This window comes from Garra rufa, chromosome 14, assembly GCF_049309525.1.
Source record: "Garra rufa chromosome 14, GarRuf1.0, whole genome shotgun sequence".
NCBI classification, from domain to species: Eukaryota; Metazoa; Chordata; class Actinopteri; order Cypriniformes; family Cyprinidae; genus Garra; species Garra rufa.
The window spans coordinates 26,274,246-26,418,424 of record NC_133374.1 but is presented as its reverse complement, the minus strand read 5'-3'; the positions used below and the strand labels follow the sequence as shown (position 1 = coordinate 26,418,424).

At 39.8% G+C, this 144,179-nt stretch overlaps 3 protein-coding genes across 3 annotated transcripts; all 3 read left to right on the top strand.

Moving 5' to 3' along the window:
* Positions 1-25,502: 25,502 nt before the first annotated feature.
* On the top strand, positions 25,503-43,858 carry LOC141284356 (alpha-2-macroglobulin-like protein 1). Its single transcript, XM_073817354.1, has 33 exons — positions 25,503-25,656; positions 25,797-25,849; positions 25,987-26,007; positions 26,112-26,280; positions 26,381-26,465; positions 26,580-26,685; positions 28,607-28,709; positions 29,607-29,716; positions 29,840-30,022; positions 30,097-30,291; positions 31,808-31,871; positions 31,984-32,129; positions 32,243-32,392; positions 34,507-34,683; positions 34,799-34,880; positions 34,994-35,084; positions 35,253-35,478; positions 35,564-35,690; positions 38,338-38,463; positions 38,671-38,718; positions 39,020-39,103; positions 39,242-39,418; positions 39,753-39,834; positions 40,051-40,207; positions 40,748-40,822; positions 40,943-41,105; positions 41,269-41,462; positions 41,569-41,784; positions 41,993-42,108; positions 42,831-42,921; positions 43,015-43,083; positions 43,440-43,545; positions 43,799-43,858. Exons 1-33 carry the CDS (start codon positions 25,503-25,505, stop codon positions 43,837-43,839), a joined length of 3,987 nt encoding a protein of 1,328 aa, XP_073673455.1. The 3' UTR covers positions 43,840-43,858.
* Positions 43,859-47,924: 4,066 nt separating this feature from the next.
* LOC141284266 (alpha-2-macroglobulin-like protein 1) lies at positions 47,925-66,391 on the top strand. Its single transcript, XM_073817268.1, has 36 exons — positions 47,925-48,034; positions 51,410-51,593; positions 51,870-52,026; positions 52,165-52,217; positions 52,338-52,358; positions 52,463-52,631; positions 52,727-52,811; positions 52,913-53,033; positions 53,336-53,441; positions 53,523-53,632; positions 53,727-53,894; positions 53,972-54,199; positions 54,804-54,867; positions 54,980-55,125; positions 55,235-55,384; positions 55,982-56,161; positions 56,260-56,341; positions 56,447-56,573; positions 56,712-56,937; positions 57,050-57,176; positions 57,799-57,924; positions 58,552-58,599; positions 58,766-58,849; positions 58,987-59,163; positions 59,499-59,580; positions 59,692-59,848; positions 60,601-60,675; positions 60,774-60,936; positions 62,080-62,273; positions 62,382-62,597; positions 62,873-62,991; positions 63,262-63,352; positions 63,446-63,514; positions 65,432-65,537; positions 65,922-65,970; positions 66,193-66,391. The coding sequence occupies exons 1-35, from the start codon at positions 47,964-47,966 to the stop codon at positions 65,960-65,962; spliced, it is 4,323 nt and encodes a 1,440-aa protein (XP_073673369.1). The 5' UTR covers positions 47,925-47,963; the 3' UTR covers positions 65,963-65,970; positions 66,193-66,391.
* Positions 66,392-81,100: 14,709 nt separating this feature from the next.
* Positions 81,101-98,449, top strand: LOC141284263 (alpha-2-macroglobulin-like protein 1). The gene is made up of 36 exons (XM_073817267.1): positions 81,101-81,195; positions 85,019-85,202; positions 85,549-85,705; positions 85,835-85,887; positions 85,992-86,012; positions 86,117-86,285; positions 86,379-86,463; positions 86,576-86,699; positions 87,794-87,899; positions 87,974-88,083; positions 88,321-88,485; positions 88,565-88,792; positions 89,570-89,630; positions 89,756-89,901; positions 89,981-90,130; positions 90,595-90,777; positions 90,874-90,958; positions 91,031-91,163; positions 91,246-91,471; positions 91,554-91,680; positions 92,068-92,189; positions 92,318-92,369; positions 92,722-92,805; positions 92,968-93,144; positions 93,344-93,425; positions 93,647-93,803; positions 94,076-94,150; positions 94,283-94,445; positions 95,509-95,702; positions 95,855-96,070; positions 96,328-96,446; positions 96,814-96,904; positions 96,993-97,061; positions 97,442-97,547; positions 98,061-98,109; positions 98,311-98,449. The coding sequence occupies exons 1-35, from the start codon at positions 81,128-81,130 to the stop codon at positions 98,099-98,101; spliced, it is 4,329 nt and encodes a 1,442-aa protein (XP_073673368.1). The 5' UTR covers positions 81,101-81,127; the 3' UTR covers positions 98,102-98,109; positions 98,311-98,449.
* Positions 98,450-144,179: the final 45,730 nt, after the last annotated feature.

The window sequence follows — 144,179 nt, the reverse complement described above, 5'->3', positions numbered from 1 at the left end:
TTAGGAACACAGCAAACGGTGGGCAGTATGCTTTTAATACAGTAAATGTAGGAAAAATAGATCAAAGTCACTTAAATGTGCCAAACTTCCTGCTGCCAGCTGGTGGCGCTATGCCTATACCTGATTATTGGCATGTAGATGTGTTCAGGTTGGCACTTTCATCAAACATATGAAGTTTGGTGCAGATTGACCTTGGTATGTGTGAGTTAGTGCAAGATATGATATATCCTGCTGCCAATAGGTGGCACTATAATAATATCTGTATATTGGCCTTTAGATGTCTTCAGGCCAGGACTCTTACCAAACATGTGAAGTTTGAGGCAAATCGGACATTTTATGGCTGAGTTATAACAACTTTTATGTCCATGGCGAAACATCAAACTTTGTCAGGCCGCCATGGACACGCCCTATAACGAAAACTCAAGATCTTCACAATTTAACATCTCTAAGGCCTTGAGATCAGACTGACCAAATATAATGTTGATATCATTAAATCTCTAGGAGGAGTTTGGTACAAGTCATTTCCTGTTGCCAACAGGTGGCGCTATGATTATAATAGAATATAGGCCTTCAAATTGATTCAGGCCAGGACTCTTATCGAACATGTGAAGTTTGAGGCAAATCGGACATTTTATGGCTGAGTTATAACAAGATTTATATCCATGGCGAGACCACGAAATTTGCCAGGCCGCCACGGACACGCCCTTCAACGAAAACTCAAGATCTTCGCAATTTAACATCGCTAAAGCCTTTTTATTAGACTGACCGATTTTGGTGTTGATCTGATTAAATCTCCAGGAGGAATTTGTTGCAGAGTACAGCATGACACTTCCTGGTGCCTGCAGGTGGCGCTATGAGTAAAACTGAATATGGGCATGTAGATGTCTTCAGGTCTGGAGTGTTATCACACATGTGAAGTTTGGGGCAGATCGGGCATTTTATGCCTGAGTTATAGCAACTTCCTTTTTCATGGCGAAACATCGAAATTTGCGAGGCCGCCACGGACACGCCCTCTGATGAAAACTCTAGATCTTCGCAATTTAACGTCACAAAGGGCTTTAGATTAGACTCACCAAATTTGGTGTTGATCCGAATAAATCTCTAGGAGGAGTTCGTTCAAGTATGACACCTGAAAATGGCAAAAATGACACAAATTTTGCTGAGAAAATTAATAATAACCGACTTCCTGTTGGGTTTCCGATTTTATCTCAAGAGGCTTTTTTGTAGGTATTGGTGTGTTACATATGTGTACCGATTTTTGTGCATGTACGATAATCACAGCTGAATGCGCACACCGCGGAACGTGTAAAGGTGGCGCTATTGAGCCATTTTGCCACACCCACTTCTGCAACCCATATCAGACGTCCATTTTCGCCAGGTCTGATGTGTGTGCAAAGTTTTGTTAGTTTTCGGGTATGTTTAGGCCCTCAAAAATGCGATTCATTCCGGATAAGAATAATAATAATAATTAAAGCTGCAAGCAGCGATGAACGGGCCCTCGCACACGGGCTCACCGCTGACCGGTGGCTTTAGGAACACAGCAAATGGTGGGTAGTATGCTTTTAATACAGTAAAAATAGGAGAAATATGTCAAAGTCACTTAAATGTGCCAAATTTACTGCCGCCAGCTGGTGGCGCTATGCCTATAACTGATTATTGGCATGTAGATGTGTTTAGGCTACCACTTTCATCAAACATATGAAGTTTGGTGCAGATTGACCTTGGTATGTTTGAGTTAGTGAAAGATATGATATATCCTGCTACCAACAGGTGGCGCTATGATAATATCTGAATATTGGCCTTTAGGTGTCTTCAGGCCAGGACTCTTACCAAACCTGTGAAGTTTGAGGCAGATCGGACATTTTATGGCTGAGTTATAATAACTTCTATGTCCATGGCGAAACATCAAACTTTGTCACGCAGCCACGGACACGCCCTTTAACGAAAACTCAAGATCTTCGCAATTTAACATCTCTAAGGCCTCTAGATCAGACTGACCAAATATAATGTCGATATCATTAAATCTCTAGGAGGAGTTTGATACAAGTCATTTCCTGTTGCCAACAGGTGGCGCTGTGATTATAATAGATTATTGGCCTTCAGATGTGTTCAGGCCAGGACTCTTATCGAATATGTGAAGTTTGAGGCAAATCGGACATTTTATGGCTGAGTTATAACAAGTTTTATATCCATGGCGAGACCTCGAAATTTGTCAGGCCGCCACGGACACGCCCTTCAACGAAAACTCAAGATCTTCACAATTTAACATCACTAAGGCCTTTGTATTAGACTGACCGATTTTGGTGTTGATCTGTATAAATCTCTAGGAGGAGTTGGTTGTGGAGTACAGCATGACACTTCCTGTTGCCAGCAGGTGGCGCTATGACTATAACTGAATATGGATATGTAGATGTCATCAGGTCAGGAGTGTTATCACACATGTGAAGTTTGGGACAGATCGGACATTTTATGCCTAAGTTATAGCAACTTCCTTTTTCATGGCGAAACATCGAAAATTGTGAGGCCGCCACGGACACGCCCTCCGATGAAAACTCTAGATCTTCACAATTTAACGTCACAAAGGGCTTTAGATTAGACTCACCAAATTTGCTGTTGATCGGAGTAAATCTCTAGGAGGAGTTCGTTCAAGTACGACGCCTGAAAATGGCAAAAATGACACAAATTTTGCTAAGAAAATTAATAATAACCGACTTCCTGTTGGGTTTCGGATTTTGTCCCAGGAGGCTTTTTTGTAGGTATTGGTGAGTTACATGTGTGTACCGATTTTCATGCATGTACGTGAATCATAGCTGAAAGCGCACACCGCGGAACGTGTAAAGGTGGCGCTATCGAGCCGTTTTGCCACACCCATCTCTGAAACCCATATCAGACATCCATTTTCGCCAGGTTTGATGTGTGTGCAAAGTTTCATGAGTTTTCGGGTATGTTTAGGCCCTCAAAAATGCGATTCATTCCGGAGAAGAAGAATAATAATAATAATTAAAGCTGCAAGCAGCGATGAACGGGCCCTCGCACACGGGCTCACCGCCGACCGGTGGCTTTAGGAACACAGCAAATGGTGGGTAGTATGCTTTTAATACAGTAAAAATATGAGAAATATGTCAAAGTCACTTAAATGTGCCAAATTTCCTGCTGCCAGCTGGTGGCGCTATGCCTATAACTGATTATTGGCATGTAGATGTGTTCAGGCCACCACTTTCATCAAACATATGAAGTTTGGTGCAGATTGACCTTGGTATGTTTGAGTTAGTGAAATATATGATATATCCTGCTGCCAACAGGTGGCGCTATGATAATATCTGAATATTGGCCTTTAGGTGTCTTCAGGCCAGGACTCTTACCAAACATGTGAAGTTTGAGGCAGATCGGACATTTTATGGCTGAGTTATAACAACTTCTATGTCCATGGCGAAACATCAAACTTTGTCACGCCGCCACGGACAAGCCCTTTAACGAAAACTCAAGATCTTCGCAATTTAACATCTCTAAGGCCTCTAGATCAGACTGACCAAATATAATGTTGATATCATTAAATCTCTAGGAGGAGTTTGATACAAGTCATTTCCTGTTGCCAACAGGTGGCGCTGTGATTATAATAGAATATTGGCCTTCAGATGTGTCCAGGCCAGGACTCTTATCGAATATGTGAAGTTTGAGGCAAATCGGACATTTTATGGCTGAGTTATAACAAGTTTTATATCCATGGCGAGACCTCAAAATTTGTCAGGCCGCCACGGACACGCCCTTTACCGAAAACTCAAGATCTTCACAATTTAACATCACTAAGGCCTTTATATTAGACTGACCGATTTTGGTGTTGATCTGTATAAATCTCTAGGAGGAGTTGGTTGTAGAGTACAGCATGACACTTCCTGTTGCCAGCAGGTGGCGCTATGACTATAACTGAATATGGATATGTAGATGTCATCAGGTCGGGAGTGTTATCACACATGTGAAGTTTGGGACAGATCGGACATTTTATGTCTCAGTTATAGCAACTTCCTTTTTCATGGCGAAACATCGAAATTTGCGAGGCCGCCACGGACACGCCCTCCGATGAAAACTCTAGATCTTCACAATTTAACGTCACAAAGGGCTTTAGATTAGACTCACCAAATTTGCTGTTGATCGGAGTAAATCTCTAGGAGGAGTTCGTTCAAGTACGACGCCTGAAAATGGCAAAAATGACACAAATTTTGCTAAGAAAATTAATAATAACCGACTTCCTGTTGGGTTTCGGATTTTGTCCCAGGAGGCTTTTTTGTAGGTATTGGTGAGTTACATGTGTGTACCGATTTTCATGCATGTACGTGAATCATAGCTGAAAGCGCACACCGCGGAACGTGTAAAGGTGGCGCTATCGAGCCGTTTTGCCACACCCATCTCTGAAACCCATATCAGACATCCATTTTCGCCAGGTTTGATGTGTGCGCAAAGTTTCATGAGTTTTCGGGTATGTTTAGGCCCTCAAAAATGCGATTCATTCCGGAGAAGAAGAATAATAATAATAATAATAAACGAAGCAGATCCAATAGGGTCCTCACACCATCGGTGCTCGGGCCCTAATTAAAGCTGCAAGCAGCGATGAACGGGCCCTCGCACACGGGCTCACCGCCGACCGGTGGCTTTAGGAACACAGCAAATGGTGGGTAGTATGCTTTTAATACAGTAAAAATAGGAGAAATATGTCAAAGTCACTTAAATGTGCCAAATTTCCTGCTGCCAGCTGGTGGCGCTATGCCTATAACTGATTATTGACACGTAGATGTGTTCAGGCCACCACTTTCATCAAACATATGACGTTTGGTGCAGATTGACCTTGGTATGTTTGAGTTAGTGAAAGATATGATATATCCTGCTGCCAACAGGTGGCGCTATGATAATATCTGAATATTGGTCTTTAGGTGTCTTCAGGCCAGGACTCTCACCAAACCTGTGAAGTTTGAGGCAGATCGGACATTTTATGGCTGAGTTATAACAACTTCTATGTCCATGGCGAAACATCAAATTTTGTCATGCAGCCACAGACACGCCCTTTAACGAAAACTCAAGATCTTCGCAATTTAACATCTTTAAGGCCTCTAGATCAGACTGACCAAATATAATGTTGATATCATTAAATCTCTAGGAGGAGTTTGATACAAGTCATTTCCTGTTGCCAACAAGTGGCGCTGTGATTATAATAGAATATTGGCCTTCAGATTGGTTCAGGCCAGGACTCTTATCGAACATGTGAAGTTTGAGGCAAATCGGACATTTTATGGCTGAGTTATAACAAGTGTATTATCCATGGCGAGACCTCGAAATTTGCCAGGCCGCCACGGACACGCCCTTTACCGAAAACTCAAGATCTTCACAATTTAACATCACTAAGGCCTTTATATTGGACTGACCGATTTTGGTGTTGATCTGCATAAATCTCTAGGAGGTGTTGGTTGTAGAGTACAGCATGACACTTCCTGTTGCCTGCAGGTGGCGCTATGACTATAACTGAATATAGGCATGTAGATGTCTTCAGGTCAGGAGTGTTATAACACATGTGAAGTTTGGGACAGATTGGACATTTTATGCCTAAGTTATAGCAACTTCCTTTTTCATGGCGAAACATCGAAATTTGCGAGGCCGCCACGGACACGCCCTCCGATGAAAACTCTAGATCTTCGCAATTTAACGTCACAAAGGGCTTTAGATTGGACTCACCAAATTCGGCATTGATCCGAATCAATCTCTAGGAGGAGTTCGTTCAAGTACGAAGCCTGAAAATGGCAAAAATGACACAAATTTTGCTGAGATAATTAATAATAACCGACTTCCTGTTGGGTTTCGGATTTTATCTCAAGAGGCTTTTTTGTAGGTATTGGTGTGTTACATATGTGTACCGATTTTTGTGCATGTACGATAATCACAGCTGAATGCGCACACCGCGGAACGTGTAAAGGTGGCGCTATTGAGCCATTTTGCCACACCCACTTCTGCAACCCATATCAGATGTCCATTTTCGCCAGGTCTGATGTGTGTGCAAAGTTTTGTTAGTTTTCGGGTATGTTTAGGCCCTCAAAAATGCGATTCATTCCGGATAAGAAGAATAATAATAATAATTAAAGCTGCAAGCAGCGATGAACGGGCCCTCGCACACGGGCTCACCGCCGACCGGTGGCTTTAGGAACACAGCTAATGGTGGGCAGTATGCTTTTAATACAGTAAAAATAGGAGAAATATGTGAAAGTCACTTAAAAGTGCCAAATTTCCTGCTGCCAGCTGGTGGCGCTATGCCTATAACTGATTATTGGCATGTAGATGTGTTCAGGCCAGCACTTTTATCAAACATATGAAGTTTGGTGCAGATTGGCCTTGGTATGTTTGAGTTAGTGAAAGATATGATATATCCTGCTGCCAACAGGTGGCGCTATGATAATTTGTGAATATTGGCCATTAGGTATCTTCTGGCCAGGACTCTTACCAAACCTGTGAAGTTTGAGGCAGATCAGACATTTTATGGCTGAGTTATAACAACTTCTATGTCCATGGCGAAACATCAAACTTTGTCACGCCGCCACAGACACGCCCTATAACGAAAACTCAAGATCTTCGCAATTTAACATCTCTAAGGCCTCTAGATCAGACTTACCAAATATAATGTTGATATCATTAAATCTCTAGGAGGAGTTTGCTACAAGTCATTTCCTGTTGCCAACAGGTGGCGCTGTGATTATAATAGAATATTGGCCTTCAGATGTTTTCAGGCCAGGACTCTTATTGAACATGTGAAGTTTGAGGCAAATCGGACATTTTATGGCTGAGTTATAACAAGTTTTATATCCATGGCGAGACCTCGAAATTTGTCAGGCCGCCACGGACACGCCCTTCAACAAAAACTCAAGATCTTCGCAATTTAACATCACTAAAGCCTTTTTATTAGACTGACCGATTTTGGTGTTGATCTGATTAAATCTCTTGGAGGAGTTTGTTGCAGAGTACAGCATGACACTTCCTGTTGCCAGCAGGTGGCGCTATGAGTAAAACTGAATATGGGCATGTAGATGTCATCAGGTCAGGAGTGTTATCACACATGAGAAGTTTGGGACAGATCGGACATTGTATGCCTGAGTTATAGCAACTTCCTTTTTTATGGCGAAACATCGAAATTCGCGAGGCCGCCATGGACACGCCCTCCGATGAAAACTCTAGATCTTCACAATTTAACGTCACAAAGGGCTTTAGACTAGACTCTGCAAATTTGCCGTTGATCCGAATAAATCTCTAGGAGGAGTTCGTTCAAGTATGACGCCTGAAAATGGCAAAAATGACACAAATTTTGTTGAGAATATTAATATTAACCGACTTCCTGTTGGGTTCCGGATTTTGCTCCAAGAGGCTTTTTTGTAGGTATTGGTGTGTTACATGTGTGTACCGATTTCCGTGCATGTACGTGAATCACAGCTGAAAGCGCACACCGCTGAACGTCTAAAGGTGGCGCTGTTGAGCCATTTTGCCACACCCACTTCTGAAACCCATATCAGACGTAAATTTTCGCCAGGTTTGATGTGTGTGCTAAGTTTCATGAGTTTTCGGGTATGTCTAAGCCCTCAAAAATGCGATTCATTTTGGAGAATAATAATAATAATAATAATAATAATAATAATAATAATAATAATAAACGGAGCAGATTCAATAGGGTCCTCACACCATCGGTGCTCGGGCCCTAATTAAAGCTGCAAGCAGCGATGAACGGGCCCTCGCACACGGGCTCACCGCCGACCGGTGGCTTTAGGAACACAGCAAATGGAGGGTAGTATGCTTTTAATACAGTAAAAATATGAGAAATATGTCAAAGTCACTTAAATGTGCCAAATTCCCTGCTGCCAGCTGGTGGCGCTATGCCTATAACTGATTATTGGCATGTAGATGTGTTCAGGCTGGCACTTTCATCAAACATATGAAGTTTGGTGCAGATTGACCTTGGTATGTTTGAGTTAGTGAAAGATATGATATATCCTGATGCCAACAGGTGGCGCTATGATAATATCTGAATATTGGCCTTTAGGTGTCTTCAGGCCAGGACTCTTACCAAACCTGTGAAGTTTGAGGCAGATCGGACATTTTATGGCTGAGTTATAACAACTTCTATGTCCATGGCGAAACATCAAACTTTGTCACGCCGCCACAGACACGCCCTTTAACGAAAACTCAAGATCTTCGCAATTTAACATCTCTAAGACCTCTAGATCAGACTGACCAAATATAATGTTGATATCATTAAATCTCTAGGAGGAGTTTTATACAAGTCATTTCCTGTTGCCAACAGGTGGCGCTGTGATTATAATAGAATATTGGCCTTCAGATGTGTTCAGGCCAGGACTTTAATCGAACATGTGAAGTTTGAGGCAAATCGGACATTTTATGGCTGAGTTATAACAAGTTTTATATCCATGGCGAGACCTCGAAATTTGTCAGGCCGCCACGGACACGCCCTTCAACGAAAACTCAAGATCTTCACAATTTAACATCACTAAGGCCTTTATATTAGACTGACCGATTTTGGTGTTGATCTGTATAAATCTCTAGGAGGAGTTGGTTGTAGAGTACAGCATGACACTTCCTGTTGCCTGCAGGTGGCGCTATGACTATAACTGAATATGGATATGTAGATGTCATCAGGTCAGGAGTGTTATCACACATGTGAAGTTTGGGACAGATTGGACATTTTATGCCTAAGTTATAGCAACTTCCTTTTTCATGGCGAAACATCGAAATTTGCGAGGCCGCCACGGACACGCCCTCCGATGAAAACTCTAGATCTTCACAATTTAGCGTCACAAAGGGCTTTAGATTAGACTCTGAAAATTTGGCGTTGATCCGAATAAATCTCTAGGAGGAGTTCGTTCAAGTACGAGGCCTGAAAATGGCAAAAATGACACAAAATTTGCTGAGAAAATTAAAAATAACCGACTTCCTGTTGGGTGTCAAATTTTGCTCCAAGAGGCTTTTTTGTAGGTATTGGTGTGTTACATGTGTGTACCGATTTTCGTGCATGTACGTGAATCACAGCTGAATGCGCACACCGCGGAACGTGTAAAGGTGGCGCTGTCGAGCCATTTTGCCACACCCACTTCTGCAACCCATATCAGACGTAAATTTTCGCCAGGTCTGATGTGTGTGCGAAGTTTCATGAGTTTTCGGGTATGTCTAAGCCCTCAAAAATGCGATTCATTTTGGAGAATAATAATAATAATAATAATTAAAGCTGCAAGCAGCGATGAACGGGCCCTCGCACACGGGCTCACCGCCGACCGGTGGCTTTAGGAACACAGCAAACGGTGGGCAGTATGCTTTTTCAGTAAATGTAGGAAAAATAGATCAAAGTCACTTAAATGTGCCAAACTTCCTGCTGCCAGCTGGTGGCGCTATGCTATAACTGATTATTGGCATGTTCAGGCCAGCACTTTCATCAAACATATGAAGTTTGGTGCAGATTGACCTTGGTATGTGTGAGTTAGTGCAAGATATGATATATCCTGCTGCCAATAGGTGGCGCTATGATAATATCTGTATATTGGCCTTTAGATGTCTTCAGGCCAGGACTCTTACCAAACATGTGAAGTTTGAGGCAGATCAGACATTTTATGGCTGAGTTATAACAACTTTTATGTCCATGGCGAAACATCAAACTTTGTCAGGCCGCCATGGACACGCCCTTTAACGAAAACTCAAGATCTTCACAATTTAACATCTCTAAGGCCTCGAGATCAGACTGACCAAATATAATGTTAATATAATTAAATCTCTAGGAGGAGTTTGGTACAAGTCATTTCCTGTTGCCAACAGGTGGCGCTGTGATTATAATAGAATATAGGCCTTCAGATTGGTTCAGGCCAGGACTCTTATCGAACATGTGAAGTTTGAGGCAAATCGGACATTTTATGGCTGAGTTATAACAAGATTTATATCCATGGCGAGACCACGAAATTTGCCAGGCCGCCACGGACACGCCCTTCAACGAAAACTCAAGATCTTCGCAATTTAACATCGCTAAAGCCTTTTTATTAGACTGACCGATTTTGGTGTTGATCTGATTAAATCTCCAGGAGGAATTTGTTGCAGAGTACAGCATGACACTTCCTGGTGCCTGCAGGTGGCGCTATGAGTAAAACTGAATATGGGCATGTAGATGTCTTCAGGTCAGGAGTGTTATCACACATGTGAAGTTTGGGGCAGATCGGGCATTTTATGCCTGAGTTATAGCAACTTCCTTTTTCATGGCGAAACATCGAAATTTGCGAGGCCGCCACGGACACGCCCTCTGATGAAAACTCTAGATCTTCGCAATTTAACGTCACAAAGGGCTTTAGATTAGACTCACCAAATTTGGTGTTGATCCGAATAAATCTCTAGGAGGAGTTCGTTCAAGTATGACGCCTGAAAATGGCAAAAATGACACAAATTTTGCTAAGAAAATTAATAATAACCGACTTCCTGTTGGGTTTTGGATTTTGTCCCAGGAGGCTTTTTTGTAGGTATTGGTGAGTTACATGTGTGTACCGATTTGCGTGCATGTACGTGAATCACAGCTGAATGCGCACACCGCGGAACGTGTAAAGGTGGCGCTATTGAGCCATTTTGCCACACCCACTTCTGCAACCCATATCAGACGTCCATTTTCGCCAGGTTTGATGTGTGTGCAAAGTTTCATGAGTTTTCGGGTATGTTTAGGCCCTCAAAAATGCGATTCATTCCGGAGAAGAAGAATAATAATAATTAAAGCTGCAAGCAGCGATGAACGGGCCCTCGCACACGGGCTCACCGCCGACCGGTGGCTTTTGGAACACAGCTAATGGTGGGCAGTATGCTTTTAATCCAGTAAAAATAGGAAAAATTATGTCAAAGTCACTTAAATGTGCCAAATTTCCTGCTGCCAGCTGGTGGCGCTATGCCTATAACTGATTATCGGCATGTAGATGTGTTCAGGCTGGCACTTTCATCAAACATATGAAGTTTGGTGCAGATTGACCTTGGTATGTTTGAGTTAGTGAAAGATATGATATATCCTGCTGCCAACAGGTGGCGCTATGATAATATCTGAATATTGGCCTTTAGGTGTCTTCAGGCCAGGACTCTTACAAAACCTGTGAAGTTTGAGGCAGATCGGACATTTTATGGCTGAGTTATAACAACTTCTATGTCCATGGCGAAACATCAAACTTTGTGACGCCGCCACGGACACGCCCTTTAACGAAAACTCAAGATCTTCACAATTTAACATCTCTAAGGCCTCTAGATCAGACTGAGCAAATATAAAGTTGATATCATTAAATCTCTAGGAGGAGTTTGCTACAAGTCATTTCCTGTTGCCAACAGGTGGCGCTGTGATTATAATAGAATATTGGCCTTCAGATTTGTTCAGGCCAGGACTCTTATCGAATATGTGAAGTTTGAGGCAAATCGGACATTTTATGGCTGAGTTATAACAAGTTTTATATCCATGGCGAGACCTCGAAATTTGTCAGGCCTCCACGGACACGCCCTTCAACGAAAACTCAAGATCTTCGCAATTAAACATCACTAAAGCCTTTATATTAGACTGACCGATTTTGGTGTTGATCTGTATAAATCTCTAGGAGGAGTTTTTTGCAGAGTACAGCATGACACTTCCTGTTGCCAGCAGGTGGCGCTATGACTATAACTGAATATGGACATATAGATGTCATCAGGTCAGGAGTGTTATCACACATGTGAAGTTTGGGACAGATCGGACATTTTATGCCTGAGTTATAACAACTTCCTTTTTCATGGCGAAGCATCGAAATTTGCCAGGCCGCCACGGACACACCCTCCGATGAAAACTCTAGATCTTCGCAATTTAACGTCACAAAGGGCTTTAGATTAGACTCAGCAAATTTGGCGTTGATCCGAATAAATCTCTAGGAGGAGTTCGTTCAAGTATGACGCCTGAAAATGGCAAAAATGACACAAAATTTGCTGAGAAAATTAAAAATAACCGACTTCCTGTTGGGTGACAAATTTTGCTCCAAGAGGCTTTTTTGTAGGTATTGGTGAGTTACATGTGTGTACCGATTTTCGTGCATGTACGTGAATCACAACTGAAAGCGCACACCGCGGAACGTGTAAAGGTGGCGCTATCGAGCCATTTTGCCACACCCATCTCTGAACCCCATATCAGACGTACATTTTCGCCAGGTTTGATGTGTGTGCAAAGTTTCATGAGTTTTCGGGTATGTTTAGGCCCTCAAAAATGCGATTCATTCCGGAGAAGAAGAATAATAATAAGAAACGGAGCAGATCCAATAGGGTCCTCACACCATCGGTGCTCGGGCCCTAATAAGAAACGGAGCAGATCCAATAGGGTCCTCACACCATCGGTGCTCGGGCCCTAATAATAATAATAATAATAATAATAATAAACGAAGCAGATCCAATAGGGTCCTCACACCATCGGTGCTCGGGCCCTAATTAAAGCTGCAAGCAGCGATGAACGGGCCCTCGCACCAGGGCTCACCGCCGACCGGTGGCTTTAGGAAAACAGCAAACGGTGGGCAGTATGCTTTTAATACAGTAAATGTAGGAAAAATATATCAAAGTCAGTTAAATGTGCCAAACCTCCTGCTGCCAGCTGGTAGCGCTATGCCTGTAACTGATTATTGACATGTAGATGTGTTCAGGCCAGCACTTTGATCAAACATATGAAGTCTGGTGCAGATTGACCTTGGTATGTTTAAGTTAGTGCAAGATATGATATATCCTGCTGTCAATAGGTGGCGCTATGATGATATCTGAATATTGGCCTTAAGATGTCTTCAGGCCAGGACTCTTATCAAACATGTGAAGTTTGAGGCAGATTGGACATTTTATGGCTGAGTTATAACAACTTCTATGTCCATGACCAAACATCAAACTTTGTCAGGCCACCACGGACAAGCCCTTCAACGAAAACTCAAGATCTTCACAATTTAACATCTCTAAAGCCTTTTTATTAGACTGACCGATTTTGGTGTTGATCTGTATAAATCTCTTGGAGGAGTTTGTTGTAGAGTACAGCATGACACTTCCTGTTGCCAGCAGGTGGCGCTATGACTTTAACTGAATGTGGGAATGTAGATGTCTTCAGGTCAGGAGTGTTATCACACATGTGAAGTTTGGGACAGATCGGACATTGTATCCCTGAGTTATAGAAACTTCCTTTTTCATGGCGAAACATCGAAATTTGCGATACAGATTTGGACACGCCCTCCAATGAAAACTCTAGATCTTTGCAATTTACAGTCACAAAGTGCTTTAGATTACACTCAGCAAGTTTGGCGTTAATCCGGATAAATCTCTAGGAGGAGTTCCTTCAAGTACGAGGCCTGAAAATGGCAAAAATGACAAAATTTGCTGAGAAAATTAAAAATAACCGACTTCCTGTTGGGTGTCAAATTTTGCTCCAAGAGGCTTTTTTGTAGGTATTGGACCCTATTTTAAAAAGTTACCATGTTTTATGGTCTACAAGCATTTTTAAATATTATTTTAATAGTCTATAAGCATCTGTGAAATAATTATAAACAAATATATTAAAAATAAATACATATTAACTTAGTTGATTTTTTGGCCTTTTTGTATTTGTTTCTCATTCTAATTAAGTGAACTGAGCAGTATAGTGTCATACTTATAAGATACTTTGTTCTATCAGTCAGAGTGTATATATGTATTTAAATCACATAATTTTTCCTTAAAAGATAAAAATTTTTTTTTAATGCTCTTTAAGCACCTATACAAAATAATTATGTAAAATTACACTGACAGTAGGGGTGTGCGATATGACGATTTTTGATCGTGGACGATTAAAATGTCTCCACGATCTGCTTTTGAATAAATATCGTAGTATCGTGCTACAGTGTGCCTCTGTCTTAATATACTGGACATTCACTCACGGGACACTGCACTTATTCATATTCGCGATCACAAAAGTACATTATTTGAATGTGCTTCAAAGTCTTGCCGGTAAAATAACGCGATTTGGTCCGCGCGCTGTTCTGGCATGCGCTTCATGAGCGCGTAAACCTGAAGCACGTGCGCTAAAAGCCTGTCAAACAGCACCTGATTACTAAACTGAGCTATCTTTGGCGTTTAATTTGCTTATACTGTCAAAAACACGCAAGGATTACATATAAACACAGTCGGTTGTCTAAAGTGAAAGTAAACAGTTAAGAGAAAAACGGATGCGCGTCTTTATAGATGCGTGCAGCTCTGCGACAGAGCTAAACATGCTGTCGATTGTCATTAAAGGGACAGTACACCCAAAAATGTTGTCACTCACATGTCCTAAATCTCTATTAATTTTTTTTTCTTGTGCTTAACACAAAAGAAGATATTTTGAAGAATGTGGGTAACAGTAGCTGGTCCCCACTGACTTAACATAAATAAATAAAATATATGGAAGTAACTGGGAACCCAGCAACTGTTTGGTTACCCACATTATTCAAATAAGTTTTATGTTCAGCATGTTTTATGCTTAAAAAAATGCGAGAGTGAGTAAATGATGACAGAATTGTCATTTTTGGGTGATGATACACTAATAAAACAAAACACAAAGGAAAATCACTCGCTGCTCTTGACTGAAGAACAGTTGCTTTAAATGTTGCTTCTATGTATAATTTATGTATATAATGTATATAGTGTTTTATTTTTATATTTGTTAATTAAATTTCTTGAATGCTACTGATAAATACATGTACTGTACCTGAAAATTAAAGCACTGTTTGTTTTATTTGTATAGTATGTGTATTTGTAACATGTAGCTTATCTTTGTTCTTATTTTTTAAAAACAAAGAAAATAATGACAAAGATTTTTTGTCTTTGCCCACTTTGGCTTAAATATCTGCCATTCTTTTTATTTTATATTTTGTTACCTTGTAAGGTTTTGGTTTTAAAATAGAAAAATTAATTTGGCTGTATACTCAGACAACTTGTAAAAAAGTAAAACCAACATGACAAAGAATCGTGATAAAATCGTGAATCGTGATATTTCTTGAAAAAATCGTGATATGATATTTTTACCATATCGCCCACCCCTAACTGACAGTACAGTACATATCAACTGATTCTATGGATTATTGTCATTATTATACACTGACAATGAGCTAAATAGCATTAGAGGTCAAACGATTCCTTATCTTATGAGGACCTCTAGTGTTCATCCCTGGTATTAGAGCTTTAATCAGACGAATTTATTTGACACTTTTAATGTTTTTGGGGCCTCTGAGCATGATAACATTTTGAAACTACACGTATTTCCTAAGAATTTCTTGTTCTTTATATGTAAAAAGTTTTGATGAGTAAGAATAATGCAATTTAAAGATATATGAAAATAACTCTTCATCTTTTTTATTGTTACTTTCATAAATCACCACATCAACACCGTTCAAGATATCCCAAAGCCGTTCACAATATAGGGAACATTTTCCCTATATTCTGATGATGATGATAAGAACATGTAATTCATGATGATAACAAAATGTTATTATTGCTTGTTTTACGTCCACCACTTCTGCTTAAATGTCATCGTTACCTATCTGTTCAATTTGTGTGTGGATATTGCTTTGCAGGTGACTCCTGTTATAAGACATAGCTTTTAAGCGCTACATAACAAAGAATCAATTAGGAAAACGGTGCCCAGTTGGCACATGCATCAGTAACCCTCAGCCAGTTTGGAATTAAAGTTTACTGAATTGAAAGGGTTAAACTTTAAAATCAACACATAGACACATGCACACAATATATAAAATTGCCAACCAGTTTCATTTGTTAACATTAACTATATTAGTTAACATGAACAATAATTAAATAGTATTTATTAATTTTAATTTTAAGCCAAAAAAAGTATTCATATATTGTTTAATGGTAAAATAGTATATTTTAACATTAGTTTATGTTCTGTGAATTAACATGAACATGAACACAGTTCATGTGGGTGTACAGCAATACACAAAGTGCTCTATAAACGCTTCTTTCTTTCAAAATATCTTTAAAAATCAAGTTGAGTATTGTAATGGGGTAATGGGTTTCACTCTCTCTCTTCCTTTCACCCCTCCCCCCTTCAGTCTCTCTTACTGTGACTCAACTACGCACACACACAGAGACCCAGAGTGACAGCAGGTTTCTGATTTCGATTTTTAATTTTCTTTAATTCATAGAAGCTTGTAAAAAAATTATATTTACAGCACTTGCTCAGAATGATAAGATCTCTGTGTGAAAAAAGTTGTAAAGAGTTTGGATGCTGCACTTTAAAGATATAAAAAAATTACGGTTATGTTTTTTACTACATCTTTAAAAAATCACCACGTCAACACCGTTCAAGATATCCCAAATCCGCTCGCAATTTAACATCTTCAGAATCTTCTCTTCATGTTAAAAAAGTTTGGTGTGAATACCTTATTTTTCTTAGAAGGAGTGTGAATTTGTTTACAGCCTGATTTTTCCAAAAATCCACATTCAAATCAAAATAGCCGGCTTCCTGTTGGTCTTAGCTAATGAGTTTGATTTAGAAAGTTGTCCAGATTGATGAGAACAATATATGTACAGAGTTTGGTGACTGTAGGAAAAACTAACCCCCCAACTTTTGTCAAAAGATGGCGCTATAGAGTAGAGCTCTTCACAGAGGACCCGAGACCCGAGGACCCGGGACCCGACCCGGGACCCGTACGGGTTCGGGTCTATATTTTAAATGGTTAGCCGGGTCCGGGTCGGGTCCAAATCTATTACTTCGGGTCCCGGGTATGTTTAACTTGTGTGTAATACCCGAGTCGATCGGAGAACATCGCACCTTCCAGTGTCAGTCACCACTTTGCACGTGTTTTGTAACTTGCATCTTGTAAAATTATGATAAGAAAAGTGTGAGAAGGAAATAAAAAAAAGAAGAAGATTAAATAAATAAATAAAAACGTGTGTCGCGTGACCGCAGCAGCGAGAAGCAGAGCGCAGGAGGAGTTAACGTAAACGGACGGTCGGTGATCATGGATTCCTTCATGAGTGATGTGAAATAAAAAGCCTTGCACATTTATTTATTTCACATGAGCAACAAAATATGAGATCGAAAATGAACAGTCACATTAATGTTGTCTGTGATGTTTACACTGCATTAAAATAACGCGCATGAAATGTTTCTATGGCAACCAGAGCTGGCGACTTTTACCAAAGACCAGAGCCATATAGCTGTGTCTCATTTGGAAGGCTGCGCCCTCCGGAGGTCGAATCCTCGGAGGTTGCATCCTCTGTAGGACGTGTATACGAAGTGTCCTCAATAGAGAAACTCTGCCAAATACTATAGAATACCTTTAAGGCCTTAAAGGGACTTTGCTTTTACTCTGCCATAGTACACATAGCATTCTTTCTTACGTTTATAATAATACGGAAGAACCATCTTGTTATATTTTAATTTTTTGGTCAGGCTCGGCTCAGAGAGCACAGTGATAATAGAAAATATGGTGGAAAAATACACTCTTTTCAGAATAAGCTATTTACGCTATCAAGCTGTCTCGTGCTATACGTGCGAATTCCTCCTTTAAGTTTCATAAGATGACCACTAGGTGGAGCTCTAAACATATGTTTTGTATTGCTTTATCTTACTGAAGAAGATACTATTATTGAAGATGCACGCAGTAAAGTTTACCGCATTCATTGTTTTGTGCCTTTTTGGAAAAAAAATGTTTAATTATAAATTAATAATATTAATTAATAATAAATTAACTAATAAATAAAACAATTGCGCCGAGTCTTTATTACAATCTGCAAAAGTATTGTTATTGTAGTTCAATGGTCATTCGTCACCGACCGTGACCGCGAGTAGCCTGCCCTAAATTAAAGCTGGAATAGTGGATTAAAAAGGGTCTTTCTGTCGGCAAGAGAGAAGAACAGCCTAACATGTAAATGTACTGAAGGAGGTCTGTATGCAACGCTACTAACAGTAGTTTACGCCAAAATAGTTTTGTTTTTTTCCTTCGCAACTTATTTATAGTTAATAACAGTTTGCTGTGCAATATGTGCCGATCGGGTACAGTCGGGTCCGTGTCTTCCCAGCCGAGTTCGGGTCCAACTAGTACATTTAAGGTATATTTCGGGTCTTCACGGGTTCGGGTCCCACTTTAAAATAAAATACGGGTCCGGGTCGGTTCCGTCCAGGACATTTACGGGTCTCTTCGGGTTCGGGTACGAATTTTTGGACCCGTGAAGACCTCTACTATAGAGTGCCTGCTCCACGCCCATTTATGACCTTTTGCCAGTGTCTAACTATCATTAATATTGATGTGTGTGTTGAGTTTCATGAAATTCTAAGCATGTTATCTGCCTCGAAAAGACAGGAATCAAATTTTAAAGTTTGACACGTTGCCATGGCAACAGTATTTGATTTATCATCGACCCCTTTACATATTCTCATCGGCCGTGTTTTGACATTATTTTGATGAAGTTCAAAGAAAATAAAGTAAAATTAAGAGGCTGATTTCAAAGGATTTTGAAAATGACACGCTTCCTGCTGCCAGTTGGTGGCGCTATAACTTTGACTCATAATAGTCACATTTATGGAATCGGCATCATACAACAAACAAACTGGTGAAGTTTCATAAGAATCAAGCAATGTGTGCAACAGTAATTAGACACTTCCTGTTTCTCATTTCTCGCCATAACTTTGTCGCCTTGCCACGGCCAAACCGTTCGAGATATCAAAAATCCCCTCGCAATTTAGCGTCCCCAATGTCTTGAGATCATGCTGACCGAGTTTGGTGACAATCCTATGGAAACCCTGGGAGGAGTACGTTAAATTCCAGAGCATGCGCTTTTTAAACAGCCCTAAATATCTCACTTCCTGTTGCGTTCAGCCCATGACATAGAGTACAAAAGTTGTTTGGCTCAGTGAGATCTATATGTGTACCGAGTTTCATATCAATACGTGCAAGTATGTGTGCGCAGTACATCAAGTTTTCAAACTATGTTCCAGGGGGCGCTGTAGAGGCCCTGAACCACGCCCGGGTCCCAGCCTCTGTGGCGTCCGGACGACGGCAGATTCCAACGTGTGTGCAAATTTTCAAGAGTTTTTGAGTATGTTAAGGCACCCAAAAGTGCCCCAACGGTTGAAAAAAAATAAAAATAAAATTAAAGCTGCAAGCAGCGATGACCGGGCCCTCGCCGTCTGTGCAGTCGCCATCCCGATAGCATCAGGAAAACGGTGCCCAGTTGGCACATGCATTCACAGTAACCCTTTGGACTAACCCTTACTGTCTCTCCTCCTGCAGAGCAGAGTGAGATCAGATATGTTTTTTTTTTTCTTTCATTCGTGGAGTTTTGTATAATTATGAAATGAACTGTGTTTGATCAGAATGAATAGTTATTTGTATGAAAAAAGTTTCAAAGAGTTAGGATGCTGCACTTTAAATATATAATAAATCATTGAAAATTGAAAATGGAAAATGAAATTTTAAGCACGCTATCTGCCTTAAATATCACAGGAAACAAATATTTTAATGTATTTTTTATTTTTATTTATTTGCCATGGCAACAGCATTTGATGCATCTGGGCTTTTACATTATTCTGATGAAGTTTGAAGAAAATCGAGTACAAATATATTGTTCGTTGTTTGTTCGTGTTTGTTAGTTCATTAGCCATTGTTAACAAAAGAGACCCTATTTTAAATAGTTACCATGTTTTATGGTCTACAAGTATTTTTAAATATTATTTTAATAATCTATAAGCATCTGTGAAATAATTATAAACAAATATATTAAAAATAAATACATATTAACTTAGTTGATTTTTTGTTTGGCCTTTTTGTATTTGTTTCTCATTCTAATTAAGTGAACTGAGCAGTATAGTGTCATACTTATAAGATTGTTTGTTCTACCAGTGAGAGTGTATATATATGTATTTAAATCATATAATTTTCCCTTAAAAGATAAAAAAAGATTTTAATGCTCTTTAAGCACCTATACAAAATAATTATGTAAAAGTACACTGACAGTACAGTCTATATCAACTGATTCTATGGATTATTGTCATTCTTATACACTGACAATGAGCTAAATAGCATTAGAGGTCAAACGATTCCTTATCTTATGAGGACCTCTAGTGTTCATCTCTGGTATTAGAGCTTTAATTTGACAAATTTAAATGACACTTTTAATGTTTTTGGGGCCTCTGAGCATGATAACATTTTGAAACTACACGTATATCCTAAGGATTTCTTGTTCTTTATATGTAAAAAGTTTTGATGAGTTAGAATAATGCAATTTAAAGATAAATGAAAATATCTCTTCATCTTTTTTATTGTTACTTTCATAAATCACCACATCAACACCGTTCAAGATATCCCAAAGCCGTTCACAATATAGGGAACATTTTCCCAATATTCTGATGATGATGATAAGAACATGTAATTCATGATGATAACAAAATGTTATTATTGCTTGCTTTACGTCCACCACTTCTGCTTAAATGTCATTGTTACCTATCTGTACAATTTTTGTGTGGATATTGCTTTGCTGGTGACTCCTGTTATAAGACATCACTCTTAAGCACTACATAACTAAGAATCAATAAGGAAGACGGTGCCCAGTTGGCACATGCATTCACAGTAACCCTCTGCTAGTTTGGATTTTAAGTTTACAGAATTGAAAGGGTTAGACTTTAAAATCAACACACAGACACATACACACAAAATATAAAATGTTGCCATCCAGTTTCATTTGTTAACATTAACTATATTAGTTAACATGACCAATAAATAAATAGCATTTATTAATGTTAATTAATATTAAGCTAAAAAAAGTATTTATATATAGTTTATGTACTGTGAATTAACATGAACACAGTTAATGTGGGTGTACAGCAATACACAATAAAGTGCTCTATAAACGCTTCATTCCTTCAAAATATCTTTAAAAATCAAGTTGAGTATTTTAATGGGGCGATATATATATAACTGATCTTAAAATGATGGTTTTCAGATGTTTTGAACAGATAACAGCAAAGTTTTTGTTGTCAAAGTTTGTCTTGAAATTTTTAATTATTATAATTTTATATTTAATAAATAACACTATGAAAATATTGTCTACAATGAAGATAAATCACTCATGCTTAAAAGTTGTATTTTTCTTAATCTTTTGCTATGTGACTGAATAGGACAAGTTCATGGTATAGTTCAGTAAAAAATAAATAAAAAACAACAACTGCAAAATACAAACAATGAAAGACTTAATGACCCTTTATATTTTCTCAAAATATCAGACACTCAAAGATCAGACATATTTATGTAATTAAAGTACATATATGTGCATTTCTAACTCAAAGATGGTCTGTAGGATGGCTCTCTACTCTGTCACCCTCTCTGCCTCTCACCCCTCCCCCCTGCAATAATGAGCTTCTCTCAGCCTGACTGAACGCACATACATACTGTAGAGACATTCACCAGAGTGACAGCAGGTTTCTGATTTCGTTTTTTAATTTTCATTAATTCATTGAAGCTTGTAGAAAATTTATATTAACACCACTTGCTCAGAATGATTAGATCTCTGTGTGAAAAAAGTTGTAAAGAGTTTGGATGCTGCACTTTAAAGATATAAATAAAATGACGGTTATGTTTTTTACTACATCTTTAAAAAATTACCACGTCAACACCATTCAAGATATCCAAAATCCGCTCGCAATTTAACATCTTCAGAATCTTCTCTTCATGTTAAAAAAGTTTGGTGTGAATAGCTGGTTGTTCTTAGAAGAAGTGTGAATTTGTTTACAGCCTGATTTTTCCAAAAAAACACATTCAAATGGAAATAGCCGGCTTCCTGTTGGTCTTAGCTAATGAGTTTAATTTAGAAAGTTGTCCAGATTGATGAGAACAATATATGTACAGAGTTTGGTGACTGTAGGAAAAACTAACCCCCCAACTTTTGTCAAAAGATGGCGCTATAGAGTGCCTGCTCCACGCCCATTTATGACCTTTTGCCAGTGTCAAACTATCATTAATATTGATGTGTGTGTTGAGTTTCATGAAATTCTTAGCATGTTATCTGCCTCGAAAAGACAGGAATCTAATTTTAAAGTTTGAGACGTTGCCATGGCAACAGCATTTGATTTATCATCGACCCCTTTACATATTCTTATCAGCCGTGTTTTGACATGATTTTGATGAAGTTTAAAGAAAATCAAGTAAAATTAAGAGGCTGATTTCAAAGCATTTTGAAAATGACACGCTTCCTGCTGCCAGTTGGTGGCGCTATAACTTTGACTCATAATAGTCACATTTATGGAATCGGCATCATACAACGAACAATCTGGTGAAGTTTCATCAGAATCAGGCAATGTGTGCAACAGTTATTAGACACTTCCTGTTTCTCATTTCTCGCCATAACTTTGTCGCCTTGCCACGGCCAAACCGTTCGAGATATCAAAAATCCCCTCGCAATTTAGCGTCCCCAATGTCTTGAGATCATGCTGACCGAGTTTGGTGACAATCCTATCGAAACCCTGGGAGGAGTACGTTAAATTCCAGAGCATGCGCTTTTTACACAGCCCTAAATATCTCACTTCCTGTTGCGTGGAGAAAATGACATAGAGTACAAAAGTTGTTCAGCTCAATGAGTTCTATATGTGTACCGAGTTTCATATGTGTACGTTCAAGTATGTGTGCTATATGGCCCTCAAAATTCCAGGGGGCGCTGTAGAGTCCCCTTGCCACGCCACGGTACCAGCCTCTGTGGCGTCCTGATGGCCGCAGATTCCAACGTCTGTGCAAATTTTCAAGAGTTTTTGAGTATGTTAAGACCCCCTTAAGTGCCCGGAAGGTTAACAAAAAAAAAAAAAAAAAAAAAAATAAGAATCCTTAGAAGAACAATAGGGCCTTCGCCCTTTTGGGCTCGGGCCCTAAATAAAAAAAAAAACAAATAAGAATCCTTAGAAGAACAATAGGGCCTTCGCCCTTTTGGGCTCGGGCCCTAATAATAATAAACGGAGCAGATTCAATAGGGTCCTCACACCATCGGTGCTCGGGCCCTAATAATAATAAACGGAGCAGATTCAATAGGGTCCTCACACCATCGGTGCTCGGGCCCTAATAATAAACGGAGCAGATTCAATAGGGTCCTCACACCATCGGTGCTCGGGCCCTAAATATATACATGTTGAGACAATGTGCTAAAAATAATCTGGAACCAAAATATTTAAGAGGAACGACTGTAAGGAAAGTTATTATCAACAGATTAAATAAGGATGTGTGCATTACATCAAATCAGTTATAGCTAAATGTCTTCAACGTTACTGAGAAAGATTGAATCATTGAATGATTTGTTCAGACTCCTTGATAACTTCTTCAAGATCAGCACTGGGAGCTTTGAGTTGAAGTTCCCTGTTAATTCTAGCAGCTTTCTGACAGAATTGGTCAAAATTATGAGATTATGAAAATGTCATAATGGACCACAGAAAGAGAGAGAGCAAAACTGTGTGTAAATTAATTATTGATTACATTTCAGAAAAATAGGAACAAGTGATGGCATTTACAAGAGTTGTTTTCTTTAAAGAGCTGCTGGAGTAAATGATCTGATGTAACTGCAAGACAGAAAAATATTAAATTACAATATTTACAATAATTCACAATAATTATAAAATTCATTTATATAATTAAATAATAATAAAAAAAGTATAAAAGGTGGCAAGCATTGTAATTACTGTGCTTTATAAATAGTATACCGTAAAATCACAGTTAATGGTAAAACTATGCTTACAGTGGTAAAACCATGGTAAACGTTGTGGTTGTTGTGCTTCAACTACAAATACCACAGTAAAACTATGGTTATTGAGGTAAAACTACGGTAAGTGTTGTGTTTATTGTGCTTTAAAAACAAATACCACAGTAAAACTATGGTTACTGAGGTAAAACCATGGTAAATGTTGTGGTTATTGTGCTTTAACTACAAATACCACAGTAAACTATGCTGACAGTTGTAAAACCATGGTAAATGTTGGCTTTAAAAACAAATACAACAGTAAAAATATGGTTACAGAGGTAAAACCATGGTAAATGTTGTGGTTGTTGTGCTTTTAAAACAAATACCACAGTAAAACTATGCTTACAGTGGTAAAAACATGGTAAATGTTGTGGTTGTTGTGCTTTTAAAACAAATACCACAGTAAAACTATGCTTACAGTGGTAAAAACATGGTAAATGTTGTGGTTGTTGTGCTTTAAGAACAAATACCACAGTAAAACTATGCTGACAGTTGTAAAAACATGGTAAATGTTGTGGTTGTTGTGCTTTTAAAACAAATACCACAGTAAAACTATGCTTACAGTGGTAAAAACATGGTAAATGTTGTGGTTGTTGTGCTTTTAAAACAAATACCACAGTAAAACTATGCTTACAGTGGTAAAACCATGGTAAATGTTGGCTTTAAAAACAAATACAACAGTAAAAATATGGTTACAGAGGTAAAACCATGGTAAATGTTGTGGTTGTTGTGCTTTAAGAACAAATACCACAGTAAAACTATGCTTACAGTGGTAAAAACATGGTAAATGTTGTGGTTGTTGTGCTTTTAAAACAAATACCACAGTAAAACTATGCTGACAGTTGTAAAACCATGGTAAATGTTGGCTTTAAAAACAAATACAACAGTAAAAATATGGTTACTGAGGTAAAACCATGGTAAATGTTGTGGTTGTTGTGCTTTATGAACAAATACCACAGTAAAACTATGCTTACAGTGGTAAAAACATGGTAAATGTTGTGGTTGTTGTGCTTTAAAAACAAATACCACAGTAAAACTATGCTTACAGTGGTAAAACCATGGTAAATGTTGGGCTTTAACAACAAATACCACAGTAAAACTATGGTTAATGAGGTAAAACCATGGTAAACGATGTGACTTGTGCATTGGCTACACAAAATATGGTCAAGCAACAGTTACTATGGTAAAACTATGGTAAATGTGCGGACTTTTACATGATCGCGCTTATCACGTGACACTGGTTTGGTTGATCTGTAAAGCTGTCATTAGCCACGTGAATATAATTAAAACGGTTTTATTTATTTATCTATTTCAAAACAGCAACAATTAGAAGTTAGCTTAGGCTAATATTAGCAGCTGTGCTAACGCAGCAGCCGACTGTTCTAATTTAAAAGCACACGCTTCCATTTTAACACATGACCCCACGTACGAGACGCAGAAGCAGCGAAACAATTAAAATAATGATCTCATTACAAAAGAAAAGATAATTTGTTGCCTTTCTTACCTGTTTGAAGGTGTATATGCATCTAGTGAACGGGGCAAACCGAGCCTCGCAGGTGACGTCACTGCCGTAGAAGATGCTGCGTGCTATTTGTACGCATCTGCTCTCCACAGAAGTTAATGGGAAGGATTGGCGTATCATATGCACGCGAAATTGGACTTTGGCGTATGTATTACACGCAACTGGAAAGTGTAAAGTCGTGTTATTTATACGCAAATTGATGAGAACGGGTTGGGAGTCTGTGGCATCCGTTTATGTTGACATCCGAGGGGGCAAAACATCCCTGAACAAAACCACTAAGATCCTCATAATTCCCCCCAGAAATCCTCTTTTCATCCGATCAGACAAGCCTATCTACAAGCCTGGACAAACAAGTAATACATCTCTTTGTAAATTATTCTAAAATAGTTTAAGTTGTCAGTACTCATTTGCTCTTATTAATATGAGGCTGTGAGTCTTTCTGTATTGCGTACTGTATGTGCTAATATTTTGTCTCAAATTTTCTCTTCCCAAGTTAAATTTCGCATTGTGTCTCTGGATTCCAATTTATTGCCTCGCAATCAAGTGGTAAATTAAATTTAATTTATGTAAAAAGTATTTTATTTCTTTTCTTCACTATTCTTTTATTTTTTTTCAGTTTGAAGTGCTGGCAAAATATGTTAATGTTATTTTGACCTAACTAAACTTTTGTCTTTCTCTTGCAGCTTCGAACTGTCGAACTCCAGGTGAAAACCTTCAAGCAGCCATGACCTGTTCATTGTTTGTTACTTTACTTAAATGCTGGTTGATTCCACTGTATTCTTTTTCATCATGTTCCACTATTGTTTAGGACCCTAATTTTAATCGCATTGGTCAGTGGTTGAATCAAACCATAAGGATTGGTATTTTGGATCTGTCCCACTCCATGTCTCCAGAAGCCGCTCAGGGTTACTACACTATCAATGCTTGGGATGATAAAAACCAACAAATATCACACGTCTTTGAAATTCAAGAATATGGTTAGAAACATGATTCAACTTTTGTCAGTCCAATACTGATCAGCTCCTAAGTTGTATAGTTTTAAAAAATGTTTTTTTTGTTTTCACATGTATCTTTTAGTTCTGCCAAAATATGAAGTAAACATCGATTTTCCATCCGTTATAACTGTCAAGGACAAAGAGGTCACTCTAAAAGTTTGTGCAAAGTACGAATTTGTTACAAATAATGTTAATTTCCTTACAGATAAATAAGCTGCATACCTCTGTTTTTAGTGATATGGTCAGCCTAATAAAAAAAAAAAAAATGTCACTGTCTTTAGATACACTTATGGCAAGCCTGTGCTGGGGTCTGTGAATGCTGAAGTGTGTGTGAAGAGCGGTGATTACCGCGACATGCTTGATGTATGCAACGAATATTCAATGATGGTGAGTTACACTCTACAAACACAAAACTATTACCTTTTAGCCCTGTAATCCTTAAAACACTGCAAAACGATCTGTTATTTTCTAAAAAAAATAAAAAAATAATACAATTTATATACTTTTTAACCTCAAATGCTAGTCTTGTCTAGCTCTGTGTACTCTGTACTCTTCTCTGAACTCTTATGGTTCATGACAGTTAGGGTATGTCGAAAAACTATTTTTCTCCTCCAACTTCAAAATCTCCCTACATCACTGTTTTACATTTTTTTGTAAAGGGTGTTTGATCTTCTTTGCAAGTTCCCTTTGTAAACACTAGGTCGGTACTTCTGCAGTGACGTAGGACAATTTTGAAGTTGAAAAATGAGATGGGAGTTTTTCGACATACCCTAATAAGGATTAATTAAGGAATAATTAAAAAGCTTTTTTATTTGGGCTAGTTCAATTAATTTTTGGGCTACCAAAATCCTAAGAGTACCTGAGACGTGACTGAAATGAAGGAAAGGAAGGAAAGGAAAGGGGGTGAGTGAGGCCAAGTATGGTGACCCATACAAGGAATTTGTGCTCTGCATTTAACCCATCCAAGTGCACACACACAGTAGTGAACACACACACACACCGTGAACACACACCCGGAGCAGTGGGCAGCCATTGCTGCGGCGCCCGGGGAGCAGTTGGGGGATCGGTGCCTTGCTCAAGGGACTCACCTCAGTCGTGGTATTGAGGGTGGAGAGAGTGCTGTACATTCACTTCCTCCACCTACAATCCCTGCCGGACCTGAGACTCGAACCTGCAACCTTTGGGTTACAAGTCCGAATCTCTAACCATTAGGCCACGGCTGCCCCGAAGTAGGCTATGTACAGTATAAATTTCTACACCTGCTGTTAATGTTTACAAAGGTCACATAAGAATATTGCCAATAGGTTATTTTAAAAGTTCAAATGTATCAGAATAAACAAATTTTATGTTTGATTTGTGTTATGTATGATAATTGAGCATCTAACATAATACCTAATATGGTAAATGTGATATTCTAATTATTAATAAATAAATTAAATAATAAAATAAATCGCAAAATTTTTCACAAATTTCTAGGCCTTGCCACCACAAAATTAATAATTTTAATCGCAAAAATCACAAAAAAAAAATCGTGAAATCCTGGAGGGACTGCCTAGTAAAAAAAGTAATAGATTTAAAATGCATTTATTTTATACTAAGTATAGTTCAAGTCTATTAACATATTTACTGACATATCGCTCGAGACTTATTGATATAAAAATTGTAATTAAACTTTATTTAGAGTATTACTTGTGCACAATGCACATTTTTTTTAAATATTAGGCCTAAAAATTTGTCACTGTTGATGAGGATTGTATGATCTTTTAATATTTTGCAGTTAAAGGCCGATAATATTTAAAGTGTAGTAAAAGTATACGTGCAATAGTTCCACTTTAGCACAATCAAATATACTTAAGTATATCTTTAGCTGGACTTCAGCACTACTTCCACACAGTTAAAGTCCTGGGGTAAGTTGAGCCAGTGGCTCACCTCTTCTTATGATTATAAAGTATTATTTTACTACATTTCAACATTATTTAATTCATTTTAGACCAACCATTTCTGATTTTGTTCTTTGTTTTGAATAGTTTTAAACCTTGTTTAGTACCTTGTTTATAAAAGCTGGCCATTGAAGTTTTTATGAAATTCTATTTCCTTGTAAAAAAAAAAATTAAGTGGCATGTTGAGTACTATTAGCCCAGTTCTGGTCATTTGCATTCATTCATTTATTAATTATTTATTAATTCTTAATAACAAATGCACTGTGCCAAAGTGTACTTTTATTTTTATTTTTTTTTAAATTTCTCATGCATATTGCAACATATTTTAGTCTTAAATAACCTTTTTCTTTTCATTCTTATTCATTCAGACTGACAAGACTGGCTGTGGGTCTCGGGTGATAAATGTGTCATTTGGCCTGTATGCAGGAGGATCTTTCCAAGTGACTTGTAACGTGGAGGAGTCTGGAACAGGTGAGAGTAAAAAACAAATGGCTGTTAAAGGTGCCATAGAATGGAAAACTGAATTTACCTTGGCATAGTTAAAAAATAACAGTTCAGTACATGGACATGACATACCATGAGTCTCAAACACCATCGTTTCCTCCTTCTTATATAAATCTAGTATTTGCAAAAGACCACCGAAAAAGGACTGTTATGCAACATCCCCGTGATCGTTAATAGTTACGTCTCCAACATTTGCATCGCCCAATCATCAGTAAAACAACATCAGTTAAACAAGGCAATCCATTGAAGGGACACGGTTAGCTTAATGCTAGCGCTAGCCTGTTACATTGCAATACATAGGATTTCACTTACCACATAAACAGAGAGATGACTGTGCTGATGATGGTGAATGATGGAGAAATAACTGCGTTGATGACGGCGAATGATTTACAGATCTGGAGAATCACTGACAAGCTGCTCAACTTGTGTGGTAAGAAGCACTCCCTCTGCATTGTAACTTTACACAGAGCACATGCGATCACAGTAATCACACTAAAATATCCGCGATTCAAAACGGCAGATTCAACAAACCGTATATTAAGAGCGGCTAGAGCTCCTAATTAAATATATATTTTTATCCATGTGCGAGCTATTGAGCTCTGTGAAACAGCCAATCAGAGCGGAGCTCATTAATATTCATGAAGCTTCCAAATAACAGAGCATTTCATTCTAGGGGCAAATCCTAGGGTTGTAAATGGACCTGTAAAACCATTTCTGGAGATTTTTTGCCCTTTCCTATGCCATATACCTTTTATGTAGATATCAGAGAACAATTTAAAATATTCTCTCAATGCATTCTATGGCACCTTTAACCATTTTTATTCTCCACAACAAAGTAATGAAATGTGGCCTTTATTCCTTCAGGGATAACTGTGCAGGGTTTTGCCTGGGCTGTGTTTACCAGTAATTATGTCAGTGTTCGCTTTGAGGACACACCAGATATATACAGGCCTGGTATGATCTTCAAGGGAAAGGTAACAGCTAGCTGGAGGTCATTAGCTTTGCTATTAATTATTGAGCCATATTGTGTCAGGGAGCATTACTTTTGTTTGTGAGCTAATCATTTAGTTTTTTTTTTTTACATGGTTTCTAAACAGGTTGTGGTCACTAATCCACAGTCCAGTGTGATGAAAAATGAGCCGGTGATTGTATATGCAAATTATGGTGAAAAAAGTGTCAATGTGACACTGACGACAGACATCAATGGCGCTGCCTACTTCTCCTTTAACACTTCAGATTGGTCAGAATTACCTGTGCATTTAAAGGTTAGTGGTGTTTTTGTTTTATAACACGATGTTTATGAATATAATTCAGTATACTGATGATTTGCAAACTTTTTTAGGCTCAACATAAGGGTGGTAAAGATCGGACTGTTTCTGAAGGCTCTCTCAACGTAAGACCCTTTCACTCCATAAGCAAAAGTTTCCTGATATTGACAAAGGCTTCAGAGAAGATCAGCTGTAACAGGAATGCAACAGTGACGGCCAGTTACAGCATTCAGGGCAGTGTGCTGAAAACAGGCCAGAAAACCTTGGATTTCTTCTATATTGTATGTTTAACACTGACACACCTTGTCTTCCATCAATTGTTCGGTTATTTGTTTTATTGCTTAACAAGCTCTTTTTTAAGGAAGCATGCTATAACAGTACCATATTGGTTATTAGCCATTATTTAAGATTTATTTGATTATCTGTATAGGTTTATATTGGAACCTTATACTATTTATAACTTATAAATAATTTATAAAATAATAGTTTTTCATACTGTACTTTATATTATAATGCAGGGCTGGGTTAAAAATATAGATTTCTCAATTTTAATCGATTCTCATTTTTACAAACTATATCAGTTCTTGAATCCCAAGAATCGATTTGTCTAGCCTGTTTTAAATGAATGATTGGAACATCATAGCGCCCCTCACATACAATCAGCTTTTTTAAATCCAGTCCGTTTTATTACAATAGTCAAACAATGAATACCGTTTTGGCACTGTTTAATGTGGATTGACAGATCCCTATTGTGCCTCAGTTCAAGAAAAGTGGCAGTGCAAAGCATACGTAAACTGATCATCTCTTCCATTTTAATACCAGTTTTAGTACGGAATAACACGAATAAACACCCGAAGATATGTTAAAAGAAAGAGTACAACTTACCGAAATCCATATCCTGACTCATGTAATTGCTCAATCAGTGTTTTAATGCAAAGCCGTCAATATAACAGCTTGTAAACAATGACACGTAACGTCACATTTACCTCCGGAAAAAACATATTCGATGACCATAAACTTTTAGTCAGCTAGAAAAATTAACTCTAGAGAGGAGCATTTTGCTAAATATATGCACCATGTAACATATTCATTATCATTTTTTTACTGTTCTTCAGTGTCCCTGTTGAAAAAACCAGCATATGCTGGTTAGGTATGTTGTGATGCTGGTTTAAGCTGATCCTTAGCTGGTTTTTGTTGGACCTTTGCTGGTTTATGCTGGTCCTTTTGCTGGTCCAGCACAGGACCAGCTTAAACCAGCATCAAAACATACCAGCATCCCAACATCAAAACTACCTAACCAGCATATGCTTATGTTTTTTTGTTTTTTGTTTTTTTTTTACCAGGGGTTTAATTTATGTTTAAATAAACAGCCACCATTTAAATGTTTATATTTAAAACAATTAAATGGAGTAGAAATATAATTATGCAATTGTAACTTTATTATTATTAAAACTACATTGAGTGTAATTTAAGCATTTTTTATACAATATTACAGTAATGTAGGACTGATTGACTCACATGTATATTTTACAGCATTCATTAAGATATTTTTTTTTTTTTTGCTTGAGAAAATTTTGCATGTACTGTTACTGATATATATCCAAAATCTAAATCGAATCGAATCAAACTGTGAAATGTCTCAAAACCCAGCCCTCTTATAATGTTAGAATTTTTTTATACATTTATTTATTTAGACAAAATTCAAATTATTAAAAAAAAATCACAATGCTAGTGAAGCTGTACAACTCCATAGCATTACATAAATTGTCATACAGTAATTATCTACCTGCACTCCAGGTCTTGTCTAGAGGCAACATGGTTCAAAATGGTCGTCTGTCTGTGAATGTGAACACCGTAAGAGGTACACAACTCTATTACATTAGCAATCTAAAGTGTATTTTTATGGTCTGTGTACACTGTGGTTCAGCATGCACCTTTTTGTTTCCACAAATGCTCTCTCGCTTTCATAAAAGAAAACAAAGGAGAACTGACATTCGTATTGAAGAATACGGCCGCTCTGACTCCATACGCTCAGGTGGTGGTTTACGCAGTTCTTCCCAATGGAGAAATTGTAGCAGACAGTATGGACTTCCCCATTGAAGAATGTTTGCCAAACAAGGTCAGAAAATCCCACATAAAATATTATTTCAGAACTCAGTGTGCCCTTTAAGCGTTTATGTTTTTTGTTTTTAATCATTAATGTGTGATGAGAACATGCCTGTGCTTTTACAGGTGTCCTTGCAGTTCTCATCTCCCACTGCACTGCCTGGAGAGAAGATATCTCTTAATCTGAAAGCCAATCCTGGTTCCTTGTGCTCTGTGCGGGCCATTGATCAGAGTGTGCTGCTGTTGAGACTAGAGGCAGAGCTGGATGCAGCCGCTGTATGTTAAACCATGATGTACATTACAACTAGCTAGTAGATAATCTTTATTTTAAGAGATTGGTCAGGGACATGGCACTCTATATAAGTATCAGATTTTATTAATTTGCAAAAATTAGTTTTTATCATGTTTTTAAATTCTACATTAAAATTCATTTTGACCATTTTTTGGGAGTAAAAATTAAGTAAAAATGTCAGAGTGATCAACTGTCCCGGTATTAAAAGAAAAGAAACTTTCAAAAAGTAGGTTAACATAATCTTTTATATCATTTAATATTTTACCAAGATATAAATATAAATATATTGTAATATAACTAATAACATACATAAATAGTACAAATTTGTATTATATATATATATATATATATATATATATATATATATATATATATATATATATATAAAAAGTGCTTCACTAATTATTCATATTTTAAAAACAAAACTCATGCAGTGTCAGGAAAATATGTTATTACTTTTTACTGGGTGGATATACCACATGGCATTAGAAATACTTTTATTGTTATTAAAAAAATTTCATATGGTGGAACGTCTCGGTTACGTATGTAACCCTCGTTCCCTGAGGGAGGGAACAGAGACGTCACGTCAGAGACCGGCGAATTGGGATCTCGCTTAGAGAGACCAATCTACTTCGTGTGTAAACTAAACAAGCCAGTGCACATTGGCATGCGATGATTGCATCCAATATAAATTGTACAGCAGGTGCAGCGCAGTCAGGTTTTGAGGAGCTGAGGTGGGGCCCGGCCATATAGCGGTAGTACAGCAGCTGTGGTGATGGGACGTGACGTCTCCGTTCCCACTTAGCTATCTCATATGGCGCCGGACGCTCCGATATATATCTGGCTGCCGAGGGGATGGAGGAGCTCGACAGGGTCTACTGTATGGACACTCTGGAGCAGTTTTAGCAAGCCGAGCCGGGGCTCTCAGTGCTTCTACCCGTTTGAGGTGAGAACACAGGAGGATACTGGCTCCATGCGAAGGCTATATCTAGCAAATGTGTTAGGGGTCGCCCAGCCCGCAGCTCTACAGATGTCAGTCAGTGAGGCATCACGAGCTAGCGCCCAGTAGGATGAAACACTTCTAGTAGAGTGAGCTCGCAACCTGAGCGGGCAGGGCACACCCTGTGTCTGATAAGCCAGGGTGATCCACTATCCAGTGGGCCATTCTCTGCTTGGAGATGGCATTCCCCTTCTGCCGGCCTTCGTGACAGACAAAGAGCAGGATTGAGGTCCTAAAGCTTTGCGTCTGGTCTGCCTCCTCTGGGGGCAGCGCTTGCAGGCTCACCACCTGGTCCCTGAAAGGAGTAGTGGGAACCTTGGGCACATTGCACTGGCCTGAACTCTAGGCACGATTCGTCGACCGAAAATGCATGAAGGTCCCCTACGCTCTTGATGGAGGCCAATGCAAGCAGAAGCAGAGTTTTCATTGAAAGAAACATCCACTCGACTGACTGCGTAAGACCAGTCAGCTCCCTGCCAGAAGTAGAGTCCCCCTGCCAGGGAAACTGGCACTAGCATGCGCAGTGCCCAGACACATGAAGCAGCGATCGTGACTGTCAACCGACAACAGGTAACGACCGTATCCAGAAACACACAGGTGGAAAGGCATTTTAAATGCTTCGTCTTTAGAAAGACATCCACCAGTGAAGCTCTTTTAGAATTGCTCTTTTAGTGCTGAGGCATACAGGGGAGATGGCTGCAGCACACAAAAGGACGTAGTGCAGCCTAATGTGTGCTTTCCCATTCGACACAGAGACCATCGCCGCAGAAACACTGTGCCGCCAACACACACACAAAAAAAAAAGAGAGTTGCTTCTTGAATCGTTCTATCTTAGTAGATGAAGGTCAGCTCCGAAGCGAAAAGCTGACTGTGTGCTGCACCTGCTGCTTATTTATACTCACGCTGTGATCAGCGGCAGCTGAATGCAATCATCACATGCCAATGTGCATTGGCTCGTTTAGTTTACACACAAAGTAGATTGGTCTCTCTAAGCGAGATCCCAATTCATTGGTCTCTGACGTGACTCAGAGAGCCCGACTGATGGAACTAAAATTGCCTTGTCACTGCTGCGGCTCAATATCTGTTATTACTCTACAGGTCCTTAGAATGTTACAATTCAAGATTTTGTCAGGTTACCCATACGATGATGAGGAGTGGGAGCCTAACCCTTGTCCACCTCCCTGGGAGATCCCTGTTGCTGAATCTGTGAGGCACAAACGCTCCTTCGTTCCTTTCCCTTACTACGGAAAAAAGGATGTCTACAACATCTTTAGAGTAAGATACACAACACCTCCCATGTCTTCCCATTTTCTCAGCGGTCAGCCAGTGTCTCACTGTACACTATTCATCTTACACACAGTAACATCCGGTAACACTTGCTTTTTCATAGGGAGTTGGAGTCAAAATCGCTACCAACTCTAATGTGAAAGCACCTGTAGTTTGTCATCATTATAATACGTTAATAAAAGAAGGTAAGTAACTTCAAAAAAAAAAAAAAAAAAGGATTTGGAAATTGCCTTGTTATCTGACTGTATTTACAAACTGTCAATTCAAACAGTTTCTCCGGATAATAGTGGGGGCAAAGTGGGGTCAGTAATGGCCCTACCAGATGTACGTGCTCAGAAGATACGCAAATCCTTTCCAGAAACCTGGATATGGGATCTTATACCTGTAGGGTATGTATCTTGGGTGTACACAATGGCATTACTGTATGTACTGTATACATTAAAATCTATTTAATTATGCAGAAAAAATATTTTAATGTAAAAAAAAAAAAAGCTTGATTCAACTGCTTCATTAAAACCTTTTTAAAACACAAAATACATATTTTTTTCATTGACCAGGAGATCAGGATCTGTGGATGTTGCAAAGACTGTCCCGGACACCATCACTAAATGGGCAGCAGGGGCTTTCTGCACATCCCCAGCCGGGTTTGGAGTGGCCCCCAAAACTAATCTCACTGCTTTCAAGCCCTTCTTCGTGAGCCTCGCCCTTCCTTACTCTGTTATCCGTGAGGAGAGCTTCACTCTCAGAGCCACTGTATTCAACTACCTCCCCAAATGTATCATGGTAAGCCCCCTTAATGTGTTTACTTGCTTGTCCTGGAGAGGTCTTGCAAGCGTTTGTAGTAAAACCCTTTTTTTTTTGCATAAAGGTGAAGGCCACTTTGGCAGACTCACCGCAGTTCACAGCTCAGCCGTGCAGAGGCTGCACATACACTCAGTGCATTTGCTCTGAAGAGAGCCAAACCTTCCAGTGGATTATTACACCCTCTGAACTGGGTAAGCCAGATACTTTGACTTATATATGAGCAAAAACAAACAGAAATTTAATTTTTATTTCAATATGCTTCCCCAAACTGAAAAGTTTATTTCATGTTTCCACGAGGACATGGTATTACACTTGTCTTAAAGAGATAAAAAATCTGTCATCATTTGCTTACCCTCATGTCATTCCAACAGGGGCGTAGATTTAGGGTGGACGGAGGGGATGTGTCCCCACCAATATCCTCCGACCATTGAAATGTCCCCACCAATAATTTAATCCACTTAAAAAAAATCGCGCTGACAACATTAACCTAGACATGCAGAAAGGGATAAATCACGTTCTCTCCTTGAGTCCTCCCACCCCTAAAACACATATGAACATTTTGATTGGCTGTGAGATTATCATGTGAGAGGCTATGGCTGCGTTCAGATACAAGCAGCGCCAAATGCAGTGGATTTTTTTTCCCGTGCAAGAAGGTGTGTTGGCGGCAGCAAAAAAAAAAAAAAAAAAAAGAAGAAGCTGGACATAAGGAGCTTTTTTTCAAAGAAAAGTGTAAGTCACTTCAAGTTCTCTAGTGAATCCATCAAAGTCCATCAAAGTAAGGACAACAGTTAATTAATAATTTTTTTTTTTTTTTACCGCTTTGACGCACATTCATTATAGCAGGGAAGGCTATCAGTGATGCGAGGGTCAATGTATAAACAACCCGAACCCGACCGACGTTTTCAACTAACCCGCCCGCAACTCTGACCGCAAAAAAAGAAAAAGAAAATATTGTACCCGACCCGCTTCCTGACCCGCATGTTTAATATTTGCAACTGACACCAGAGATTATATGCGGCTATGCGGTGGAGATTCACTGTTAAACATCATTCGGCATTAATTATGTAATTTTGTCAAAAGAAATGTTTTTGATTACAAGAAAAATACAGATTGTTCTTGTTGTGATTTATTTTGTCTTTCCTTTATACAGTTTTAAATAGTTTTGTTTTCGAAGTACTCTAAATTATGTCAGTGATTCTCCGATATTAGCTATATGATCAAGAATTATTTTATTTCGATCTACAGTGTAATAAAAGTTAAGAAAAAGATTAGCCTATAGCCCTAAATATATATAGACTACAAGCTAATTCCTTTTTTCTTAACTTTTAACAACTTCTAAAAATGATTAAGAATATTAAATCAACTTAAAAGGCTAACGAATTTTCTCATACAAACATAACGAATGCACTTCAAAACGAAATTTTCATATATAAATTCAGGAATCATGAATATGACAAAATAATATTATGTTACCTCTATAAATTAATTGTATAGCTATAATAGTTGTATCAAATGAATAAGGAAATAGTGCCTTGAATTTATTAAGTAATGTTTAATTTCGTTCTTTTCGCTCTCTGGAAATGTAAAGAAAAAAGTACAATTTTTACTTGGAATTCGTTTTTAATCCCTGGTTTTAAACAAGCATGCATGAGATAATTTATATATTATTGCTTGAATAAACGGTTAAAAATAGTGCTAGAAATGTTATAATTAAGGAAATTAAACAGATCTAGGCATTTGAAAAGACATAGTGAAATGTGTCTAATAATTCCAAAAAGAAAGAGAAGCATTGGACATAATCAAAATATTCGAGACATTTATTAGGAATACCATTTTCTTAACAATTAAGATGCTGCATGTGTTTATCCAGTCTAATCGAAGTGTGCATCTCTCCCCCGACTTTCCCAACAAAAATCCCACCCCCTCTCAGAAAATACATAAAGCTGACATTACTGAGCTATGTTTAAAAGTAGCCTATTAAAATGGTACAATGGCATTGTTCAGTTCAACGTGTTGGGAAATCGGGCATTTTGTCCCTGTCCGCATTTATTCAACAGTTAATAACGCTCAACATTCAAAAGGTAAATATTATTCAGCCAATAAAGTGTAGGTCTATGTATTTCATAGAAAATTGTGTCTAGTACTATATAAATTACAAAGGTTTAATTGGCATCTTTATTTCAAACGACCCGACCGACCGCGACCCGAATATCATTAAAAATATTTTTGGACGACTCGTAACCGCCGGTAACCGCAGGCACCCGCTCATTTTGGATCAACCCGCGCATCACTGCAGGCTATAGTCTGTGAATACGGACTTAAAACTAACAGCAGATTAAACAGCTAAATGTAAAAGTATAAATATGATCCCTGTCAGTTCTCCTAATCTAATGACGACTATTTGTCAGAAATCAGTCTTGTGAAAGAAAATGATATGCTACATACTAATATTGCCATGGCTAGAATTTTGTTGACAGTTCACCAATAGACAATCCACTTGGAGTCATAGGTCCCCACCAATGTCCAGAGCAAATCTACGCCCTTGCATTCCAAACCTGTACGAATTTCTTTCTTCTGCCGATGAAAAAGTTATTTTATAGAATGCCGGTTATGGGTATTAAACACTTAGTGGAAGTCAATGGGAACTAAAACTGTTTGGTTACCGACTTTATTCAAAAGATCTTATCCGCAGAACAAAGAAAGACATACAGGTTTGGAATGATATAGAGGTAAGTAAATGATGAGAGAATTTTATTTTTGGGTGGACTTTCCTTTTACACACCAGGGGTGTTTCTTCTGTGACTTAAATCCACTGTCACTGGTGTGTGTGTTTTACAGGAAAGGTGAACATTACAGTGCGCGCTGAGGCGGTGAGGAGCCGAGAACTGTGTGACAATAAAGTGGTGACTTTGCCGGACAGAGGCAGAGTTGATACTGTGATGCAGAGCGTTCTGGTGCAGGTACGTGCCTTTACTGTATGTGAGCTTCCAGAAACCATGATTACTTTCTTAATACACATTCCTGGTCATACTGTGTTGAAACATTGTTCTAAAGGAAGAAAAAAACATTTTTTTTTAGATAAAAGCTATTCAGGTATTGTTTTGGGTCTTAAAATCTGTAAAAGAAAATACATTTGAAACTGATATTACACATTTTTTTTCCCTCAGGCAGAGGGAACTAAACAGTCAGTCACTCAGAATGAACTCATTTGCTTAAAAGGTTAGTGGCATTACAGTGTGTTGTGCTGTCAATTAAAAGAAGTATAAAGAAAAGAATAAAATAAAATTCTGTCTTTAATAGATGGTTAAACTCTGTAACATGCTGTCAGTTAGCCAATACCACAAATAATAATTTTGACCTTCAGTTTGTAAAAATAAGCAAAAATCCTGTTCACAGTAATGCATAATGTCATTTTAAATCCAATGTCATTTCCACAAGATATGAAAAACATGATTGTCTGTAGTAAAGTACAGCAAGACCTCATGTTTTAAACCTGATGTTTTGTTTTCTATTCCATTAGACCGTCCATACAACACATCAGTCTCTCTCACTCTACCCAGTGTGTTTGTCAAGGGTTCTGCCAAAAGCTTCGTCACTGTTCTGGGTGAGCCCTAAAGTGTTGACAAATGTACATAATGTGCACTGATTGCCTTGTAATATAAGTATAAAAAGGTTAAACACTGTGTTATCAGAGGAATTGATTTTAATTATACTGACAGTTATATGGCTGTTTGGTCCGTAGGTGATCTGATGGGTCGTGGTCTGAAGAACATCGCTAATCTATTGGCTATGCCGTATGGTTGTGGAGAGCAGAACATGCTGCTTTTTGCCCCCAATATCTACATCCTTCAGTACCTGGAGAGCAGCGGGCAGCTCACTCCTGAGATTAAAAACCGAGCCATAACCTCCCTGGAGAGCGGTGAGGAAAACTGTTCTAAAATAGAAGATACAGTAAATACTATTTATTAAGAACATTGTAAATATGATAAGCACATTGTTATTAAGTACAAATATGTTTAAAAAAATGCTGTAAAGCAAAGCAAAAATACTGATTATATTAAATGTTCCCAGGCTTTTTTAAATTAAATTAAATATGTGATATTTTAACAATATCAATTTACAGAAAATTTAATCAGAAAAATAATGAACTAATAAAAAAATATATATATATTAATTAAAAAAGGGTCCAGTTGCCCCCTTTTCAGCAAAATTGCTTATAATCAAGCATATCTTTTTTCCTTCTTGTGTTGCAGGCTATCAGAGAGAGCTGACATACAAGCATGATGATGGATCTTACAGCGCTTTTGGGAAGAATGATCCTTCTGGTAATACCTGGTGAGTCTGGTACAGAGACAATGAAAGAATTTAGTTGCTTACTGTGTGGTTTCTGGCTTCCTGTATATAGATTTAATCCACTTCTGGTAAGAAGTTGTTTTTGGAATAGGGAAAACCTAGTCCACATGGACTTTGCACAAAGAAACGTCCTAAAAACTATTATGGCAGATTTACCAAATTATGGGTATTTGACAGGAATTTCTATTGTTTCCTCAGGCTAACTGCATTTGTGATGAAGAGTTTTGGTGGGGCGAAGAAGTATACATTTATAGATCAGACTAACATCGATCAGGCAAAGGAATGGTTGAAACAACAGCAAAAGGAGAACGGCTGCTTTGCATCTGTTGGGACACTTATTCACATTGATATGATGGTAAGAACAGAAGAATCATGCTCAGATCCTTTATCTGCTGCTGAAAAAACCTATTCAACCAGCCTAAGATCCCAGCTGATCTACACTCAAAAGTCAAAAGCTTGGAATTATTAAGATGTTTTTGAAAGCCACTTATGCTTTTTTTTTTTAGGATGTTTAGATGTTCAAACTTGAAAACAACAAAAAAATGTAATGTCAGCTACATAACAGGGCACACTGTATCATTACATTTAGGAATTCATAGGAAAAAGTAATGCTTAGAGTTACATATAAAAAAGAGAAATAAATACAAAAATAGAAAAGTTACATTTTAAATGTAAAAAAGCCGAAAGATGTGAAGCTGTCACAGCATTGAGAGGGATGAGGAAATGATTGCAGGTAGAGGTAATAGATCAGAGTCATCTATGAAGAGGAAAACGGCTCCTAAGTCTAGTGGTCCTGGATTTCACACTCTGAAAATGTCTGTTAGATGATAATAAATTGAGGAGACTGAAGTGCTGAGAGTGAGAAGGATCTTTCATGATGTTAATCCTCTCACAGGGTGGTGTCAATGATGAAGTCACTCTTTCTGCGTACATCACCGCAGCGCTGCTGGAGTTAGGCGTCCCAAAAGCTGTGAGTAAAACCCACTAAAGAGATGGATTCTAGTCAGACAAATTCAAGTCTAATTAAATACAGATAATATGACTGATAAATGAAGGAGACACTCATTAAGTCTTTTGTGTGCTTTGTAAGAATGAAACGGTGGCAAAGAGCCTTGCATGTCTGAAGGTATCTTCTCGTAACATTACCAACGCTTATGTGACCGCCTTGCTGTCCTACACATTCACTCTTGCTGGAGATGAACAGATGAGACGGATCCTCCTTTCCAACCTGGACCAGCAGGCCAGAAGAGACGGTACCATTCAGCTTTAGGTTAAATAGGACAAATAACAATACAAAAAGACTTGTCTTGTAAAAATATATATTTTTGCTATTTGCTAAGTTGTCTCTTCTACTTTTATTAATAAAAACAATCACTAGACCTAAATGTTCCAGTTTTCATGCTCTGGTTATTTCAGGTGTTGGACGATATTGGACTATGGCTAATAATGCACAACTGATGGGCTCTCTGGAGGTAGAGACAAGTGCCTATGTGTTGCTGGCGCTGCTCTCTGGACCCACACCGCCTGGATTTGGACTGGACTACTCTGCTAGCATAGTGCACTGGTTAACCAAGCAGCAGAATGCATTTGGAGGCTTCTCCTCTACACAGGTAATATTATTTATCTCATGCAGCTTTTTTAGACCCCTATCTGTCTTTATAATGTGTTTAATCATTATTGACTGTAAGTGGTGTCGCTCTCTCGCTCTGTCAACAGGATACTGTAGTAGCACTCCAGGCTCTTGCTAAGTACAGTGCTGCCACCTACAATACAGTGGGAACCATTACCATAACTGTGACCTCCCCTTCAGGCCAGAGGAACCGGTTCACCGTGAATCAGAACAACCGGCTGCTTTACCAGGAGAAACAGCTGCAGGAAGCTACTGGCACATACAATCTCCGGGCCGAAGGCAAAGGCTGTGTGTTTGTGCAGGTCTGTGTGCTGACTCTTATGATGCACATATTAAGTTTAAGGACTAGGTACTCCAGAAATAAAAGTTTTCCTTATTTACTTTCTTCTATATAAAGAAGTCATAAGGATTTGGAATTACAATAAGGATACTGTATGATGACTACTTAAGTTTGTAAAAGTGATATAAATCACCTCGTCTTTGAAATCATTCTGTGTTTTTGTCTCCCAGTTTGCCTTGCACTACAATATCCCGCCTCCTCCAGACTCTTTGGCCTTCAAAATCAATGCAAAAACAAAATGCAGCAACAGAAAGATCACAGCTTTTACACTAAACACCACTGTAAGGTGAGCCACACCTCTTTAAAAATTACATTAGTGTCTTGATTCATAAAAACAGCTATGTATGTAAAACTTTCAACAAATTTTATTTGTCTTTTTTAAATACTACAAACTATCAAAAAGGATTATTTTTAATTAGATGTTTAAATATATATAATAAATAATATAACAATAATAATACATATTAAATATATTCTATTATTTAAAAATTTGGGGTCAGTAAGACATTTTTTCAAAATAAATTAATAGTTTTACTCAGCAAGGATGCACTGCATTGCTCAAAAGTCACAGTAAAGACATAAATGTAACAATATATATATATATATCAAATAAATGCTGTTCTTTTGAACATAAATATTAATAAGAAATGTTTCTTGAGCATCAAATCAGCATATTATAATGATTTCTGAAGAATGTGAAACTGAAGACTGGAGTAATGATGTTGAAAAATCAGCTTTGACATCACTGGAATAAATTACATTTGAAACCTATTTTTAAAAAATGTAATAATCATTACTGATTAGATTAAAAAACTTCAAATAATTCAAATTATTTTGCTTAATGAATAGGTAACTTAACATATCCATGTCACTATATAAATACAGAATGAATAAAGATTCAACCTAGTTTATGGCGTAATAGACTCTTTGCTGTCTGTCAGACTACATACAGTGAACAATGTGTGGTTGTGAACCCTGTTTGTGATTGTTGGAACGATTGTATGACAGGTATAGTGGCACACGAGTGGAAACCAACATGGTGATCATTAACGTCAAGCTCCTGTCTGGTTTTAAGCCGGATGAGACGTCTCTTCAGGCTGTGAGTGACGCTTGAAGGGCTCTGGTCCTCTTTTGATCTCAAGTTGTATAGCCAGCGTTTGATTCGTTCTCACTCGCTTCTCTGTTTCCACAGCTAAGGGAAGACCGCACCATCAAACGTCTGGATCTGGATGCGGATCGTGTCATTTTCTATTTGGATAGTGTAAATGTTTTATTCAAATATCTTGAGGGGTTCAAAACCTTTTTGGGATGGGTCACTGTCACTGATATTCTTACAATAAAAGGGATAAACTGACTCTGAATAGTTCACCCAAAAATGAAAGCTGGCTGAAAATGTACTCACTCTGAGGCCAACCAAGATGCAGATGATCAGAATAGATTTTGAGAAATTTTGCATTACCATTACCAATGGCTCAAGTGATGTAATGCAAAATTTCATGTCCACTGAGTAAATTTTAAGCAAATTTTCATTTTTGGGTGAACTATTCCTTTAACACATTCTCATAGAAAATAAATCTCTCTGTAATCATAATGTAATAACTTTCTCTTCCATTCCAGTTGAAAAAGAATGAGGAGACGTCTATCAGCCTGAAGCTTGTGCAGGAAGTACCGGTGCAGAACTTGAGACCAGCTGTAGTGATCGTCTATGACTACTACAAAATCAGTACGTGTTTATTCATTAACCTGGCAAAATATAATACATAACAAAATAAAAATTTAATAAATCATAAAAATGTGAAAACCTATTTTCATTTTAGTTTCATTTTTTATAAATCTTAGTGACATCATGATATAAGCATTGCGTAATTGTGCCTTACAAGCTTGTTTTTAATCTTACCATAATGCATTTTCATTTTATTGAGACAAGCTCAACAATGCAGCATACAAAAAACTAAATTGTGTTTCTATTCCTCCAGGTGAGTTGTCTGTGATTGACTACACTTCTCCATGTGAATAAACCGTACCGAACACTACCGTAAGTGCTGTAATTATTTAAGCTTTAAACTCAATTTTAACTAAACCTCCATCAGTATATTTTAAAAATTGTACTCGTATATTTGAATACCCAAATCCATAAAGACATTTACATGTCACTAAAAAAATCTATTTCAATTGCTCTTTTGAACTTTCTATTCATAAAAGAATCCTGAAAAAAAACAACATTGATAATATTTTTTTTTTCTTGAGCTCCAAATCAGCATTTTACAATGACGTATAGAGGACAGATATGAATGTTATATTATGAGATATATATATAAATATGTTGTTTGATAAAGGTCGATTTATCTATTGTTTTTCAGGTGATGATCTGAAATGCTAAAGAACTGTACACTGGAATATATGGCAAGACTGACACTTTTTCTGTTCTTCTTTCACTTTCTTGTAATAAAATCTTACTGTTCTCTTAAATCAAAAATAATACATTTCTGTATTATAGACTTAAATGCTAATAAACAACTTATCAATTTCTGCATCAGAATCATTTGTGTCCTGTGATTATTTATTGTCTAGATTTATTATTACTGTACATATGCAAATATCTGGATCTTTAAAGAATAAGCAAGTTTTACATTTTTCCCAACTCAATGACTATGTTTTCGACAAAATGCACACATCTGCCAATTGCAGATGTTTACAATATTACGTCAGTTTCCCTGTCTGTATATTTTGATATATTCAAAATATCAAATTTCAAAGCACTTGATATTTTAGTAGAAGTACAACTGATTTGTTGCTGTGGATTGATTCAACTCTTCTACTGGTTTAGTATACACCTAACCATTCAGTATGTATTGCTCAAAGACTGAACTGATACTCAATGACTAATTATTTGAAAGGCAGTTTTAGTGTTGATATTATTATAAATTCCAAGTCAAAATATATATTTAAAATGTTTTTTTTATGACTGCAATACAGAAAATGTCTCTGTATTTAGTAATAACCACTATCTGAAAGGCAGTTTGCACATATCTATTGTGGATCTTATCGTATCTTGGTCTGCATCAAACAAGTGGATCATATAAACACAACATGAACTAAAGACAGTTAACAAACCAAAAACAGGACATGATGTCACAAGACAAACCTAAGAAATATGAAATGCTCACATACCTTGCTCTTCTCATAATAAGAGCCATGTTGCCCACTACAGTTTGGTAGAGGTATCAGAACTGTTGTCTCCCTACAGCAGATCTTCTTGTGTACAACGAATGAAGCACTGTTTTGACTCCCTTACATTTTGTAAGCTATTTATGAGTTTTAAAGGGGTCATTAGATGCTCATTTTCCACAAGTTGATATGATTCTGTAGGGTCTTAATGAAAAGTTCGGTTAAAATTTCTCAATGGTAATGTAAAACAACACCCTTTTTACCTCGTCAAAAACAGCTCTGTTCACAGCGAGCAGTTTCGGTGCATGCCCTTTTAAATGATAATGAGCTCTGCTCACCCCGCCCCTCTCTGCTGGGGTGACAAGTGGTTCTCTCTGAAACTGTAGCCACATTGTAAACTTTAGCCACATTTAGCTGCGGAACTTGCACATTATTAGGAAAGGCTATATGCAAAGAATCATAATAAAAACCCTTATAGTCACCCTTTTACCATAAAAGCCATTATAGTCTGTAGGTGAAGCTGGATCATGAATGATTTGTGCAAACATAGACCCATTTAGGCAGATCAAGGGGCGCATTCCAAAAACGAAAGTAATTCTCTGCATCTTCGGCAGCTCAGATGTCAGGAGTAAATGATGATTATTATTACATATTACATAATACACATGACATATTATTACATTCAACAACAGAACACCTCAGTCGCTTAGGAGACATTCTTATCTACTCCTGCTTTGGTGTTGAAACAATAGCGGACTCTTCACAGCTCACTCAGGACGGTTCTAAGTTAAAACGGCAATCAATCTGTCAATCAGCAATCGTGGGAGCAGCCCTGGTCTATGTGACATCACACAACCAAAAATCTGAGAATGGCTTGATTTGAAATAGAAGTTATTATTCATAAGGATTAAAAAAACAAAAACAAAAAAACCCACAGTGTACACACACTGCCAAAACACATTTATGTCCAAACAACATGTAAAAGTAAAAATTGCATCCGATGACCCCTTTAAGCTAAAAAGAACACCAAATGTACAAGGAGCGCATTCAGGTCAGAACACAGTGAAATTACTAAATCTTAAGAATCTATTTATAATGATTAAATACCACACACCACTGTGTTAACTGTGTGCTGTGTGCCTTTTTGCAGTGTCAAAAATGGCCAGCCTAGAAAAAATGCTTATAAATGTCTTGTTATGGTATATCATTACCAAATATTGAATTTAATACTTTATCAACTTGTTTTCTTTTAATTAGCGCAGGTTTTATATTTCTTTTTAGAACTGATTGATCATATGCCTCGTTAACCTGAGCTTATGCACCTCAGTGTGTGAGTGAATATTGCCAAAATATCTATAAATCTATATCTATAAATGTCAGATCATTAAGGCCTGCATTCAATCAGTTCCAACAAAAAATGTTGCTGCAATTAGTTATAACAACCTATTTTTTTTCTAGATTTAAAAAGAGGGTTAATTGAGTCTTTTTACTTATTTAATTATTTTAATGTTAACTCTAACTACTCTGTAATCTTCAGTGTAATATGTGATTGTTTGTCTTCCTAAATATTTATAAAGGAAATATAGTGACAAGCAAAGGCTGCAACCAGTAAGAAAAACATATGACTATATTGGATACATTTAAAAATTATATATATTAAAAAAAAAAAAAAAAAAATAACAGAAGAATAACCTCAGGTTTGCATGAAAAATATGTTCATTTGATAGTCTAATAAGGGAGCCATGGCACAGCTGCTTCTTGGTGATGCAACTGTTACAAAACAAATTTAAAATGTAACAATCTTAACAATATTAAAAAAACAAAGTCACCAAATATTCTGTAATTAAATGACCTAAAACTGTACGTGTGAATTATGAAATATTGTGTGTATTATAGTTTTATTTGTCTAGTCTTTATTTAAATTTGCATTTGGTTTACAAATTTTATTCAAACACTATTAAGAATAAGAATTTAAATCCTTGTCAATATTTGTGCAGTTGTGGTTAAAAACGTTTTAATTTAACCAGTGGTAGTTACTTGGAAAGCTTCTCCTTGTTGTGAAATGATCTGTGTGCATCCCCTTTCAGAAATTGAGAGTACATCTGAATGTTTGCATTTTGACTGCTGACACACATTAGCTTGTGACTAATAGAATGGGCACTGTCATTAACAAAAACAGCAGCAATCTCCAGATAAACAATAAAACTAAAAATCATCTATAATCCGTTTAGCAGGAAATGTGAAGAAAACACCTTATAATTATCCAATCCGTTACTGAATCACCAAGTTTAAGGTGTAGCGTCTCAGAAACAAAAGCTTTCCTCACCCCATCCTACTCCAAATACACCTGTGAGAATCCACACCCTCTCAAACATATATACTAAATGCCATGTGTCTCTTTGTCCATGCGTGACACAATCCCAATGTTTCAAAACTAGGTTTAAGGGCTATTAATAATGTACGGTTCAAAAATTCAAAAAACAGTCACACTAAATGTAAAGCATGTTTAAAGATTCCACGCACATTTTTAACGGTTTGATGTTATGCAATGTCATGTTAAGTCACACCTATAACCGTCAACAATGAAAGTAAAGTTATCTAAATGGTTTTTTATATTTAATGTTATTTGTTTGCTTTTATTTTATTGTTTACAATGCATATAGTTACGAAGTATCATATAACTTGAATGATTAATACAGCTTGTTTCTTAAAGTAATCTTTGCAAACAAAAAAGGTGAAACTTATTCAGCCTTTTGCAACTTCATTGATTTTAGTAAATCACTGTCCACGTACATGTTGCACAACAAAAGATGGGATTTGAAGGGATTTATAGTACTCCTCATACCAGTTGCTCAACTTTCCTTCCCTCGGTGTGGTAGGACAGGGAGGTGGCAAAGGTGTATAAAAGTGCGCTCTTGTGTGATGGCATCAGTGGGCTAATTTTCTGCGTATGTGCCGGACTAACTGCTCAGGATGCTGCTGTCGCTACTGCCGCCGCTGCTGCTGCTGCTGCAATGCTCACTAACGAGTGGAGCCACCGATCCGTAAGAAATGATTATTGTCTTTACAAATACCAGATAACAGAAAGTAGATTAATGGAGGAAAAACCGCAGGTCAAGGACCAGACGAATGTCTTCCACATATATAGGAGACTACTGATGAAAAGTTTAGGACAACTGCCCTTTTGTGTTATAGTGTAAACACTTTATTTTTTATCGGGAGAGAGAGGGTAACTATGTTGCAAGCACCGTAATTTATATCAAATAATGTATTAATATCATATTTTAGCTATTAGAACTATGAGTTAAATATTAGCCTATGCAACAACTCACTAACAACATAAACCCTGTTGAAAAAAAAAACAGCATACAGTATGCTGGTTAGGTATGTTTTGGTGCTGGAATGCTGGTTTTAGCTGGTTTATGCTGGTCCTTTGCTAGTTTACGCTGGTCCTTTGCTGGTTCATGCTGGTCCTTGACCAGCAACATGACCAGCTAAGGACCAGCATAAACCAGCAAAGGACCAGCACTAACCAGCTAAGGACTCGCATTAACCAGCAAAGGATCAGCTAAAACCAGCATCCCAGCACCAAAACATACCTGCTGTTTTTTTTTTCAACAGGGAAGACAACAGTGTCACCCATACAAACACAAAACACCATCAGAACCACACACACAACACATATTAATGCTAAATTAATAACTGAGAATACAAAATAGAATCAAATGTCAAGGTTTGTGCAGTGAATTCTTGGAATGAATGATAAAGCTTTACGTTTTAGCCTGTTAGTTTACTACTGTAAAAAAAAACAAAAAACAAATACAGTATATGGTTAAACTACTGGTTAAAAGTTTGAAATAGTTAAAATGTTTTCTTTTCTTAAAGTCTAATGCTCACCAAGACTGAATTAAATCATCTGTAAAGTGTAGTGTAATATAGTGAAGTATTACTACAGTTTAATAGATCCATTTTGTACCTCAAGTGCAGTCATCCCTAAATGAACATTCCAGGCACAATTTGTCATGATCTGGGCTGTGGGGTTTCCCTCAGCCACCTGAGGTCGCTGTTTTCCCTTCCCTCCACAGCACTTCCCCAAATTGTACACTCCTGTTTGTCATTAGCAATCATTTACCTCTCACCTGGTCACAATTATCTGGTCTATAAGAACTCTCATTTCCCACTACTCATTCTGGCTGCATTGTCTTCTGTGTGGTTTGTTTTCCGTGATTCTTGTTCCTGAAGTTTATGTTCCTGATCTTGCCTTGTTTGTGTTTTGGTGTGCCGTGTTGGCCTTTTGGTTTATGTTTATTTGTGTTTTGTTATATTAAAGTCTCTCCCCTGCATTTGGACCCAGACCTCCTTACTCCAACGTGACAGAATGCAGCCAGCAAAGATGGGTCCAGCGGGGAGGAATTTTTTTCTCAAGGAGGCGGCGTCCCCCCGTTCTGTTCCCGAGACGGCGGGGATGTCCTTCGAGGCGGCGTCGGCGGCTCGTTTTGAGTGCATCTACGCCTGCCTGGCGGCGATGGATGCCCGTAGCGCAGAGGCTGCGCGGATGCGCCCCTGCTTTGCGGCGGGGATAGAGACGCTGTTTCGCGGGAAGGTGGCGGCGTCCACTTTCTCGATCCCCGAAGCGGCGGCGATCGCTATTCCTGCTCCTAATGCGGCGGCGTCCGCTATTAATGTTCCCAAGACGGCGCCGGTGACCGCGCTCTCTGTTCCTGACGCGGCGGTGACCGCGCTCTCTGTTCCTGACGCAGCGGTGACCGCGCTCTCTGTTCCGGACGCGGCGGTGACCGCGCTCTCTGTTCCGGACGCGGCGGTGACCGCGCTCTCTGTTCCTGACGCGGCGGTGACCGCGCTCTCTGTTCCGGACGCGGCGGTGACCGCTCTCTCTGTTCCTGACGCGGCGGTGACCGCGCTCTCTGTTCCTGACGCGGCGGTGACCGCGCTCTCTGTTCCGGACGCAGCGGTGACCGCGCTCTCTGTTCCGGACGCGGCGGTGACCGCTCTCTCTGTTCCGGACGCGCCGGTGACCGCGCTCTCTGTTCCGGACGCGGCGGTGACCGCTCTCTCTGTTCCTGACGCGGCGGTGACCGCGCTCTCTGTTCCTGACGCGGCGGTGACCGCGCTCTCTGTTCCGGACGCGGCGGTGACCGCGCTCTCTGTTCCGGACGCGGCGGTGACCGCTCTCGCTGTTCCGGACGCGGCGGTGACCGCTCTCGCTGTTCCGGACGCGGCGGTGACCGCTCTCGCTGTTCCGGACGCGGCGGTGACCGCTCTCGCTGTTCCGGACGCGGCGGTGACCGCTCTCGCTGTTCCGGACGCGGCGGTGACCGCTCTCTCTGTTCCGGACGCGGCGGTGACCGCTCTCTCTGTTCCGGACGCGGCGGTGACCGCTCTCTCTGTTCCGGACGCGGCGGTGACCGCTCTCTCTGTTCCGGACGCGGCGGTGACCGCGCTCTCTGTTCCGGACTCGGCGGTGACCGCTCTCGCTGTTCCGGACGCGGCGGTGACCGCTCTCGCTGTTCCGGACGCGGCGGTGACCGCTCTCGCTGTTCCGGACGCGGCGGTGACCGCTCTCGCTGTTCCTGATGCGGCGGTGACCGCTCTCGCTGTTCCTGATGCAGCGGTGACCGCTCTCGCTGTTCCAGACGCGGCCGTGAACGCTATCTCTGCGCCTGACGCGGAGGCGACTGCGCTCTCTGTTCTGGACGCGGAGGCGACCGCGCTCTCTGTTTTGGACGCGGAGGCGACCGCGCTCTCTGTTCCTGACGCGGCGGTGACTGCGCTGCACGGGCCTGGCCCGCCGTCCCTCCCCCTGATTTGCCTTCCCCCGTTCCTCCACCCTCCAGACTTGTGGAACGTCTGGGAGCCGTTCCGTGGGGAGGGGGTAGTGTCATGATCTGGGCTGTGGGGTTTCCCTCAGCCACCTGAGGTCGCTGTTTTCCCTTCCCTCCACAGCACTTCCCCAAATTGTACACTCCTGTTTGTCATTAGCAATCATTTACCTCTCACCTGGTCACAATTATCTGGTCTATAAGAACTCTCATTTCCCACTACTCATTCTGGCTGCATTGTCTTCTGTGTGGTTTGTTTTCCGTGATTCTTGTTCCTGAAGTTTATGTTCCTGATCTTGCCTTGTTTGTGTTTTGGTGTGCCGTGTTGGCCTTTTGGTTTATGTTTATTTGTGTTTTGTTATATTAAAGTCTCTCCCCTGCATTTGGACCCAGACCTCCTTACTCCAACGTGACACAATTAAAGAAATTCTCAGTTGAGTCACGTCCTCAACTGTGTATTAACCCAAAACAACCTTAGGCTAATGCAACACTAAACTTATGCTAAAAAAAGCATTGTGCTGTTTTTGAACGATTTATGCATGCTCTGAATGAATTTCTTTGTGTTTTGTCTTCTTTCAGCATATTCCTGGTGACAGTCACTTCCCAGGCAGTGGGTGGCAGCACAGAGACTCTGTGTGCACACATCAATGAGCCCAAAGAACCCTTGTCTATAGTGGTAACTTTGAGGACTGACAATAGCAAACTGACCATTCTAAAACAAGGCTCCATTAAAAAGGATTTCTACAAATGTGTCCCTTTTAAGGTCGGTATACTTAATCTTACAATGCTATGTTAGTATCATGGCCCTTTCCTTCATCATGTCTGCACAACACATACATTTAAAGAGCCTATCCATAATGAGATATAAAATATAGTTAATTAGCAAGTAAAGGTATAAGACTTGCAATTATTATTTATCTTCCATAAAATTCACTACTGATTATTTCAGCAATCCCTGCAGTCTTGATGTTGCTTTTACATCTATAGTCTGCAGTCTGTAAGTGGAGTTACACGCTCAATATTGATTTGTATTTTCCAGGTCCCTGTAGTCACTGAGGAGTCTGTGGCATCCGTTGATGTTGACATCCGAGGGGGCAAAACATCCCTGAACAAAACCACTAAGATCCTCATAATTCCCACCAGAAATCTTCTTTTCATCCAGTCAGACAAGCCTATCTACAAGCCTGGACAAACAAGTAATACAGCTCTTAAGTTTAATTATTTAGAAAACAGTTGTCATTGCTCATTTTTTCTTGTTAACATTAGCCTGTGTGTCTTTCTCTATTAAATATTGTATGTGCTAATATTCTGTCTCAATTTTTTTTCTTCCCCAGTTAAATTTCGCATTGTGTCTCTGAATTCCAATTTATTGCCTCGCAATCAAGTGGTAAATTTAATTTAATAATTTTCTTTTCTTTTCTTTTCTTTTTCAATTAAAGTGCTGGCTAAATATGTTAATGTTATTTTGATCTAGCTAACATTATTTTCTTCTGTCTTTCTCTTGCAGTTTCAAACTGTAGAACTCCAGGTAAAATCCTTCAAGCAGCCATGACCTGTTCATTGTTTGTTACTTTACTTAAATGCAGGGTGATTCCACTGTATCATTTTTCATTATGTGCCACTGTTGTTTAGGACCCTTTTTCAAATCGCATTGGTCAGTGGTTGAATCAGACAACAAGGATTGGCATTTTGGATCTGTCCCACTCCATGTCTCCAGAAGCCGCTCAGGGTTACTACACGATCACTGCTTGGGATGATAAAAACCAACAAATTTCACACAGCTTTGAAATTAAAGAATATGGTCAGAACCAGGATTCAACTTTTTTCAGTCCAATGCTGATCAGCTTTTAAGGTGTACAGTTTTTTAAAGTATTTTTTTCAACATGTATCTTTTAGTTCTGCCAAAATATGAAGTGAACATTGATTTTCCAACCGTTATAACTGTCTTGGACAAAGAGGCCACTCTGAAAGTTTGTGCAAAGTAAGAATTTGTTGCAAATAATGTTAATTTCCTACCTAGGTGCATTCCTGTGTTTCAGTGACATGGTCAGCCTAATAAAATACTTTTTTCACTATCTTTAGATACACTTATGGCAAGCCTGTATTGGGGTCTGTGAATGCTGAGGTGTGTGGGGAGAGCTATGGTTACTATTGGAGGAGACCTCTCCCTAACGTTAATGTATGCAAGAAATATACAATGATGGTGAGTTACTCTCTGCACACACAAAATGGTTACCTTTTGGGCTTGTAATCCTAAAAACACAGTACTAGTTAGCATTTATCCTCTTAAACATCATAAAATATCATAAGGTCCAAATTACTGGAAAAAACAATAGGCTGATATTACTGTATTGTATTATGTGATTATATTTTAGGCATACTCATTATGTGCCACTGTTTAAGACCCTTTTCCAAATTGCATTGGCAACTTCCATAAGTGGCTCCTTATTGCAACATATTTAAGAAGTCTAAATAATCATTTTCTTTTCATTCTTATTCATTCAGACTGACAAGACTGGCTGTGGATCTCAGGTGATAAATGTGACAGAATTTGGCCTGTCTTCAGGAGGATCTTTCCAAGTGAATTGTAACGTGGAGGAGTCTGGAACAGGTGAGAGTGTAAAACAAATGGCTGTTATGCATTTTTATTCTCCAAAATAGAGTAATGAAACATGGTCTTTTGTTCCTCCAGGGATAACTATACAGGGTTCTACCTCAGCTTGGTTTACCAGTGATTATGTCAATGTTCGCTTTGAGGACACACCAGATACATACAGGCCTGGTATGATCTTCAAGGGAAAGGTAACAGCTAGCTTGAGGCATATTGTGTACAGTGAATGTTACTTTTGTTTGTGAGCTAATCATTTAGTTTTTTTTCTACATGGTTTCTAAACAGGTTGTGGTCACTAATCCACAGTCCAGTGTGATGAAAAATGAGCCGGTGATTGTATTTGCACAATATGGGGAAAAAAGTGTCAATGTGACACTGACGACAGACATCAATGGTGCTGCCTACTTCTCCTTTAACACTTCAGATTGGTCAGAATTACCTGTGAATTTACAGGTTAGCAATGTTTTTGTTTTATAACATGATGTTTATGAATAGAATTCAGTATACTGATGATTTGCAAACTTTTTTAGGTCCAACATAAGGGAGGTAAAGAACGGACTGATTTTGAAGCTTTTACATATTATCCATCAGGCTCTCTCTACGTAAGACCCTTTTACTCCATAAGCAAAAGTTTCCTGATATTTGCAAAGGCTCCAGAGAAGCTCAGCTGTAACAGGGATGCAACAGTGACGGCCAGTTACATCATTCAGAGCAGTGCACTGAAAAAAGGCCAGAAAACCCTGGATTTCTTCTATATTGTATGTTTAACACTGACACTCTTTTTTGTCCATCAATTGCTTAGTCATTTGTTTTATTGCTCAACAAGCTCTTTTTTTTAAGGACACATGTTGGTTATTAGCCATTATTAAGTATTTATGTAATTATCTGTGTAGGTTTATATTGGACCCTTATACGATGTGTAACTTATAAATGTAATTGTTTATGCTAATTCCCCCAATTGTTACATTTAGATTAATCCACGATTAAATTTATTATTCAAAATGTGTTAATATTAGTTCAAGAAAATCGAATCGAATTGAATCAAATTGTGAAATGTGCCAAAACCCAGCCCTATTATAATGTTACAATTTTTTTCTATTTAGACAAAATGTATTGCTTTTATTTGTATGACTTATTGCTGCCATAATATGAAAATAATTAGCGGGACTGGACATAATTTTAATATCTGTGGTTTCCTACCTTTTTTTGGTAAAGAACAGATTGTTTTTAAGGTTTCTTAAATCCTGTAACTATTATCACAAAGGAGAAAAGATGATGAAAAAAATCGCAATGCTAGTGAAGCTGTAGAACTCCATAGCATTACATAAACTGTCATACAGTAATTATCTACCTGCTCTCCAGGTCTTTTCCAGAGGCAGCTTGGTTCAATATGGTCGTCTGTCTGTGAATGTGAACACTGTAAGAGGTACACAACTCTTTTATATTAGCAGTCTTAAGTGTATTTTTATGGTCTGTGTACATTGTGGTTCAGCATGCACCTTTTTGTTTCCACAAATGCTCTCTCGCTTTCATAAAAGAAAACCAAGGAGTACTGACATTCATATTGCGGAATACGGCTGCTCTGACTCCATACGCTCAGGTGGTGATTTACGCTGTTCTTCCAAATGGAGAAATCGTAGCAGACAGTATGGTCTTCCCCATTGAAGAATGTTTGCCAAACAGGGTCAGAAAATCCCACATAAAATATTATTTCAGAACTCAATGTGCCCTTCAAGCTTTTATGTCTTTTGATCATTAATGTGTGATGAGAGCATGTCTGTACTTTTTTACAGGTGTCCTTAAAGTTCTCATCTCCCACTGCACTGCCTGGAGAGAAGATATCTCTTAATCTGAAAGCCAATGCTGGTTCCTTGTGCTCTGTGCGGGCCATTGATCAGAGTGTGCTGCTGTTGAGACCAGAGGCAGAGCTGGATGCAGCCACTGTATGTTAAACCATAATGTACATTACAACTATAACTAGTAGATAATCTTTATTTTAAGAGATGGGTCAGGGACATGGCACTATATGTAAGCATCAGATTTGATTAATTTGCAATAATGAGTTAAATACAGTTCTTTCATAATATGCATGTCTTTAAATTCTCAGTGAAAATTCATTTTGATCATTTTTTGGGAGTAAAAAATGAAGTAAGAATGTCAGAGTGATACAACTGTCCCGATATTTTTAGTTTTTTAAGTGCTTCACTGCTTATTAATATTTTAAAAACAAAACTCATGCGGTGTCAGAAAAATATGGTATTACCTTTTACTGGGTGGGAGATACCACGTGACATTAGAAATATTTGTATTATTAAAAAAAACAAATTCATGCGGTGTAATGAAAACATGCCATTAACCTTTAGATTTAAATTTTCTTAAATCATTAAATTGAATTTTTTTTTTTAATGATGTAAAAACCACATAATTTTTAAAAGCACATTAAACTTGGAACTTCTGCTACGAAGCATATTTTTTATTTATTTTTTATCATGGACACGCTTTGTTACTGCTACGGCTCAATATCTGTTATTACTGTACAGGTCCTTGGAATGTTACCAGTCCAGATTTTGTATGGTTACCCATACAATGTTGAGGAGTGGGAGCCTAACTCTTGTCCACGTCCCTGGGAGATCCCCTTTGATGAATCTCCGAGGCGCAAACGCTCCTTCGTTCCTTTCCCTTACTTTGACAACAAAAATGACGTCTACAACATCTTTAGAGTAAGATACACAACATGTTCCATTTCTTTTTTCAGATGTCCTCCAGTGTCTATTCATCTTACACATAGTAAAATACTGTAACACTTGCTTTTTCCTAGGGAGTTGGAGTAAAAATCGCTACCAACTCCAATGTGAAGGCACCTGTTGTTTGTAATGATTATAATATGTTAATGAAAGAAGGTAAGTAACTTCAAAATTAAAAAATGTAAAAAAAATAAATAAAAAAATAGGATTTCAAAATAGCCTTCTTATCTGATTATATTTACAAACCATCAATTCCAACAGCTGCTGTGGATGATAATGGGGGCATAGTTGGGCCAGAGATGGGATTTAGTTCAAATGTGGAAAGACGTGCTCAGAAAACACGTACATTCTTTCCAGAAACCTGGGTATTTGACCTTATACCTGTGGGGTATGTATCTTACACAATGGCATTACTCTATATACAGCATATATTAGAGTATAGAGTATATAGTTGACTTCATATTTAAATTAATTCATAAAATTCATTTTATTAATTCATAAAATATTCATATTTTTCACGCACCAGAAAATCAGGATCTGTGGACATTGCAAAGACTGTCCCGGACACCATCACTAAATGGGCAGCAGGGGCTTTCTGCACATCCCATGTCGGGTTTGGAGTGGCCCCCAAGACTGATCTCACTGCGTTCAAGCCCTTCTTTGTGAGCCTAGCTCTTCCTTACTCTGTTATCCGTGAGGAGACCTTCACTCTTAAAGCCACTGTATTCAACTACCTCCCCAAATGTATCATGGTAAGCCCCCTTAATGTGTTTACTTGCTTGTACTGAACTGGTTTTGCAAGTGTGTGTAGTTAAAGAGTTTCCTGTAGCCTGCCACTGTACAAATCTCTGTCTTGTCATAAAGGTGAAGGTCACACTGGCAGACTCACCGCAGTTCACAGCTCAGCCGTGCAAGGGCTGCACATACACTCAGTGTGTTTGCTCTGAAGAGAGCCAAACCTTCCAGTGGATTGTTACACCCTCTGAACTGGGTAAGCCAGATACTTTGAATTCAATTTGATACCCTAAATTGAAAAGCTTATTTTACGTGTAATCATGTTTGTGCCAGGACATGGTGTTATACTTATAATAGGAATGTCTTAAAGGGATCGTTTATCCAAAAATGAAAACTCTGTCATCATTTACTCACCCTCATGTTGTTCTGATAAAAAAGATATTTTTAAGAATATTGGTAACTGAACACTGAGCTAAAACTGTTTCGTTATCAGCATTCTTGAAAAATAGCAATGGATAACTCACCAAAAATGTAAATTCTGTCATTAACTACTCACCCTCACCTATTTTTGATGAAATCTGAGAGCTTTTTGACCCTGGATAGACAGCAATGCAACTGCCACGTTCAAGGCCCAGAAAGGTAGTAAGGACAATGTTAAAATAGTCCATATTCTCACTGGATCTTGTGCTACGCCTACATCCTACATCATCCGCTAAGTTTTAAATATGGTTATTTTAAGTCATAAACACTTTGGATGGCTTAAGGGTGAAAAAATCATGGCGTAATTTTCATTTTTGTCCCTATCCCTTTAAATCCATTGACATTGTATACTGGTGTGTGTGTGTGTGTGTGTGTGTGTGTGTGTGTGTGTTTTACAGGTAAGGTGAACATTACAGTGCGTGCTGAGGCAGTGCAGAGCCGAGAATTGTGTGACAATAAAGTGGTGACTTTGCCGGACAAAGGCAGAGTTGATACTGTGATGCAAAGCGTTCTGGTGGAGGCACGTACTATTCTAAAGAAAATAAAACACTTGGGGCCAGATTTAGTAAACAGGGCAAATTAGTGTTAGAGCGCAATTCCATAAAAGTGCCAGTGGGAGGAGAAAGTATGTGTGTGATTTACTAACAATGCACACATTAAAGAACACAGACGCAACCAGATCATTTTCATAATTACTGCCTGCTTTAGGACATGCTTTTTTTGGGTGTTAAATAATGGCTTGAGTACCAGTAATGTGATGAGCACAAACATTAGTAAATCGCGTTGCGTGATTCATTGTAATACTCCCCTTTCATATATTTTGCATCTGAAAAGGGAAACTCCTATGCATTTTCAATAAGGTCAGGTGCAAAAATAACTGTGTCCACACCTTTTCAGCAATAATTCTTCAATGCTTATCTTTATTAAATCCTGACAGTATTATTTTTAAGCCAAAAGACTGTTAGTAAATCTGGCCCATAGTATTTTTAGACAATAGCTATATGTGTCTTAAAATTAGTTAACAGTGATTTAATGCACATACTACGTTTATAAAAGTAATAAGTGAATCTATCTATCTATCTATCTTCTTTTTGTTTTGCTTTGCTTTAAAAATACAATTGACACTGTTATTACTTGTATTTTTCAGGCAGAGGGAACCAAACAGTCAATCACTCAGAATGAACTCATCTGCTTAACAGGTTAGAGACATAACAGTGCATTGTGTTGTCTATTAAAGAAGAATGAAGAAAGAATATGAATTATTCCAGCTTTTAAACCCTGTGTAGATTCACAGACGAAGAAAATGATTATCTATGGTAAAGTACACCATGATTTGTACCTGACATTTTTCCTATATTCCATTAGACCGTCCACAGGAGACATCAGTTTCTCTCACTCTACCCAATGTGTTTGTCAAGGGTTCTGCCAAAAGCTTCGTCACTGTTCTGGGTGAGCCTAAAAATATGCTGGACAATTTCTCCATAAGTATAAATATTTGAAGTACTCTGTAATCAATAGAATTGCTCTCATTGAGTAGTTTTTAGTTTTTAATCATACTGACAGTTATATTGCTTTTTGGTTCGTAGGTGATCTGATGAGTCGGGCTCTGAAGAACATCGCTGATCTGTTAGCTATGCCGTATGGTTGTGGAGAGCAGAACATGCTGCTTTTTGCCCCCAATATCTACATCCTTCAGTACCTGGAGAGCAGCAGGCAGCTCACTCCTGAGATTAAAAACCGAGCCATAAACTTCTTGGAGAGCGGTAAGGAAAACTGCTATGAAATTATGATTATTGTGTATCTTACAGTACAATAAATAATATTTAGAAATAAAAATGTTTAAAATGTTTAACACTGCAAAAATATTAATCTTTTTATTTATTTAGTTAAACTACAACAATATTTCAAAATACAGACAATTAGGTCAAGCTTTTTCTCAAGCTAGCTCACCTGGATCATTTGGATTTGACTTATGAAAGCTTCATCAATTTAATTAAACAGTTTTAACTCAGCGTCCCCCTTCTTAGCAGCCTTGCATATCAGATGTGTGTGTGTGTGTGTGTGTGTGTGTGTGTGTGTGTGTGTGTGCATGTTGCAGGCTATCAGAGAGAGCTGACATACAAGCATGATGACGGATCTTACAGTGCTTTTGGAAGGACTGGTCCTTCTGGTAACACCTGGTGAGTTTAAAATAGGCCGAAACTCAATAAGATGGACTTACTGAAAAGTATTAAGGCAGATTTACTGTATTATAGGTATTTAACAGCAATTTTTATTGCTTGTGTGTTCAGGTTAACTGCATTTGTGATGAAGTCTTTCGGTGGGGCAAAGAAGTATATATTTATAGATCAGGCCAACATTGACCAGGCAAAAGATTGGTTGCGTCAACAACAGCAGGAGAACGGCTGCTTTGCCTCTGTGGGGACACTCTTTAACAACATGTTGAAGGTGAGGTTCCTCTTAGATCCTGATTTTATGTGGTTTCATCTGGTCTAGCTGGTTTCCTGACCTGGTCAGGCTGGTCTGGTTTGCTGGTTTAAAGGAGTCGACGGAAGATTAAGGTAGTCAACCAGCTGAAGGCTAGCTTGGTCAAGCTGAGAGACTAGCTAGACCTGATGAAGCCAGTTTAGGTTGGTTTAGTTTTTTTTCCTCTGGCCAGTCAATAAAACACAACCTTTCTCAAGGTTTTATTTGACAGGTGTTGACAGCACACATGGACTGAATATTAGTATCATTTGGTAATTTTACTTTCATTCAGCAAGTATGCATTAAATTGAAAGTGACAGTAAAGACATTAATAATGTTACAAAAACGTAAAAATAATGATTAAATAAATGCTTTTCTTTTGAACTTTGTTACTTTAAAGAATCCTGAAAAAGTGTCACAGTTTCGGCAAAAATTTTATGCAACACAACTGTTTACAGCATTGAGCAGCAAATCGGCTGAAGAATGTGACACTGAGGTTTAATATATTATTTGAAAACAACAACAAGGACATGACTTGAGGATAAGTAATGGATCAGAGTCATTTATGAATAGGAAACTGTTCTTTAGTCTGGTGGTCCTGGATTTCACACTTTGGAAATGTCTGTTAGATATCAATGAAAGTGAGGAGACTGAAATTCTGAGGGTGGAAAGAATCTTTGATGGTGCACTCTTGCATGTCTAAATGTGTTTTTGCCCTGCTTCTGCTTTCCCAGGGTGGTGTCAGTGATGAAGTTACTCTCTCTGCATACATCACTGCAGCGCTGCTGGAGTTAGGCATCCAGAAAACTGTAAGTAATAGCTTCAAAGAGATGGACTCTAGTCACAGATAAATCTCAATACAATTGGGGAATCAGACACTCATTAAGTAATTTGTGTGATTTGTAAGGATGAAATGGTGGCGAACAGCCTTAAATGTCTAAAGCAATCTTCCCGTAACGTCACCAACACTTATGCGACTGCCTTGCTGTCCTACACATTCACTCTGGCTGGAGATGAAGAAATGAGACAGAATCTCCTCTCTAACCTGGATACGCAGGCCAAGAGACAAGGTACCATTCAGTTTTGGATTAAATAAGAGAATGCTACAAAAATAAGTGGAAGTGAAGAAGTCAGTCAAGTTTACATTATTTATTATACTGATTTCCACATTAATAAAAAATTACACAACTAATTTAACCATTTTAAAGAAAAAAGGATGTTTTGTTATAGCTTTTGGAGCAAGGATGTTGTGATCTTGCAGTACCGCAGCATGTGACGTCACAGGGTTGGTTTGCGCATTGACGAGTGAAGTACAATAATATAAGTATTTCTTTGTTTGTTAAACACACGCTTGTTTTGAAATGGAGGAAGGTGAACTTGAAAGGACTGTTGAGCCCATAATAACTGCAACTACTTATGCATTTGAGCTGATATGGTGAGGAACCTGCTGGCTTGGGGTGAAGAGCCGGTCGGAAACGATACGTTTATGTGAATACTCTTCAAGACAGTCTGTTTGACATAATTTTGTGTGCATCTGCTCAAGAAGACACAAAAGAGAACTCAATTTGGTACTTGTGTGCTGTGTTGTGGCTTCTGGTGCGTATGCATGCAGAACAGTTTGATGTTGGATATTAATCCAAATTATAGTGAAAACTTTAAAAAAAAAAATGGTGTGTTCAAAAAGAAAAGAAATGCTTATATTACTTCACTGGCCAACGGAGCAATTACATTATTGTATATTGAAAATAGAAAAGCATCTATATTATTTATTATTAAAGACCTTTATATTTTGCGCTTGCAATTAAATCATTGGCTTTTAATTAAATAATTTACAGAATTAGTTTCTTTAGTACAGAGTCTGAAAAAACGTTATTGTGGCCATGAATTAATTACGTTGTTCCCACAACATATACACTTGTGGCCACATTTGATTAATTTGTTCCCTTGTTTTATTGTCGCCACATTGCATTGTGGGCACAATTTAACTAAACTGAGGAAATTAATTCCCATAATAACTAATGTTTTTTAATTGTTTTTATTTCTTCTCCTTGTTGTTACTTGTTTATATTTTTGTTTTCAATTTTCATGTAACCCCGTAACAATTTCTCTGGACCCGAGTTTGAAACCCGTGATCTATATTATCCTGCTGCTTTAATTAATAAACACAGTCACCAGGCCTCACTGTTCTAGTTTTCTCATCCTGGTTATTTCAGGTGTTGGACGATACTGGACTATGGCTAATAATGATCAACCGACGGGCTCTGTGGAGGTAGAGACAAGTGCCTATGTGTTGCTGGCGCTGCTCTCTGGACCCACACTCCCTAGATTTGGACTGAACTACTCTGCTAGCATAGTGCACTGGCTAAGCAAGCAGCAGAACGCATATGGAGGCTTCTCCTCTACACAGGTGATGTTATTTATCTCATGCAGCTTTTTTAAGACCCTCTGTCTTTATAATGTGTTTTATCATAATTGACTGTGAGTGGTGTCGCTCTTTCTCTCTCTCTGTGAACAGGATACTGTAGTAGCACTCCAGGCCCTCGCTAAGTACAGTGCTGCCACCTACAATCCAGAAGGAACCATTACCGTAACTGTGACCTCCCCCTCGGGCCAGAGGAACCAGTTCACCGTGAATCAGAACAACCGGCTGCTTTACCAGGAGAAACAGCTGCAGGAAGCTACTGGCACATACAAGCTCAATACAGAAGGCAAAGGCTGTGTGTTTGTGCAGGTCTGTGTGCTGCCTCTTACGATACACATACAGTATTGAGTCCAAGGACTAGCTCCTCTAGAAATAAAAGTTTTCATCATTTAGTCACCCTTATGTCATTCCGTACCTGTATGACTGACTTTCTGCAATAGTTCACAAAAGGAAGTCATAAGGATTTGGAATTACATAAGGATGAGTATACTGTATGACGACTACATAAGTGTATAAAAGTGATGTAAATACCTTGTCTTTAATATAATTTAAAATACAAATATAAAGTGTTTTTTGTTTCTCAGTTTGCCTTGCACTACAATATCCCACCTCCTCGAAACTCGTCAGCCTTCAAAATCCTTATTGCAACTGACGTTTGCAGCGAAGGAAAGAAACCATATTTTACTCAAAACTTCAATGTATGGTGAGCAAAAAAAAAAATACCATGATGGAAACAGCTATTACGTATATAATACTTTCAGTGTGATGTAATTTAGGCTGTTATATATATATATTTCAAATAAATGCTGTTCTTTCTAACTTTCTATTCATCAAAAAGTATCACAGTTTCAACAAAGAAAGATTAAACCTAGTTTATGGCCTAATAGACTCTTTGCTGTCCGTCAGACTACATACAGTGAACAATGTGTGGTTGTAAACCCTGTTTGTGATTGTTGGAACGATTGTATGACAGGTATAGTGGCACACGAGCGGAGACCAACATGGTGATCATTAACTTCAGGCTCCTGTCTGGGTTTAAGGTGGATGAGACGTCTCTTCAGGCTGTGAGTGACGCTTAAAGGGCTCTGGTCCTCTTTTGATCTCAAGTTGTGTAGCCAGCGTTTGATTCGTTCTCACTTGCTCCTCTGTTTCCACAGCTGAGGGAAGACCCCACCATCAAACGTCTGGATCTGGAAGCGGATCGTGTCATTTTCTATTTGGATAGTGTAAATGTTTTATTCAAATATCTTGAGGGTTCGAAACCTTTTTGGGATGGATCATTGATTATTTTGACAATTAACGGGATTAACTGACCTTGTTATACCTCACACAAAAATGAAAATTGGCTGAAGATGGAGATGTGTATGTTTGTTCATCAGAACAGACTTGGAGAATTTTAGCACTACATCACTTGCTTACCAATGGATCTTCTGCACTGAATGAATACTGCCAGAATGAGAGTACAAATATCTGATAAAAACATCACAATTATACATAATATATATTTAGGTTAACGCTTGCTCCAGTAAAAAAGTTAATATTTTTTAAATGACAGGTGACCTATTATGCCCTTTTTTACGAGAAGTGACATCATTTGATTATGTGCACCTGAGGATTATAAATCGACATGAGGCGTACACATCTTCAGGTTACACCTTTGTCTGAAGAGACGTCTCGTTGACGCTTTTTTAAGGGAACAGAGTTTTAATCAAGTAACCAGAGACGTTCCCTACCAAAAGCTACACTATGCTAATGGGAACGAGAATACCAACGCCGTCGCACTGGAAGTGTCTGGACCCCCAAGGTTGTGTAGTGTGTGCTGAGGGATGTTGAATCTGGATGCATGGTCGAGAATTGAACTTGTGGAAAATTATAGGGTGAGGATGCAAAATGGCTTTGACTAGCCCAGGGGCAAAGCCTAAGCAGGATGACAAGACATGAGCCATGCCTGGGTCTGCATGGTGTGTCAAAAAAGCACCATCTGAGGGCATAACTTCTTCTAGTGGAAGGAGTCCTAGCAATCAGAACAGTCTGTAGTACATCTGCTGGAAACCCAACATTCCTTGTGGTCCCCTTCAGGGGCCAGAAATGAAGGTTCCAGAGCTCAGGCGGGGAATGATATACTGTTCCCTGTGCCTGAGATAGGAGAACATTCCTGACCGTAATTGCCCACAGCATCTTGTGATGACAACACATGCCAGAGTGTTGACAAAGTCAAAAACCCGGGTCTGAACCACATAGAAAGGGTACAAAGCCCTTAGCACGTAACCCTTATATACATCTGGGGATTGGTCCTTAGATTAAACTCATGTCTTCTTCAGAGATAAGCCGTAAACAAGGAGGCATGCATCTCTTTTGGATTAACTTGACATGACTAGTAAGCTCTTAAATTTCTCTTTACTGATACTGCTTTCAGCATGACACACACACAATGTGGTCTCTAAAGAGAAAGAAACCTGAAGATGTGTACGTCTCGCAACTTTTTATAACCCATCAGGAGCACGTAATCATATGACGTCACCTGTTGAGGATATTTAAGCAAATTCTTCTTTGACACATGCTTCACAATCGGTTGAACAAAGAATGTTCTCATTAGTGTACTGAAACGCAGCATCGAGTGTAGCTTTTGGTAGGGAATTTACTTTGTCTGGAGCTGATGTTCATGCACAAAGCATTGGTATTGAGCCCTCTTTTAAAATCAACCTTTGCGAAAATTCAGCGTTGAACTGACCCTCGTTTGTGAGGCTGTCTGGAGTAAAATGATTGGCACGAACATATAGGACTTTTGGCACTGACATTGTATATCTCCAGCAGCCACAGCAAGAAAACTTTAATGGCAGACTGCTGTTTCTCACTCAGGACTGTGTCTATGCTAATAGGGCAGAGATCAACACAAATGGGTGGGATTTCTCCCTATGAAGAAATCTGGAATTGTGTGCTCAGAGAGACTGTTTATGATTTATTGGACCTATTTGGGGGATTTTTACCATTATAGGCTGATTGTTTTTTTTACACACTGTGGCCACACAACACTTTATAAAAGTAATTTTTGCATAATATGTTCTCTTTAACACATTCTCCTATGTCCATAGTAAATAAATCTCACTGAAATCATAATGTAATAACCATCTCTTCTATTCCAGTTGAAAAAGAATCAGCCGAAGTCCATCAGCATGCAGCTCAGGCGGGAAGTACTGGTGCAAAACCTGAAACCAGCTGTAGTGATCGTCTATGACTACTACAAGATCAGTACGTGTTTATCACTGTGCACTCTGGAAAGTCTTAACCTGTTAGCATTCCACTCTATCACCCACAGTATATTTTGCATTTAGTTACATTTTACGGGAATGCTAAGGGGTTAAAGAAAATACAATATAGGGTTTATATTATAAACCCAGCAAAATAAATAATCAAATAAAAATAGAATAAACAAATCATAAAAATGGGACAACCTATTTCCATTTTAATGCTTAAGAGTATTATTTTTTTTAAATCTTAATGACATCATAATATAAGTGTTGCGTAATTGTGCTTTACAAGCCTGTATTTAATCTTACCATAATGTATTTTCATTTTAATGAGACAAGCTCGATAATGCAGTGCACAAAAAAATAGGTTGTGTTTCTATTCCAGGTGAGATGACTGTGGGTGAATACAGATCCCCATGTGAATGAAGTCTTACGTAAGTACTGTAATTATTTAAGTTTTAAATTCAATTGTATCTAAAAAAAAAATCTATTTCAAATGCTCTTTTAAACTTTCTATTCATAAAAGAATCCTGAAAAAAAATCAACAATATACTTTTCCAAATCAGCATATTAAAATGATGTATACAGGACAGATATTAATATTATATTATATAATATAAATATGTTGTAAGGTTGATTTATCTTTTGTTTTTCAGGCAATGATCTGAAGTGCAGATGGTTGAAGAATTATACACTGGAATACATGGCGAGACAGATTTTAAACTGACCCTTTTTCTGTTCTTCTCTCACTTTCTTGTAATAAAATCGTATTGTTCTCTTAAATTTTAAATAATACATTTATGTATTATGGACTTTAGTTGCTTTTAAACAATTTGTCAATTTCTACATCAGAAACATTTGTGTCCTGTGATTATTATCTAGATTCATTATTACTGTACATATGCAGATGTCTAGATCTTTAAAGAATAAGTTAGTGCATATTAGTCAAAAATCCTAATTTTGTTTTATATCTTTAACAACCCAGTTACTGTATGTTTTTGAAAAAATGCACACATCTGCAGATGTTTACAGTAGTATGTCAGTTTTCCCGTCTGTAATCTAACATATCAAATTTCAAAGCACTTGATATTTTAGTAGAAGTACAATGTAATGTGTTGCTGTGGATCGATTCAACTATATATTGGTATACACCAAACCATTCAGTATGTATTGATTACATATTGCTTAAAGACTAAACTGATGCCACTAACTCAGTAACTAATTATTTGAAAGGCAGTTTTAGTGTTGAAATTATAATAAATTCCAAGTCAAAATATATATTTGAAATTGTTTTTATGGCTGTATTTAGTAATAACCACTATTTGAAAGGCAGTTTGCACATATCTAGTGTTGCATCTTATTAATATATCTCGTTGCGCATCAGTAGTAGATCAAATGAACACAACGTGAACCAAAGACAGCTTAACAAACCAAAAGCAGGATGTAATGTCTCAAGATGCGAACCTAAAAAATATGAAATGCTCACATACTTGGCTATTCTCATCATAAGAGCCCACTACAGCTTTTTAGGTGCATGACTCTTTAAATGCTAATGAGCTCTGCTCATAACCTCTTTGAAAAAGAGGTTATTATTTATGGGGATTAAAAAAAACACTGGGTGGATTTTTATCATTATAGTGTGGATGTGTACAAACACTGCCAATACACATTTATGTTCAAACAACATGCACAAATGAATTTTGCATCCAATGACCCCTTTGAACTGACCAAAATACCACCTAATATACACATACAACAAGCACATTCAGGCCAGAACACAGCAAAATTGTATTACTGTATTCTGTATCTTCTACAAAATTTGCATTGGCTCCCAGTTAAATTTCGTGTAAATTTTAAAATATTACTTTTAACCTATAAAGCACTCAACAACTTGTCACCTCCATATCTTTTGGACCTTCTCCATGTACATATTCCATCACGTAACTTACGGTCTGCTTCAGCAGTTACTCTTGTACCTCCACGAACACGGACAGCTTCTATGGGGTCACGAGCTTTTGGTTATGCGGCACCTTTTTTATGGAACGTACTTCCTGCTGAGGTTCGTAACAGTCCAAGTCTTCCAGTTTTTAAATCTCGTCTAAAAACATGTTTGTTTAGGCAGGCTTTTATGTAATTTTTATCTTGTTTGTTGTTTTGTTGGGTTTTTTATTCATTGTTGTTGTTGTATTTTTGATTTGTAAGGTGTCCTTGAGTGCCATGAAAGGCGCCTTTAAATAAAATGTATTATTATTATCTTTAAGCCTTTAAGTGAACCAAGTCAAAGGAAACAGTACTAAATGTAGGCCCTATGCACCTGTCTGGTTTTATGTGTATAATTCTATTAGGAATATGTAACGTTTTGTCTCAGATAACTCGTTAAATCCATGAAACGAAAGAGCTTGAAAGCGAAGAGTCAGTGTTCCACACATTCACTGGCTGATACATGACAACTCATCTCATATGAGAGATTAACTCTTCGCATTACAAATAAAAGTAAGAAAAAAAAATATAACAAGAAGGCAGAGCGAACTTGTCATTAGTGACAGTACCCCCCCCCCCCCCCCCCCCACTCCACGGGTGGCTCCTGAAGACCCCAAAGGACAATGACGGGGCGGCCTCAACCTTTGGGAGTTTGGATGATTTGTGTGGAAGTCCATAAACAAGGAGAGGTCTAGGATGTCAGGAGATCTTCCAATACACTTTTGTTAAAGGTGCCATTGGATGGAAAACTGTATTTACCTTGACATTGTTGAATAATAACAGTTCTGTACATGGACATGACATATTGTGAGTCTCAAACACCATCATTTCCTCCTTCTTATATAAATCTGGTGTTTGCAAAAGACTACTGAAAAATAGGGTAATCCTAACATAACACAGACTACTATGTAATAGTCGCTATCATTAATTGTTACGCCCTCAACATTTGCATAGACAAATCATCAGATGTAGGCTATTGTGAAAAAAAAAAAACAAATCGAGGAAAATGACAGATCATGGAAATAAATGTTATGTTCCAGGTTGTGCAGGAGATTTTAAGAGCAGGGATGGGTTGGTGTCTGTACCAGAAAGGCAAGGAAAACAAATAAGGCGTTCTAATAAAATACCACATAAACGGAGAGATGACTGTGTGGATGATGGCGAATGATTTACAGATCCTGAACATCACTAACAAGCATCTAAACTTGTCAAATATATGGTAAGTACTGTCTCAGTAGTATAATGTTACACAGAGCACGTGCAATCACAAAAGTGAAAGTAAAATGATTGTGTATTCAAAACGGCAGTTTCAATGACCCGTATAATATCAGCTGGAGCTCCATGATTAAATATATATTTTCCTCCATGTTAGGGCTGCACGATTAATCGCACAATGTTGTGAGGCACGTTTAGTCAATGAAGCCGGTACTTTGATTAGTAGTAAATCTCCATCACGTGCGTTCAGCATGTGCATTCAGCGTTCGGCAATTAATACACAGAGGCATAAATCAATGCGATTTTGAGCGTGATTTGGCGTAGCTTGTCAGTGATTTACGTCTCTGTGTATTAATTGCCGCTCCAGCTGAACGCACGTGATGGAGATTTACTACTAATCAAAGTAAGGCAAGGCAAGGCAAGTTTATTTATATAGCACATTTCATACACAGTGGTAATTCAAAGTGCTGTACATAAGAAGAATTAAAATCATAATATAAAAATCATCATAATAAATCACAACAATAAAAACAGAGGATTTAAGAACATTTTAAATGATTTAAAAATTGATTTAAAAATTAATTAAAACAGTAGAAATGATTATACATAAAATAATGCAATCTGTTCGGACGTAGCACAGTGCTCATTCAATAAATGCACAACTAAACAGATGAGTTTTGAGTCTGCATTTAAATGTGTCTAATGTATTAGCACATCTGATCTCTTCTGGAAGCTGGTTCCAACTGTGGGCGGCATAATAGCTAAAAGCGGATTCCCCTTGTTTTGTGTGAACCCTTGATATTACTAACTGACTCGATCCTAGTGATCGGAGTTGTCTGTTGGGTTTGTATTCAGTGAGCATGTCTGCAATGTATTTAGGTCCTAGGCCATTGAGAGCTTTATAAACGAGTAGAAGTACTTTAAAATCGATCCTAAACATAACTGGAAGCCAGTGTAAGGACCTGAGGACTGGTGTGATATGCTCTGATTTTCTCGTTCTAGTCAGAATCCTGGCAGCAGCGTTCTGTATGAGCTGCAGCTGTCTAATGGTCTTCTTGGGAAGGCCAGTGAGGAGACCATTACAATAGTCCACCCTGCTGGTGATAAAGGCATGAACAAGTTTCTCCAAGTCTTGACGGGAAACAAAACATCTAATTCTTGCAATGTTTTTGAGATGATAGTATGCTGATTTAGTTACTGCTTTGACATGGCTACTGAAACTGAGGTCTGACTCCAGAATCACACCAAGATTCTTGACTTGATTTTTTGTTTTTTGACCCCTAGTGTCAAGGTACGCATTTACCTTATGAACTTCATCTTTGTTTCCAAATGCAATGACTTCCGTTTTCTCCTTGTTTAACTGAAGAAAGTTTTGGCACATCCAACTGTTAATTTCATCAATGCATTGGCAGAGGGAGTCAATGGGGCTGTAGTCATTTGGCGATAAGGCTAGGTAAATCTGGGTATCATCTGCATAGCTGTGATATGCAATTTGGTTCTTTCTCATTATTTGACTTAGTGGGAGCATATACAGGCTGAACAACAGTGGCGCTAGAAATGAGCCTTGTGGGACTCCAATGTCATGGACGTCCACTTAGACTTATGTTCTCCTATACTCACATAATAACCTCTTCCTTCTAAGTATGACCTGAACCAATTTAGAACCATCCCAGAAAGCCCGACCCAGTTTTCCAATCTATCTAGAAGAATGTTATGATCGACAGTGTCGAACGCAGCACTGAGATCTAATAGTACCAGCACTGATATTTTGCGAGCGCTTTATGAGCGCTGTCTCTGTGCTATGATGTTGTCTGAAACCAGATTGGAAATGGTCCAGGTATCCATTTGAGTTTATGTAGTGGTTCAGCTGATTAAAAACAACCTTTTCAATAATCTTGCCTATAAAAGGAAGATTTGATATTGGTCTATAGTTGCTCAGTATGTGTTATCAAGATTGCTCTTTTTCAGAAGGGCTTAACAACTGCAGTTTTCAGGGAGTTTGGAAAAGTCCCAGAAAGAAGTGAGGTGTTCACCACTTCTAAGAGATCTGCTTCTAAACAGTTTGGCACACTTTTGAAAAAAGATGTGGGAAGTGTGTCAAGGTAGCAGGTTGACGATTTAAGGTGCTGTACTATTTCTTCCAAAATGTTGCTATCGATTGCTTCAAATGCAGACATAGTGACGACTTTTTGAAATTGCGGTCGAATCTGTCTGACCTCTGCATAACTTGAGGGTGTGCTAATTGTCTTTCTGATATTTTTGATCTTCTCAGAAAAGAAGGAAGCAAACTCATTGCATTTGCTGTCGGAGAGCATTTCACTAGGGATCTGACTACGGGGGTTTGTTAGTCTCTCAACGGTAGCAAAAAGAGTCTGAGTGTTGTTTAAGTTGCTGTTTATAAGGTTCGAGAAGAATGTTTGTCTAGCTTTACCTAGTTCAACATTGAAAGCATGAAGGCTGTCTTTATAGATGCTATAGTGAATTTCAAGTTTCGTCTTCCGCCACATCCGCTCAGCCTTTCTGCATTGTCTACCGGCTTCATTGACTAAACGCGCCTCACAACATCGTGCGATTAATCGTGCAGCCCTACTCCATGTGCAAGCTACTGAAATGAGCCGCTCTGTGAAACAGCCAATCAGAGCAGAGCTCATCATTATTATTCATGAACCTTCCAAATAAGGTAATAACAGACCATTTGATTCTAGGGACAAATCCTAGGGTTGTAAATGGACCTGTAAAACCATTTCTGGAGAATTTGTGCCCTTTCCTATGCCATATACCTTCTATGTAGATATCAGAGAACAATTTAAAATATTGTATCAATGCATTCTATGGCACCTTTAAATCTAGTGTCGAATAAAAGCCAGACGAACATAACCGATTAAGCACCTTGTCAACTTCCCAAGGGATCATTTGGATATGATGCTGTATAAGGTACATACGACCGTGCAGGGGTGAAAACACATCTACAAAACGTGCCTACAACTTGGTTAAATTAGTGAGACGGAGCAAATTCTCCATGGAGAGCCGACCCAAGGTGTGAAGTTTATTTGAATTTCACAACAGCTGTTTGAAGGCTCCTCATCCTAAACCTCCCTAATGACGCCAAGCCTCTCAAAGGGTCAAATACCATAGAAAAGCTTGAATGGGGAAAACCCAGTGGAAGCTTGTGGGACAACAGAAACAACAGGGGCTCAAGCCACTTATCCCAATTTTTGGCATCCTCTCTTACGAATTTACAAACCATGGATTTCAGCGCGACCGCCACACTCTCGGCAGAAATGATACAAAACGGCACTGCTTCCAGATATTGTGCTGCATAATCCACCAGGACTAATGCAAAACAATGAATGGCCTGATCCAGCGACGTCGGGCGGTGGCACTGGACCCACTCTGATATCCTACGGGGCAGCCGTGCAATGTACTGCTCTGGCACCACCAAATCGACTACTTCCCCGACGTCATGTGTCTCGGCCATCAGCAAGTGTCCCGGAGCTGTTGGGCCACCACGTACAGGCGGCTGCTGCCTCCCAGGTCCACTGAGCGGAATAACTATCGATGCTGTTAAGTGAAGTGTCCGACCCATTGCAGAATGGCCCATCAGCAAGGGATTTTACAAGCTTCACAAGCGGAGCTGATCCAGCTGGCTGCTGCATAGTGGCATACTGACTTTCTTGTCCCAGGTTTTCCCTGACCAGGGAAACAGAGGAGGTTGGCAGCTGAGTATGCACTGGAAGGCGGTTAATCCAGTGGTGGATTGACGGAGTGAGTTCTGTGTTCTGTGCATACTTGGCCCAGGGTAGGAAACGATTCCAGTTGTGCTGGTGCTGGTCGCAGTAGGACCGCAGGTATCTCCTGGATCTTGCTTTTAGTCTGGCCGTTGGCTTGTGGGTCATATCCGGATGAGAGGCTGATGTAAATACCCAGTAGTTGGCAGAAGGAACACCAGACCTGAGATATGAACTGGGGTCCACGATCTGAAACAATATCCTCCAGTAATCGAAAATGGCAAAATACCTGATGGAACAGTGATTCAGCAGTCTCTAGTGTTGTGGGTAACTTTTTCAAGGAAATCAGCTTGCAGGCTTTTGAGAATCAATCCACAACGACCAGGATGCTGGTGTAGGATTCTGAGGGAGGAAGATTTGTAGTAAAGTCAATACCAATATAGGGCCATGGTAGATTAGCAATGGGTAATGGTACCAGTTTACCAGCGGGAAGAGGTAGAGAAATTTGTGAGATTGCACAGACTGAACAGGCTTTAACATATTGGGAGACAGCCTGGTTCATCTCTGGTCACCAGTGTTTGTTTCAGAGGGCCGAGAGGGTCCGTTGGCTTCCTGGGTGTTTTGGAGCCTGGAGATGTATGAGTCCATGAGGGCAGATGGTACATAAACCAGTCCCTCAGGACCTCCCAGAGAAGCAGGTTCAGAGCATGTGGCTTCAGCAATCTAGTCATCTAGAGACCGTTGGATGGGACTCACTATGATGGCTGGAGGGAGTATGGGTTCTGGTGCTGACAAATCCTGTTTAGGATGATGCAGGCGTGAAAGAGCATTGGCACACAGGTTATGTAACAAAAAAATCGAATCGAGTGAAGAACAACGGCCAACGTGCTGGTTGCGATGATCTGTGATTACCTCAAACTGATGTTTGGCTCTCTCCAGCCAGTGTCTACACTTCTCCAAAGCAAGTTTGATTGCCAACAGTTTACCGTTTCCGATGTCGTAATTTTGATCCGCTGGGGACAGTTTCTTGGAGAAGAAGACACATGGAGGATCACCCTGCCGCTGGGATAGTAAGGCTCCAACCCCGGTCATAGAGGTGTCTACGTCCACGATGAAGGGCAGTTAAAGATGGACTAGGGTTGGAGCAAAGCAGATTGAGCTGTTGAAAGGCTTTTATGAATAGAGGATTTCAAGACAGAGACTTAAAAGCAGCCTTTGATTTTTTTTTGCTAAGCTACATGTCCTCTTATTTTTTGTGAAATATCTGTGAAGAATATCTTTAGATCTGCTGTTTTTCCCAGTGCACATTATTTGCTGAATTCTTAAAAATCTATTCAGAATTATTAAATACCACACACCATTCAATGTGTGCTATTAAATGCACAACATTACTCCCAAATGTTTCAAAGAATGTTTAATGCCAGAGAAAAAAGAAATGTTACGGACCGTGTCATTGAGCTGCCAGCCAATGACATCAAACAACTTTGATTTTTGGTTTTATTTTGTAGAACACATGGAAACACTAAAGATGCTTTATTTTGTTATGCATTGTATGAGACACAGACTAGCATTATAACAGAACTTTCAACACTCAAATGTATTTTGATAAAACATAATAAAAGCTCTGCTGCTTTTAAGTCGTGTGTGATCATCTCTCATTAGTTCTAGTGACTTTGTTTTGCTTTTCTACAGCTTTCAGCCCCACCCTGCTTCATACTACAGCGACGTTAATAAAACTTTAGTATATTAGCTCATCTATGTACATGATTTCTTGTCGAGTCCTGTTAGATTGCATCGGCTGTGTGGGTAAAGCTGACAACTCCCATGATCTCACACTCAATCACGGCGTCATCAAACGTCTTTATTAGTCTTTATTTAAATTTGCATTTGGTTTACAATTAACAGATTTGCTTAAACTATTCAAACACTATTAAAAATAAGAATTTGAATCCTCTTCAATATTTGTGCGGTTGAGGTTAAAAATGTGTTTTATTTAACCAGTGGGTGTTAGTTGCTTGGAAAGCTACTCCTTGTTGTGAAATGACCGGTGTGCATCACCTTTCAGAAATTGGGAGTATAGCTGAATGTTTGCATTTTGATTGCATACGTAAGCGTGTAACTAACAGAATGGGCACTCTTTTCGGCACAGTCATGAAAGAAAAGCAGCAGCAAGATTTGTATACCAAAGTCTCCAGATCACATAAGAAGAAATAAAAATCTTCTATAACCCGTTAAGCAGGATTTGGGAAGAATACACCTCACTAATTGTCTAATCCGTTACTGAATCACCAAGTTGGAGTATTTCAGAAACAAAAGCCTTCCTTACATCATCTTACATTTATTCCAAAATACACCAGTAAAAATCCACACCCTCTTAAACATAGTAAATGGCATGTGTTTTTGTCCATGCATGTCACAATCTCAATACGTTCCAAAATTTGGTTTTTAAAGCTCTTGATAATTTACATATCAAAAATTAAAAAAGAGCAATGACAGTCTGAATGTAATTTAGCATGTTTCTGAAGATTAAATTATCATTTTTAATTGTTTGATATCGAGGGAAAGTCCACTTATTTCAATAATTTGTTTCAAAAAGTGAAACCTGTATGTTATATTAGTTCACTACACACAAAGTGAAAATTGTCAAGCTTTTATATGTTTCAATTTTAATGATTATGGATTAAAGATAAAAAACCCAAATCCAGTATTTCACAAAATTAGAATATCATGACAAAGTTCAACATTGTAGGCTCCCAGTGTCCCAATCTAGTCAGCTAATTAACGCAAAAGTTTCTCAGTCTAGCTTAGTAGGCTTCAGAATCATGGGGAAGACTGCTGACTTGACGATTGTGCAGAAGACCATCATTGACACCCTCCATAAGGAGAAAAAGTCTCAAAAGGCAATTGCAAAAGAAGCTCGATGCTCACAGAGCACAGTATCGAAGTATATTAACAGAGTATTAAGAGGAAGGGAAAAATATGGCCGGAAAAGGTGCACAAGTGACAGGGATGACCGTAGCCTAGAGAGGATTGTCAAGCAAGGGCGGTTCAGGAATCTAGGGGAGCTGCATAAGGAGTGGACTGAGGCTGGTGTCAAGAAGTGCATCAAGAACCACCACATACAGACGTCTGCATGACAAGCGCCTGTGCTGGGCTAAGGAGAAAAAGTACTGGTCTGTTGCCCAGTGGCCCCAAGTCCTGTTTTCAGATGAAAGCAAATTTTGCATTTCATTTAGAAATCAAGGTCCCAGAGTCTGGAGGAAGACCGGAGAGGCACAAAAGTCAAGCTGCTTAAAGTCCAGTGTGAAGTTTCCACAGTCAGTGATGGTTTGGGGAGCCATGTACTGAGTACATAATACAGTACATTAGCCTACTTTTCAGAAGTCCAACATGTGTTTAAGATCTTTTTTTGATTGGTCATATGAAATATTCTAATTTTGTGAAAAACTGGATTTTTTTTGTCTTTAATCCATAATCATCAAAATTGAAACAAATAAAGGCTTGAAATATTTAACTTTGTGTGTAGTGAACTAACATACAAGTTTCACTATTTGAAACAAATTATTGGAATAAATGGACTTTCCCTCGATGCTTTACACAATATAAAAACACAGTAATTTAAAATATATTCACGAAGAGCTAAATCAAGCCCAAAATACACAAAACACATTACAAACTACTAAAAGCATGTCTACAAATATGTTTTCAGGCGACATTTAAAAACAGACCCACATTCAGATGCTCTAATATCCATGGGCAAACTATTCCATCATTTTGAAGCCCTCACTGCAAATGCTACCCTAACTGCAAATGTTTATCAGTATCTTAAAATTGTTTAAACCTTTACAACTAGAAAAATGCAATGCCAATTTAAATTTAACAAAAGCAAACCTCTATTGCATCTTGCCGTTTTTATTTTTGATTTCACAAACCGTCTCATAATTAGTGTCCTGCTCTGCTTAGCAAACTTAGTCATGTAACAACTTATCGCTGACTTGATTTATGTATTGTGACATATTTTAGAGTGAAACAGGTTTTAAAATGTAAAAAATTATTAATTCATTGTTAAAGTAAATGTATAAATTCAAGGGTGGGGCTAAAGGAGTAGATATCTTGTTGAATGGGACCTTAAGAGTTGAAAATACATATCTCTGATTGTGGCTGTGTGTGTTTTGGGTTTTATATGACAAATAGTTACAAAAAGGGCATTTTAAAATTTTTCTTGGATGAAAATGAGGCTTTGAGGGATAAACCTACAATGGCACACACTGTGTATAAATGCCCTACATATACTTTCCATAAGTCACAGCCAACTCACACCTTATATAATTTTTAACGCATTTATAGTTAATTACAATACATTACATCATGTAACGAATAATGTATGACGAGCTGTTGAATTATTAGGAAAAAATGCACACACATGGTAGTTTTGGACCCATAAAAATATCAGATGTTAAAAAAAAAATATTTTGCCACTCTAAAATAAAAATAATAATAATAATAATAATAATAATAATAATAATAATAATAATAATAATAATAATAATAATAATAATAATAATAATAATTCAATACAACAAAAACTAATAAACTAATAAAAACTAATGTAATAAAACATTTTTAAGCTTACTGAAGGCAAATAAACCAAGTATTACTTACAAGAAAAGGATAAATATATTTATAAAAAATACAAATGAAATGGGTTTTCAGATAGGTCTAGGCTACTATAGAGAAATGGCCTACTTCAGACATTTCATAAAGTAATAAATAACTGAAGTAATAAATGTCTCAGTCAAGAGCAGTAAGTGATTTACTCTTTTTCTTTTGTTGACTGATTAACATTTATGTCGCAGTCAGCAGCAGCAGGTTTATGCTGCTGTCACTTTAGGACCTGGCGCACGGATGGCGCAACAGAAATATAACTGTTCAGGTTCATTAAAGACAAAACCGACAGCATTTACGTGAATCCAAGATGGGCATTTTGATATAATGTTTCATGTGTGTAGCAAAAACAGAACCTAAGAGCAAAGTGAAAGACTTGAGATGTGCGTTCTGTGAGCACATAAAAAGAAAACCCGTCGGCTTTTGAGTACTGGGCAAGACTTAAAAACACATGCAAATACTGAATAACACTTTTGTGATAATGCATCGAGATCCCGTTAACTGTCCATGGACTCTGAATATTTTGGGATACTTCATCTCCAACTGACACAATCACTACAAATGTCCTTTTTCACAAATAAGAGACAATTCAATCCAACGCCAACCCCAACCGATTTTTTTCAAAGTATTAATTAAATTTGAAATCCTCTGCCATCAATAAATCATTAGTCACTCGTAAAAGAGCAGTCTGCTCTAAAACCAGACTGAAATTTCTCAAAAACTTTATTCTAAATATAGCTGCAAGCAGCAATTACAGGGCCAAGCACACCAAAGGGAAAATGAGGAGCTAAGCATGGCATGGAGGACCAGACCAACTGAAACAATGAGTAAAGGAAGCAATTTTAAGATGATTTTACTCAAAATGACAGAAAAGTAATGTAGAACTGCTAGTAATATGATTTAATGGCTTATCACTTTTGACCAACAGGTGGCGCTGTCATCAAATCAATGTGGTGTGTTTAGTGTGAGTTGACAAAGGCATATGCAAAGTTCGGTGTCATTATGTCAAAGCTTTGCAGAGAAAAAGCCTCAGAGTCATTTTGACATCAAGCCTAAAATTTGTAGTAATGCTGTATGAAAACGGTTTCATCTATCAACATGAAATTAATAACTTTTTGTCAGCACATTCTGAAGACGATCTGAGTCAATTTTGGTGAAAATTTGGCCAACAGTCTAGGAAGAGTTAGAAAAAGTAGCGATATGGCGAACAGGAAGTTCGGCCAACTATGGTATAATTGATATCTATGTTGTCGGCATGACCCATTGAATAATTGGAGACCAGTTTCATTACAATAGGCTAATGCAATCTACATTTATTAGCATTTTTGGAAATGTCATAATTAATGGTTAATGAATGGTTTATTACTCTTGACCAATAGGTGGCGCTATTACCAAATTGATGTAGTGTGATCAGCGTGAGGTGACAGTGCCACATACAAAAATTGGTACAATTATGTCTAAGTTTTGCAGAGATACAGCCCAATAAGTAGTTTGGCATCTTTCCTGCAAATTCATTGATATGTTAAACGAAAACCATTTCAATATATTGACACGAAATTCATAACTTTTTGTCAGCATGGTCTGAAGATGATCTGAGTAAAATTTGGTGAAAACCAGACCAACAGTCTAGGAGAAGTTCAAAAAAGTATGTTTTCAACATTAACCAAAATGTCGGACAGGAAGTTCATCCAATTATGGCATAATTGGTATCAATGTTCTCAGCATGACCCAAGGAATATTTTGAGATCAGTTTTATTACAATAACTTTTCATTTTCATCAGAAGTTATTAGCATTTTTCAAAATTTCTCTATAGCTTTTGACCACAAGTACAACTTTTTGAGCACTGTCAGGGCATGGTGCCGAAGACACACAACATGATAAGTCAATGCATTTGTAAAATAGAAAATTTTATGACAAAATTCAAAATGGCCAACGTCCAAAATGGCCGACATGGGAAAATTGGATATGGTTGGACATTGCATGCTCTTCCGAATCTAACCAGATTTTGGCCAAACCATTGAGAAGTTATAAGCAAAAATAGCCATTTTTCATATCTTCTGACCACTAGGTGGCACTGCACTGAAACACTGTAGGTAGCCTCAGGCCATGCTTGTTATTACACACACCAAGTTTGGTCTCAATAGGCTAACCCGTTGCGGAGATATAGCCTCACATCCATTTTTGCGTGCTTTTCATAGAATTTGTTCGCGCATTATTCGAGAACAGTTTGACAAAAAATCTTGAATTCCATAAGTTTTTGTCAGCATGGTCTGAAGATGATCTCAGCCAATTTTGGTGAAAATCAGACAAATAGTCTAGGACGAGTTCAAAAAACGATTTTTGAATTTTTGTGTTCATTCGACTCAGCATTTTGATTTTGTGCCTTATGGTTCAAAAGTTATTAACAAAAAGAAAGTAAAACTTTGGACAAGTGGTGGCGCTAGAGAGTTTGAGTTAGAGACTCAAAATTGGCTATGGTGACATTTCAGACTGTCCTCTATCAGTGTGCCAAATTTCACAACTTTCCCGCAAGCAGTTCTATGGGCTGACATGGACGCAATGGCGGAAGAATAATAATAAGAAGAAGAATGCTAACGGATACAATAGGTGCCATTGCACCTTCGGTGCTTGGCCCCTAATTAACGACCTTCAACAATTGCTTGGCTACTGCCTTTTAGGTATAGAGGTATAAAGATAGGTCTATAATTATTTTCACTTGCAGGATCAAATAAAGACTTCTTGAGTAGCGGTTGAACAGTAGCAATCTTCAGCTTCCAGAACCAAGAGAACTATTCACCACAGACAGTAAAATAGGACTTATAGCTCCAATCACTTCTTTGAACAGTCTTACAGGAACCACAATATTAAAACAACTAGAAGGTTTCAGCTGTTGCACAATCTCATAAATATCCTGCTCTGATACAGATAAAAAGAAATCCAACAATACCTCCTTACAACCAAGATTCTCCTTGCATTTAACTGAAAGAGGGGAATTAGCCTTTATATTAGCAACCTAATTAACAAAAAATGACATAAAAGACCTGCAATCTATAGAACTCAAAACAATACTAGGCCATTGAGTAATATTTTAAAAATCATCAACTGTGTTATCATTCGCCTTATTAACATGAACATATAAAATCTCCAACAATATTATCTTATCATAACTTAAAACTAAATGAGAAAGTATTTCAGAAAATTCCTTTTTAAAATGAAATTTAAAATTAGGGAGATGATAGATCACACAACAGAGTATTGGTTCTTTCCCCAATTAAACTGAAAAACTTAAAAGAAGACAAAGCTGAAACAGTTTGCTCTGAACATGTAAAAACACTCTTTAAAAACAACAGCAATACCTCCACCTCGATCACTAGGCCTCAGTTTACTAAAATAGTTATAATTTTGAGGACACGACTCATAAAATTGAGTATGCTCTTCATTCTTTAACCAAGTCTATTACATTCTAGTATAAATACATTTGACATGTAGATGAATGAGAGAATGTTTTTTTTTTAATGTAACTATTTTTAAAAATGCAAAAAGTCACTTAAATAAAACATGACTGCCTGTTTTTTTTTTAAGTTTATCATAGTATTTCCTGTTAAACGTTTCCAGGACTTTTAACGCAACCTTCATTTGTTTTAGATTTTATTTTATTTTATGGTTTGCAATGCATAACATTCCCAGGTTTCCAATAACTAATTGAACAAAACAGCTTGGTTGTTAAAGTAATCTTTTGCAAACAAACAAAAAAAAGGGTGAAACTCATTCAGCCTTTTTGCATCTTCATTGAATTAAGTGAATCACTGTCTACCTACCTGTTACACAACAAAAGAGGAGATTTGTCGATCCCAAATTATAGTCCTCCTTGTACCAGTTGCTCAACTTTCTTTCTCTAGGTGTGGTAAGAGAGGGAGGAGGCAGAGGTGTATAAAAGTGCGCTCTTGTGTGATGGAATCAGTTGACGCGTTTTCTGCGCATGTGCCGGACTAACTGCTCAGGATGCTGCTGTCGCTACTGCCACCGCTGTTGCTGCTGCAATGGTCATTTACATGTGGAGCCATCGATCCGTAAGAATCTTTGATTATTATCTTCACAAATACCAGATAACAGAAAGTAGATTATTGAGCAAACCGCAGGTCGAGGGCCACAACTACAGTAGACAGTGATGAAAAGTATAGGACAACTGCACTTTTGTGTTCTCACATGCAACAAACTAAGCAGTTTAGTGTTAGATTTAGGCTGGCCAGAAGAGAGACACGGTGACGATGTTGCAAGCATAATGAGGAGCATTTTGATGACCATATTTTATATCAAATACTATATGCCAGTTTAGTTATTAGAACTTTGAGTTAAAGCAACACTGGCCTATCCAACAACTCAATAGCAACATAAAGACAACACAGTGTCACCCATACAAACACAAAACGCCATCAGTAAAACAATGACACTAATTAATGCTAACCTAACATAACTGAAAAGACAAAATGTGACCCTGGACTACAAAACCAGTCATAAGTAGCATAAATTGTATGGGTCAAAATTATTATGCCAAAAATCATTAGGATATTAAGAAAAGATCATGCTCTATGAAGATATTTAACAAATTTCCTACCATAAATATATCAAAACTGGCTAAGAACTTAATTTGGACAACTTTAAAGGCAATTTTCTCAGCATTTTTTTTTTGTACTATCAATTTAAAGATTTTGAAATAGTTGTATCTCAGCCAAATATTGTCACATCAATAGAAAGCTTATTTATTTATTCAGTAGTCTTTTATTACCAGTAGTCTTTGTTGTCAGCATCTATGAATGTCCATGACATGACAGTCAAAACTTAGTTTATTAATTAGTTTATTCATTTCCACTGGCTGACCATTAATGAAAATGGGACAGTGAGGAGTATTGAATGTTGTGTACTAAAAATGAGTTTGTTTGTTTTAATGGGGTGCCACGTGCAATGGGGTGCCCCCAACTGCAGTGGCATATCAATTGCCTAGAGTTGTTAGCCTCTACAGAAATGTCCCACTGCCAGCTGTTCTACTGAGGGAACTTTTGGCACGGGCGCAGCTGGCTGCGGGACCTGTGCAAATATGCATTTTTCCCCAGCCTTCTTGCACAGACACTGTGCAGAGTCAGGGAGGACGAGGAGCAGGTCTTGCTTATTGTGCCCTATTGGCCCAACCAGACCTGGTTCCCAGAAATGATGCTCCTCGCAACAGCTCCTCCCTGGCAGATTTCTCTGAGGAAGGACCTCTGGAAACTCTGTCTCCCTCCCCCCTTAAGTCTACATTGCTGCAATTTCCGCAAATTACAACCCCGTGGAGGGAATGATGTTAGGAAAGCATAACCTGATCATAACTTTCCTTAGGGGGGGCGAGAAGGCTGAATCACACATTTTCAGTCAATGAATCATGCTTAGAGTTTGGGCCGGCTGACTCCCAGGTAACCCTGAGGCCCGACCCGCTGATGTGCTCAAGGTTTCTACTACCCCTTTCAGGGATCAGACCCAGCCATGGCTTTGCTCTGTCCCATCTGCGCCTTAAGCTGGTACGTGGACCGGACACAAAGCTTCAGGACATTAAAACAGGCTGCAGAAGGGGAATGCCGAACAGAATAAACAGATAGGGAATGCCGTCTCCAAGAAGAGGATGGCCCACTGGATAGTAGATGCCATCACCCTGGCTTATCAGGCATAGTGTGTGCCCTGCCCACTCAGGTTGCATGCTCACTCTACTAGAAGTGTTGCATTGGCTCGTGGCACCTCGCTGACAGACATTTGTAGAGCTGCGGGCTGGGAGACCCCCAACGCGTTCGCTAGATTCTATAGCCTTTATGTTGAGCCGGTTTCCTCCTGTGTTCTCACCTCAAATGGGTAGAAGCACAGAGAGGCTCCCGGCTAGTGTCGGCTTGCTAAACTGCTCCAGAGCATCTGTACTGTAGACACTATCAAGCTCCTCCGTTCCCTCTGCAGTCAGACGTGATGAGTGTGGTGCCAGGCCCTCACTTAAAGAATCTGTAAGAACCGGTAAATAGCTGGGTACCATACGTAGTGAGCTAAGTGGATACCATATGTGTAATTCCACGGTATAGCTCAGAGTAGGGCTGGGCGATATGGCCTAAAAATAAAATCCCCAATTTTTTCACAAAAAATCCGATTTATGATTTAAATCGACCCCCCCCCCCCCCTACTTCTTTTAGCATGTAAAGAAACCCCAGCTTTTCCACTATATATATATATATATATATATATATGGGTACCATTCTTATCAGACACAGTAAATGTTTGTAAGACAAATAAATATGAGATGGGAGGAAAATATATATTGCCATGCTTTTCTCTTGCACTTATATCGTATACAAAAATATACAATTTTGAACACAGAAATATTAAATGATTTAAATAACTGAAACGATCTGCCAGCAGGTGGTGGTAAGACACTGATTTAATTACTGAATCATATTCATTTGATTCGTTCGAATGGATGGTTCATTCAAGAATAAAGCAAGTGACTCTTTATGAATGGGAAATTGAATCATTTCACTAGATTCGTTTAAAAACGCACGTTCATTCATAAACGAAACACCGCTGTGTTTGAGTGGAGATGCGCAGCGGCTCAGATGTGACTTGTTTTAGACCACTTTTGACGACGAAATAGAGCAAAATCAGGCAATAGTGTTATAGGCAGACAATGTAAGTCACTTAATAATAACTTCTTGTTTATTTAACTGTTGTAATAAATCAATATCTCGTTTACAAACTCCATTAAAAATGATTAAAAGCTGTCACTCATCTTAGTTCGCAATCTCACAAAGCTCTATTGTAATAAACGAAGCTACTGCCCATCCAGTCTCTTATTTACACTCTCTCTACACTTGAGATACATTAGTCAACGTGAAAAACACATACTGTAGAAACCTTTGAAGCTCCACTCAGAGCAAACACAAATATGCTGGTCGGGTCAGTCGCACATGGTGCTCCTAAATATTTTTTCATAGTCGTACGTAATAGTTTCTTTTTGCCCTTGAACGGCTCTCGCACCATTGAGAAATTAGGTCGCACTCTAGACTAGAGCCCTGATATGCAAATAATTCGCCATTGTCTTCAATCATCTCTCTACTCTGTTTATGTGGTAAGTGAAATTGTATGTACTGTAATGTAACAGGCTAACTTGTTAACAGCTAATCATGTCCCCTTAGTGACTCGCGTTATTTTACCAGAACGCGTTGTTTTCCGTTCTGAATACATATATATTTTTTATTTAAAAAATCGCGATACCTCGATTTAATAGAAAGTTAAATCGTCTTAAAACTTAAATTCGAATTAATCGAAAAAAATCGAAAGAATCGCCCAGCCCTAGCTCAGAGCCTGTGTTTCCCCGGCAGATTTTTCTGCAATCCCTCAAGAGGGTTACAATCACCTCTAATCTTCCATATGTACCTAAAAAGCCATTCAAATGTGTAAGTGCTTCCGAAACCTGGGGCTTCTGCAATTTCCCATTTTCAAGTAGATAAATTTTCAGGAACTGAAAATCCAGGAATGAATAACATTAAAAAAAATTCAATTTATTTATGATATATTCATATTGTAACATAACACTATATGCATTACCTGGATACATATAAGAATTCTTCTTTTTAATTCCAATTTAATTACTTAATTAAAATATTTAATTTAAATACAACTTAATAGTGCCACATAACACTGCACCAACCACTGACACCCAGTGAACATTCTAGGCATAATTAAAGTAATTCCAAGTCACTTCCTTAACTGTGCATTAACCCAAAACAACCCTAGGTTCATGCGCCACTGAACTTATGCTAAAAATGCATTTTATTGTCATTGTATGGTTTATGCATTTATGTTGTGTATTTTGTCTTCTCTCAGCATATACCTGGTGACAGTCACTTCCCAGGCGGTGGGTGGCAGCACAGAAACTCTGTGTGCACAGATCAATGAGCTTAAACAACCGTTGTCTATAGTGGTAACTTTGAGGACTGACAAGCAAAACCTGACCATTCTACAACAGGGCTCCATTATAAAGGATTTCTATAAATGTGTCCCTTTTAAGGTCAGTATACTCAATATATATCTCAAAGAGAATCAATGTGCTGTACTTACAGTACACTGGTACAGTCATCTTGTAATTCTATGCTATGGAGGTCATGGCCCTTCCCTACATCATGTCTGCACAACACTTATAATTTTACTTTTAGGTTAAAAAGCCTATCCATAATGAGATAAAAAATATAGATAATTATCAAGTAAAACCCTAAAATTTGCATTTATCATTCATCTTGCATATATTTTTCAATAGTTCAATGATCCCTGAAGTCTTAATGTTGCTTTTAAACCTATAGTCTGCAGTCTGTAAGTGGAGGTATAGGCTCAGTATTTTCTTGATTTGTATTTTCCAGGTCCCTGTAGTCACTGAAAGTTCTGTGGCATCTGTTGATGTTGTAATCCGAGGGGGCAAAATATTCTTGAACAAAACCACTAAGATTCTTATAAATCCCCCCCAAAATCTTCTTTTCATCCAATCCGACAAGCCTATCTACAAACCTGGACAAACAAGTAATATATCTCTTTGTAAATTATTTAAAAAATAGTTGTCAGTACTCATTTTTTCTTATTAATATGAGCCTGTGTCTTTCTGTATTACCATACAGTATATGCTAATACTCTAATTTTTTTCTTCCCCAGTTAAATTTCGCATTGTGTCTCTGAATTCCAATTTCTTGCCTCAGAAACGAGTGGTAAATTTAATTTATGTGAAATTTTTATTTTATTTTATTTTTTTCAGTTAAAGTGATATATATTATTGTTCTTTTGACCTAACTGAAATGTCTTTCTCTTGCAGTTTCAAACTGTAGAACTCCAGGTAAAATCCTTCAAGCAGCCATGACCTATTTGTTGTTTGTTACTTTACTTAAATGCAATTTGATTCGACTGTATATTTTTTTATTATGTGCCATTGTTGTTAAGGACCCCTATTCAAATCGCATTGGTCAGTGGTTGAATCGAACCACAAGGATTGGCATTTTGGATCTGTCTCACTCCATGTCTCCAGAAGCCGCTCAGGGTTACTACACTATCACTGCTTGGGATGCGCAGAACCAACAAATATCACATAGTTTTGAAATTAAAGAATATGGTCAGTACCAGGATTCAAATTTTGTCAGTCCATAGCTGATCAGCTTTTAAGGCTTACATTTTTTTAAAGTATTTTTTCCAATGTCTCTTTTAGTTCTGCCGAAATATGAAGTGAACATCGATTTTCCAACCATTATAACAGTCCAGGACAAAGAGGTCACTCTGAAAGTTTGTGCAAAGTAAGATTTTTTTTTAACAAATAATGTTCATTTCTTTACAGATAAAAGGGGTGGATACCTGTGTTTCAGTGATATGTTCAGCCTGATAAAATACTTTACTCATTGTCTTTAGATACACTTATGGCAAGCCTGTGCTGGGGTCTGTGAATGCTGAAGTGTGTGGACAGAGCTATGAATACTATTGGAGGGGACCTAAGCCTGACATGGGTAACACATGCAAGAAATATTCAGTGATGGTGCGTTACCCTCTGCACACACAAAACTGTAAAAAAACATCTTTAAATTTCATAAGGTCCCAATTACAATAATTAAGTTATCTCAGTAATCTCAGTTAATTGTGTAAGCTTCGTTCCTAAAAAAGGGAACAGAGATGTCACGTCGGCGAAAAGAATCTCACCAGCCCAATCTACTTTAAGTGTAAACCAAACGAGCCATGCAACGTAGGTTTAAATAGACAGCAGGTGCATTGCATATTCAGGTTTTCACTGAGGAGCTGTGCCGGTGGTCCAGCCACTCAGCGGTGGTACAGCAACTGTGGCGACGGGATGTAATATCTCCATTACACACAGTCTAGATGTTGTATTACATACAATACTAAAGCACCACTGATGTTTCCCCTTCCAGTGCTATGCACAAGCCTCCTGATCCCTAGATGCCTATGAGGGCAGAAGATGGGACAGGGTTTACGTAGAGAAAGTCTTTGCTGTTTCTGCACAACCCACTCAGTAAGATTTGGATAACACTGGGAACACTGCGGAAGCCACATCCTACCACAGGGATGTTCTAAGTGGAATTTCCACATATGGACTAGTTCCGTTATGCTTGTTGGTGCTTTTGGCAGTACACTTCAAGTTAAAGTGTTAAAGTACAGGCTAAAGTCTTTAAGCGTACATGTATTTCAAAGACAATAAAAGTAATTATGAAATGACATATAACAATGTATTTCAGTCCTACTTAATGGGTAAAAAAACTGTTAATTGCATGTAATGTCATTTTTTTTATATGATTATAAAACATTCAACATTTAACATTTCATTTAATTGCAACTACGATACAATTACATTACATTCAAGTGTATTCTTACAACTCCAATTACAAATTTCAAGTTTGGACGCTCTGTAAAATGTAAGTAAAAACAGAATGCTATTTAAATTTTTAATTTACATTTTACAACAGTTTTGAATTAGGGTTATATAAAGTAAATTTCTATATTTCTGTAATACTTACTCTTTTTAAATGACGTATGCCAAAGTTACTTTTTCACAAGGATCCATATTGCAACATATTTTTGCAACAAATAACCATTTTCTTTTCATTCTTATTCATTCAGACTGACAAGACTGGCTGTGGGTCTCAGGTGATAAATGTGACAGACTTTGGCTTGTCTTCAAGAGGATCTTTCCAAGTGAATTGTATTGTGGAAGAGTCTGGAACAGGTGAGAGTGTTCAGCTGTTATCCATTTTTATTCTCCAAAACAGAGTAATAACACGTGGTCTTTTGTTTCTTCAGGGATAACTATGCAGGGTTCTACCTCAGCTGAGTTTACCGCTGATTATATTAGTGTTCGCTTTGAGGACACACCAGATATATACAGGCCTGGCATGACCTTTAAGGGAAAGGTAACAGCTAGCTTAATTAACTCCTAAATATTGAGCAAATGCTCCAAAAGTAACTCTACAGTCCAGATGTTATTACATTATTAATTAAACATTCATTGTGGTACCATAACTATGCAGCAACATTAATAAACAACCTTTTTTTGCACTAAGAACATTTAGTGTAGCCACATTCTGTACAGGGAGTGTTACTTTTGTTTGTGAGGTAATCTTGTTTTTCTCTACATGGTTTTTAAACAGGTTGTGGTCACTAATCGACAGTCCAGTTTGAAAAATGAGCCAGTGGTTGTATATGCATTTTATGGCGATAAAAAGGTCAATGTGACACTGACGACAGACATAAATGGCACTGCCAGCTTCTCCTTTAACACTTCAGATTGGTCAACACTGCCTGTGGAATTACGGGTTAGTGTTGTTTTGGTTTTCTAACATGATGTTTATGTATATAATTCAGTATACTGATGATTTGCAAACTTTTTTTTAGGCCTATCATAAGCGAGGTATAAAAAGGACTGATTCTAAGGCTTTCACATATTATCCATCAAGCTATCTCCACGTTAGACCCTTTTACTCCAAAAGCAAAAGTTTCCTGATGTTGACAAAGGCTCCAGAGAAGCTCAGCTGTAACAGGAATGCAACAGTGACGGCCAGTTACAGCATTCAGGGCAGTGCGTTGAAAACAGGCCAGAAAACCTTGGATTTCTTTTACATTGTATGTTTAACATTAATGTTCTTTTTTATTTTTCCATCAATTGCTTGGTAATTTGTTTTATTGTTCAACAAGCAATATATCAGTACAGAATTAGTTATTAGCTAGCACATGGCATGTGGATAAAATATATTTATTGTTTCCATTAATTAATAATTCATTCTTCCAAACTTATCAATTTCTTCTCTTGTTTTAGTTCAATTGTGGTGTCATTGTACTAATTTCCTTATTTTATTAAATCATAAACATACTGCACTAATTGGTCCCTCTTTCAATTTTAAAACCACTTAATGAGGGAATAAATTTTAAAACTAAATTGTAAAATTGGGGAATTAATAAACTGTGAAAATTTTTAATTAATTTTAGAGATTTGTTAGTTAATCAGACCAGTATAGGTTTATATTGGAGCCACATATATAAATTTCCACTTGTGTTATATTTAGATTATTACTCCCTAATTGAATTAGGAATTCAATTGAATTGAAAAAACACTAATAATTGAGTTTTAATAACACTGTGGTAATCTTTAGCCAATCTTAAAATGTATATCCATTTTTTTTATACTATTTATTCAATTTTAGTAGTTTAGACTTTTAATACCGGCCATTTATTGCTGCTGTAATATGAAAATAGTTACACATTTTTTAAAAAGGTTTTCTAAACCTTGTAGGTACACTAGGAGAAATTATGATGAAAACAATAGCAATGTTAGTGAAGCTGTAGAGCTCATCAACATTACATAAATTGTCATACAGTAATTATCTACCTTATGCTCTCCAGGTCTTATCCAGAGGCAGCATGGTTCAAAATGATCGTCTGTCTGTGATTGTGGACAATGGAGGTACACAACTCTTTTAGCAGTCATATTGTTTTCTTATTGGACACGTGTATTTTGCGGGCTGTGAACATTGTACTTGAGCATGTGCCTTTTTTGTTTTCACAAATGCTCTCTTGTTTTCATAAAAGTAAACAAAGGAGAACTGACATTCACACTGAAGAAGACAGCAGCTCTGTCTCCATACGCTCAGGTGGTGGTTTACACAGTTCTCCCCAATAGAGAAACCGTAGCAGACAGTATGGACTTCCCCATTGAAGAATGTTTGCCAAACAAGGTCAGAAAATCCCATGTGAAATCTCTTTCTTTTTTTTTTAGCATTAATGTGTAATAAGAGCATGCCTGTTCTTTTACAGGTGTCTTTAAATTTCTCATCTCCCACCGCACTGCCTGGAGAGAAGATATCTTTTAACCTGAAAGCCAATGCTGGGTCTTTGTGCTCTGTGCGGGCCATTGATCAGAGTGTGCTGCTTTTGAGACCAGAAGCCGAGCTGGATGCCGCCGCTGTAAGTTAATCTATAACTTACATAAAAACTCGTAACTAATAGATAACCTCTATTTTAAGAGATGGGTCAGGGATGTGACCGTTTTAAAATCAATACATCAAAAATACATTCAAATTCAATTCATTTGCAGAAATCCCTTAAATACACTTCTTCCGTAATAGGCGTCTATACTGCCACGTAGGCAACAACTGCTTCATTGCTTATTAGTATTTTAAATGTAAGTTTTTGTAAAAAAAAAAAAAAAAAAACGTCATTTGGTGAAAGGAACATTTTTTTTTTACTTTCAACTAAATGGTTATGCCACATGACATTAGAAATATTATTATTATTAAAATTTTTTTGACAGCATTTTAATATAAAACAAATGCTTCACCACTTATATTTTAAATAAAAAAGAGTACATTTCTTTGTGTTCTTGTAACTTTAAACATGTTTTCAAAAATATTTTTGTCATTATTCTGCAGGTCTATAGATTGTTGCCATTGCAGAGTTTGTCAGGTTACCCTTACGAACTTGAGGAGTGGGAGCCTAACCCTTGCCTATATCCCTGGGAAGAGATAAATCCATTTCCTGAACCCGCAAGACGCAAACGATCAATCTATTTCCCTTACTACGGCAACAGAAATGATGTCTACGACATCTTTAGAGTAAGATACACCAGATCTCACAACATTTTAGAGGTCTTCCAGAGTCACGTGAATCTCACTGTACACTATCCGTAACATAACACTTTTTTTCCCTAGGCAGTTGGAATCAAAATTGCTACAAACTCTGACATAAAAGAGCTTCATATTTGTCAAAATGGGGAGGCATCAGTTGGGATACAACGTAAGTAAAACATTTTTAGGGTTTAAAAATACAATTTCTTTGATTGTATTTACAAACAATCAATTCAAACAGCTGTTGGGGGTGCCAGTGCACGTGTGAATATGGCTGGTCCAGACTTGAATGAGGCTCCAGGTGTGGAAAAGAGTACTGAGAAGATACGGCAATTCTTTCCAGAAACCTGGATATGGAATCTTATACCTGTGGGGTATGAATCTGCACCATAACATTCTTGTATCAATTCTGTCCTTTTTAATTATACAGAAGAAATACGTTGTTGTTTTCACCAGGATATCAGGATCTGTAGATGTTCCAAAAACTGTCCCGGACACTATCACTAAATGGGCAGCAGGGGCTTTCTGCACTTCCCCTACTGGGTTTGGAGTGGCCCCCAAGACTAATCTCACTGCTTTTAAGCCTTTCTTTGTGAGCCTTGCTCTCCCTTACTCTGTAATCCGTGAAGAGACGTTCACTCTTAAAGCCACTGTATTCAACTACCTCCCCAAATGTATCATGGTAAGTAAAGGTTTTGTAAGCGTTTGTAGTAAAAGCATTTCCAGTAGGCTGCCACTGTACAAATCTCTGTCTTGCCATAAAGGTGAAGGTCACACTGGCAAACTCATCGCAGTTCACAGCTCAGCCATGCAAGGGCTGCAAATACACCCAGTGTGTTTGCTCTGAAGAGAGCCAAACCTTCCAGTGGATTGTTACACCCTCTGCCCTTGGTAAGCCATATTCTTTAACTTCTATATGAGCATATACCTATACTTCTCTGTTTATATATAGATAGTCCACCCCCTAAAAATACTTTCATTGTTTACTCACCCTAACATTGTTTTTAAACCTGTATGACTTTCTTTCTACTGCTGATATAAAATATTTTGAAAAATGTTGGTAACCAAACACATTCAGTATAAAAGAAAGTCATAAATGTAAGTAAGTGATAACATAATTGTCATTTTTAGGTAAAAAATTACAAATGTTTCAACATGTCCTGCTATGACCGTCATAGATGTGTTTGTTACTGCAGGCCCCTGGGGTACTTTGTTTCTTCTGTAACTGAAATCCATTCAGAGGTCGGGTCAATGTATACTGGTATGTGTGTTTTACAGGAAAGGTGAACATTACAGTGCGTGCTGAGGCCGTGCAGAGCCAAGAACTGTGTGGAAATGAAGTGGTGACCTTGCCGGACAAAGGCAGAATAGATACTGTTCTGCAGAGCGTTCTGGTGCAGGTACATGGCTTTAATTTTATGTAGTTTAGATGCTATTAATTTCAGGCCTTTGAATCACTTTCCAATGTCAGCAAGCTAGCAAACTAACATGAAATGGAAATGTACTATAATTAACTCATTTTTCTCAGGCAGAGGGAACTAAACAGTCAATCACTCAGAATGAAGCCATCTGTCTAACAGGTTAGTGGCCTTACAATTTGTTGTGTTGTCTATTAAAAGAAGAATCAAGAATAAAGAATTTGAAATATTAATAGAAGTTAACCCCTGAAACATGCTGTTGATTACCAAATACCACAGATTTTCACCTTAGCAAAATAAGCAAAACATCCTGTTTACTGTAATGCACTTACAGTGGAAGTCTATGTTGCAAGGTATTATACTGAATAAATGTTAAAACATTTGATGTTTCAGAAAGGCTTAAAAAAGCTTCCAATTTCATCTTTTAAACCCTATGTAATGTGGTACATAGTGGTAAAATATACCATGACCATATGTTTTGGACCTAACAGGTTTTTCTTTATTATTCCATTAGACCGTCCTCATGAAACATCAGTCAGTCTCACTCTACCCAAAGTGTTTGTCAAAGATTCTGCAAAAAGCTTCGTCACTGTTCTGGGTGAGCCTAAGAATTTGCTGGCAAATGTACATAATGTACATATGTATACAGTACAGTACAGTATATGCAGTACATTAAATAATATGTAATCAGTAGAATTGCTCTCATTGGGTGGATTTCTAATTTTTAACGAGACATGGTTATTGGCCGTTTGGTCTATAGGTGATCTGATGGGTCATGCTCTGAAGAACATCGCTGATCTGTTGGCTATGCCATATGGTTGTGGAGAGCAGAACATGCTGCAATTTGCCCCCAATATCTACATTCTTCAGTACCTGGAGAGCAGCGGGCAGCTCACTCCTGAGATTAAAAACCGGGCCATAACCTTCCTGCAGAGCGGTGAGGAAAAACATTTGGAAAGATACAGCAAAAATACTGATTAGCAAATTAATGTTTGTATTCTTTTTGTTTTTTTATTTTTTTTTTTATTTAAATTTTATCAATATGTGAATATGAAAAACACAAGGTCCAGTAACTTCTTTTTCGGCAAACCTGCATATAATCAAGCATATCAGATTATTTTCTTCTTGTGTTGCAGGCTATCAGACAGAGCTGACATACAAGCATGATGATGGATCTTACAGCGCTTTTGGGAGGAATGATCCTTCTGGTAATACCTGGTGAGTCTAGTACAGAGACAATGAAAGCATTTAGTTTCTTAACTTAGGACTTACTGTGTGGTTTCTGGCTTCCCGTATATGGATTTAATCCACTTTTGGTAGGAAGTTGTTTTTGGAATAAGGAAAACCTAGTTCACATGCACAAGAAAACGTCCTGAATACTATTAAGGCAGATTTACCAAACTATGGGTATTTTACAGCAATTTCTAATATTTCCACAGGCTAACTGCATTTGTGATGAAGAGTTTTGGTGGGGCGAAGAAGTATATATTTATTGATCAGACTAACATCGATCAGGCAAAGCAATGGCTGGGTCAACAACAACAGGACAATGGCTGCTTCGCTTCTGTTGGGACGCTTATCCACATTGGAATGATGGTGAGAACAGCAGAGTTGTACTCAGATCCTTTATCTGCTCCTGAAAAAACTTAAAGATTGAATAAAATATTAAAGATTAACACAGTCTAAGGTCACAGCTGGTTTAGTTTGAATATTTTTTATGTTATTGAAAGTCTCTTAAGCTCAGCAAGGCTGCATTTGTTTATGAAAACACATCACAATATTACTGTTATTACTGGATTATTGAATAAATAAATGAGCTATATAACAAGATACAAGAAGGATCTTTCAAGATGATTTTCTTCTCACAGGGTGGTGTCAATGATGAAGTCACTCTCTCTGCGTATATCACCGCAGCGCTGCTGGAGTTAGGCGTCCCGAACACTGTAAGTAAAACCCTCTTTATGGTTCCAAAGAAATGGACTATAGTCACAGATAAATCCAAGTCTAACTCAATAGGGATCATGTGACGAATGAAGGAAGCAGACACTCATTAAGTATTTTGTGTGCTTTGTAAGGATGAAATGGTGGCAAGAAGCCTTGCATGTCTGAAGGAATCTTCTCGTAACATTACCAACACTTATGTGACCGCCTTGCTGTCCTACACATTCACTCTTGCTGGAGATGAACAGATGAGACAGAACCTCCTCTCCAACCTGAACACGCAGGCCAGGAGAGACGGTACCATTCAGCTTTAAATTAAATAAGAAAAATAACAAATGCTAATCTTCTAATTGTTTTGCATGCTGACATGCTGAATTAAAAATAGATAAATTTATTTGTGGCCATCATATTTGTCGGATATGTTCCTTTGTTTTAATTTCGTTAAACGGTAGCTTTAATTTACAGAACTCCCTAAAAATATAACGCTCTAGTTATATGTGTAAACTTGGTTCCCTAAGATAAATGAGCGTTACCCACTGACTCAAGTTGGGAAACTCCTGTTTACTCTGTTATTGAAGCCTGATTTGTTCACTTTTGTGTAGCTGCAAAAACCAATGGTGCTTTAACCCGCCAGAAATTGAGGAGCCGATTGCTATATGAGTCGGCTTAGAGCACCATTTAATCAGAATCAGCGCCGTCAATGGTAATGAGAGCAGCAGAAGTAGTGGAGCTAACATGGGCCTAATAAGGGGTGCATCATGTCTTGGTGAGTTCTTTATGTACTGACGGCAAGATCGGTGTGTCACGAGTGAGAAAGGAGGTCTGGGTCCAAATGCAGGAAGAAATTAATTTAATAATAAAACAATAAACAAACAAACAAAAGGCCAACACGGCGCAACTGAACATAAACTCAAACACAAAATTAAACAAAATCAAGAACACAACTTAACTCAAAAGAACAAGATCAAGAACCGGAATCTAGAATACAAAAATACACATAGGACAAAAGACAATGCAACCATGAAGCAGGAGAGAAAGGTGAGAGTATTTTATCTTTATCTTCGGCCTCTTGATAGTAAAGTCAGTGAAGAGATGAAATGACACTCTAAGCCAACTTATATAGAGATTGGCTCCTCCCTATCTGGTATGTAAAACCACCACTGGTTTGTGCAGCTACACAAACATGAACAAATCAGGCTTCAGTAACCGAGTAAACAGAAGTTTCCCTAAATGCGTCACTGATGCAAAGGGAAAAGATCGTTCAATTGGGTACAAGGTATAAACTACTGTAGATAGGTTTTGTGTTGCAAACAAAAAAACAAAATAGATGAATACTTTTTTCTTGCTCTTGTTTTTTCAGGTGTTGGACGATATTGGACTACGGCTAATAATGTGCAACCGACGGGCTCTGTGGAGGTAGAGACAAGTGCCTATGTGTTGCTGGCACTGCTCTCTGGACCCACACTGCCTAGATTTGGACTGAACTACTCTGCTAGCATAGTGCACTGGTTAACCAAGAAACAGAATGCATATGGAGGCTTCTCTTCTACGCAGGTAATATTATTTATCTCATGCAGCTTTTTTAAACCCTTCTCTGACTGTGTAATGCGTTTTATCATTACTGACTGTAAGTGGTGTTGCTTTCTCTCTCTCTCTCTCTCTCTCTCTCTCTCTCTCTCTCTCTCTCTCTCTCTCTTTGTGAACAGGATACTGTAGTAGCACTCCAGGCCCTTGCTAAGTACAGTGCTGCCACCTACAATCCAGAAGGATCCATTAATATAACCGTGACCTCCCCCTCAGGCCAGAGGAACCAGTTTACCGTGAACCGGAACAACCGGCTGCTTTACCAGGAGAAACAGCTGCAGGAAGCTACTGGCACATACAAGCTCAGGGCAGAGGGCAAAGGCTGTGTGTTTGTGCAGGTCGGTGCGCTGCCTCTTATGATGCACATATTGATTTCAAAGACTAGTTCTTCTAGAAATTAAAGTTTTCATCATTTAGTCACCCTCATGTCATCCCAAATCTGTAATTTTGACTTCCTTCAATGGATCACAGAAGAAAATAAAAAAAGGATTTGGAATGACATAAGGATGAGTATACTGTATGATGACTACTTAAGTGTATAAAAGTGATATAAATCACCTAGTCTTTGATATCATTCCGTGTTTTTTTGTTTCAGTTTGCCTTGCACTACAATATCCCTCCTCCTCCAAACTCTTTGGCCTTCAAAATCAATGCAAGTACTGGGGTTTGCAGTGAAACAAAGAACCCAGCTTTTACATTAACCACCACTGTAAGGTAAGCCAAACCTTTGCAAACTTGTATGACTTTGTCTCTCTTGTATTTTATTTTAAAGAATCTTTTCCAGCTCTTTTCCATACCAAAATTAAACAGCAAGGATGCACTGCATTGCTCAAAAATGACAGTAAAGACATTACAATTTAAAGACATTGTAAATGTTACAAAAACAATGACAAATTCCAATTGCAATTATATTGCCAAAATAATTGTTCATTTAACATATACATTTGACACTATAAAGTATTAATAAAGATGCAACCTAGTTTATGGCCTAATAGACTCTTTGCTGTCCGTCAGACTACATACAATGAACAATGTGTGGTTGTGAACCCTGTTTGTGATTGTTGAAACGATTGTATGACAGGTATAACGGCACACGAGCGGAAACCAACATGGTGATCATTGACGTCAGGCTCCTGTCTGGTTTTAAGCCAGATGAGACGTCTCTTCAGGCTGTGAGTTTGAAGGGCTCTAGTTCTCTTTTGATCTCAAGTTGTGTAGTCAGCATTTGATTCTTTCTCACTCGCTTCTCTGTATCCACAGCTGAGGAATGACCCCACCATCAAACGTGTGGATCTGGACGCGGACCATGTCATATTCTATTTGGATAGTGTAAATGTTTTATTTAAAGTACCTTAAGGGGTTCAAAACCTTTTTGGGATGGGTCACTGAAATTTTGACAATAGAGTTGACTGTGTTTTCTTAAATAACTCACCAAAAATGAGAATTGGCTGAAAATGTACTCACTCTAAGGCTAAACAAGAGGTAGGATTACTTTTAGATTATTGTGATGTTATTATCACTGTTTGGGCTCTCAATGGCACCCATTCATTCCAGTTAATTCATTGGTGGGCAAGTGATATAATGCTAAATTTCTAGAAAAAAATCTGTTCCAATGAGTACATTTTAAGCAAATTTTCAGTTTTTGTATGAACTATTCCTTTAACACAATTTACTAATAACTAATCTAATAACTTTCTCTTCCATTCCAGCTGAAAAAGAAACAGGTGAAGTCCATCAGCCTGCAGCTTGTGCAGGAAGTACCGGTGCAGAACCTGAAACCAGCTGTAGTGACCGTCTATGACTACTACAAGATCAGTATGTGTTTATTCATCACTGTGCACTCTGACAAGTCTGAAAGAAAATGCAATATAACCCAGCAAAATATAATAATTAATTAAAGCTGCAGTCCGTAAATTTTGCCTCTTTGTTTCCATCTTGGAATACATGTCCCAAATAATTTTCACCGGATATTGTCATCTGAAAGAGCAAATGACAAGTCTAAAACTTTGTTCTGACCAACTGACGGAAAACGCTACAAAGGTTATGGTTATGTACTTGCTCAAAAATTTACTATTTTTAACCAAAAAAGTTACGGACAGCAGCTTTTAATAAGAATACAATAAATAATAACAAAAATGGGAAAACTTATTTCAATTTTAATGTTGAAGATTTTAATTTTGTATAAATCTTAGTGACATCATGATATAAGCATTGCATTATTGTGCTTTACGAACCTGTATTTAATCTTACTATAATGCATTTTTATTATATCGAGACAACTCAACAATGCAGTGCACAAAAAACAAAGTTGTGTTTCTGTTCCTCCAGGTGAATTGTCTGTGGTTAACTACACCTCCCCATGTGCATAAATACTACTGTAAGTACTGTGATTACTATTTAAGTTTTAAACTCAATTAGAATATTTTAATAAGTGAACTTTTTTATTCATAAAAGTATCCTACAAAAATAATTCAGCATTGTTTTCAACATTGTTAATAATATTTTTTGTTTTCTTGAGTACCAAATCAGCATGATGTTATGTTGCCTGATAAAGGCTGATTTATCTATTGTTTTTCAGGCGATAGTCTGAAGTGCTGATGTTTGAAAAACTGTACACTGGAATATAAATGGCGAGACGGATTTAATACTGACACTTTTTCTGTTCTTCTGTAACTTTCTTGTAATAAAATCTTGTTCTTCTCTTAAATCAAAAATAATGCATTTCTGCATTGTGCACTTTTATTTGCTATTAAACAATTTGACAATTTCTGCATCAGAAATCTCCTCTGATTATTTATTTTGTAGATTTATTATTACTGTACATAATTACACAAATGTCTGGATCTTTAAGTTTGTGCATATTAGTCAAATATTTAATCCTAATTTCACGTTTTAAATCCTTCCCAAAACAATTACTTTCCAGGGCTGCCTTTGTATGATCATGTGTCTCTTGCAATAACAACCTTAAGCACTCAGGATTAGGGATTTCATGTTACTCCATTCCTTTCCAGATCAATCATTAGTCATCAGGTCCAATGAAGTGACCAATTCCCTTCCATACAACATCATGACTGACCCGTACTCTCATAAGATGCTGTTCAAAGTGCCCTAGGTGGTGTGTTTATCATCCACATATGCCTGAATTGCTGTCTTGACAGTCCAGTTCTCCAGTTCTGTGGCATACGTCTGTGGGTAATATGCAGTTGTGAGGCGATGTTCTGTTCTCAGGTAAGAGAGCACTTGTTCAATTCGGGTCGCTCACAAAAGGAGAACCTCTGTCTGAAATGAGATAACTGGGGGCCCCTTGATTGGAAAACACTTCACTTTAGCAGTTTGCTTGCTGCCATTTGAGCAGTAGCTTCTCTCACTGCCACAATCTCAACCCACTTAGGAAAAATAACTGACAAATACCAAGATGTTAGTATTTCCACAGGGAGTACGTGGCAAAGGGACAACAAAATCAACCCCAATGTACTTCCAAGGTTTCTAGGTTTAAATTGGTAGCATTAGGCCAACAGACTTTTTCTCACTTGGCTTTGTTACTTGGCAAACCAACATGTAGTAAGATGTATATTTCTTCACCTCAGATGCAATTTAAGGCCAGAAAAACCTGAATTTCATTCAGGCCAATGTCTTGGTTATCCCTAGGTGACCTGCAGTTGGGTGATCATGGTAATACCTCAGCAAGGTACCTCTGAGAGATGTAGGAACATGAAGGTTCAAACAGGTTTGGGATTTAAACTACAACAGGCCATCATGAATGTAACATTGAGAGCAATCATCCCCATCGCAATCCCGTTGGAGCACAGCCTAGATTTTACGGAAGATATCACAGGGTTCCTGCGGGGTCTTAAAAAGTCTAAAATTTAAAAAGAAAGATTTTAGGCCTTAAAAAGTCTTAAATTCGCTGATCTAGGTCTTAAATAATTTTACACAGGTATTTTTCCGATGTCCATGTAATGCTACCTCTAATGCTCATTTAAATTCTCTTGTTTCCGTGGTGTTGTAGTTCTTTATTTCACTAGTCCAAATATAATTTGCTTTAGTTCAACTACAAATGAGACCAGCATGCAATAGCCAATCAGCTTACTGGTATTGGCGCGTCTTTCTCGGATTGTACCACAGACTTAAAATGGATATTTAGCTTTTTAGCTATGGGGAAGTGCAAATTTAGCGATACTTGGCTTGAAAAAACTGGGGTTGGCTAAAGCCAGTTGCTAACAACTGAAGATATTTTTTTCTCCCCCTGCGGAAGTTTCTGCGTCTTCAGACAGAATCGCAGTAGCAGAATACAGGTCGAACTACCTTTTTTGCGTATATTATGTTCTCAAAAATAATAATAAATATAAGTTAGGTTGAGCTAGCTGACCACTAGCCTTCACGATACTTTTAGCCAGATTAAAACTGAAGTGACAAAAACAACCAGCGAAGCATCAAAACACAAGAAAGATTCCTATTTTAATACATTCAACGTGAACAGCAATTGATAATGGATAGTGTATTTCTGGTCTCTTTGTGAGAGACTTCTAAAAAAATGAGCGTAACAGCACTCTAAAGAAACACTGAGGTAAAAATTGAAAATGTATAGTTTATTTATAACATGATATAGTTCAGTGATATACCAAGGGAGCTTTGTTTTGTTCTGTTTCACCAAAGAAAATAGTTCCAAACAAGGATCGCAGCAGAAGTATAGCACATTCTCCAAGCATCGTTTTATTAAATGATTCAGTGTTTTGCTCGAATCCGTTGAAATAGCTCAAAAACTCGCTCATTAAGTTACTTACCGCCACCTGTTGGTAGTTTAGTATGTTTAAAAGTATGCATCCCCACCCCAACATTTCTAATTTATATATTTATATACGTATTTAAAACATTAATCACATAACATAATTTATTGCACTTTTAATTTTGCAGTGTAAGTTATGTAATCTGACTGCTAACAGCCATATAGAATTTATTGATAAATTGTAATAAGTTCAAAGGTGATGCATACATTTCAAAAGTAAAAAAGGCCTTTATGAAGGTAAATCAAATATGCAGATTTAAGATGTAAAAGCTAATAGAGCACTGATGAATATATTGCTTCAGGATTGTATACATCACCAGATTTCTCTAGTTGTACTTTTATGGGGACATTTGTGTGGAATAGTATCTGCTGATATGAAAATGTCACTGTATATACTGTAGTAATACATTTAATTTATGACAGCCAAGAAATTTTGTTTACTTTTTACATTAAACACATTATATATTACATATATGCATGTAATATAATGTGTATTTCCATTACGGGTTTAGGTCTTAAATTTCATATAAGGTGGTATTAGAAAGGTCTTAAAAAGTCTTAAATTCCACTTGTTCATAACTGCAGAAACCCTGTATCACCAATGATTGGATCAAGTTGTAGTTGTCTGACATGAAATCAATCCGCAAGAGTCACTGAAAATAGCGCATGGAGATAAAGACCACCAGTCACAGCATAGTTGGGAAGGAGGTCCGGTGGTGACTCATCATCTGTTAGAGGATTACTTGAGAGCAAATCAGGCACTTTGTTTTGAGATCCAGGCTTGTCAACAATGTCAAAATTGAAGTCCAGAAGGTGGAGAGTCCACCGAGCGGGGCAGCCGGTGGGATTAGGATGGGACATTAACCACTTATTCCCACCATGGTCAGTAAAAATTGTGACATGGAGATACTCGATGCAAGGTCTAAAGAGCTAAAGGGCCCAATGATGGCTAAACACTCTTTCTCAGGCATGGAATAAGGCTTCTATAATTTATGGAGAGCCTGACTAGCATACGCCACAGCAACATCTCTGTCAAGCAGACCTCTGCATCAGCACAGCTCCTAGTCTTGTGTCACAGGCATGAAAAAAGAAAGTAAATTCAGGAAAACTTAGTACAGGTGCCAAAGTTCATTTTTGTTTCAGAGGGTCCATGTCATCTTGGCAAGAACCATCCCACACAAAAGGAGCATAATTTTAGTAAACATGAACAGCAGTTCGTCATGGCAAACATTGTACTATATAAATTGACGATAGGCCCTGATAGACCTAAAACTGCCTCACATGCTTCACATTGACAGGGGTTTTAAAATTCTAATATTTTGAATGTTACGGTTTATGAAAAATTACAACTGGGGAAGCACAAGGGCCCATTGCCAGTTTAATGATGCCGTCGTTCAACATTTTCTCTATTTGGTCTTCAATCAAACACTTTTTAGATGGGGAAGTTCGATTAGCAGGAAGGTGGACTGGCCAGACATTCCCTGTGTCTATGGATTGCTCCATCAGTGATGTGAGGTGACCATAGAAGAGGTCAGAAAAACTTTCAATTAGCCCTGTCAGCTGTTCCTTCTCAGCATTACTCAGACATGATTCCTTAACCTATTTTCTTTTTCTAAGGGAAACATTATTAGTGATCGTACCTTGTAAAGGCACTTGGCCTGGAGTAATATGGCTGTGTGGCGTAGACCTGGTCATAGGAGGTTGCTGTGCATGTGGCGCTAAAGGGGTGTCAGCTTCAAGAGGACCAAAATGTCTTAATATACTCTGCTGCAACTTGAGAGAATCGCTGACACACTGTTGCAGTACAGATACTTCAGCTTGTAGGAGTTCCACTCGAGTCTCCACTCCAGGCTTACTCGCTGTGGTTACTTTTGTCTCTGTCCGGGGGCAGAATCTGGTAACGAGTAGGTCAAATAAGTCTTACGGTCTGGGTAAGAAGCAATGACAATAAATGTACATTAACATAAACAGCAGTATAACAGTAAACATTCTAAACGTATTCCAGAAATGTATAAGCTTATGTCACAATACCCATCGCCAAGAAGTGTGCAAGTACTCAGTTAAGTTTTGAATGCTTTAAAATCTCCTAAATGTTTAAATTGGCAAGGCTTAAAAACACATGCAAATGATAAGCTTTTATGATGAAGCGCAGCTGTGGCTCGTCAACTGTTGAGAGTTTATGAGGAACATCTTTGGCCTCTTTTTAATTGAGAGCATTTTCTGAATTAATGCTGTGCCATTTTTCAAGATCTATGCATGTTTTATGAAGTTATGAGTGAAAATGCCACATGAACGCAACCCTTTATTTTCTTTGCTAAACTACATGTCCTTTTTTTAATGTTGTAGCTCTATGAGGAATATCTTTAAGTCTACTTCTTTTCCAGTGTGCATTATTTGCTGAATTCTTATAAATCTATTCAAAATGATTAAATACTACACATCATTCACTATGTGCTGTTACGCTTGAGTAAATGAGCTTCCCTTCCGGGAACTTGAACTGCGTCATCAATGCTATGGGGAACGCCATTGGCGAGCCTCTCTCTGAACGTAGTCTTCAACCAATGAAATGACGGGAGTGACGTCACCGGGGCGGTGACGTAAGCGACCAGGAAGTATAAAGCACGTGCGTTTCAAACCGTCATCAGCTTTTGTCATTCAGCGAAGCGCTCTCTGTTTGTCTGTCCTACATATCTGTTGCTTTTTTGTGCCAGTTTGCACAGCTTTTATTTGAACAGATATGTCAGCTAAAGGGAGAAAGAAACATTTAATCAAGAAAGCGGTTGAGCAGCCCAACAGAGCGTGTGTCCCTCCCTGCCAACGTTTTATTGTTGGTGGGGATACACACGTTCTGTGTGTGGTCTGCTTGGGAGCGGAGCACGCTCAGTCAGCCGTCGAGGGGGCTGGCTGTCCGCAGTGTGAGCGTCTGCCACTGCGGGTGCTTCGCTCTCGGAGGGCTCTCTTCGAGGAGGGAGCTCTCACCAGCGTTCCTCGCGGGTCTGGCCCCGCTTCCGCTGAGGCGGAGCGTAGGCTGCACTTGTGGGGTTCGCAGCTCGATCTGTTAGAGGGAATGGAGACGGGTGATCCCCTATCTCCCTCCTCACCTAACAGATCGGACGATCTCTTGCTGGATGAGGAAGCCCGCGCTGCGGTTCCTTCCTACCAGGAAGAGGTCTCAACGCTTCTCCTATCTTCCTCCGAGGAGGTTGATGTGGAGAGCGTTGATGAAGTCGCACAACCGCTCCCCCGGTCCCCGCAATATGAGGAGCTTTTGGAAGTGGTGACTAGGGCAGTTGAGAAACTCAATATCAACTGGCCCGCTCAACAACCTGATGAACTGCAGCGAAGCAAACTCGATGAGCGCTTCCTGCAGGCAAAGTCACCACTCCAAAAAAGGAGCCTTCCGTTTTTCCCTGACCTCCACACTGAGGTGTTGAAGTCTTGGGAAAAAACATTTTCAGCCCGCCTCTTTGTCCCTTTCTCCGACTACTATGGGAATGTCGGGGGGCTAGAGGAGAGTGGCTATAAGATGATGCCACAGGTTGAACAGACGCTTGCGGGCTATCTGTCACCTGGTTTGGCATCATCGCTGAAGGCTCCTTCCTTGCCCACCAAGCCACTGAGAGTAACATCAGGCCTGCTGGGCAAGGGATACATGGCAGCAGGTCAGGCCGGTGCATGCTTGCACACTATGTCTATTCTGCAAGCTTACCAGGCCGACCTGCTGAAGGAGTTAGACGACGGTCGGGAGGTGAATGTTTCGGAGATGCGCCGCGCAGCTGATCTTGCTCTCCGCGCCACCAAGGAGACCGCCCGTGCTGTTGGGCGGTCTATGGCAGCCCTGGTGGCGGCGGAGAGACACTTGTGGCTGACCCTGTCCTCTATGAAGGAGAAGGACAGGGTCCTTCTTATGGACGCTCCGCTTCAGCCTTCTGGGCTGTTCGGCGACTCAGCAACTGTTGGTTTGTTACGGCCCCCCTAAGAGGGGGTGCCCTGCTTCAAAGCCTACTATCAGTAGATGGATCATAGATGCTATCTCTACTGCTTACGAGTCCTCTGGCCTGCCTTCACCCTTGGAGGTCAAGGCTCATTCTACCCGAGGCCTGGCGGCCTCTAAAGCTCTGGCAGCAGGTGTCCCCATTCAGGACATCTGCAGTGCGGCGGGTTGGTCCTCACCCTTAACATTTGTCAGGTTCTACGAGCTAGACCTGAGAGCCACTCCAGGCTCCACTGTCCTTGAGTGACAGATACATATTTTTCCTCGTGCGCCTGCGGGCCGAGGTTTACCTTTATCTCAATCTTGGTCTGGCTGGAGAGCAGACAGAGGTGTGGTCGTCTATCATCGTGTGCCTGAGGGCCGAGGTAGGCTTATTCCCTCTTGCTCTGGGTGTGACCAGGCAATGGCATATTACTCTACCCTCGTGGGCCTGAGGGCCAAGGTAGGCTTATTCCCTCTTGCTCTGGGCGTGACCAGACAAAGGTATATTACTCTATCCTCATAGGCCTGAGGGCCGAGGTACACTATCTCCCTCTTGGTCTGGCTGAAGTGCAGACAGAGGCGCAGCATCCTATCCTCGCAAACCCGAGGGCCGAGGTAGGCTTATTCCCTCTTGCTCTGGGTGTGACCAGGCAATGGTATATTACTCTACCCTCGTAGGCCTGAGGGCCGAGGTAGGCTTATTCCCCTTTTGCTCTGGGTGTGACCAGACAAAGGTATATTACTCTATCCTCGTGGGCCTGAGGGCCGAGGTACAATATTTCCCTCTTGGTCTGGCTGAAGAGCAGACAGAGGTGTATCACTTCACCTCGTATGCCCGAGGGCCTAGGCAGGTTCTCCCTCTGGTTCTAGTTCAATACTAGACCAAGGTTTATTCTCCCTCTTGTTCTGGTAGTGACCAGACAAAGGAATATTACTCTATCCTCGTGGGCCTGACGGCCGAGGTACAATTTTTCCCTCTTGGTCTGGCTGTAGAGCAGACAGAGGTGTATCACTTTGTCTCGTGTGCCCGAGGGCAGAGGCAGGTCCTCCCTCTGGTTCTAGTCCAATTCTAGACCAAGGTCTATTCTCCCTCTTGCTCTGGCAGTTTCCCCAGACAGAGGTGTAATACCACTCACGTCCTGGCAATTTCCCCAGGCGGAGATCCTCCGGTGCCCTGGACAGGTAAGTATTCTTAGGCACTGCCCTCTTGTTCTGGCGGTTCCCCAGACAGAGGTGTATTACCCTTCACGTCCTGGTATCCCCAGGAGGGGACCTTCAGTATTCTGGCCTGACCCACCAGACTCAACGCTTTCCTTTCCGCCTAGCAACACAGACACTAGGCAGGGATTTGGAATAATGGGGGCGTGGGTATCTCGTTCCCCATAGCGTTGATGACGCAGTACGAGTTCCCGGAAGGGAACGTCTCAGGTTACGAATGTAACCCTGGTTCCCTGAGGGAACGAGACACTGCATCATGGACCATAATTCCCGCATTCCTGCTGCGCATCGCTTCATTCCTGGAAGCTGACGCCGGTTTGAAACGCACGTGCTTTATACTTCCTGGTCGCTTACGTCACCACCCCGGTGACGTCACTCCCGTCATTTCATTGGTTGAAGACTACGTTCAGAGAGAGGCCCGCCAATGGCGTTCCCCATAGCGTTGATGACGCAGTGTCTCGTTCCCTCAGGGAACCAGGGTTACATTCGTAACCTGAGACGTTTTCATTCAATGGCATCAGAAAAAATGTATGTTGTTTGAAATGGACATTGAAAAGGAAAGTTTATTGTTTATTAAATTATTTGCTTTTTACAAAAAAAAAAATCACAGACATGATTCGGATATGTTAAAGGGTCAAAAAAAAAGAAAAGAAAAAATCTTCATCCAAAAATGACCAACATATGAAATGAATGAAAAAAAATGTGAAATTCAGACATGATCACACACAGAAATTAACTGGTTGACTGTAATTGACTGTAACAGAGCAAACTTTGAGAATGAAAAAAAAAAAAAGACATTTCATGTAAAAAAAAAAAAAGACATTTCTTGCACACCGGCCTCTCTGGCTGGACTCTTCATGGCTGGTCACTCCATGGCTGCTCCCTACAGAGATGCTACCTCCAGTGCCAGTTCCCACATGGCTGGTGCCTCTTGAGCTGGTCCCCCCACGGCTGGTACCTCCAAATTGGTCCTTCTGGATCCTCCACAGCTCATCCCTCCATGGCTGGTCCCTCCACAGCTGTTCCCCTTATGGCTGGTTCCCTCTAGAGCCGGATCCTCGATGGCTGGTGTCTCCAGAGTCAGATCCTCCGTGACTGGTGCCTCCAGAGGTGGATCCTCCATGGCTGGTGCCTCCAGAGCCAGATCCTCCATGGCTGGTGTCTCCAGAGCCAGATCCTCCATGGCTGGTGCCTTCAGAGCCGGATCCTCTATGGCTGGTGCCTCCAGAGCATGGCTGCTGCCTCCAGAGCCGGATCCTCCATGGCTGGTGCCTCCAGAGCATGGCTGGTGCCTCCAGAGCCGGATCCTCTATGGCTGGTGCCTCCAGAGCATGGCTGGTGCCTCCAGAGCCGGATCCTCCATGGCTGGTGCCTCCAGAGCCGGATCCTCTATGGCTGGTGCATCCAGAGCATGGCTGGTGCCTCCAGAGCCGGATCCTCTATGGCTGGTGCCTCCAGAGCATGGCTGGTGCCTCCAGAGTCCGATCTTCCATGGCTGGTGCCTCCAGAGCCAGATCCTCCATTGCTGTTGCCTCTAGAGCTAGTCTCTCTACAGCTGATTCCTCCACAGCTGGTGCCTCCAGAGCTGGTCCCTCCATGGCAAGTGCCTTCAGAGACGGTCCTTCCACGGCTGGTGCCTCCAGAGTTGGTCCCTTCACGGCTGATTCCTCCATGGCTGGCACCTCCAAAGCCGGATCCTCCATAGCTGGTGCCTCCAGAGCCAGATCCACCATGGCGGTTGCCTCCAGAGCCAGAATCTCCATGGCTGATCGCTCCATGGCTGGTGCCTCCAGAGCTGGTCCCTCCATGCCTCGTCCCTCTATGACCAGTCAAAAAGGTGCCAAATGTTCTGGCCGAAGAATGTTAAAACCCAGCAGTTTTTGCAAAAAGTGCAAACTTAAAGTGTGTAAAAGACACTGAATTACTATCTGTTGCATGTGCAGCAATGCATGATATAATTACAGTTTGTATGTAAATAGAAACAATTATATTTATTTATGGTTATTTAGATTTAGTTTTTTTTTTCGTTTTCTTTGATTTACTGTTTGATAATGATTGTGTTTGTTCCTAGTTTAACCTAATAGCTATTCCTGATTTCTGAGTAACAAACGTGCTTCCCGTTTTCCCTTTCTAACAAAATTTTAATGTCTGATTGGAATCATGATGCACAACCTGATATTTATTTTTACAAAATTTTTGATTTTTGCTTTTTACAAAAAAAAAAAATCACAGACATGATTCGGATATGTTAAAGGGTCAAAAAAAAAGAAAAGAAAAAATCTTCATCCAAAAATGACCAACATATGAAATGAATGAAAAAAAATGTGAAATTCAGACATGATCACACACAGAAATTAACTGGTTGACTGTAATTGACTGTAACAGAGCAAACTTTGAGAATGAAAAAAAAAAAAAGACATTTCATGTAAAAAAAAAAAAAGACATTTCTTGCACACCGGCCTCTCTGGCTGGACTCTTCATGGCTGGTCACTCCATGGCTGCTCCCTACAGAGATGCTACCTCCAGTGCCAGTTCCCACATGGCTGGTGCCTCTTGAGCTGGTCCCCCCACGGCTGGTACCTCCAAATTGGTCCTTCTGGATCCTCCACAGCTCATACCTCCATGGCTGGTCCCTCCACAGCTGTTCCCCTTATGGCTGGTTCCCTCTAGAGCCGGATCCTCGATGGCTGGTGTCTCCAGAGTCAGATCCTCCGTGACTGGTGCCTCCAGAGGTGGATCCTCCATGGCTGGTGCCTCCAGAGCCAGATCCTCCATGGCTGGTGTCTCCAGAGCCAGATCCTCCATGGCTGGTGCCTTCAGAGCCGGATCCTCTATGGCTGGTGCCTCCAGAGCATGGCTGCTGCCTCCAGAGCCGGATCCTCCATGGCTGGTGCCTCCAGAGCATGGCTGGTGCCTCCAGAGCCGGATCCTCTATGGCTGGTGCCTCCAGAGCATGGCTGGTGCCTCCAGAGCCGGATCCTCCATGGCTGGTGCCTCCAGAGCCGGATCCTCTATGGCTGGTGCATCCAGAGCATGGCTGGTGCCTCCAGAGCCGGATCCTCTATGGCTGGTGCCTCCAGAGCATGGCTGGTGCCTCCAGAGTCCGATCTTCCATGGCTGGTGCCTCCAGAGCCAGATCCTCCATTGCTGTTGCCTCTAGAGCTAGTCTCTCTACAGCTGATTCCTCCACAGCTGGTGCCTCCAGAGCTGGTCCCTCCATGGCAAGTGCCTTCAGAGACGGTCCTTCCACGGCTGGTGCCTCCAGAGTTGGTCCCTTCACGGCTGATTCCTCCATGGCTGGCACCTCCAAAGCCGGATCCTCCATAGCTGGTGCCTCCAGAGCCAGATCCACCATGGCGGTTGCCTCCAGAGCCAGAATCTCCATGGCTGATCGCTCCATGGCTGGTGCCTCCAGAGCTGGTCCCTCCATGCCTCGTCCCTCTATGACCAGTCAAAAAGGTGCCAAATGTTCTGGCCGAAGAATGTTAAAACCCAGCAGTTTTTGCAAAAAGTGCAAACTTAAAGTGTGTAAAAGACACTGAATTACTATCTGTTGCATGTGCAGCAATGCATGATATAATTACAGTTTGTATGTAAATAGAAACAATTATATTTATTTATGGTTATTTAGATTTAGTTTTTTTTTTTCGTTTTCTTTGATTTACTGTTTGATAATGATTGTGTTTGTTCCTAGTTTAACCTAATAGCTATTCCTGATTTCTGAGTAACAAACGTGCTTCCCGTTTTCCCTTTCTAACAAAATTTTAATGTCTGATTGGAATCATGATGCACAACCTGATATTTATCTAACCAAAAATATCTAAACCTTGACAAAAGTAGTCTTTTAAAATATAGTCTTCTAAATATATTTCTAAATGCAAAGCCTATTAAAATGAAGAAACTGTTTAAAAAAAAACAAAACAAAAAAAACAATGGGAATCACAAAGCCTTTGTGTACATGTATACAGGGTGATACAGGAGGTTACTTGACATTACACAAGTGTTTATATTTTTAATGCCACCAAATGAAACAATTCTCACTTCAAAAAATGAATTTAAAAGGCTTTCGCTGTAGTTTAATGTGAAATGTTGCATTTATTGAAAAATAATAAATAAATAATAATAAAAAAATATTATTTTGGAAAAAAATTGTTCATTAAAATTGTATAAATATTGCATAGTATCATAAAAACTCATCAAAGTTCTAAATAATAACAAAATATTACTAAACAAAAATGTTTTTCACAGATTTTCCTGAAGAAAAAAAAAAAAAAGACCCAGAGAGTTAAATTGACACATTGGTTCACATTTGACTTTTACAGTTGACAAAAGTGCTTTATTTATACCTGTATTTTAGAAGTTTACTATGGACGCTAGAAGAAAATATGATAATTTGGAGGAATTTTTTTTTTTTTTTTCTTTTAACGGTGGCCCAGTAGTTCACAACACAACGTAATTAACAAAAGCAAACATAGGCAAACATAGGCATTCCCCTAGTGGTCAGGAGCATGTTTGCTTTTTTTTAAAATGTAGTTGTGTTGTAAGTTTATGTTTGCTTTTTTTAATGTTGTTGTGTTGTGAGTGTATGTTTGCTTTTTTAAAGGGATAGTTCACCCAACAATGAGAATTTGATGTTTATCTGCTTACCCCCAGGGTACCCAAGATATATTATGGACTTCATTGTGCACCTCAGTTTTTAACTGAATATTGACAAAATTATCTATAAATGTTGGATCAGTTAGGCCTACAGTATATCTAATCAGTTTAAACACCGTAAAGAACGCTGCTGCAATTAGTTATAACAAGCTAATCTTTTTAGATCACTTAAAGAGGGTTACATTAATTGAAAATTTTTATTTATAGATGCATTTATTTATTTAAATTCTGCTAAATAATAATTAACTACTCTGCAATCTTCAATGTAATGTCTGATTGTTTATCTTAGTGAATATTTGTAAACAAGCAAAAGCTGCAACCAGTGAGAAAAATATATAAAGATATTGGATACATTTTTAAAAATAATAGAAGAGTAACCTGAAATTTGCTTGAAAAAATATGTTCATGTTATTGTATTTGACAGTCCAGTTAAAATCCCTAATAAGGGAGCCATGGCACAGCTGCTTCTTGGTGATGCAACTGTTACAAAACAAATTTAAAATTTAACAACGGATAAAAATACTGAAGTCACCAAATTTTCTGTAATTAAATAAACTAAAACTGTCTGTGAACTATGAAATATTCCATGTAATAAAGGCCTTTTCTATATTTTTATTTGTCTAGTCTTTATTTAAATTTGCATTTGGTTTACAACTTGGTTAACAGATTTGATTCGATTATTCAAACACTATTAATCAATATTCAATATTTGTGCGGTTGTGGTTAAAAACGTGTTTTATTTAAGTAGTGGGTGGTAGTTGCATGGAAAGCTGCTCCTTGTTGTGAAATAATCTGTGACTAATAGACTGGATCCTGTCTTTGGCACGGTCATCAACGAAAAACGGCAGCAAGATCTGTACACCAAAGTCTCCAGATTACATAAACAATCTCTAAAATAAAGAAATCCTATTAATGTATGACCAGTTGAGCAGGAAGTGGGAAAAAATACTCCTCAGTAATTATCCAGTCCTTTATTGAATCACCAAGTTGGAGGTGTAGTGTCACTAAAACAAAAGTGTTCCTCACCCCAAGCCAACATTATTCCAAATACACCCTTGAGAATCCACACCCACTTAAACATATATAGTAAATGCCATGTGTCTTTGTCCATGCATGACACAATCCCAATATGTTTCAAAACTTGATTTAAGGGCTCTTGATAATGTACATATCAAAAATTTAAAAAGAGCAATGTCACTCTGAATGTAATTTAGAACGTTTCTGGAGATTTCATACACATTTTTTATGCAGAATGGTTTGACTGATGGATCTGTCCCAGCATGTTGCAGGGTTTTCTTTTTCTGCTTTGCATGTCATGTTAATTCACACCTTTAACTGTCAACCAATGAAAGTAATTATAAGTAATTGTATGCAAATGCTATATTGTCTGCATTATCCATATACTGTATTCACTTTTTTTAATCTACAAATTATACTAGACATTTCTGGATGGAATACAGATATTGAATAATATTTGGAATATTATATTATAGTATACATATATTTGACATGTAGATGAATGAGAAGAAATATCCTTAGATCTTTTTCACACCCTACTTATTTATTTTATTTATTTACTTTTTAAATGTATAATGTCTTTCGAAATAAAACAATATTTGTAAAATGCATTTTAGTAGTTTAAGATCAAGGCTTACATCACAAAAAAATGACTGCCTGATTAAAAAGATTTCAAGACTTTTAAATTAAAAGTCAAAAATTTTAAGTCAATTTAGTTTTAATTTAAAAAGATTTTTTTTTATTTCATTGAAAGTTTAATTTCATTAGTGTCACATAAATCGAATGATCAGTACAGCTTTGTTTGTCAACAAAAAAAGTAAAACTCATTCAGCTTCTTTGCAACTCTGTACAAGAGGAGATTTGTCGATCCCAAATTATTGTCCTCCTTATACCAGTTGCTCAGCTTTATTTCCCTGTGTGGTGGGACAGGGAGGAGGCAGAAGTGTATAAAAAGGTGGTCTTGTATGATGGGATCAGGTCCAAATTACTGGAAAAAACAATAGGCAGATATTACTGTATTGTATTATGTGATTATTGTAGTACATTGATATGTGTGACAACACTATCTGTATGTGATTATGCAGTCTCTCTATCTGGCTCCGCCCCCCTTCGGTGTGGTAGTCACATGTGAATTACGTGATACTCTGGTGTGATGGTGGTCAATAAACACACAGGTTATCAAGCAGAAGTTATTGCCGGTTTATTTATTTTGCACGAGTCAACATGGTGTCAGAAGTAAACTAAAACTGCACGGACATGTGAGTTTAGTCCACGCTGGAAAAGTTTTCCATACAGATCTCTCGACTCGTGAATTACTAACTAGCTGCTACACTACGTAAACAGCTGCATCGCACTCGCCAGCTATGACAGGGGAATTCCGAAGACCCGATCCTCTCGTTTTCGATGAAAATGTAGCAGAGAACTGGCGTATATTTGAACAAGAGTTTGATATCTTCATTGCTGCAGCTCATGGGGACAAACCACGTCGTACACAAGCCTTTATTCTCCTCAACCTCGCGGGTCCCGAAGCCATCGAACGTGAACGGTCCTTTGTATATGCACAAGAGGTGAGAGTTCCCGGTGAAAATGACAGTGTTATTATTACACCGGCTGAGTCGCGGGAAGACCCTGACTGTTTAAAGAGAAAGTTCCGCGAGATTTGTGCTCCCCATGTTAACATCACAATGGAACGACACAAGTTCAACATGAGATCACAGAAGCCCAGTGAGACTTTTGAATCCTATATTAGCGATTTAAAACTGAAAGCAAAAGTCTGCAAATTTGGTGCATTACAAGACGAGCTTATTCGTGATCGACTAGTTTGTGGAGTACACAGTGACATTCTGAGAAAATCACTGCTGCGTGATCCAGAACTCACTTTAACTAAAGCCATATCAGCATGCCAGATCTTTGAACAAACTGAACAGCACACTAAAGATCTTGCAACACTACACATGACAACTGCCACGGTAAATGCTGTGCACCAGACATTTGCAGGAAAAAATAGACATTCTAAATCGAAATATAAGCCAGACAGCAAAGCACCACCAACCATAAAGAACTGCAACAATTGTGGTAGTGACCACCCAGCCAAAAGAGACATGTGTCCTGCATTTGGTCAACAATGCAATGGCTGCAAGAAGTGGAACCATTTTAAGAAATGTTGTAGGTCCACTAAAGTAAACCAAGCAAAACGTCGTTATACCAAAACAGTCCACAATGTTGAACCACACCAGATAAATGGTGAAGAGAGTGAATCATTCTTCATTGACGGAGTAACTGCTGAGTCTGTTAATTCCATGACTAACCCAGCACAAAAAAGTGAACTGTACAGCACTGTACACATTTATGGCAAGCCGGTGGAACTAAAAGTGGACACTGGAGCCAAGTGTAATGTCATGGATTTAGACACTTTCCAACATCTGAGAAAAGGGGAAGAACTTAATGTGTCAAACACAACAAAGCTAATAGCATACGGTGGCAATGAGCTACACACGCTTGGCACAGCAACACTACCATGTTGTCTAGCCAGCCAGACCTACGACCTGCTGTTTTATGTCATCAAAAGCTCTGCACAGCCACTACTGGGTCTACATGACTGTCTACGCATGGGACTTCTTACATTTAACAAGGAAGTCCACCAGCTGAACACATCCAGTCAGGATGAATTTAAGGACAGAATTCTCACAAAATATGCTGACCTTTTCAAGGATGAGGTGGGAAGACTACCTATAACATATTCCATGAAAATCGACTCCACCATACCTCCTGTCATCCGACCAGCCAGACGCATTCCAGTCGCCATGCAAGACAAGGTTAAAAAGGAGCTTCAACGAATGACGGATCTTGGTGTCATTATACCCATTTCTGAACCAAGTGAGTGGGTGTCTTCCATGGTTGCTGCTCATAAAAAAGACTCCAACAACATCCGAATCTGTATAGACCCTAGAGACTTGAACACAGCTATACAAAGACCCCACCACCCAATGAGAACAGTTGAGGAAGTTGCGGCACAGATGTCAAATTCCACCATTTTTTCTGTGCTAGACGCAAAAAATTCGTTTTGGCAAATATCCTTGGACCATAAATCATCATTACTCACAACATTCAGCACCCCTTTTGGCCGATATCGATTCCTGAAAATGCCCTTTGGCATAAATTTAGCTAGTGAGGTTTTCCAACGCTCAATGGAGCAAATTTTCGCAGGATTCCCTTGTGCTGTCATTGTGGATGATATATTGGTTGGTGGACGCACAGTAAAAGAACACGACGACAACCTTGAAAGAGTGCTAGAACGGGCAAGACAAGTAAATCTCAGGCTGAATCCACTGAAATGCAAATTCAGACTGAATGAGGTGAGCTACGTGGGTCATGTCTTCAGCAGTGATGGCCTACATGCTGATCCATCGAAGATTAAAGCCATCAGTGAAATGCCAGAACCTACCGATGTCACGTCTCTTCAGAGATTTCTTGGTATGGTCAACTATATGGGCAAGTTTATCCCTAACCTCAGTGACATATCCGCTCCGCTCCGCCAGCTAACACACAAAGACACAGTATGGTGTTGGCTGCAGCAGCACCAGGATGCTTTCAACGCCTTAAGGAAATGCCTTACATGCCCTCCCGTCCTGTCGTATTACAACGTCGAAAGGCCCGTCACCTTAACATGTGACTCCTCGCAGTTTGGTTTAGGAGCAGCGTGCCTGCAGGACAATAAGCCTATCGCTTATGCCTCACGTGTCCTCACACAAACTGAAATGCGTTATGCGCAAATAGAAAAAGAGCTCCTAGCTGTAGTTTTTGCTTGTACCAAGTTCAATGATTACATCTATGGCAAACCAGTGACCATTGAAACTGACCACCAGCCCTTGGTGACAATCACTAAACGTCCCATACACAGCACCCCTGCTCGACTCCAACGGATGTTGCTTCAGCTCCAACGATACAACATCACCCTCGTCTACAAAAAAGGAAAGCACATGTACATAGCAGACACCTTGTCACGGGCCCCACAAGCATTTGTACATGAACAGTCCAATGACGAAAACGCCTTTGAGGTAATGAATGTTTGCAATATCTCATCATCATGTATGGATGAACTTAAACGCCACACAGTAAACGACGCCACACTGCAAATGCTTATGAATACAATCAGGCAAGGATGGCCAACTAAACTGCACAGTCTTCCCCCAGCAATGCAACCATTTTACCCATACAGACATGAACTGATCACAGATGATGGTCTTGTCTGGAAAGGCCACAAAGTGATCATTCCAGAAACACTTCAGATGGAATACATGCAAATTGTGCATAGGGGTCACCCTGGAGCTGAATCTACCAAACAACGTGCACGTGGCATATTCTTTTGGCCTACCATGACAAAAGACATTGATGCTTACATCACATCTTGTGCCACATGCAACAGTACCAAACCCCACCAGCAGAAAGAACCCCTTCAGCTGCATGCAGTTCCAAGTCTGCCATGGTCAACAGTAGCAGCTGACATTTTCGATTGGAACAGTCACCAATTCTTAGTGCTTGTCGACTCGTATTCCGGCTGGTACGAAATTGATCAGCTAAAAAATTTAACTTCATCAAGTGTCATACAAAAGCTAAAGAGACACTTCTCAGTTCATGGATCACCTCAAACCCTCATCACAGACAATGGGAGACAGTTTGTGAGCAACGAGTTTAAAGATTTCGCCATGGCCTGGGACTTTGTTCATAAAACTAGCAGTCCAAATTACCCTCAATCTAATGGCCTAGCTGAGCGCGCAGTCCGCAGTGCTAAACAACTCATGGAAAAGTCCAAACGTGATGGCACTGACATCTATCTCAACTTGTTGAACATGCGAAATGTTCCACGGGATCCCAAGCTTGGCTCTCCAGCTCAGAGACTAATGTCCAGACAAACCCGCACCACCCTGCCACTTCACAGCTCTTTGCTGGAACCTTCTCCTTTAGCCTCCAGTGAGGTTCATGCACAGCTAAAAAAGAAAAGACTGTGTCAAAAGAACAGTTACGACAAAAGATGTAAACAGCTGAGCACACTCTCAAAAGGGCAAGTAGTGAGGATGCAAACCCCTCGTGGTTATGATAGCAAAGGAGTTGTGAAGGAAGTCTGCAGTGAACCAAGATCTTACATCATCCTGTCTGGAGGAAAAGAATATAGGAGGAACCGCAGACATCTCCTAACTGTGAAAGAGCCCAAGCCAAGTCAATATGATGATGAGGATCACCAGGTAATCCATGCTCCAACAACTGTTGTACTCACTCAAACAACCACAGGTCAAGAAACCTCTCAGACACACGCACAATTGAGAAGTAGTCCTTATGTGACACGGTCTGGACGCATTGTTCGCCCTAACCCTAAGTACAAGGACTGAAATGCTCGATATGTTGTTTTGAGTTGCATACTAATTTTATTTATTTGTTTATCTTGGTTAGCAAAACCAGTTTCTGCATAGTGCAATACATTTTCTTTACATTTTATTCATTTACAATATGCAACAGTTCCTTTTGGTTATTGCACAAGTTTAATATGCCTTTGTTGTTCTAGTAAACAGGTGTATAACAAATCAAAAAGTGAAATAATGTTCATTTTGCAGAAGAACTCTGATGTAGGTGCATCTAGAGTTTAATCTTGTTTCATGTTTAGTACCATGCTTAGGAAAGGGGATGTAGTACATTGATATGTGTGACAACACTATCTGTATGTGATTATGCAGTCTCTCTATCTGGCTCCGCCCCCCTTCGGTGTGGTAGTCACATGTGAATTACGTGATACTCTGGTGTGATGGTGGTCAATAAACACACAGGTTATCAAGCAGAAGTTATTGCCGGTTTATTTATTTTGCACGAGTCAACAATTATATTTTAGGCGTACTCATTATGTGCCACTGTTTAAGACCCTTTTCCAAATTGCATTGGCAACTTTCATAAGTGGCTCCTTATTGCAACATATGTAAGAAGTCTAAATAATCATTTTCTTTTCATTCTTATTCATTCAGACTGACAAGACTGGCTGTGGATCTCAGGTGATAAATGTGACAGAATTTGGCCTGTCTTCAGGAGGATCTTTCCAAGTGAATTGTAACGTGGAGGAGTCTGGAACAGGCAAGAGTCTAAAACAAATGTCTATAATCCATTTTTATTCTCCAAAATAGAGTAATGAAACATGGTCTTTTGTTCCTCCAGGGATAACTACGCAGGGTTCTACCTCAGCTGTGTTTACCAGTGATTATGTCAATGTTCGCTTTGAGGACACACCAGATACATACAGGCCTGGTATGATCTTCAAGGGAAAGGTAACAGCTAGCTTGAGGCATATTGTGTACTGTGAATGTTACTTTTGTTTATGAGCTAATCATTTAGTTTTTTTTTCTACATGGTTTCTAAACAGGTTGTGGTCACTAATCAACAGTCCAGTGTGATAAAAAATGAGCCGGTGATTGTATTTGCACAATATGGGGAAAAAAGTGTCAATGTGACACTGACGACAGACATCAATGGTGCTGCCTACTTCTCCTTTAACACTTCAGATTGGTCAGAATTACCTGTAAATTTACAGGTTAGCAATGTTTTTGTTTTATAACATGATGTTTATGAACAAAATTCAGTATACTGATGATTTGCAAACTTTTTTAGGTCCAACATAAGGGAGGTGAAGAACGGATTGATTTTGAGGCTTATAGATATTATCAATCAGGCTATCTCTACGTAAGACCCTTTGACTCCAAAAGCAAAAGTTTCCTGATGTTGACAAAGGCTGCAGAGAAGCTCAGATGTAACAGTGATGCAACAGTGACGGCCAGTTACATCATTCAGGACAGTGCGCTGAAAACAGGCCAGAAAACCTTGAATTTCTTCTACATTGTATGTTTAACACTGACATTTTTTAATTTTTCCATCAATTGATTGGTCATTTGTTTAATTGCTCAACAAGTGTTTTGGAAACATGATATACCAAGTACCATATTGGTTATTAGCCAATATTAAAGTTCCCTTCCAAAGGAACTCGAACTGCGTCCAGGGTTTTAAATTTGCTCATTGCCACCACTAAAGGACACAAGTTCCCTTAGAAGGGAACATCTCAGGTTAAGTATGTAACCCTAGTTACCTGAGAAGGGAACGAGACACTGCATCTTCTTTTCTTGCCATGCCTCAGACACAAACTTCAGACGAAAAAGCGGATAAAGTGTTTCCTCTGCACCCTTTTAGGCTGCGTTCACGCCGGTATCATGTCTGGTATGGTCATGTCGTGTTTAGATGTATGCTTCAGACACCGGTCATGGTGAAGGCATTGCCCATAGTAATCGCTAGAGGACGCAGTGTCTGGTTCCTTTCTTATATACGGTTATATACGTAACCTGAGATTATTTATTTAATTATCTTTGTAGGTTTATATTGAAACCTTTCATTTTCTATAACCTTCACATTCAATAAATATAATTGTTTATGATGATTTTCTCATTTGTGATACTTTTTTTGGTAGAGCAAAGAGAAGGTTTTTTTATTGAATCTAGCTATTACACAAGGAGAAAATATTATAAAAAACTGCAGTGCTGGTAAAGCTGTAGAACTCCATAGCATTACATAAATTGTCATACAGTAGTTATCTGCCTGCACTTCAGGTCTTATCCAGAGGCAGCATGGTTCGAAATGGTTGTCTGTCTGTGAATGTAAACACCGGAAATGGTACAGGTACACAGCTCTTTTACATTAGCCATCATTTATTGTCTAAATGTATTTTTATGGTCTGAGTACATTGTGCTTCAGCAAGTGCCTTTTTTGTTTTCACAAATCTTCTCTCTTTTTCATAAAATAATTTAAAGGAGAACGTCTCCTTTACGAGACGCTGCGTCCTGGTTCAGGACACTATGGGAACTGCCTTCGGCATGACCGGTTCTGAAACAAGCTATAGAACAACGACAGTGAACTTGACACTGTCCGGCGCCAGCCTGTGACATCATCAACAGGCGCCTGCTAGTATAAAGCAGGTGCCTGAGAGCACAACACCATCTTTTTGTCGGACGGAGGTCTGTGCAGGGCCCGAGGCATGGCCCTGAGACGCAGCGTCTCGTTCCCTGTCCTCAGGGAACTAGGGTTACCTACGTAACCTGAGACGTTCCCTTCCGGAGTGAACTCTACGCTGCGTCCTGGTTCAGGACACTATGGGAACGCTTATACAAACGCCGCCATGCCGAGGGATAAGTGATCAAACTGACTGAATGAGGAGTCAAGAAGGAAATCACCCCTGCATCAGCGAGAGTCGCTGGGGCCCAGTGACCTGCCACGGCTAGCCCGGCTACCTGTGCACGCAACTCTCCAGCGTGGAGGCCTAGAGGAAGCCTACTACACTTAGCTCTCTAAGTGAAGGAGCTCATAAACGCCCTGACCATAAGGGGCGGAGTTTAGGGAATGGAGGTCTCAGCAGAGCGAATGTCTGCTCTAGGGACCTGACAACATTCAGTGCTAACAGGTATAGATGGGGAAGCGGAGCTTCTGGAGAATGGAGGCTTCATAAAAGACTCTCTAAAAGAGAGGAAGCCTGACAACATTCAATCCACTAGCTCTTAGGAGTGGAGGTCTCAAAATAACCCTCCAGTGAGGGGAGACCTGGCTACACTCACGCCTAGAAGTACTGGAGGCGGAGCCTCTGGAGAACGGAGGCTTCACAGAAGACTCTCTAAAAAGAGAGGAAACCTGACAACGTTCAGTCCACCAGCTCTTAGGAGTGGAGGTCTCACTAGCCCTTCAGTGAGGGGAGACCTGGCTACACTCACGCCTGGAGAAAAAAGCCTATACTCGACACTGGGGGTATTCAGTGAGGCTGCATAGCCTATGCAACCCGAACTACCCGAGTGGAGCTTCTGCTCAGAGGGAATCTACAGAGTGGAGGTCTCATGACCTAACTACACTTGACACTGACGACGGCCTGTGAGGCTGAATAGCCTGTGCAGCAGGCCTGTCTAAGTGGAGATTTCCCGAGGAGTGGAGGCTTTGCCGAAAGGAAGCCTGGCAACACTCTGTGCCTTCCAGGGTGCAACTCTAAGAATGGAGGTGCCGTGGCGCCTCTACACTCAAAACCTGGGGGTAGTCAGTGAGGCTGAATAGCCTGTGCAGCAGAACTACCTGCAGGGAGTTCAGAGGAGTGACTGCTTCAAAGGAAGCCAGAAAAACACTCTGCGTCTTGCAAAGGAAAACTCTAAAAGTGGGGGTCTCGTGACCCACTCCACTTTCAACACTGAGGGTAGTCAGCGAGGCTGAATAGCCTGTGCAGTGGAACTACCTGAGTGGAGTTTTTTTGCAAAGTGGCGGCTTTGGTAAGAAAGAAGCCTGGTACCACTCTGCACCCAGCAGAGGACGACTCTAAGGATGGAGGTCCGTGACCTATCTACACCCAACACCAGAGGTGGTCCGCGAGGCTGAATAGCCTGTGCAGTCGGACTGCCTATTTCTAGTGAATCTCTGGAGGCAACGAAGGACTCTGAGTGAGGCTGGCAAAGTTCTGCGAGCAGCAGAATGACTCTGAGAGTGGAGGTCCCAAGACCTACTACACTTCAACACTGCAGGCGTTCATCGAGGCTGAACAGCCTAAACGACAGAACTGCCTGAGTGGAGTCTGGAGAGTGGAGGCTTTCTAAAGAGGGAGCCTAACACACCTCCGTGCTTAGCAAGGAAGAACTCTGAGAGTGGAGGTCTCAAGACCTAGCTACACTCTAGCCTTGAAGGTCATCCGCGAGGCTGACTAGCCTGTGCGACAGAAATACCTTCATTTTGGAGCTCTTCTGGAGAGTGAGGCCTGAGGAGGCCCGACACTCGATCCTGCTAGCAGCGCTATCTGGATTGGAGCTGGAAAACTAAAAGGTTTTTGAGAAAAACCAGCTCAGAGAATGGACACGGAGGAACCCTGCGTGGTCCATGGGAGAAAGGAACCTGCCTTTACGGGAGGGACCTTACTATGAGTATGGATTTTAGTGAAGTGCCTGAGCAGTGCACTTACCACTCACGTGGATTTTAGAGAATGCCCAAAGACTTCGCGTGAGCAAACACCACAAATGTGGTTTTGAGTAGGTGTCCTGAGCATAGCGAGGATCACCAGATTTGCAGTCTCTAGGCGATAGCGGAGCCTGAAAGCGGAGCTTCTGGAGAGGGGAGGCTTCAGCAGAAAGACCCTCTAAGCGAGAGGAGGCCTACGACGCTCTCCCTAGGAAACTCTTCAGAGTGGAGGCCTCAGGTAAAACGCTCTAGGCGAGGGGAGGCCTGACTACACTCGACGCTCGAGAAAGGCAGATACTCACAGTCAGAGCCAATAATGAAAAATCTCATTTATCATCTAGCTCTGTGTAGTGGAGGCTCCGAGACTACATCTCCAAGGAGAGAAGCCTACAACACTAGCTTTTGGTGAGTGGAAGACTGCACTCCCCCAAAAAATAGTCAGCGAGGCACTCATGGGCCTGCCAGCTGCTATAACTGTGAGAGTGAAGGTCTCAGTACTGTTGGCTGTGACAGAGGGAGACCTATTACACTGTGCTATCAAAGGAGTTGTAAAACTTAAGGGTTTTGGAACCAACTCGAAAAATGGGCACGGAGGATTATCCTGTGTGGTCCAACCCGTGAGGGATTTGAAGAAGGAACCTGCCTTTACGGGAGGAACCTTACCATAAGTATGGATTTTAGTGAAGTGCCTGAGTAGTGCACTCACCACTCGCGTGGATTTCAGAGAGTGCTCAAAGACTTGCGTGAGCAAACACCACTAACGTGGATTTAAGAAGGTGCTCTAAGCGTTTCGCGAGAAAGACACCTGTATTATCCCGGGTGATAGCAGAACCCGGAAGCGGAGCTTTCAGTGAGGGAGGCTTTAAGCTCTCGAACATAACAAGCCTGACGCCGCTCAACTGAGGAAGCTCTATCGAGTGGAGGCCTTGGAATACACGCCCTCTCATGGAAGGGAGGCCTACTTCCTTTTACACTCAACGCTTGTAGTGACAGGTCCACGGAAAGAGTTCACAAGCTGCCTTAACCTTGTGTTCTCCCGGCCTGTATTTCTGGAAAGTGGAGGCTTAACAGAAACACCTCACATAGAGGAAGCCTAACAACACTCGACCCAGTAAAAAAGCTCTTCATGAATTGAGGTCTAAAAATGACCTGCCACATTCAGCGCTAAGAAGTATTATTTTGTATGTCTCTCTTTACAGAGGACTTCACAGAGAGGAGGCCTCCTAGGCCTGCTACACTCAATCCTACTTCAAAGCGGGGCTTTTTAAAGAGAGCGGAGGCTTCAGTAAAACACCTCTCTCTCAGAGAGGGAGCCTTGGCGACGCTCAATTCACCCTAGCACACAAACTCCTAGGAGTGGAGGTCTCACATATGTGTATATGAAAATACACAGGGAAGGTACCTGACCACACTCATGCAAAAAGAGTATTACTCTTAGCAGGGTTTGAGTGAGCGGAGGCTTCGGCAGAGCGATACTCCGCCTGAAGCAGCTTGACAACGCTCAAGAGGGTTATTCTCGTATGTATATGTATGTTGGATCATGTCTATACCAAGCTCACTCTAGCGGAGGTTTCAAAACCTGACAACGCTTAACCCACGAGGGGGTTTCTACGAGTGGAGGTCTCTACACACTGTTTTCTTTTATAAAACGAGGGGAGACCTGGCTACACTCGGCACTTGGTGGCAGTAGAACTCAAGAGGAGCTCGAAACTGCAATAGTAAACACCCAAGCGGAGCTGGTAGACAAAAGAAAACATACACATACATGCTTGAATATTTTATTAAAGTGTCTTTACTGTTCACATACCGGGCCAACAGATGGAGCCTCAGTCTCATCGTTGGCCCAGCCCCGGAGTCAAGGGGAAAAGGAAGGGGCAGGTAGCCCCACACTGGCGACCTGGCCTCGTCTCTGGCCCTTGGGCCAGGACGGGCCTGGTTTCCCCCCGGTGTTTAGGTGGAGGCATGGACCGGCAAGGGATGCAAACCCCCGGGGCTCGGTCCAGATCTTTCAGCAGATCAGCCTGGTGCGCCTCTGCAACACTGCCATCGTGTGCAGTAGCACCGGCCACTGCCGCATATGTGCCTTTGGAGCCTTCAGGGTCGATGTCCCTCGCTCTGAGAGATAATTCGCAACCGTCAGCGAGAGACATCGTCACATATCCGCGCCCATGCATTCCCTCGACATCAGCATGATTCACATGCCGATGCCTGTGAATGCGGGCTGAATATGGCCTGTCCCATTCCCTCTCGATCTCTTAAGCAGATCAGGAAGGAATGGGAGGCTCATAGGAGTTGGCTTTGTCATGGCCCGGAAGAAGCCGCTCGTCTAGTCTGCCGAGAGCGGCCTCTTCCCTCGCGGGCTTCCACTGCAGATACAAGCGGGCAGCCGCGCGGTCCATAACAGACATCAACTCTTCATATGCGGGGCAGAGAGGCTGCATGGGCTCAAACGAGCTCATATTTGTTCCATTTCAACCTCCTGCTCGCCCTGGCTTGAAGCCAAAAGAGCACTCGCTGCAGAACCGGAGGATGTGAGAGACAACACATCATCCGCTAGCAGCGCATTCTCGTCTCCGGCTGACGTGCGCGAGCGATTAAACGCTCTCTCAAACTCGTCAGCCAGCTCCACCTGTGAGCCCCGCAATCTCAGCTGCCGAGCAGCCTCAGCTGTGGCGGGACTGGAGCAGCGTGGGGCAGATGGATGGCCCGATTCCCTCGAGAAAAGGGCCAGACGAGAACGGAGTTTCTTCAAAGTGAAACTCTCACAATGAACGCGCTCCGCTCTTCTAGAGCCGAGCGCGCGTGCTCTTACACCTAAACACACCAAACAAAGGTCGTGTGCTTTATACTAGCAGGCGCCTGTTGATGATGTCACAGGCTGGCGCCGGACAGTGTCAAGTTCACTGTCGTTGTTCTATAGCTTGTTTCAGAACCGGTCATGCCGAAGGCAGTTCCCATAGTGTCCTGAACCAGGACGCAGCGTAGAGTTCCCTCCGGAAGGGAACTGACATTCTTATTGAAGAAGACAGTTGCTCTGGCTCCATACGCTCAGGTGGTGGTTTACACAGTTCTTCCCAATAGAGAAACTGTAGCAGACAGCATGAACTTACCCATTGAAGAATGTTTGCCAAACAAGGTCAGAAATTCCCACATGAAATCTCATTTCAGAACTCAATGTGCCTTTAAGTTTTTATATTGTGATGAGAGTGTGCCTGTGCTTTTACAAGTGTCCTTAAATTTCTCGTCTCCCACCGCACTGCCTGGAGAGAAGATATCTTTTAACCTGAAAGCCAATGCTGGTTCCTTGTGCTCTGTGCGGGCCATTGATCAGAGTGTGCTGCTGTTGAGACCAGAGGCAGAGCTGAATGCAGCCACTGTATGTTAAACCAAATCGTAAATTACAACTATAATTAGTAGATAATCTTTATTTTAAGAGACGAGTCAAAGATGTGGCACTACAGTATACATGCATACACTGCTGCTTAAAAGTTTGGGAAAAAGTCTTGTAATGTTTTTTTAAAAGAAGTCTCTTATATGGTCATCAAGGCTGTGTTTATTTGATCAAAAATACAGAACAAAACAGTAATGTTGCAAAATGTTATTACAATATAAAATATTTTTTTTTACTTTAATATACTTTGAAATATAATTTATTCCTGTGATGCAAAACTGATTTTTCCTCAGCTGTTACTCCAGTCTTAAGTATCACATGATCCTACAGAAATCAAATCAAATATGCTGATTTATTATTAGAATTATCAATGTTAAAAACAGTTGCGCATTCAAATTTTTTTTGGACCCTGTGATTCTTTTTTTCTTTGATGAATAACAAGTTAAAAAGAACAGCATTTATTCAAAATATAAATCTGTTCAGTAACACTTTACATTAAGGTGTCGTTTGTTAGCATTACTTAATCAGAATCAGAAAGAGCTTTATTGCCAAGTGTGTTCAGGCACACAAGGAATTTGCCTAGAAACGGCATGGTAAGGGGCGTAACATTTCCGTCACACGCTTGAGGTATTCGTCCAATCACAACACACCGGATAGCTGGCCAATCAGAGAACACTGATGAGTTCTGTAAAAACAAAGCATTTCAGAAAGGCGGGTCAGAGAGGAACAACAATAATGTACAGTATGTGCAAAATAATATGTTTTTCCAACCTTACACTGCATAAACACATTGCATTACAACAAATACACAAAATAATGCTCTTTTTAGCAACATCATATGACCCCTTTAAAGAAAATATACAATAAATTATAAATAACAGTAGTAATTATACAAATATACAGAAAAAAGAAAAAAACGTCCATAGGCCTGTTTGCTGTGTAGGCAAACTGAAAAGCATCCAGCAAGGGTCCAGTGACGTCTTTCAGGTAGGCCAGGACTAGTTTCTCAAATGCCTTTATGACCACAGATGTGAGAGCAACAGGTCTGTAGTCATTAAGTCCAGTGATTTGGGGTTTTCTGGGGATAATGGTGGAACGTTTAAAGCAGTTTGGAACTAGGTACAGCTCCAGTGATCTGTTAAAGATCTGTGTGAAGACAGGAGCCAGTTGGTCAGCACAGACCTTTAGACAGGTAGGTGAAACGTCATCTGGGCCTGAAGCTTTCCTAGATTTCTGCTTCCTAAAGAATCGGTTCACATCCTATACACAGACCTTAAGCGAAGGTTGAGTGGAGGGGGAGGGAGGGATGGGGTTGTAAGAGGGCTAGGTGAATGTGTGAAGTGCAGATCAGAGCGGGAGTCGGGTGTGAGTCTGGCCTTTTCAAATCAACAGTAAAACACCTTCAGATTGTCAGCCAGTTGTTGATTCTCCACAGACTGTGGGGGTGGTTTCTTGTATATGGTGATGTTCTTCAGACCAGTCCATACTGACGCTGCATCGTTTTTATCACAGGTTACAAAAAAAATATTAAGCAGCACAACTGTTTTCAACATTGATAATAAATTGGCATATTAGAATATTTGATGGATGATACTAAAAACTGGAGTAATGATGCTGGAAATTTAGCTTTGTATCACAGGAATAAATTACATTTTAAAATATATTCACATAGAAAACAGTTATTTTAAATTAATATATTTTTAATCAAATAAATGCAGCCTCAATGAGCATAAGAAATGTCCGTAAAAAACATTAAAAATCTTACTGATCCCAAACATTTGAGTGGCAGTATGTATTTATTATTAAATTTAAAATGTATCAAATGTGATTAATTTTTAAAAATAAGTTAAATACATTAATGTCTATCAAATGTGCCTGTGCGTAGCTCATAGCCGTGCCGCCCCGCGTAGACAGCATAATAGGTTCTATTTTATTTTGTCGCGTCGCATCATGCCGCGCCGCTCACGTCCGGTGTAGACACGGTGTTAGCGTCTTTTTTTAACTGCCAGCGTCTGTTTTACATTAAAACCCTATGCAGTAAACCGTCTTTTCAAAAAAAACCTGAGCGCTTTTTTAAACGCCACCGCCGGCGTCTTTTTCTGCAGCTCAGAGCGTCTTTTTAAGTTGAAAAAAGTTGAACTTTTCTAAAGTAAACGTCCTACGTCAAACGCTTTTTTTGACAGCTGACCAATGACAAGCGAGTCGCTAGACCCTTCGTTTCCATAACAACAAGAAAAAATGGGAAAGATGCCATTATTTGGACTTTTATTTTATTGTTGTGAACCGGATTTGCCTCCCTGTTAGCTTCAAAAACCGACGTGCAGCGTTTCTAGCTTCTTGAGCCGCACATCGACTTGTACAGTAGCGCCGTTGAGCTTCGGGCGTCCGTTTTTCGAGTCCCGGCTCGCAGTCCTTTCCCGATCCCGTCCCCCGCTCTCTCTCTCTCCCACTTCCCTTTCTGTCTAAATACTGTCCTATAAAATAAAAGGCAAAAACGTCAAAAAATGAAAAGAGCCAGCTTACTTTTTTCCTTTTTTAGCCCACACATAGACTACTGTTGCAGACAACCTCTGCTGCAATGCATCCAGATTTTTTTGCAACTAAAAAAACGCCCTTGTCAACTTTTTCTTGTCAAAAAAGACGCCAAGTGTGAACACGCCCTAAGGCTGCATCGAAAGATAACTTCGCGTCTGCTGCCATGCTGGATCCATAGTTATAAACAAACTGCTTCTGTGAGCCGCATAGAAGGCGTCATTGTCTTGCTGCTCCCTCCCCGTTCTGTGATTGGTTCCCTATCTGAGGTGAAAATTTGGTCCATGGACTCCAGGCTGCGTAGCAGCGTGAATAAAATCATGCTGCGCGCAAGGCAGCATGGGAAAGCCCAGGCTACAATAAAAATGTACTTTTATAATTTCTTGGGAGTAAAAAGTAAAATAAAGTAAAGAATGATACAGCTGTCCCTATCTAATAAAAAAGCCTCGTTAGAAGAATACAATTTTTAATAAGAAACTTTCAAGAAGTAGATTAACATAACCTTTTATATCACTTACTATTTTAACAACATTAAAACTAAAATATTTTAACAAAATTGATTCACAGTTCATTAATATTTTTACAACTATTTAAAAAACAAAATTCATATTAATTCATATAGTGTAAAGAAAATATATATACTTTTTGGTGGATTAGACATGTGCCGGTATTCGGTAATGCAATAAATCGCGGTAATGAATATGCACGATATTGTTATCGTGGGCACTTCAAAATACCGTGAAAAATAATAGATCAGAATTTATATTTATAGAACGCGCATTAGCTTATTTTCCATCAACCGCTTAAACAAACACGGTGTATATGCTGCGCGAAACACGTGCGCACTCTGAATGTAAACAATCCCCACATGTAGAAGCACTGTGTGCATGCGGCGCAGTGCGCACTCTAAACAATCCTCACACGGAGAAGGAGCATGGCGGAAGGAGGAACACTGCCGACGATTTATCCCCCTTCTAAAAGCAGGGCTGCCAACTCTACGCATTCAGCGTGAGACTCACGCAATTTACACTTCTCACACGCTCTCGCGCCACGCATCCATTTTCTCACACAGAGAAAAATCACGGAGCAAAGAGAACATGGAGACCGACAGACTACTAGATCAGAACGGGTTACTTTTGATATGAAAACAATTCTCAGCTCTCAGGTTCTGTCCATTTTATTACGAAATTCAGACAATAAATACCGTTTTGGTGCTTGTAAATGTGACGTGACCGATCGCTGTAGCGCTTCAGTTCAAGTAAACCGATCACCTGTTACTTTTTATTTAAAGATACAGTACAACTTACCGAAAGATATGCCTACATAATATCAGCATTATTATAATTATAATTACACATAATTAACAGCATTATGTGAGATATATATTTTTTTTTCTTGAGAAAAATTTATATGTAGGCTATCTACTGTAGCCTACCTAATTTTTATCCAAAGAGTCCATATTGAATCAAGATTGAAATCAAATCCCAAGAATTTTAATCGTGAAAATTGTGTAAAATTCTGTTTAGTTACCAAATGTTTTGACAATCACAATTACACCTATTGTAATGCAAGTTGTTTTTTAATGCAAGTTGTTCCCTCCCCCACCACCACTCCATCCATTTCTCCTGAGCAATTAAAATATTGTGATAATACCGTATACCGTGATAAATGCTCAATCAATTAATCGCAGCATGAAAATTTGATACCGGCACATGCCTATGGTGGATACATGACATGACATTTTTAGAATCCTTGAATAGATTTTTTTTTAAACGATAAACATTTTTTTTTTTTCAAAAACAAATGAATGTACTGAATGATGAATTTGAATACAAAGAGTACATTTCTTAGAACTTGGAACATGTTTATAACAACTAGATTTTCAGTGTATTTATTAATTTTTTATCATGGACACTTTCAGCAATTTTAATATAATAATAATAATACTTTTTGAGTAATTATTAGGAAATTTCCTTATCACTGCTACAGCTCAATATCTGTTATTACTCTACAGGTCTTCAGAATGTAATCCAGTTGAGATTTTGTCAGGTTACCCAAACAATGTTGAGGAGAGGGAGCCTAACCCCTGCACATATCCCTTGGAGGCAATGCCGCTTGCTGAACTTTCAAGGCACAAATGTTCCCGTATCTACTATCCTTACTACAGCGACAAAAATGATGTCTACAACATCTTTAGAGTAAGTTACACAACATGTCCCATTTCTTATTTCAGAGATCCTCCAGTGTACACTCCTTATTTTACACGCATTGTAACATACTGTAACACTTACTTCTTCCTAGGCAGTTGGAATCAAAATAGCTACCAACTCTGATGTGAAAGCACCTGTTGTTTGTCATTATAAAATGTTAAGGAAAGAATGTAAGTAACTTGATTTTTTTAAGATTTGGAAATGCCCTTTTTATCTGGTTGTATTTACAAACTCTCATTTTAAATAGTGGGTGTAGAAAACAGTTTGCGTGTGAATGTGGCTGCTCCTGATGTGGATTTGGCTCCAAATGTGGAAAAACAGACTCAAAAGATACGTAAATCCTTTCCAGAAACTTGGGTATGGGATCTTATACCTGTGGGGTATGTATCTTAAACCATGGCATTACTGTACTGTACACATTACACTCATTTTTAATTATGCAGAAAAAAAAAAAAAAAAAAAAAAAAAAAATATATATATATATATATATATATATATATATAACAATTTCCTGTAGGCTGCTACTGTACAAATCTCTGTCTTTTCACAAAGGTGAAGGTCACACTGGCAAACTCAGCGCAGTTCACAGCTCAGCCGTGCAAAGGCTGCACATACACTCAGTGTGTTTGCTCTGAAGAGAGCCAAATCTTCCAGTGGATTGTTACACCTTCTGAACTAGGTAAGCCAGATACTTTAACCAAACACATAATGGGAGCCAAAACAGAATTCTTGAATATCTTAATTCACAAAATAAAGTCACACAGGTGGGAAATCACATGGAGTGTGAGTGATGAGTAAATTATAAGAGGATTTGGTGTGTGTGTGAGTGTGTGTTTTACAGGAAAGGTGAACATTACAGTGCGTGCTGAGGCAGTTAAGAGCCAGGAAATTAAAATGTATTATAATTACTTTTATAATACATATTTCTGGTCATACTGTGTTGAAAGTGCACATTATATAAAGAAAAAAAAAAAAAAAAAAAAACACTTCGTATTTTTAGACAATATCTATTTGGGTATTGTTTTGAATGTTAATATTAATTAAGAGTGATTTATTGCACATACTAAGTTCATAAAAGTAACAGATGCATTTTTATTATTATTAATAAATTTGCTTTTTGTTTTGCTTTGCTTTAAAAATTCAGTTGACACTGTTATTACTTGTATTCCTCAGGCAGAATGAACTCATCTGCTTAACAGGTTAGTGACATTACAGTGTATTGTGTTATCTATTAAAAGAAGAATAAAAAATAATGAAATAATTTTAATTATTAATTTGGATCTTCAATGTGTAAACATGAGCAAAAAATCCTGTTTATAGTAATGCATGTACACTTTAAGTCTGTGGCAAAAAGGCTTTAAGCAAAAAACTTCCAATTCCAGCTTTTGAACCCTCTGTAGTTTTTACAGATGAAAAAATTACTGTGGTAAAGTACAGCATGATTTGTACCTGACGTTTTTCCTCTATTCCATTAGACCGCCCATACAACACATCAGTCAATCTCACTCTACCCAGTGTGTTTGTCAGGGGTTCTGCCAAAAGCTTTGTCACTGTTCTGGGCGAGCTTAAAAATATGCTTGCAAATTTCTCTATAATTTTAGTATATATATTTGAAATACTCTGTAATCAATAGAATTGCTCTCATTGAGTAGTTTTCAGTTTTTAATCATACTGACGGTTATATTGCTTTTTGGTCTATAGGTGATCTGCTCTGAGGAACATCCATGATCTGTTGGCTATGCCGTATGGTTGTGGAGAGCAGAACATGGTGCGTTTTGCCCCCAATATCTACATCCTTCAGTACCTGGAGAGCAGTGGGCAGCTCACTCCTGAGATTAAAAACCAAGCCATAATCTTCCTGGAGAGCGGTGAGGAAACTGCTATGAAATTAAGATTATTGTGATACTATCTAGATATACAAATATTTTTTTTTTTTTTTTTTTTTTTTGCTGGAAAAGTCAAGTCAAGTCAAGTCACCTCTATTTATATAGCGCTTTTAACAATACAGATTGTGTCAAAACAACTGCACAGTATTTAAACAGCACAATAGTGTGTAAGTAACGCATTATTGTAAATAATAAATTTTCAGTTAAAGGCAGTTCTACCAGAAAGACTCGGGAGAATTTATACTATACCGATTACGTTTATGTAGAAGCTCAGCAAGCAATCCGGTTCTTTGGCGTAGGCCCCGTTCGTAACTCGCATTCAGAGGGTGCGGAAACAGCGAGTCCCGCCTGAAGACGAATGCGGGGGCGCCGCTAACCCCCCGCGGAGTCAGGAAAGGGGCCAACTGGTGATGGTGGGGATTGAGGAAGACAATCTGAAGTCTTCGCGAAGGAGGGGATAGCCTGATTGATGGATGTGGTAAATAGAGGGATGACCCAGCTTGGTGGAATAGAGGAGTTGGAGGAGAGATTCCATCTTGGTGGAGGTGGGGAGGATGGAGGTGCTGGAGCGACAGCATCTGCGAACTCAGACATGATAAGCGCTACCCTTTAAAGCTACAGTAATGATATGATTGGAAGATGAGGAGGTAATTAGTGACGCGAACGATTGAGTCTTCCTGCCAGAACTTGCGCTAGCTTCATTTCTACCAGAAAGACTCGGGAGAATTTATACTATACCGATTACGTTTATGTAGAAGCTCAGCAAGCAATCCGGTTCTTTGGCGTAGGCCCCGTTCGTAACTCGCATTCAGAGGGTACAGAAACAGCGAGTCCCGCCTGAAGACGAAGGCGGGGGCGCGCTAACCCCCAAAGATAGGTGGATTTAAGGATCCACCAGAACGGGGCCCACCCCCAAAGGACGGTTTTAAAATTACCTTACGGTCGTGAATCCTGGGGTTCCTGGCTTAGATGGAGAAAGAAAGAGAAACAAATTAGATTTAGATGAGTGCCATTCATGGTTAACTAAATGAACCACTAGCTGTTTTTTTTTGTTTTTTTTTTATTAGTAAAAATGAACATATGCTCCTGGTATCCTTGATTGCGACGTGAAACAGGGCCATCCTTTGATAGAACACGTGGCCCACAGGCCGTCTTTGATAGAACGCATGGGCCACAGGCCATCTTTTGATAGAACACATGGGCCACAGGCCATCTTTTGATAGAACACATGGGCCACAGGCCATCTTTTGATAGAACACATGGGCCACAGGCCATCTTTTGATAGAACGCTTGGGCCACAGGCCATCTTTTGATAGAACACATGGGCCACAGGCCATCTTTTGATAGAACGCATGGGCCACAGGCCATCTTTTGATAGAACACATGGGCCACAGGCCATCTTTTGATAGAACGCATGGGCCACAGGCCATCTTTTGATAGAACGCATGGGCCACAGGCCATCTTTTGATAGAACACATGGGCCACAGGCCATCTTTTGATAGAACGCTTGGGCCACAGGCCATCTTTTGATAGAACACATGGGCCACAGGCCATCTTTTGATAGAACACATGGGCCACAGGCCATCTTTTGATAGAACGCATGGGCCACAGGCCATCTTTTAATAGGACGCGTGGCCGCTGGCCGTCCTTTGATAGAACGCATGGGCCACAGCCTGTCTTTTGATAGAACGCATGATTGAATACACAGGCCCTCTTTTGATAGAACGCATGATTGAATACACAGGCCATCTTTTGATAGAACGCATGATTGAATACACAGGCCATCTTTTGGTAGAACACATGATTGAATACACAGGCCGTCTTTTGATAGAACGCATGATTGAATACACAGGCCATCTTTTGATAGAACGCATGATTGAATACGCAGGCCATCTTTTGGTAGAACGCATGATTGAATACGCAGGCCATCTTTTGATAGAACGCATGATTGAATACACAGGCCATCTTTGGATAGAACGCATGATTGAATACGCAGGCCATCTTTTGATAGAACGCATGATTGAATACGCAGGCCATCTTTTGATAGAACGCATGGGCCACGGGCCGTCTTGATAGCTTTGGTATTTATAATTACAATAGCGCATGAAGGCAGCATAAGCTGCAGCCTCTTGAACCTATAGCGTGTACAGCTGTTTGACGGACGTATAACCGCAGGCCATCTTGCTTTAGTAGCTAGCCATACAATTCGTGAAAGTGCCAACCGCTTTGGCAAAACACCACCACCAGTAGAAAAAATAGGATTTACCTTAGATCGAGGCTGGAGAGCTTGCTGGGCTTCGAGGATGGAGGTACAGGAGCGATAGCATCGGTGAGCACCGCGGGTTCGTGTCGACGCTCGGCCGCTCGGCTCTCTCCGGCTCGGGTTGGCGCGTGTAGCGCGAGCGTGCTGGCGATCAGAGCCTCATGCCGCCGCTTGAGCAGCTTGAGCTCACAGATTCGCCAGACTGGGCTCTAGCCGCTGCTTCTGTCTACCGCCGCCAGCGAGACGACGGTACATTGTTACGACTCCTGCGCCGCAAACACATCCGCAGAGGGGGAGAACCGCACGGTTCACGTTAAACTATGCCGAAAGCCGTTTTTTTATGAAGTAACCATGGTATCCGTGATAAATCCTGTCAGTTTGAGAGAGTTAACGGCTCCGCTCCTTGCAACTGCGGCTGGAATCCAGTTTCACGGCTGTGTGCTGGAGCGACAGCATCTGCGAACTCAGACATGGTAAGCGCTACCCTTTAAAGCTACAGTAATGATATGATTGGAAGATGAGGAGGTAATTAGTGACGCGAACGATTGAGTCTTCCTGCCAGAACTTGCGCTAGCTTCATTTCATCAATATGCTAGAATGAATAGATTACGGAAATCTTTTGTTCATCAGTCAGTAAAACTAATTAACCAGAACTGGGGGTCAAAGTAGGCAGTAATATTCGGAGAAATGGAGGGTGCTTAAGTATTTGAACAGTAGATGGATTTGTATTGACATGTATGTCTGTGAATGTATTGTATTGTGTAATGTGTATTGTTGTGAATTAATGTTAGACAGTAAACGCAAATAGGATGCAAGAGCATTTTTGGAAGAAATTCCAACAATAAAGTGAAATTTAATTGAATTGAAATGAATTCAGTGATATCATCATCCAGTTCAGTTCAAATAGTATAGGATATCGCTGGAAAGTGTCCCCAACTAAGCAAGCCAGAGGCGACAGCGGCAAGGAACCAAAACTCCGCAGGTGACAGAAATGGAGAAAAAAACCTTGGGAGAAACCAGGCTCAGTCGGGGGACCAGTTTTCCTCTGGCCAGACGAAACCAGCAGTTTGTACCAATGTCTGATTGTAGAGAACTCGTCAGGATCCCGATGTGTAGCACCGATGGCCGTCAAGGTTGGCGAGGTCTTCATTGATGATCCGTCTCTGGAGCTCAGCTGGTTGACATCCACGGCTATTGAAGTCATCTCCAGGTGGTGATCCTTGATCTAAGCTGGGTACAGACTGGATCCGGGGGACTGCAGTGACCATCTGATCTTAATACAGTCTGGATCTGGTGGCTACGGTGACCTCGGAATAAGAATGAAACAGACTAATATTAGCGTAGATGCCATCCTTTTTACGATGCAATGAGTGCATCAGATGTTATGGGAAGTGTTTTCGGTTCTGGTTGACCTAATTAATGCAGCCTAACTATCCTTTAACGGATTTGAGTTATAGGAATGTGTTAATGTTTTATGTGTAAGCCTGGTTAAAGAGATGTGTCTTTAATCTAGATTTAAACTGACAGATTGTGTCTGCCTCCCGAACAGTGTTAGGTAGATGGTTCCAGAGTTTAGGCGCTAGATAAGAAAATGATCTGCCGCCCGCAGTTGATTTTGATATTCTAGGTATTATCAGATTGCCAGAATTTTGAGAACGCAGCGGACATAAGGGACTATAATGCGATAGAAGCTCGCTCAAGTACTGAGGAGCTAAATCATTGAGGGCTTTATAAGTAATGAGTAAGATTTTAAAATCTATACGATGTTTTTTAGGGAGCCAATGCAGTGCTGACAGAACTGGGCTAATATGGTCATACTTTCTAGTTCTAGTAAGAACTCGAGCTGCTGCATTTTGGACCAGCTGGAGTTTATTTATTAAGCGTGCAGAACAACCACCCAATAATTTTAGGTCCAATAATTAACACCTGTTTTTTTTCAGAATTTAACAGTAAGAAGTTATTCGCCATCCAGTTTTTAATATCAGCTATGCATTCTGTTAGATTTTCGAATTGATACGTTTTGCCGGGCTGCGAAGAAATATAGAGCTGAGTATCATCAGTGTAACAATGAAAGCTAACACCATGTTTCCTGATGATATCTCCCAAGGGTAACATGTAAAGCGTAAAAAGTAATGGCCCTAGTACTGAGCCTTGAGGGACTCCATACTGCACGTGCGATTTAAATGATACCTCTTCATTTAGTGCCACAAACTGATGACGGTCTGATAAGTACGATTTGAACCATGCCAATGCACTACCATTAATGCCTACATAATATTCAAGTCTATTTAAAAGAATGTTGTGGTCAATAGTATCAAACGGAGCACTAAGATCCAGTAGCACTAATAGGGAGATGCAACCACGATCGGTTGACAAGAGCAGGTCATTTGTAACTCTAATAAGAGCAGTCTCAGTACTATGATATGGTCTAAAACCTGACTGGAAATCCTCACAGATACCATTGTTTCTCTAAGAAGGAGCATAATTGTGAGGATACTACCTTTTCTAGTATCTTTGACAGAAAAGGGAGAAATTGGTCTGTTGTTAATTAATTCATTGGGGTCAAGTTGTGGTTTTTTAATGAGTGGCTTAATAACAGCCAGTTTGAAGGTTTTGGGGAAATATACTAATGATGATGACGAATTAATAATATTTATAAGAGGATCTATGACTTCTGGAAGTACCTCCTTTAGTAGATTAGATGGAATAGGGTCTAACATGCATGTTGTAGGTTTAGATGATTTAACAAGTTTATACAATTCTTCCTCTCCTATAATAGAGAATGAGTGGAATTGTTCCTCAGGAGATCTACAGCGTATTATCTGATGCGATACTATAGCGGGCGGCTGCATGGTTACAATTTTATCTCTAATAGTGTCTATTTTGGAGGTAAAGTACGTCATAAAGTCATAACTGCTGTGCTGTTGGGAAATGTCTGCACCTGTTGCTGCTATATTTTTAGTTAATTTAACCACAGTATTGAACAAATACCTGGGGTTATGTTTGTTTTCTTCTAAGAGAGACGAAAAGTAATCCGATCTGGCAGTTTTTAATGCTTTTCTATAAGATAAGTTACATTCACGCCAAGCAGTACGAAAAACCTCTAGTTTTGTTTTCCTCCAGCTGCGTTCCATTTTTCGTGCTTTTCTCTTTAGGGTGCGAGTGTGATCATTATACCACGGTGTAACACTGTTTTTCTTAATCTTTTTTAAGCGCACTGGAGCAACTGTATCTAAAGTGCTAGAAAAGAGAGAGTCCATAGTTTCTATTACATCATCAAGTTTTTCTGAGCTATTGGATATGCTGAGGAATTCAGATAAGTCAGGAAGTGTCACGATTCTGACTCCGCAGAACACTAGAAAAAGACCCAAACGCAGAATGAGCGGAAATGGAACATTTATTGAATGGACAGGAGTGCAAACAGGGAGGTGATGATCGTGGACGTTCTTGACTGTGAGGCGGGACAGATGACAGGGGAGACAGGTGACAGCAGAGACGGACCCAGGCAAGGCAGGGCAGCAGGGTCAGGGAGATGGAGCATTACAGATAGGGCCTGGTCCAGAGCTGTAGCCACCAGTCCAGTAAGCCAGGTCCAAAGAGCTGCCGCCAGAGGGAAAGGACAAGACACTGAACAGGACAAACACAAAGACTTTGAACAAGACCACAAGAAGAACACACAGGGAAAAAACTAAAACTGTAAAAACAAAGTAAAAGAAAAGAAACCAAGAGAATAGAACCGACAAGAGAACAAAAAGCTAGAAACAAAACCCCAAAAAACTAGACTGACTAATCTAAATAAAACAACTAAACTAAATGCTTGAAAAAGCTAAAACAAAATAAAGGCGGTCACAAGATAGGATCAAATAACAAACAAAAGAAAATCCAATATGCTACAAAAGAACTAAATGAAAAACTAGACTGACAAGGAGGGAAAAAATGAAGATACTATTAATACAACTAGGAGAAGACTTTTAAAGAAGCTTGTGCGCAGAGAGCAAACGCAACGAACCAGCAGTGACAATAGAGAAGACAGCACAATATAAAGGAACAGGACACATGAGGATCAGGTGCAGACAATCAAGACCAACGAGGACCAGACAAGGAAAACAGGTGAAGACACTCCGGCAATGAGGGCTAAACAAGGGGGCGTGGTGACAGAAAACGAGGAGGCAGGACAAGGGGAGCACATGGCCAACATAAACAAAGACACAGCCATGTGCTCAGGCACAAGACAAACATGGAGACATAAAACAATGACAACCCAGACAGGGCTGTCAGGGCAGAACCCTGACAGTACCCCCTCCCGAACGGACGCCTCCAGGCGTCCACAAAGGGCAAGGACCAAGGGGGTATCGACTGGGAGGGTAGGTGGGGCACTAAATTGGGGAATCCAACATGGGTGGGAAACACTGGGGGGGAGGGAAATAATCCAGGGGGGTGGTTTAGGGTCCGGAAGGGGGGAACCCACCCCAGAAGCCCACTCGACCCGGGCAGCACTGGGGGTGGGATGGGAGGACCAAGAAAATTACCAGCAGACCCTCTAGGACTTTGGGTGCCCTTAACATGAGGGAGCCTGTGACTTGGCTTGGGGACTGAATCCGGGAACTCCTGCTTGATGGCCATCCTGGTCGGGAATGCGGGACCGGCGGCCTCCTTGGCCGGGGACTCGGGATTGGCGGCCTCCTTGGCCGGGGACTCGGGAACGGCGGCCCTCTTGGCCGGGGATTCGGGATTGACGGCCATCTTGGCCGGGGATTCGGGATTGACGGCCTTCTTGGCCGGGAACTCGGGAACGGCGGCCCTCACGGCCGGGGACACAGAGTTGGCGGCCATCTCGGCCGGGGACTCAGGGTTGACGGCCATCTTGGCCGGGGATTCGGGATTGACGGCCTTCTTGGCCGGGAACTCGGGAACGGCGGCCTTCTTGACCGGGGATACAGGATCAACGGCCATCCTGGCCGGGAACTCGGGAACGGCGGCCTCTTTGGCCGGGGGCTCAGAGTTGGCGGCCATCTTGGCCTGGGACTCGGGATTGACGGCCATCCTGGCCGGGGACTCTGGATCGGCGGCCTTTTTGGCCGGGGATACAGGATCAACGGCCATCCTGGCCGGGAACACGGGAACGGCGGCCTCTTTGGCCTGGGGCTCAGAATTAACGGCCATCTTGGCCGGGGATACAGGATCAACGGCCATCCTGGCCGGGAACACGGGAACGGCGGCCTCTTTGGCCTGGGGCTCAGAATTAACGGCCATCTTGGCCGGGGATACAGGATCAACGGCCATCCTGGCCGGGAACACGGGAACGGCGGCCTCTTTGGCCTGGGGCTCAGAATTAATGGCCATCTTGGCCGGGGATACAGGATCAACGGCCATCCTGGCCGGGAACACGGGAACGGCGGCCTCTTTGGCCTGGGGCTCAGAATTAACGGCCATCTTGGCCGGGGATACAGGATCAACGGCCATCCTGGCCGGGGATACAGGGTCAACGGCCATCCTGGCCGGGGACTCGGGATCGGCGGCCTTCTTGGCCGGGGATACAGGATCAACAGCCATCCTGGCTGGGAACTCGGGAACAGCGGCCTTTTTGGCCGGTGATTCGGGATTGACTGCCATCTTGGCCGGGGACTCAGGATCGGTGGCCCTCTTGGGAGCCGACTCAGGACGCTCGGGTGAGATGCGACCTGACCCCGAAGGAACAGCTGTGACCTGACTGTGCTCAGGAGGAGAGGCTGCATCCTGACCTGCCTCGGGAAGCGTAGCAGTGTCCTGACCTGCCTCGGGAAGCGTGGCAGTGTCCTGACTGGGCTCAGGAAGCGTGGCAGTGTCCTGACTGGGCTCAGGAAGCGTGGCAGTGTCCCGACTGGGCTCAGGAAGCGTGGCAGTGTCCCGACTGGGCTCAGGAAGCGTGGCAGTGTCCCGACTGGGCTCAGGAAGCGTGGCAGTGTCCCGACTGGGCTCAGGAAGCGTGGCAGTGTCCCGACTGGGCTCAGGAAGCGTGGCAGTGTCCCGACTGGGCTCAGGAAGCGTGGCAGTGTCCCGACTGGGCTCAGGAAGCGTGGCAGTGTGTTTGGCCAGCTCAGGAATGACTGGAGTGGTCTTGGCAGACTCCGGCATGACTTGAGCTGGATCGGGAGACTCAGAGACTAAGGCAGTTTTCTGGGCTGCCCTCTTCCTTCTCTGCTTACACTTCAGAGCGGATACTGGAGCAGACTCAGGGGCTGGAGCCGACACTGGAGCGGACTCAGGGGCTGGAGCCGACACTGGAGCGGACTCAGGGGCTGGAGCCGACACTGGAGCGGACTCAGGGGCTGGAGCCGACACTGGAGCGGATTCCGTGGCAGAGACAGCAGCACGGGCCGCCCTCCTTCTTCTTTCCCTCCGTTGCCTTGTGGGAGTCAGATGATGATCACGGATTTGACTGGAAGGGGAAAGGAGGTCAGGGTGGTAACTGCTTTCCCCCTCAGGAGGGTTGAGAATCTGCCAGTCCTGGCGATGGTGTAAATAGTTTGAGAAACCCCAGAAGTCCAGAATGAGTAGTTGCTCCATCTCCCATCGTGGCAAGGGGTCATCCAAGGTAAGGTTGAAGGCCTCCTTCAGGGCCGTGTCGTCATAACCCAGACCCCTTGCCATGGTCCAGAAGAACTGGGAATAGGCCCGTGGTTCCCTGCCCTCCTGGCGAAGGGACGCCACTGCCTGCTGGAGCGCCAATGCCTCTTCTGCTGTGGCGGGTGGGAGGATCTTGAAACTCATTCTGCTGGGTCTAGTGGGTGGCTGGTTCGTTCTGTCACGATTCTGACTCCGCAGAACACTAGAAAAAGACCCAAACGCAGAATGAGCGGAAATGGAACATTTATTGAATGGACAGGAGTGCAAACAGGGAGGTGATGATCGTGGACGTTCTTGACTGTGAGGCGGGACAGATGACAGGGGAGACAGGTGACAGCAGAGACGGACCCAGGCAAGGCAGGGCAGCAGGGTCAGGGAGATGGAGCATCACAGATAGGGCCTGGTCCAGAGCTGTAGCTACCAGTCCAGTAAGCCAGGTCCAAAGAGCTGCCGCCAGAGGGAAAGGACAAGACACTGAACAGGACAAACACAAAGACTTTGAACAAGACCACAAGAAGAACACACAGGGAAAAAACTAAAACTGTAAAAACAAAGTAAAAGAAAAGAAACCAAGAGAATAGAACCGACAAGAGAACAAAAAGCTAGAAACAAAACCCCAAAAAACTAGACTGACTAATCTAAATAAAACAACTAAACTAAATGCTTGAAAAAGCTAAAACAAAATAAAGGCGGTCACAAGATAGGATCAAATAACAAACAAAAGAAAATCCAATATGCTACAAAAGAACTAAATGAAAAACTAGACTGACAAGGAGGGAAAAAATGAAGATACTATTAATACAACTAGGAGAAGACTTTTAAAGAAGCTTGTGCGCAGAGAGCAAACGCAACGAACCAGCAGTGACAATAGAGAAGACAGCACAATATAAAGGAACAGGACACATGAGGATCAGGTGCAGACAATCAAGACCAACGAGGACCAGACAAGGAAAACAGGTGAAGACACTCCGGCAATGAGGGCTAAACAAGGGGGCGTGGTGACAGAAAACGAGGAGGCAGGACAAGGGGAGCACATGGCCAACATAAACAAAGACACAGCCATGTGCTCAGGCACAAGACAAACATGGAGACATAAAACAATGACAACCCAGACAGGGCTGTCAGGGCAGAACCCTGACAGGAAGATTACTTACAATGCAGTCTTTTGTAGTAGAAGTGATGGTTCTACCGTACTTGTAGCAAGGAGTTGAATTTACAGTTTTAGCTATCTGGAGTATACAAGAGACTAGATAATGATCTGAGATATCATCGCTTTGCTGCAGAATTTCAACACCATTAACATCAATTCCATGTGACAGTATTAAATCTAGAGTATGATTTCGGCAATGAGTAGGACCTGACACGTGTTGTTTAACCCCAATAGAGGTCAAAATATCTATAAATGCTGTGCCAAATGGATCTTGTTCATTATCAACATGGATGTTAAAATCACCCACTATTAAGACTTTATCTGCGGCCAACACTAATTCAGATAGAAAATCAGCAAATTCTTTAATAAAGTCTGTATGGTGCCCTGGTGGCCTGTATACAGTAGCCAGTACAAATGTCACGGGGGATTTATCATTAGTACTTGTTTCTCTGGATAATGCTATATGAAGCACCATTACTTCAAACGAGCTATATTTGAAGCCCGTTCTCTGAGAGACATTGAGAATATTGCTATCAATAGTAGAAACACCTCCCCCTTTACCTTTTAGACGCGGTTCATGTTTATAACAGTAATATTGGGGGGTGGACTCGTTTAAAATAATGTAATCGTCTGGTTTTAGCCAGGTTTCTGTCAAACAGAGCACAGCTAGCTTATGATCAGTGATCATATCATTTACAAAAAGTGCTTTCGTAGAAAGTTACCTGATATTCAATAAGCCAAGCTTTATCAATTGTTTCTCTGTATTATATATATTTGTTATTTCTTGAACATCAATTAAATTGTTAGTCTTGATTTGATTCAGGCGTTTTTTTGTATTTACTAGCTCGGGGAACAGACACAGTCTCTATAGTGTGAAATCTAGGTGAAAGGGTCTCTATGTGCTGAGAATTAACTGATTTCTGTGACGTGAAGCAACTAGCAGACGGTCGGAAAACATGGCAAAAATTCTAATTAGGACATTACTGTTTGCAGTTTCTTTAGGTTTTATTATTATTATTTTGTAAAACTCATATAACAACAGTATATCAATATACAGACTTAGTTCAAGCTTCTTTTCAAGCTAACTCATCAGAGCTCTTATCAGCTGGATTTGACTGATGATCAGTTTGATTGAACAGTGTAACTTAGCGATACATCGAGAAATATTTAACTCCAGTAAATAAATTCAGTTATATTAACTTGCATTTTTATATAAAAAACTAAAGGTCCAGGTGTTCCCCTTTTCATTATCATCATTTCATTTTTTTTGCAGGCTACCAGAGAGCATAATGCATAATGTCATTACAAGCATGAACATACAAGCATAATGATGGATCTTACAGTGCTTCTGGGAGGACTGATCCTTCTGGTAACACCTGGTGAGTGGTACAGAGAAAATGAAATCATTCAGTCACTTATAAGTAATTAATTAACTTACGTTATGTGTTATGTTAGATGTTTTTAAAATAGGCTGCTAGAGAAATCCACATGGACTTACTGAAAAGTTTTAAGGCATATTTACGAATTACTGAGTATTTGACAGCAAGTTCTATTACTTGTGTGTTCAGGTTAACTGCATTTGTAATGAAGTCTTTCGGTGGGGCAAAGAAGTATATATTTATAGATCAGGCCAACATCGAACAGGCAAAAGATTGGTTGCGTCAACACCGGCAGGAGAACGGCTGCTTCGCCTCTGTGGGGACACTCTTCAACAACATGTTAAAGGTGAAGATCCTCTTAGAGCCTGATTTTTATGGTTTCATCTGGTCTAGCTGATCTCCCAGCCTGGTCAATCTGGTTTAGCTGGTTACCCAAATTCAGCTTTGCCATCACAGGAATAATTTCCTTTTTATCATATATTAAATATTACTTGAATTTGAATGAATGCAGCCTTGGTAAGAATACAAAACTTTTTTTAAAACAATTAACAAATCTTTATTAATCTTTATCAATTAAGTACATTTTACAGTTAAATCTATTGATGCTTTGGAAAGAACACAATAAAGTAATGCTTATGAGAAGAGCACATATGAGACACTGTCACAGCTTTGAGTGGGATGAGGAGATGACTTGAGGAGAGCTAATGGGTCAGAATCATTTATGGACAGGAAACCACTCCTTAGTCTGGTGGTCCTTGATTTCACACTTTGGAAATGTCTGTTAGGTTGCAATAAAGTGAGAAGATTGAAATTCTGAGGGTGGGAAGGATCTTTGATGGTGCACTCTTGCATGTCTAAATGTGTTTTTGACCTGCTTCTGCTTTCCTAGGGTGGTGTCAGTGATGAAGTCACTCTATCTGCGTACATCACCGCAGCGCTGCTGGAGTTAGGAGTCCAGAAAACTGTGAGTAAAACCCTCTGCACTCTAGTCATAGATTGAAACAACTTAATACAAATAATGTGATTAATGAAGTCTTGTGTGTGCTTTACCAACACTTATGCGACCGCCTTACTGTCCTACACATTCACTCTTGCTTGAGATGAACAGATGAGGAAGAACTGTCCAACCTGAACAATCAGGCCAAGAGAGAAGGTACTACATCGTACTAATTAGTTCCCATGTTATAACAACAACAACAAAAACAGACTGCAAATCAAATTAGGTATATGATAAACTTTTTTTTCTTTTCTTTCTTTTTTTTTCTTTTTTTGCTGTTGATGCAAAAAATGTAGTATTATCCTGCTGCTTTTAATAAAAAAACACAATTGCCAGTCTTCAGTGTTTCAGTTTTCTTGCCCTGGTTACTTCAGGTGT

Excerpts from the sequence above, each read along its gene's own strand:
- LOC141284356 (XM_073817354.1), top strand. The coding sequence starts at position 25,503 with ATGAGAACGGGTTGGGAGTCTGTGGCATCCGTTTATGTTGACATCCGA. Across the intron at positions 39,419-39,752 it reads CATAACCTCCCTGGAGAGCG|GCTATCAGAGAGAGCTGACA; the intron begins GTGAGGAAAACT and ends CTTGTGTTGCAG. Across the intron at positions 40,823-40,942 it reads AGTTAGGCGTCCCAAAAGCT|AATGAAACGGTGGCAAAGAG; the intron begins GTGAGTAAAACC and ends GTGCTTTGTAAG.
- LOC141284266 (XM_073817268.1), top strand. The coding sequence starts at position 47,964 with ATGCTGCTGTCGCTACTGCCGCCGCTGCTGCTGCTGCTGCAATGCTCA. Across the intron at positions 52,632-52,726 it reads CTTTGAAATTAAAGAATATG|TTCTGCCAAAATATGAAGTG; the intron begins GTCAGAACCAGG and ends TGTATCTTTTAG. Across the intron at positions 60,676-60,773 it reads AGTTAGGCATCCAGAAAACT|GATGAAATGGTGGCGAACAG; the intron begins GTAAGTAATAGC and ends GTGATTTGTAAG.
- LOC141284263 (XM_073817267.1), top strand. The coding sequence starts at position 81,128 with ATGCTGCTGTCGCTACTGCCACCGCTGTTGCTGCTGCAATGGTCATTT. Across the intron at positions 86,464-86,575 it reads ACTCTGAAAGTTTGTGCAAA|ATACACTTATGGCAAGCCTG; the intron begins GTAAGATTTTTT and ends CATTGTCTTTAG. Across the intron at positions 90,959-91,030 it reads GGCATCAGTTGGGATACAAC|CTGTTGGGGGTGCCAGTGCA; the intron begins GTAAGTAAAACA and ends CAATTCAAACAG.